The sequence below is a fragment of the Pararge aegeria genome, chromosome 18 (assembly GCF_905163445.1).
Source record: "Pararge aegeria chromosome 18, ilParAegt1.1, whole genome shotgun sequence".
Lineage (NCBI taxonomy): Eukaryota > Metazoa > Arthropoda > Insecta > Lepidoptera > Nymphalidae > Pararge > Pararge aegeria.
In genome coordinates, this window is record NC_053197.1 from 4,142,148 (window position 1) to 4,286,326 (window position 144,179).

Consider the following 144,179-nt stretch of genomic DNA (forward strand, 5'->3'; position numbering starts at 1 on the left):
CGAATAATAGAGGTTAGTAACTCAATCTAATCTCTAAACAAAAATAGGCATACACTTACACCTCAGATATAGAACACATTTGAGGTAGAATAAATCTCTACAGTTTGTCGATGGACGGTAAGCAACCCAAATAAATTAAAGAGTCATCAATTCAACAAGACAGGAAATCTCAAGAGCTCTCTTTGTTTAGTTGGACTATATAACAAATTGGCGGGAAACGTAGACACTAGACTCTACGGCGGCAACGGCGGGAAATTTAGATAGAATAGAGCTTATGGCAAAGACGCAGGCGCGTTGCCTTGCCGGTAAAGAAATTCAGACATTTGAAAAAGCCGGCGCCCGGCTGTCATCTGTGTGGTCGTCTCTCAATGCTAAAGTTTTGATTATTATGTGGCCATAATATATCGCGACACTTTACCGTGTTTTGAAAATATATTACGGACTTAGTAAACGGATTTTAAAACTCGATAATGTCATATAGATTGTAAAGTGAAGTGAGAAAAAGCTATTCTGAGCTTCGAATCAAGTTTCTGTGCGGTTTTACAGGTGAGAAATATTTACTTTTTGTATGTTAACTTTAATGTTTCTGTGTAATAAAAAAGTGAGTAATTTAATTCTATTAGGTAACTCTCGTTCCTATTATTTCAGTTTACATTTAATACATTTTCTAAATTTTTTGTTTTTTGCATAGTTTTTCGGCAAAGTAATTCCAATTAGAAACATTCGCAGCGGAAGATATGATTGATATCTGTAATTTAAAGCGTATTGAATTCTAGATAATATCAAGTAAATTGACCCACAATAAGATAAAGGTATAGAGTATAATCGAAATGGTTGCAGATGGTTCGGAGATAGGTATACAATTTCTATATTTTTAAATTACCTACTTTTACAATAACTGTAGCTGCTGTTAGTATAATATATGTAAGTATAAAAATAATTTATAAGTACGTCGTTTGACATAATATAAACTGCCTTAAGCATTAAGCATATGTTATTATGTTAATAATAATTATATTAGGTTATTTCTCAGATCCCGTTTACCCAAGTAGGTAGTGGTAAAATCTAAGGAAAAATTTAACTAGGTACGTCAAAAGCATATTGCGGAATCGGATGGATTTATAGGAAACCTGCTGTTTTAACTAGGTATACAATGAATGGTTTAGAAAGAAAAGTGTTTTTTATTAGAAAGGCAATATTTATATATATATAACTATATTATATTTAAATATACGGAAAACCAGCGTAGCCTTTGGTCCTCTTCTTGTTTGGCTTGAAGTTTGAATGAACCAGTTTAATTTTACACCACAAAATACAGGAACTTAGTAAATAACAAGTTCACGCAATGCATATTACTTGTATTCAGAATATTTCTAGGCAATCAATAGAGTAAAACACAACTCAAGAAGAGAAATAGGAAGCGCATATATCTTAATATATATAAATCTCCTGTCACGATGTTTGTCCGCGATGGACTCCTAAACTACTCAACCGATTTAAAATTAAATTGGTACACCGTGAGCAGTCTGGTCCAACTTAAGAGATAGGATAGCTTAGATCTTTAATTATAGTCGCAATTTTATTTTATTTCAAATTATTTGTCTATAATTAATTGGCAGTCACATGTTATATATATATACTACTATACTCATTTAAAGCTTAGCGATACTGAATACTTTAAAAAAAAAATCAAACGCAGACGAAGTCGCGGGCAACAGCTAGTATATTATATATTACTACCAGTAGGCCACTATGCAAAAAATCGTCGATTTTTTACTCTGTAAAAACAAAAACATATCTTTCACACGGCAACCGTAACTTTCTCCGGGAGAGATAAAGAATCTTATGTAATATTCCAGACTATAATCTATCTCCGTGCCAAAATTGATCTAGAGCCGGTTAGTCATTCAGAAGGGATTGAATAACTGAAACATGGTATAATATTTAATATTAAATATTACAAGATATATAATATTTAATATTAGGTAAATATTATATATCTTGATATTCCGAAAAATAATAAAAATCTTATAGAACAAGTAGACCGTTTAAACCTTAATACTACAGAATTCAGAGGGAATCTGAATTCAGTGCCAAAGATAGACCTACATCTGCTAGGTACAACCTATTCTTAATCTTGGGACAAGGCGGTCAAATAGTTTGGAGACTACTCACATTAAATTATGCATGCCCCTTAAGGCTTTCCTGAAAAATAGTACTAAGTACCTAAGGTATCCGTGAAACTTGAGAAAAAACCCTTGGATATATTAAGTAACTAAAAAAAGTTGTGAAATATTTTATGAGAAACCGTACTGTTTCGGAGAACTACTCGGAAGTTTTGACCATTGAATTAAGATTTTATCGCATCGATGTCCTCAAAGTTAGTTTCAGTTCTTGGGCGAACGTCTTTATTTTGCATATTCTGTAACTTAGTTCTGGGAAGTGCCAGGTTCGATTCCTGGTATAGGCATTTCGGATCAATTGATGTAAGATACTATCATCAATTTCAGCCTATTAATGTGTAGCATATTTCCTATTTCATAGTGTAGAGGCATTTGGGGTTTAGATCCTCCACGCTGCTTCTATTAATGTTGGCGGGTTCAATAATTGCACAGTGATCTAAAGACTACAACTTAATGATACTCAGATCTCTCATCCAAATTTTTACAAATAAAAATTGTAATTTAATTGAACACTCTTCTATGAGAAGCCCATCCATGCCCATCTGTGGGGCTAATGATGTTTCAAAACGTTTGATTGCTATTTCACCTGCTGATAAGTGAAGATGCAGTCTACGATGGTTGCTGGCTAACCTGATGAGGGTATGGCGGTAATTGTTATAAACCCCTATTTCTCTGCTTCTTTGCGGCATCCTACTGTAACGCCAAAACAGTGCCTCATTTTCGGTTGGTAGGGTGCTATCTAGCCACGGTAAAACCCTCCCATAAGACTAGACAAAAAAACCGAACACAGACCGAACGGTCGATATAGTGATTATATAGGAAATAGAAATCATCATCATAACGTATTCCATTCAAGTAGAATTCAGAATAATAACATAGTCAATTCGCTAAAAGCGGTATTCGGTATTACGTTTAAGTTAAACACGGTTTGTTCGCGAGTGTGTTTTAGTACTCCAAACCGGGAATGTTAGCAGCAGTTGCCAATGGAGTCCCAAAGTTATGTTTGACTATTCAACGCGCGAGGCGAGATATCCTAGACGAGGCTTCGTGCATTAACTTTTATTCCACTTCTATCTAGATATGTCCGTTAACGTTAGGGCGGATTTTTGGGGGCTTCCTACATTAAATTCATAACTTTTAATTTGCTTTTTTGTACAGTCGCGATAAGACTGATAAAAAGGGCGTATATAAATTTCGGCATTGGCGGTATGAGAACCGTAGCTTAGTGGTATAGCTCTCAGATCGCAATTACAATCTTTATTTTATAAATCTATTATTTATACAATCTATCCGAAATTACTATATGTATTTTAAAAATATTCCAATTAAATTTTTTCGATTCCATCTTTTTAGTTCTTTAATGAATTAAATTAAGATAGCAGATATAGACTCAGTATAGTTTTTATTTTTTAATTCGTAAATCGGAGAAGTAACTAAAATGTAGTAAATCAAATGATTAACTAAATTTTAGTTACGTCTCCGATTGCCATAAATTATCTTGTGGCGCGCATATTAGACCTACTGGTTTGCCGGTCTGTCTTAGGTGCCATGACTTGTCAAGGACATCTTTATGTTTTTCATTCAAATAACATTAAATATACCTGAAAATAAGACACATAAAGGTGGTGGAATTGAAAAGGTCATTTTGTTGGTTTCATTGAATAGAGATATCTGCCTACTCGATCCTATGGGATACTTCATTATTTTAGTAAGGATGGTTTGGGGTAAGCAGTTCTAGGGATAAGACCACATTTGCGCATTAATTCTTTTGTGTTTTTAGTTGTTTAATTTTGTGTAATAGTGTAGTAATAGATATCTTTGTGTATTTTAGGCATAATGTAGGGTTCAAATGCTAGCGTCTTAATCTTGGATCATTGAGTTGGTTTTATCTGCTACTATCTAGCTCTGGTAATGCTAAAACGTATCGTCCAAGTTGTCGAGAGTAGGAAAGAATTTGCGAGAACTCGGAGAGTCTTAGAGCTCCATCATCACATACTGTTTCTCTTCACCCCACCTGCTAGTAGGCTAGGAAAATATCTTGAGCGTGATAGCAACTAACCATCAAGGTGGAAAAGGCTCACAGATAAACAAAAGATCGTGAGTTGTCCACGCACAATCGCACCTGAGCATGGTGCAAGGTTTGAAGCTTTTCTGTTGTGATGTACCTACTGCTATTCAGGATGCAAAGTTTCTTGCCAGTAGTTTTTCTTTAAGCGTCCATAACGGAAAATTAAGGACACGATCTGAGGATGATCTTAATTCGCAGATTTATTTCACACCCTATTAGCGACTAAACTCGACATTATTGCACGTCGAAGACATGACAACATATGGTTAAGATGCACATGTTTACGTCGTAAGCTCGTAGGCGCGAAAAGCCTGCGATATTATTACCAACTAACCATAGAGTTAGAAAAATCTCACAGATAAATAAAGATTTTGAATTGTCCATGAATGATCGAGCCGGAAAATCTTGAAATCTTACACGTTTGCACTTTTTCCGGCGTGAAGTACCGTCTTACCTTTTTGAGAATGTTAAGTTTCTGGCCAGCTCTTAGGAGATTAACCATCAAGTAAGAAGACAAGAAAGGGACGAGAAGAAAGGGGTTCAAAGACAAATAAAAGATTGTAAGTTGCTCATGTATGATCTAGCCGGAAAGGCTTCAAATCTAGCACGTTTGATGTATTTCCGGCGTGAAGTACTGCTTCACTTTATTCAGTATGCCAAGTTTCTTGTCAGCTGTTTTTCTCTAAATGTCCATAACGGAATATTAAGGGCGCGATCTAAAAAAGATCTAGATTTTCAGCTTTAATTCACACCCCATTAGAGACTCAACTCGACATTACTGAATGTTGAATGGTCATTAGGTTTAACATACAAATGCTGACGTCACCCGGTCATTATTGTGGGCGCGAGATGCTTGAGCGTGAAATTATTAGCATCTAACCATCAAGTTGAAAAAGGCTCAAAGACATAAAAGATTTTTAGCCGGAAAAGCTTCAAATCTTGCACGTTTGAAGTTTTTCAGGCGTGAACTACTGCTGACTTTATTGAGAATGCTAAGTTTCTAGCCAGCTGTTTTTCTCTAAATGTTCAAACCAAGATATTCAGGCACGATCTAATAACGATTTTCAGCTTTAATTGGCCAATTGGCGACTCAACTCGACATTACTGTACGTTGAAGGCACACATCATTAGGTTAACATACAAATGCTGACGTCACCCCGTCATGCTCGTAGGCGCGAAAAGCTTGAGCGCGATATAATTAGCAGCTAACCATCAAGTTGGAAAGGGCTCGCAAACAAACAAAATATCGTGAGTTGTGTGCTTAACCTGATTAAAAACTTGTTTGCACAGTCCGTTGTTAAGTTTGGAATTTGGTAGTAAGCAGTATTTAATTTTCTAGATACTAGCTCATGATCAAAACCGGAACTGACAGCTCTACGAGGCAGGGGGTTCATACAACGCCAATAGGTATCCTTACTCAGGGCAGTTCTCCAAACTTTTTGCCCGCTGTAGTAAACTTAAATAGAATGTAAATTTCTTAAATGAAAAATCCAATACCCAAAAATTTTGGTCCTGTTCAAAGAATCTGACACAACACCTCGTGATCCGTAGTCCTAACCAGTGGACTAACGCCGCGGGGCAGTCCGCAGAAGTGAGTAAAATTAAGTGTAGCTGAGTAATTTTGTAGCTTACGATACACGTTGACCTCGATTGTGCTAGAGATTACGGCATTTGCAAATATCTAATGGCAAGGTGTAGGTTGTTGAGGTCGGCTGACCGACGAAGGATACTTTGCGTCATAATGTTTACAGTCTAGAACCTATATCTTAGACTCGGGCCTTATTAATGCTGTGTTTTCTCACGCTCTGACATTTAAATAGTAATTTTATTTAAAGCTAACTATTCCGACGTTATGTCACGTTTATAAATATGAAAACGCCTGCTTTATATGAGGAAAAAAACTAAGGATAAAATGTAATTTTAAATCTTAATTTTTTGCATAGAAGATTAATCCTTACAAAAATAAAATAGTAATTTTAATATCATAAAGACCATCTTAAATAGATGATAAACCTTGCGCATTATAGTATGTTCTTAAGTCGCATGGTCGAGGCGAAACGTGAGTCGAGAGTACTTTTTTTACGACAATACACACATCGCCATCTAGCCTTAAAGGTTATGGTTACTAAGATTACTGATGAATATTTTTATTAATAACATACATTATCTGTATAAACACCCAGACATTGAAAACATTATTTTTTATCACACAGACATTTTCCAGTTGTGTGGTGTGTTTCCCACGGTCGGACTCAGAAAACAGGGTAGCTGCCCACTCTGCCAGTCGGCCGCCATTGCTGAAGATCTGTATGGTGTGGAAAAAATTGAAGAAATTTTAAATAACACCATACAGATGCTCCTGCTTATCGCGGAGCATAGCAGATTAAGCTTATATTTCGTCGTCGGGCAGAAATAGTTCCTAAAGATTTACCGGAGATGGCAATCGAACATGCTAACCACCAGACCAACGAGGCAGTAGTGCCCAGCAGTGGGAAATTAAATAACCTAACGATGCTGACGATAATGATCCCTTAACCGCGTTTAATTAAGCGGCCATTAATGGAAAAGCGTTCGTTAATTATTTTCTAGTAGAACTTAATTACTAACTGAATTCATCTCGTTAAGTGCAATAATAAGGCGAAAAACAAACAAAATATTTGCCACAAACTATGAGTGTGCCACCGCGATAAGAATTAAAAAGTATTATGCAATTAAATGCACCCATTCATTGCACCGCAGCGGGAATTTTAATTAAAAGTGTCCGTTATGGAACAAACTAGAGTTTTTCACGTAAATATTCTCAGAAAATGACCGGACTGAACTATCCATGTCTAAAATCCTAGAATGCAGTTTTCATTTTTTAACAATCAACGTAACGGTTCATTAGATGTACGTAACGATTGGAACGATATTAAGTCTGATTTATCGTTAGGAGTAGCTTTTAAGTGGCCAGCGAGGATATTACGCTGGAATTACATACATATGTTACACTAAACAAAATAGTGAAATAAATATGATGACCACTTGAGCATGATCAAAGATAGATATAGGTCTCACTTTCTTAACATATGAGATTAACGTAAAGCTGAATAATTTCGAATGATGACTCAAATAGCTCTACTTCTTTTGAAACGTCAGGTCTTAGTCTGGAGAGGCTTAAAGGACAATACCGGTGAAGTGTTCTCTCCTGCGGAAATCTTTCTTCCCTATAAGGTAGCTCACCTCCACTTGGCCAAGGCCATCCGCAGAACATCTCAGCAACACATATAGTAATAAATTAAATAGATAGTCGTGATTTTCCTTAAAAGTTGATTAGTCTTGCCTTTTAGCACGACGGCCTCGTAACAAAGCTTATTTTACGACAAATAGAATTCCTAGCTAAGTCAGCGGTATAAGAGAATAGAACTGCACATTTTTTATTTCTGGCAAATATACTATTAGAAAAGAACTTTTTCTTTTCCAACAATGAAGGAAAAGTCTATGTCAGCGAGAAAAACTACTCCAGAAGTTCCGAGCCAGTGAAGACAGCTGGTAATTACTTTGGTTTGAAATTCGTTTCCAGATAATTACTACAGACCTAAGCTACGGACTAAATAATATTATCGTCTTTCTACCGCGTTTTAAAGTTTATTAGATTTTTATAATAAGACAAATCCATCAGTGCTCTATCAAAGAATTTTGTCATACATATCTACATTGTGTTATCCTCAGTTTTATCAGTTACAGAGATATCTTCAATGTATCTGACTGATGCACTCTTTCAGTGCTGTTTGCTTTTAGTCATTTCTATGCATTGACGGCAGATCCTTGATTAGTCTCGATTGAAGTCAGGCGACGGCTTTGTTATATCGCCTTGTCTTTTCCAGCATTTTTCTGGAAATGCTCTTGTCTTTTGCAATCATCTTAATCATCCTGTCAGCCGATATAGGTATGTATTTTGTAGGATTTTAATTCCTTTGTTTAACTATTTCTTATTGCTACGCCCTGACAGTGCCTCATGACTATGGATGCAAGTAAATAAATAAATAAAGTGATAAATAAATAATTCAACATGCAAGTATTCAGATATTAAGTAGTGCAGTTAGTCGTAAAAATATGTATCTAAAAATATAAAGATAGTACGGAGTTCTGTGACCAAATCCTACCATAGAAATGCGCACCTACGCCCCACGAAGAATTATTCCTTTAGATAATAAGTTCATACATTCTAAGCCACCTTTGTAAATAGCCTTATTACATCGCTGATGTAGCGCAACAAATCTGGGTCAGAATAAGCACATACCGGGAAAATGCTAAGGAGAAAAGGTCCGTAAGAGGCGAGGGCGACACTGATTTGTTTTAGAGAACACTTCACAAAGGTCCTCGCTCAAAGGTCATATCCTATGCTTTTGTTACGGAATGCTTGGGACTTCAAGTGGCCCGATTTTTGGGATCTAATTTGTTCAAGTCACGTCCCTCACGTACTAAAACGATGTGAAGACTGGTTAGGTACAATAAAGGGAAATTGAAATTTTCGGAATCGACAATATGATGCATGTTCAACGCGCTTCGAAATGGGACGAGAATACATTTTAAAGGGCGTATTTTTAAGTGCAACAGAATCTTATTTAAATTAAGATTATATTGTTTACGTTCTTTTAGCGATTGCGTTATCAATTTGATACGGTATATTGAATTTATAATTTGATGTTGCCCGGTACGTCGTCTTGTTTGTTTTTATTTGTCAAGCATCCCGTAGTCAAAGTTTATTTGTGAGATGTGTGGCATTCAATTTAGGTGTAGTTCTACAGATGTTTTAAGTTTTAATATAATGAGTATTTTTACAGAACTTTTGTATGTATAAATAAATAATGAGTATTTTTAAAGAACTTTTTCAATAAAGCGTATCTCTAAAAAGAACTGTTTTTAGGTGTAGTCCTTTAATTTTTAAACTTGCGATAAAAAGTATTTTACTACTATATGAATAATTTTTATGATAAAACTATTTATATTATGTATTATATGCATGAGAATTAATACTGCGATACTAATGTAACCCGCTTTTATTTCTACCGGCGTTCTAATACATTTTTGGACACAAAAGCTACTATTGCGATTTAACTATGATAGTTAAATACCGCGGACTTTTTTGTAGCTAATAATGAGTACTTCGTAATCATGTAATGTGTATATAATTTGTGTATCATCGATAGTTTTTTTTAGTTTCTAGGCACGCAAAGTAAATGTAGGCAAAATTTAAAAACTTAAGGTTATATTATTCATTTTTTTTTAAAGATATCGAATTTTATTTAATTTTTTTAATTATATCCTATGTTTCTTCGTGACGTGAACCTTTCATTAAAATACACATATACTGAACCTTTGTGAACGTGAACCTTTCATTAAAATACACACATACACACATACATACACAATCACTGAATAAAATCAGTCCAGTAGGTACTCTCGCAGCCTATTCGCTACAAACAAACAAACAAAAAATATTAGGATAGAAGTATAGATTAAAAATGAAAAGGAGAAGGGATAAAGAAAAAGTTCTGGTTTCCGACTATTTTAAAATGCATTTGTATTATTCATCAAGTTCAAGAATATATTATTTTATTATTCAATTAGATTAACATGATAAATAATACTAATAATTCAAAGTTAGCTAGTCTCAAACAGAGAGTGTTTCGGCATTATTTCGATTTTTAATAATTATCTCTTAAACAAACGCTCTGCGAACTTAATTCATTTGGACTCTCAATTATATAAACTTTTATACAAGTACTAGCTTTATATCGTTCACTGAGCGCGTCCAGGGTGGATACGGAAAAAAAATACACTTGGCGTGTATTTATTCACCTATAAGCGTGAACATTTTAACGTGTTTAAACTTCGTCTGCCGTATTCCAACAGTATTTCGGTAGTAATATTCAATAAAATTAAATCCAACCAAAAACTTTATGTAAAAAACAAGTCTCGATGGAGCTGCTTATTTATCTCTATAAAGTAATGAAATTCAGACAAAGTCGTGCGAAGTCTTAAGGTTCCTTACTGCGATTTTTAATTGCTATAGTTAATGTTGTGTGACTTGGCCGTTGAAGGGTACACAAGGGTACAGAACCAAGTGCTCGATGACACCATTGCACCAATCTGTCGACAGAACCGCTACCCATTGACGGTGGAAAGTTGCCACTTGGAAAGCTGCGTATTTCAAAAATACTTATGTTTATGTTTATGTATAGGCAAGCTTCAAACAAACAGTATAAAAAAAATTGCCTGCATATTATAAATACTTATAATATGCAGATAAATACCCAGTCTCTTAAAACTTTTATGTTAATCACACAAACATTTTCCAGTAGTGGGAATCGAACCCTCAGGCCTCAGAAAGCAGGATGACTCGGCGGTTCGGAACGATGGTGATGACAATTTGTATTTTTTTTTATGGAATCATATTTGTTTTATAAACCTACGTTTAGAAATTCTGTATAAAATCATTAATGGTTAAAGAAGTAGGTGCAAACTTGCTTTAATTATAATGAAAAGTTAAATGCCTCGCCGTCACGAAATTGAAAATTTGATTGATTGATAAAATATTATATAACAAGGTAAGGTCTTAGTGCTGGCGACGTTTATGGGAGAGAATTTTGAGGTAGAATATTTTTTTTTGTACTTGTTTAATATGCGAAATATATTATAGCTGGAGATTGAAGATGAGTTTTCCTCTTTTAGTTGAATTTTTGTATAATTTTATATCGTTTAGAAATATATATTTTTAAATGTTGTGCTGGCTCCAAGTATTTTGAGATAAATCCAAGAAGAAGAAGTAACAGATGATATATTACCACCATCTACTTTCTATTGTTTTTCAAAATGCTTATTCTATAAATGTTTTTAAACAATTTAAATAAAGGTCGCTGAATGGAGATTTATCATAACTTAATAGATTCAAGATTTCACTTCGTTATTTTCTCCCTTTTTTACTTAATCTTGTCGCTTTTTTCCGTTTATCATCAATCTTGTGAAAGACCCTAAGAATATTATCGGAGTTTGAAATATTAAGTAAAAAGTTTCAATCGAGAAATGGCTTATCTTGAAAGCTTAAAGTGTTGTTTACTCTAACACTAGCTTAGGTTGGTTTTGCACATTGCCAGTAGCGGGCACAGGTTTAAATTTATCATAGACCAGGGTAGTAAATTTTAATATGCAAAATAGTATAACGTGGAAAAATTGTGGAGTCTGGAATGGAGTTATAAAAAAGTGTAGGAGAGGCAGTGCTTTTTTGCTTGCACGGAGTGCACGCCATTGCCCATTGTAAGCTGGGTCACGGATGTATGCAAAATCGTTCTAAGGCCTAACCATAGGGCGGCGAGTTGATATACTTCTAGAGTAATTATAATGACACTGCAATAGCATGGTAACCTTGGCCTTCTTTTTCTCGATGACTTATTTCGCATGTTATTCATTTAGTCTTGATAGTTATGTTGGCACCAAGGATCACTGCAGTTCAAATTTATTGTTTTAAATACATTTTTACTTGTGATATAACTCAACGTCGACCATTTTAATACTTTGTATCGAGATTGCTTATCGAGCATGTGTTTGCGTCTGAACCCTGCTTTACACTTAAGATTTGTTCAGTAATAGCGAAGGAATTAAGCGGCTATATTTTTAATTGTTTGAACAAGTGCTTTACAAACATAAAAGTAATAGGGTATACCCGGTTTTTGTTGTAGCTCGCAAACAACGCCCGCTTAAACTTTGCGCAAATAAAACAGCGTTTATTTCATTAAAAGTGAACAAAGCGAAGCAACCGACCCAGCGGGTTTTCATACTGCGGTTGAATTAGAACTGTCCAAAAAGCACGTCCGACATTTTGAATACTCCGATGGTCCGGTTATTTACTTATACGATTAAAGTTTTGATTTTTTTATATTGTTAGGAGGTATTGCGCCTGTTAACTAAACTCTAATAGGCGTCCAACCTGACTCGAGCGTGTTTTTCAATAAAGTATTAAAAGGTTATAAAGCAAAGCAAACGGCTCAGCGAGTTCTCATACAGCTGTTGAATAAAAACTGTCCAAAAAGCATGTCCGACATTTTGAACATCCCGATGGTTCGGTTATTTGCTTACAGGGTTAAAGTTTTGATTTTTTTATATTGTTCGGAGGTATTGCGCCTGTTAACTGAACTCTAATAGGTGTCCGACCTGACTCGAGCGTGTTTTTCAATAAAGTATTAAAAGGTAATAAAGCAAAGCAAACGGATCAGCGAGTTCTCATACAGCTGTTGAATAAAGACATTTTGAACACTCCGATAGTCCGGAGATTTACTTCGTACTTACACTTATACTTACTTAGGGTTAAAGTTTTGGTTTGATCTATTGTTAGGTTGGGTGTTACACCTGTGAACTGAGCTCTAATAAGTGTCTGAGTAATTTTCTCAAAAATTGAACAAAGTTAGGCCAACAAAGCACTTCATTCATTTGAAATTTTCCATTTCTCGGGCTATGTAGTAAGTACGCAGGTTTTATATATTGTTTCAATCTTAAGAGGTGTTGTGTCTGTTATCTGAAAACTAATAGGTGTCCGACCTGACTCAAGCGTGGTTTTTCAATCTGTCCTATTGGTTTAGTGATGTGTGGCTTAGACCCATCACGCCTATGTAAGATCGCGGGATTTAACTATTATTAACAATGTATGTTATTAGCTTAAACATTTTATAGCAAATAACCGACCTGTTTTAGTTCATAATATTCAAAAAATCTTAAATCGTTTTCCTTTTGCTTTATAAAATATATCATTATAACGGCGGTATATTTATTTACCTGGAATATTCGAGAAAATTGCACTTACTGGATGCCAGATATCATTAATCTTTTGTCCTTACAAATAAATTTCCGTGTTTTCTATTCGCAGCTGGCGGCGGCTGATTGGCGCAGTGGGCAGCGACCCTGCTTTCTGAGTCCAAGGCCGTGGGTTCGATTCCCACAACTGAAAAATGTTTGTGTGATGAACATGAGTGTTTTTCAGTGTCTGGGTATTTATATATATATTATAAGTATTTATGTATACTATTCATAAAAAACATTCATCAGTTATCTTAGTACTCATAACACAAGCTACGCTTACTTTGGGACTAGATGGCGGTGTGTGTATTGTCGTAGTATATTTATTTATTTATTCTATAGTAAAAGTTAAAGAACTAGTCTAGACTAACCAATGTCTTCATTATTAAGTACTTTGGTTGTAAATTTCAGTGACGATACTTCGTAAGTAATTTAGATAAGATGAAAATCCCTTCAGTAAGACGCTCTAAGCTCTATTTCATTATACAAGCAATCTAATGGGTTTTAGGTTTTCGGTGACAATATCCGCTATAACCAAGAATATCCATGCAATTTTAGTTAAATTCTAGACAGGACTTCCAGTAATTAAAGGTGAATTTCGTGTGCAGTGGAACCCAGGCTTCCTGTTCCAGGCGGATATTAGAATTTACATTATATGATCCTCTCAGGAGTCGAGGGTGAAATTTATGGGTTTTATAGAACACTTGTTCACATCCTATACGTGGGGAATGCTTGAGACTTCAAGTGGCCTAATATTGGATATCGACCTTGTTCAAGTTATATCTCCTCGTAATCAAGTGATGTCTGGTTTTTAATTTTTTTACAGTGTGACTGGCAAAGAGGGCATATATAAATTTTGGCGTCGGTGGAATGAAAGCCATAGCTTAGTGGTGATCAGGCCGCGATTGCTGCAGAGAGAGTAGCAGGTTCAAATTATGTCGGCTTCAAAATTTTTATATGCATTTTAAAACTTATATATATTTGATATTTTCTCCAAGTTTAGGTAAAAACACTTTAATAAATAGATATATATAAATTATCTAACTGTACCGGCGAACTTCGTACCGCAGATTTTTTTATGAATGTTATATTTTTATACTTACTATCCTATTCCGGTATAGGGGGATTTAGCCGTTTTTGAGTTATAAATGGTGTAACTAACACAACTTTCTTTTGATATATATAGATAAGTAATTTTAAAATAACTGTATTTTACTAAGCTCTGACGATTGAGATAACTAAATAAAAGCATAACTCTAACTCTAACCACTACAACTTTTTTAGTTATCCGAATATAAGAGCATGCAAAACATTGCACATATACGTACAAAAGTTATGTCAAAAGGCCTAAAAGATCATCTAAATCGTAATATTTGCTTGCTTTGCCCTAAATGGTTTGTAAAAAAACACGAAACAGGTCAACATAACTTGGTTTATCCAAAAACCCTCGTTAGCGAAACACTCCAATCTGAATATAGATAGGCTTTTAATTTTACAACTGCTCTTTTGTTTTATACTCCCATATAAATTTGCGTCGAAATATAAACAAAAACGCTGGCTCAGTGAGTTCAAGAGGATCTTGGCCTCCGACAAAGATTCTGCTCAAGCCTATTTCGCCCCACTTTAGGCTAATCGGCTTTATCGAAGTCCAACTTCTACAAAAACAGACATATCGTGCTTTATATTTTATTTTAACAACATGAAGCTTATATTTGCGGTTGCTTACGACTTACATATATCTACATAACAAATCTAAAAATTAAAATGTTCCCATATCTACAAACCATCATGTTCATTTTTTTTGTTTCTTCTACTAAAAGTTAATTATTTCTTTAAATACTGCGATCTTACCTGGTGATGATGGAGTTTAAGAAGGTAGCGAACTATCAAAAAAAAAACATTTAATTCAATTAGGCCCAGTTTATAAGCACTTTTGAAACGTCAAGTCAGTCTGTTTTTAGTGACTCTACAACCGGTTCGTAAGGCAGATTCTACCGAGAATAGGCGACAAGAAACTCAATAGATTGCTCATCTTCAACATATATTTTTAGGCAAAAATCTTTAGAATTTTTCTCTCTTGTGTGAGAAGAGAGCGGAGCGACCTGCTTCCAAGCAGCCTTTTCTTTTCTTCTGGGTATGGCAGTACTCCTAATCCTAATCGATTTCAACGTGGCATCGTATGGTAACGCTAAATGTTGGTGGTACATCTTTGTCAGTAGGGCCGAAACTTCCCATTGGAACGGCAGGGTGATTACGTATCTCGCGACAGGCGTGAATTTTGCAACAACTGCTGTCAAACGTCACTTTTCTATACAATAAATAAACAAAAGTTATTGACAGCAGTGATTGCAAGATTAACGCCTGTCGCAAGCCTGTCGCGAGAAACGTAATCAACCTGCGAAGCAAATTAGAAATTAAAAATTCCCTAATTTTTCCACCCAGGATCGAACTTATAAGACCACAGCGTCCACTACTACGGCAGGGATGTCGCCAAAGCACTTTGTGTATTAATAAAATGTTGAAACTAATTGTTATAAATTTTCATTCCCCATTTCGAAGGCATGTAAAAAAAAATGTATATTACTCGATCTATCTTATAACTAGTCGTTCAATGGCTAGTTATAAGATAGATCGAGTGATATACATTTTTTTTTACATGCCTTCGAATGTCATGGAATGACTTGTTGTCCAGGGGAAAGTGGAAGGCAAACGGTCACGTGGTCGATCACCCACGCGTTGGACCGACATAATTAAAGCTACAACGCAAACCTCCATAGTCCAATGTTCCAGAAACGCTGAAGATCGTAACAAGTGGAGGCGTATCGCGGGGGCTGCTGTAGCCAAAGAAAATGAACCATCGTCAACCACGGCCACTCTGTCAAGAGTGAACGACTAAGGAGGAGGATCTTTTAACTAACCAGTCTGACTTGCTAAGAATTTATGTTTAGATCAATCAGTTCAGTGAAAACTGAAAGACAGAATACCTAAAGCTATAATAAAAGCTGCAATAAGAGGCTGTATTCCGAAAATACGGACGCCAATTAAATCCTATACGAAAGTATAGAATAGACGTCCATCTCGATGAGCCGCGAATTTGTCCCACTAGAGCCGTTACGGAAAGTCGAATTTAAAATTCAGATGAAGCTTCGAGTCGCCAAACAATGCTAACATGCGGTTAGCGCAAATAAAACAAACGTCTGTTCAATTAAAATGTGACAAAGCAACGTAACCGGACTGTTTCTACTATTATTTTGTACTTAGTTCGTGTTGGGGTAGAATGAAACACAAAGCGCGTCCGACGCTAAACAAACGATCGATTGTCTTTGCCAAAATGGCGTGTACATGAACGGGTAGATTTATAGTTATTTTAAAGGAATCACATACCTAGGTGTCAATAGATTTATTAAGGGACTAATTATTTATTTAGTCAACATATAACAACCACCTGTCACATTACAGGCGGTTGTTTATCAATGCATCACAGTTGCGCGGCGTCTGTACATTTGCTTCACTGCGCTGTGTGAAGTATTAATTGTATGTACTATTTGGTATAAACAATTCGTTCAGTCAGTGAATATATGACTGATAAGATAAGCCTCGAATTAGTCCCTTTTGAGCCGCTGCGTAAAGTCAAATTTAAATTTCAGATGAAGCGTCGAGTCGCTCAACAGTGCTAACATTGGGTTAAAACAACCGTTCGTTCTATTATAACGTGACGAAGCAACGTAATTGGACTGTTTCGACTAGCAGTGTAGTTTGTGTTGGGGTAAAACGATCCACAAAGCGCGTCCGATGTTAAACAAACAATCGACTGTCACTTCTCAAATAGTGTGTAGTATGTTGATATTTGTTTTGACGGCATCACAGCGCATTTTAGTCCTGCAATCCTTACTAATATTATAAATGTCAATGTAAGTTTATTTGTTACGCTTTCATGTAAAAACTACTTAACCAATCCTCATGAAACTTTGTACACATATTCTTGGTTAGAAGTAATATAGGATACTTTTTATCCCGACATTATGCTGGTTCATTTGGGAGAGGGGATGAGTGCTTGACGATTTTACACCATAACTCCGACAAATTATAACCGAATTAAATAATTATTTTTGTACTATAGAGGTTATAACATGTGTTTAATTTTGCCCAAACTGTGATTGGAGATAGAGGACAGAACTCCTCAGCGGACAGCATCAAACCCCTCATTTAAGGCTTAGCTATTCTGAATATTTTAAAGTTTTTTATATCTACAACTAAATTTAATGCTACATCAAAAAATAAAATTAAAAACAGACAAAGTCGCGGGAAACAGCTATTAGTCTATAATCAAGTTTGAATATTTAATTTGTATGTACGTATGTTGTTACATATCTTGGTCCGCTAGGAAGGATTATGGTGGCAAGCAAAGTTAAATACCATATGAAGCGTGGAAAAAATAAAAACCAACATGGGATCAGTGATAATGAAACATAGGTAGGTACTTTCGTTCCATTAAAATGTGTCAAAAGAACTTACTGTACTATATTTTAATATTAAAGCAATCATGAATAATCTGACCAAAATATTGTTTTTTTAAGAAATTATGTTGGTGCAGATATTTGGATAGACGTCCATCCAGACAAATAGCCCTGAATTAGTCCCGTTAGGGCTGTTGCGGAAAATGAAATTTAAATTTCAGATAAAAGTAACCAACATTTTTTTTTTTAATTTGTAAGTACTATTTATGTTGGTGAGGATCTGTGAATAGACGTACACTCCGATGAGCCCTGAATTAGTCCCTTTAGAGCAGTTGCGGAAAATGAAATTTAAATTTCAGATAAAACGTCGTGCCGCCAAAAAATTCTAACATGGGGTTACTGCAAATAAAACAAACGCCCATTCCATTTAAATGTGTCAAAGCAACATAGCCAAACTGTTTGTTTCTACAGTTGGTTTCGAGTTTGATTTGGAGTGATTCTGTGGTGTGACAATCGATTACCCCGTACATAAAATTTTAATACATAATAACATATTAATATAAAATAGTCATTATTGATTATTATTATTTAATATTAGTAATCTATCTATATTCTATATATATAAAAAAGAAAGTGTGTGGGTATGTTCCGTATAGGCTCCGAAACGGCTGGACCAATTTTAATGAAACTTTCACGGAATTTCCGGATTGACTTGGCGATTAATCTCGTAAAGTTTGAGTGACGATCGGAGTACTCCTATTTTTGAACTGTCAAATACAGCTTTTATTTACTATGATATTCTATTGTTGGGTGTACATGGGCGTATCTTCACCCGTTCGAGAAAAGAATATAAGAGAATGAATACGGAGAGAAATAAATGATTTAGTATATTATAAGACTTAAATAAAAATTTTTATGATGTAAGTTTATTGTTTAAATAAAATAAAGTAATCTTATATATACTTCATATGTTTTTCTCACAAAAAATAATGACAATATCATAGTGCTATTTCACCGTGTGATGACGGCAGATATACAGTATGATATATATAGTTGTCACCACCCCTCCTCTTCTCGTGGGTGTAGTACGAGGCGACTTAGGGAATAAAACGGAGAACGGGCAGCAGGTACTACCATCCCATGTGATCACGAAGCCGTCTGCGTTCTCATTATTTGCATACCTTCTCGTTGCTCTCTATCGATTGAAGTTATGTTGTTTCCACAAGAGTGTTGTTCGAATTGGGGACAATTCTGTGGGGTCTAGCGATCCACAAAGCGCGTTCAACATTAAATAAACGGTCTATTGTCATTGCCCATATAGCGAGTACATTACTTAGTAGGTTTACAGTGATTGTGAAGGCATCGCATGGTTGTAAATTTTGGATGCATTTTGTCTAATGTTTTAATTCTAGTTTTCGACGTAGGATGCTTAGGTCGTACAAATTCGTACGAAAAACACCAATGGGATTTTAAGGGTTTCTTAGTCAACAAGGAAAACAGCTAATAGTTTCAAGAAGACCTAAAAGTATACTAAAATTTGATTTCGCCCCGGGTCACAGAGTATCCTACGTCTGTCTCCAAGATGTGATCTCTATGCATAATTTTGTCATATGTTTGTCTTATTTTGTTATCATGATGCAACCTATTAGGGTAGCAAATTTCATTAGGTAAGCGCGTGATTTAGCCGAGCTCAGGTAACAAACAGACAAACCAGCACACACTTGTTTAATTATATAACTAGCTGGTGCCTACGTTTCAATCCTGTGGGAATCACTTGTTTTCTTTTCAACTAACCATATGCCAAAAATCAAGTTGATTGGTTGCTTAGTTACGGCGTGAAGGAAGAACAAACAAACACTTTCGCATTCATAATATTAATATGGAATATGAAATTAGTATGGATTAGTATTCCATGAATATTTCACTTGTGATACTTTCGTTATTATAAAAATTGAGCTTTACAATTATTCATTGTAAAGTCAACATGTCCTGAGGATGCTCCGATTTCGGTGCGAAACGTGCGTAGAGGGTACATTGCCGAAGATCTGTTTGGTGTGGAATATAAGGATTGAAAAAATTATAAATTACACCATACAGATTTTCCTGCTTTTCGCGGAGTATAGCAAATGAAGCCTAATTTTCATAATATATCATAGAATTCCGCAAAGTAACGCCTGCTTCTATCCAATATGTTCTTTGGTTATTCTGTCATTTAGGTAAATAGTGGCATTCATTTGAAGAACAAGAAGACGCAAAAGTGTAGTAAACTTTGGGTACAGACCAATGAATATTTTCCGACGAGTGAGTACATTTAAACAAGAGCTGAAAGTGAAATTTAAATTTCAAATGAAGCATCGTCCAGCAACGCTTACATGGAGTTAGTATAAATAAAACAGCATTCGTTCATTAAAACAGTACGAAACTGCGAAACCGAGTTAGTTGTTTGTATTGGAGTAAAACGGTCTATAAATCACGTATGCTGTTGAATCCACGGCTGATTATCTTGTTTTCTAATTGTATCAATTATGTTGTACAAGCTGTTATAGCTTAGTGGTTAGGTTTTCGGCCTCTTTTGCGGTGGGGCGGAGTTCGTCAAGGAAAACATCTTGATAAAATCTGCTTGCCTTAGAGTTTTGCATAATGTTCTTAAGGGCTTGAAAAGTACCTATCCACACGAGACCAGCGTAGTGGACTCGTACGTACGTATACGTATCTCGTGGAGATACTCTGTAGCATGTATGGAGCCGGTAAAGTTGATAATGATATAAAAACTTACAGTAGTATTATAAACATTGCACGTGCCTAGGAAGGCACTATAGACGCCCGGTCATTTCACTTACATGTGTTAGCAAATCATTATTCGCTACCCAAGTGCCGGAAGGGCGTTTCGAACCAAGCGGTTGCTGGAAAAAAAAAATTTAGCATTGTCTGTTTTTTTTGATACCAATGCCTGGTTTGACAATAGAGCTATACGTTTGCAAGCGTGCAAATCTTAAACTAAACTGAAACAGTTTCTTTTTGCGTTAATGCGTTCTGGGAGTCGTCAAGTTCATTATAAATTAAATTTTATATTTAATAATTTTTAATTTTTTAAAAGTACACTACGAGAAAAAAAGGGAAGGGAAAGAAAAACATTTAAATAATTAAAAAAAATACTGATTAATAAATACTCAGTATTGTATAGGTAGGTATGTGTATAAGATAAACTAAGATAAACTTTTTCGAATTTTTGCTAGAGGTAACTTTGACAATATTTTCTATCGAAAAAAAATTACTTGATCGTACAAAGCGGACAAACAATAAAGTTAGAAATATGGTCAAAAATAACGTATATTTGTTTCGCTGTGAAGAACCACAAAGTCTTAATAATTAGAGGCCTTTCAACCTTATTTACCAGCATTCATCACTTTAATCCAAAACGTAATCTGTAACTCAAAGCTAGCCCACATAACTTATCGACTGCAGCACTGCAAGCACATACATTATTCCAGCAGCACTTGCTTAACTGACCCAGTTCCAATGCCCCAGTTTTTGAACCCTTCCGTTAGTTATATTTTTACTATAATTACGCAAATTGTTGTAAGAAGCGAGAATTTTCGATAGAGGAAGCCCCGGTTCAATATCTTCCGTATGCTCGGTTTTATTCACGTGTTTACTGTTTAGTTTTACGCGGTACTTTGGTACAACGCAGGTGTACGTCCCAATTCTGATATAACTGCTAACTATTTTCATATTTATTACGGCTTTATTGATTCGTGTTATGAAATCCTGGTCGTACATCTAGATTTCTATTGAATTTCAAGTCATCGAAAAATGCAGAATGCCAGTGATGACATATAGCTCAAAAACGTGATTTTCGTTGTACTTTTAAGAAAGTAGGGTTTTTCCGCAGCTTCGTTTTGTTAAACCGATTTATTTTTTAATTTTGAACTAATATTTTGCCTGAAGTTGAATTTTCGTACATACTGTTTTAGCGCACGCGTACTGTAAAAAAGTTTGAGCGTTGATAGATTAGCCAGTAAGTTAGTCAGTCCCTTTTTATATATCCCGATTTAGAATTACACAGCGTGTCATGCTTCTAAAAGGCTATGCTACGATTATATTTTATTACGATAAAATTAGAAATGTTCAAGCCTGAAGTGAGCTTTAGTAGCTCAACCTAATTAACGTGCTGCGTAGCTAAGGTGGCTAATGGGTGATCCATATAGCTTAGGGACCGATGTACGTTGGTGGAACTTCAATGGCGACCCACTGCTGAAGACGAATCGTTAGAAAACCCCCACTAGCTGGACAGACAATGCTCACAAAAACGTGACCGTTGAAAGTTTTAAGACACACCTAGCTTACATAATAAAATAAACTAGTAGTCGCCTACTGGTCGATACTAAATCATTATTAAATTAAAACTATAAGTTTATAAATCATTAAGGTTCTGCAGTCAAGACTTCTTTAATCATAGATTAAGTCATAAAGGCTACACTGCCAATTTGCCTGTTTTTTTCAAACAAATTATAACTATTCCAAAAAGTTATTAGTGAGTGTAAAGTGTTTTTCATTCATTTAATGAATGTTTAATGCATAATTAGATAAAAATATAAGCATTCTTCATCCTTCTCTATATGAACTGTAAGTTTGGAAAATTTCGTACCTTCCGAGCCATTTTCGTAAAAAGCGGTAGGTACAGAGGTTTTCACGTTTTCATATACTGTGGTGTTAGTATAGTAGTTTTTGAAGTTGATTTCATGCAGGTGTTTTTTTATTTATTTATTTACGTCAGGCGACATGGGCCAAATAAAATACAAGAGAATATACATTTTATAAACCAAATGAAATCCCCAATTATAAGAAGTTAAATTCAGCCCAAGAAAATTATATATTACGACCGAATGTGGCAGGCGGTAACTTTATTATATAGGATAAAATAATCTACGGGCTAAAACTTATTTGAGAATAAAAGTGCAAAATTTCTCATTTTATCGCATCTTTTATTTTCATTCTGGCGAAAGCGGCTTTGTTTGAGCTTTCGATTTAAATCCCGCGTTGTTTGTCGGATTTGTTTCTAGACTTCTAGGTCAACACGTCTGCTTTTGTCATCATCTCACAGTTAACGAGATACTTCGTATTAGGACGCAATTAAGAGTGAATCTTGAAAAACTTAAAGATAAAGCGTGAAAAAAGACCTGCAGAGTCGTTATGAATATTTAAAATGGCGTTTAATTGTGCTGACATTTTAGAAGTTATTTTTATGAAAGACACTTTAATAGAATGAAATTTATTTGATGGCCCTTATTCTCTACTAACCGTTGTTCACGACTAGTGTTGCCCAAATGCAAGAACAAGACGAGACTTAGCCAGTCTTGGTCTTGGTCTTGCGCCAATACACCTGGTCTTGGTCTTGGTCTTGCGCTCCCAGTCTTGGTCTTGGTCTTGGTCTTGCAGCAAGAGTCTTGCAAGTCTTGCAATTACCTATTAGTCTATTACTATTTATTAAAGTTTACTTTAAATCTTAGAAAAACGTATTAGAATTGGAACATTGTGAGCTTGAATTAACATAGCCATAGTAAAGATCAAGCAGATTAATAAATAACTGAAGATTTGATAAGAAATTCGAAAAATCAACTGACCTATATGTCGTTTTCCATGGAAGTAACTGTTTCTTAATAAACATTTATGATTTATAAGCTTACATTTGCTAAAACATGTAAAAAAACAAATTAATTACAATAACTTGACTGTATTTTAAAGAACAATACTTATCTGTCTAGAAAGAGATTGAACCCTCAACTTATAAGAAATTTAATAAAAGAGTTTTACGATTTATCATTTATTTGAATAAAGCTGAAGAGTTCGTTTGTATGTTTGATGACAGAAGTTTTAAAATAAATAAATAAATCCTGAACGTCACTATACCTCCAAAGTTACTATTCCTCGTGGACGAAGTCGCGGGCACAGCTAGTAAATACTTACTCTCATCATCTCTCTCAGAGATATTCGAACACTTTTTTGCTATTTTTTCTTGTAAAAACTTAAGAAATATAATGACTAAATGTACAATAATAGTACCTAAGTAATTAGTTTAAAACCATATAAGTAATCAATATTATAATTACTTACTAGAATGAATTATTATGACATCTACTACCTATCCTCACCATTTTATCCTAATCATAATACTACTTGCGTGATCAGTATAATGTATTCATTTTCATTCTAAGCACTCTGAAACTTATTTATTCTTTGGAACACCTGTAGGTACTCTTAAAATTCGAAATTATTTTGCATGAATAGTGTCAAATGTTATGATTTCGGCGCGGCGGCAACGATTGTTTTAGATTTCAAAAGAAGCCGCCGGCGCGTGTATCATAACCATGTACTTCCGAAAAGCGGCAAATTTCTTTGAGAAGTAAGTACAAAACCTTTGATGCCGCATTATCAAAGTGCCGATGGTTAAAACATAACTATGCATGCACTCAGTTTGATTTTAATAGATATTTTTTTATTCGCTATGTTTATGGTATTAGTCGTAATGCGCATAGGTCCAGTTTTTCATATTCTTTGATATAGTTTTTTGCGTCTCATAGAATTCCTAAGCGTACCTACCTACCTATACACCGAACTGTTACACCTAACTACTCCGTGAAATAGCGCTAAGTCCTAGCTGCAAGACGCAAGAGTCTTGCAGGCTATGTCTTGTTCTTGCTCAAGTCTTGCACGGTCAGTCTTGGTCTTGGTCTTGCTAAAAATACGCGGTCTTGTTCTTGGTCTTGGTCTTGCAAAAACGCAAGAACAAGACCAAGACTGCAAGACCAAGACTGAATTTGGGCAACACTATTCACGACTTAGCCCGTGTTTGTTTCGGTTTTTCTAGAAATCCCGCGGACTACATTAATTTTCCTGGGCTAAGTATTTAATATCAAGATCGGTGCAATGGCTGCAATCATTAAATTTAGAACTATAAAATACTCATTCAGCCATTATTGTATGCCACTGCATTGTGTCTAAAAACAGTGAAATCGCCCAGCGCACGTCTCACTTTACACCCGCGGAATGTTGCTAGCTCATAATTTTTTCATTTTATAACATTTTAGAATATTTTTTTTCCGAATTCTATGATAAATTATGAAAATTAAGCTTCACACTAAACAGATCTTCGGCAATGTATAATTGTTTACTAAACAATTATTATTAGTTGTAAAGTCAGTCACATCTCCTGAGGATGTTTCGGTGTTGAAGCGAATCGAGCGTAGATAGTACACTGACGAAGTTCTGTTTTATGTGGACTTGTGGAGTATAGAGATTGAAGAAATTATAAATGAAACCATACTGATTCTCCTGCTTTTCGCGGAGTATAGCAAATGAAGCTTCATCGTATCAACCCATTACCGGCCAACAGCAGAGCACGGGTCTCCTCCCACAATAAGAAGGGGTTTAGGCAGTTAAATTAAGCTTAATTACCATAATTCAATGATATTATAAAAGTAGTTATTAGTCTTGAAGGGATAGTGCTGCATTGTTTTGCGCCACGGGACTTGTACGAAAGTTACAGTCGGACGCGTGAAGTATAATGCCGGGTATGCAGAAACTTGAATGCAGGCAGGTAACAGCTTCTCAAAGTTTACTAAGACGAGTCAATGCAAGGCAAACTTTGCTCATGAATATTAACATCTTCTAGGAACTAGCTCGTATGTTACATAGTACAGTTAGGTCTGATAATATATACTACCTATTTATTGTATTAAACGTTAACACAGTTTGTTGGTATATCAGAATGTCTAGTGTGAGATTTTCTATTGCAATCGCGTGAATGTTATTTATTTTATTTTAATGGTCTAACAGTTAACCCTTGACTGGTGGCAAACGACCCTGGCCCAGTGCGAATTGGTGGACTCCAAACACCTTTCAGAACATTATGTACAACTCTGAGGCATGCAGGTTTCCTCACGATTTTTTCCTTTACCGTTGAAGCGAATGATATATTAATTGCTTACAACGCATATAACTTAGAAAAGTTATAGCTGGGATTCGAACTCAGCCCCAGAAAGTGAAGTCGAGCTTCTACCCACTGGGCTATCACCGCTTCAAATAATAACCCATACTGGTTTAATATATTATACTAAGAAGGTCTATCGCAACTTCATCGTACAACATCAAAATTCATAATGACCTGTGAACTGTATATATTTGTATTAGTTTACGATAAATGTCGCCATCGAGTTGATAATATTAATTACTATGACTCATCTCGTCATAACGTTAACATTGAGCGTTATTGTTTCAATTAATTTGACTTTGATAAGAAACGATTATGATATAATGCAACGTTTTAATTTGTTGTAATAATACTCGTAATGTACCTACTCGAATTTTATTTTTGTACCTAATAATCAGTACTATCCCAACTTATATTATAAACTGGCTAGCTGGCTAGGTATTTTATATCGATCTATATATCGAGTATTATTTTAACGGTTTTTTTTAAATTAGATTTTGCTGTAATAGTGGTTCCGCAATTTCAAGTTTGGTGGTGATGTACTTCGACTTCACTTTTGGAGAAAGTCGAAAGAGTTCGAAATCCGGCATGCACCTTTAATTTTGCTTAGTTATGTGCATTTTATGCAATTATATATAACTTACTTTACCGGTGAGAACATTGTTAAGAAACCTGCAGTTTGTTTTCCATGTGAGTTTTCCATGATGTTCTCAAAGGCGTGTGAGGACACCAATCCTAAACCCTTCCCATGCTGATAGGAGAACCCTATCAGGTAAATGACATGACAATGATGACAATTTTGTCAAGATCAGTTCTGCTATTGAGTCTGGTTTTGACTTCAAAATTACAAATCCTTAAGTTGCACCCGTCAAGAATCGAACCTGGAAGCACTGTACTCATATATAAGAGGAAGGCCTCTTATAATACAGAGCTCAGCCAATGCGTCAAGTTTATTGATAACCGGGCCAGGGACGTGCATTGGCAGGCAACGCCAAGATATTATATCATCTCGAACTAATTTATAAAGCTTCTAACGACTCTCCGTCTGGGAAACACATTGAGATACGCTCGTCACATGCCTCACGCTAACCAAACATTATTATTTTCCCGGAATGCACATCTTGCCCATTATTTTAAGTAGAAACTAGAAGACCATTCGGCATGTAAATAAATAAATATACTACGACAATACACGCATCGCTATCTAGCCCCAAAGTAAGCATAGCTTGATGAGTACTTAGATGACTGATGAATATATTTTTGAATAATATACATAAATATTTATTTTATATATAGATAAACACAAATACATTGAAGAACATTCATGTTCATCACACAAACATTCTCCCTTTGTGGGAAACAAACCCACGGCCTTGCTCGCTGCCCACTGCGCAGTCTGCCGTCAAATGTGTAATGTGTTGCATCATTATTGACCCAACTTCAGTCCACAACAGGGCACGGGCCTCCTTTTAGAATTAGCATTGTTTTCCATTTATAGAGCTTGCGACGCGACTCCTCGCGGTCTGAGAAACAGATTGAGATGCGCTCGTCGCCACGTGCCTCACGCTAACGAAACATTATTTTTTTCCCGGAATGTAAAGAATGCTCTGACACACATCTTCTTTAGTTTTAGTCAAAACTAGAAGTTCCCTCGGCTGTGGGTATTATCATTATCATCCCACACCGTTGATGGGATGATAATGACCGATGACTCTGGTCTCCTCTCAGAGTGAGCAGGGTTTTCGGCAGTAGTTTACTACGCAGGCCAAATGCCTCTCAGGCTTGCAGGTGTCCTCATGATGTTTTCCTTCACTGTTAAAGCAAGTGATAGTTAATTGATTATATTCTATATATTGACACATTACTCTGAAGAGTTACAGGTGTTTACCTGTAACTCCTCAGAACACGCTGGGGATCCATCTCGGTACCTTCAAAAGAGAGGCCGATGTCTATTATAGTACCCAATGTTTAGTTCTTAAAAAATGCTGATTAAAGTTAAACTTAACCAATGCATAATTGCGAGTTCTTCACTTTAGAATTCACCATCTGTGAACCATCGAAAGAACACGGGCATGTTTAAATCATCAGTGTATGCATCTCTATATCTTGCCCTTTGATTTTAGTCGCCCTTGCCCTTTGTTTTAAACTAGAAGTTCCCTCGGCTGTGTAATGCCATTATCAGCCCACTACAAGGCATGGGTCTCCTTCCACAATGAGAAGGGTTTAAGTAGTCCACCATGTTGGCAGTGCGGATTTGTAGACTCCACACGCCTTTGAGAACAGCATGGGAAACTCAGGTACATGCAGGTTTCCTCACGATGTTTCCTTCACCGTTGAAGCAAGTGATATTTAAATTACTATAACTTACTTTATAACTTACTTAAACTTACTTTAAAAGTTAGAGGCATGTATTCAAACTCGGCCCACCGAAAGTGAAGTCGATCTCCTACCCACCGTGCTATCACCGCTTTGACATGACAATATGTTCTTGGTAAATAATATTTTTATATAATATTTCTTTCAGTAATTGTAAGACTGATAAGAATGCTGAATCAAATATACACTATGTACAATCCAAGTCTTGAAAATCTACGAAATAAATCGCCCCGGCTTTTCGCCCTGACGAAAATTCGTTTGGCCTGCCCTGACAAAAATTTACTGATATTGTACTATTAATTCATATAAACTGCTTGTAAGGTGGTGTGGGGAGTACCCCTCACGCAATAACGCTGTCGAACGGACGTTTTTATAGAGCATAAATTTCTTCGGGTCGGGAGCGTTATATTTTCGAGAGACACTCTGATACAGTCTCAACCTCAAGGCATCTACAATCCACACTATAAGAACTTCGTATAAAAGGGTTTTAAAATTCACCCAAACACTGGTGGGCCCCGATACACCCTTGAGAGAATGAGATCCTTTACCCACCAAGCTGGCAAAGCGCGGCGAGCTGATATGAATGATAACTTAGTGTTATAAACAACTAACGTATACGTATAACGACAATAAAAAATAGGTTAAACATTGCAGTTCTTATATCCCTCTCTGTCGTCCTCGCATGCTCTTTAACATAGAGCATATACTACCACGCAGTGGCGTGCAAAAGGGGTATGCACAGGGTATGCAGTTGATATAAAATGAAGAAAATTGCCAGTACGACTTAAAAATACTTAAGTGGAGGCTTTTTATAACTCTTGCAATGCCTAGCCTTCAGTTTTTTATAACTTGTACTGGAGATTTGCATCATTTTATATCATATGCATACCCTGTGCATACCCTTTATGTACGCAACTGTTACTACGTCGTTCCAGGATACAATTATTATCACATGTAGTACACAATTGATAAGAACCGGGTCCGACAGCTTAAGATCGTGGCATTACGGTTTCAGTACGCAACATTGCATTTTATTTCATAGATATATTATTGATGGATCATGTAGATAACCTAACTTACGGTAACTGTAAAACCATCGCCTTTAAACAGAGCAAAACTTTGAAGAGCATGCAAAGTGCCGCCGGCACTGAGTATATCAACCAGAGGCGTACATGGAAATGCCTCATCACATGAATCCATTACCGGTCCACTTCAGAGCACGGGTGTCCTTCTATAATGAGAAGGGGTTAAGGCTCTAGTCCACCAGGCTGGCCCATTGCGGATTGGTGGACCTGCCTCGTTAATGCCTCACGTGCCTGTAATTATACCAGCAACCACACCCTTCAGACCGGAACAGATAAGCATTTATAATCTGACTAGCTGTTTGATTTGTTTTTAAAGTATTCAGAATAGCTTAGCCTTAAGTGAGCGGTTTGCTGCTGTCCGCTGATGAGTTCTGTCCTCTATCTCCAACCACATTAATCAGATCTACACAAAGTTTGGGCAAAATTAAACACATATTATAACTTCTATAGTACAAAAATAATTATTCAAATCGGTTATAATTTGTTTGAGTTATGGTGTAAAATCGTCAAACACTTTCACCCCTCTCCCAAAGGAACCGAGCTTAATGTCGGGATATAAAGTATCCTACATTACTTTTAACACTTCCAAAGTTTCATGAGGATCGATTAAGTAGTTTTTGCGTGAAAACGTAACAAACAAACTAACATTAGCATTTATAATATTAGTAGGGATAGGGATAAATCTTTTAAGTAGGTAAGTATGTCTCACACTCCAAAGATGCTGCAGAAACGAATATGAGTGCCAAATGTGAGATTTCTACGTACGTGAAAGTTTTGTAGCTAGATGGCGATCTTTCGATGCCATATGAATCTTAGTAAAGTTTAGCACGATCGATTTAGTAAACGTAGTAAATCTTTATCTCACTTCTTCTTCACACAATCTTCTTTCTTTATTCTACAAGTTAGCCCTTGACTAAAATCTAACCTGTTGGTAAGTGATGATGCAGTCGAAGATGGTAGCGGGCTAACCTGCTATGGAGTATGGTAGTCGTATCTTCACGATAACGCACCGGAACACTAAATCGCTTAGCGGCACGACTTTGCCGGTAGGGTAGTAACTAGCCACGGCCAAAGCCTCCCACCAGACCAGAACAGGGAAAACTCTGAAATTATAAATTCCCAAAATTCCCCCCTGCCAGGAATCGATACCGGGACCACCTATTTAAATTCACAGCGAAGCCAGGGAGGTTGTCAAAAACCTCTGGTGACTAAGCCATTTATTTTTTATTCAGGCAGCCATATTTGATGTGATCTGGTTGATCGTGTGAGCGGCAGATTTATAGCATATCATATTGCAGTCAATATATCAAGTGCCCGTCGATCACAGGTTCCGAAAAATTCAAGATTATCCCCTCGAGAGCCTTGCCATTACAATTTTTCATTCAAAGAATGTGTTTCGGCAATGTTGTATTGGCAACCGTCGAAATATTTTATCGATTGTTGCAACTCGGGTCGTATATTTTCCTTTACAGACTTGAGAGAGCTGGTTACGATAGTAACATATTATTAGTAATCAAATTAAATAAAAAGCATAACCAACTTCACCAGCTTACTAACGTCCCACACCTGGGAAGTGCTACCACCATGCTTATTTCTGCAGCTAAGCATTGCTTATCAACCTCAGGCTTATGCCCATCAACCTAAGGCCTAAAAGCTTAGCCTTAGATTAATGGTCAGGTGGGTCGTTTACTTGGACAATCCAGTTTTACTACAAAAAAACACCGGACGTGGATACAGCAGACCCTTCTCCAGATTGTAATTACATAAAGTTGATCTTAAAAATTCGTGACTAATCTGTCTTTGGCCATCGATTAAATCACCCCAATCCAGTATTCCACAATCCAAGATTGAAATCAAATACAATATTTAATTCAGACAGATTTCTTTCTCTCATCCTTTATGGGAAAAGATGATTACAACTACAACAAATAGGTTTGGAAGCCACTTGGTTTTATTTATTTGTGTTGGCTGAAAAATATTTTAATATTTAACGCGTCGAGGATTATTTTCGAAGTGAATTGCGACAGAGCGGCTTGTAAGACGATAAACATTGTTTGAACGTAAACAAGTACAGCCATCTACGCAACGTGTTACATTTACACCGAAATGGATCTGCGTTAACGGTCTGTGATAAACTGTGCGGATTACGGAATCTAATATCAATAACAGTTTGATATTGGATACCAATTCAGCAGCACAAAATTGAATACTACACTTGAATTCCTTAAACTAGTGCCCTTTTACAAGGTGTAGTATATTTATAAACACGTTGTGTCAATTTCAAGACTTTCTTTATTCAAATAAGCATATTAAATTAAATTAAATTAAATATACTACGACAATACACACATCGCCATCTAGCCCCAAAGTAAGCGTAGCTTGTGTTATGGGTACTGAGATAGCTGATGAATATTTTTTTTTTTAAGAATATAATACACATAAGTACTTATAATATACAGATAAACACCCAGACACTGAAAAACATTCATGTTCATCACACAAACACTCTCCAGTTGTGGGAATCGAACCCACGGCCTTGGACTCAGAAAGCAGGGTCGCTGCCCACTGCGCCACTCGGCCGTCGAAATATATTTACATTAAATTATACAATTATTTAAGTTAATTTTTAAAATGCATCGTATTTCTTCATTAGATTCACTCATCTTCACAGTACGAAAAACAAATAAAAATCACAAATTTTCCTAATTTGAATTTGGAATTATCTTCTTTAAAATTTAAACTTTTAGTGATACTAAAACCAGCCAGATACGAATAGTATCGCCAAAGAGATTTTATTACAAGTTCATACATACTATAATGCGAGAAGACTTTTTCTCCGACCTATTATTTAAAAACGATTTCATTGCTAATTAATTATTTAAAATAATTATGTTTTATTAACAGTTTTAATTAATTTCTTTCAAATTACAAACGCAGGAAACGGTCACACAAAGACATCTTTATGAAGTTTTAGTATTAATAGAGCATTTTGTGACAGAGCTCATCCTGAAAAGTATTAACGTATTAACGAACTAGCGGACCCGCGCGACTTCGTCCGCGAATAACTCAACTTCAAAAAGTAGTCGTATGTTGTCGCGGACTGTTTTATAGAACTTTAAAGAAACAATTCCGATATACTTACTACGTATATCCGTCGTTTGGCGTAACTTTTACTGTTCACGCATCGCACGCATCGTAATCTCTCAAAAAAGATATTTTATTATATTATATAAAAATAAGTCTATGAGCTATTTCAGGATGGTACGCATGCATTCGATCGTTGTCCCATATGACTTTCGACGTGCTGTTATCTGTGAAGAGTTATGTCCTTTATCTCCGACAATATTTATCAGATCTTTATTAAAATTAGACAATACCTGCTTAATAGTAGACACTTTCAAATAAAAAAAGAATTATTACAATCGATTCAAATTTAACGGAGGTAAGTAGTAATATTGATAAAAAATGTCATCCCGTTTCCCGGAAGAAACTCACTGTTTATTGGGATAAAAAGTATCCTATATGTTGACCCGGAATATCAGCTACAACTATACCAAATTTTATTAGAATCCGTTCAGTAGTTTTCACGTGATGCCCGGACAAACAGACAGACAGACAGACAGACAAAAATTCAATAAAAATCTGTTTTGGACTGAGTATCGATTATAAAGCATCCCCCGGTCAAAATTTTCATAATATATTAAATGTACAGAAATCTTCCAGTTACAGATTTATTAAAAGTATAGATTGACACAAAACATCAGCCTGATGTCACTGAAAAAAATTTTGCTCGCATTAAAATATTAGATTTCGACAATTATTTTGGATTTGAATTATACTTCGGTTTGATGCCGTCACTGGAGCTTAGTGTTTAGCCCCTACGTTCGTGTGATTTCGTCGTAATGCTTATTTCTGCCGCCAGACAGCTTTGTAATTATAGGTACATGAGGCTTGAAATTCTACACCTCAGGTTGATGGATACCCTGCGAAGTGTTGCTCTGTTTATAAGCGATTTCTTTCCTCCTACCAGTTGATGCGTAGTACTTATCAAACCTTTAGCTCCTTTTTTAGAGGTAACATTTGACACTTCTAACGTTAGTTCAAGAAAAATTATATGTTTCACATATTTTTCTTTCCTCGATTTAAATTTGCTGGTCTCATATTTGTATAAATATTAAACAAGCATAATATTTTTACAAACGTCATATATATATAAAACCGAAGTGTTTCATTTGTCATATATAAGAACTTACAGAAACCGTGTACGCGACTAATATTGAAGCATCAAAAACCACTCCAGTATAGTATGGTTTCTCGAACAAGCGGTAGGTTCTTTCATACCATTTAGCAGTTGACAGCAATTATTTTACCCCTGATGGTAAAAATTTTACCCCTGATGGTTAAAATGGGAAAATAGGAAAAAGTTTGTGAGCTAGCAACATTCCGCAGGTGTACAGTGCGACGTGTGCGGGGCGTTTTCACTGTTTTTGGACACAATGCACTGCATAGAATAATGGCCGAATAAGGTTTCTGTATTTTCTTAATTTATCATCATCATCATCATTTGAACCAAACGACGTCCACTGCTGGACATAGGTCTTTAGTAGGGAGTTCCACTATGCACGGTCCTGGGCCGCTTGCCTCCAGGGGCTCCTATCGTCTCACCTGATGTCATCTGTCCAGCTTGTTGGGGGCCGACCTACGCTGCGTTTACCGGTGGGGGGTCGCCATTCCAGCACCTTAAGACCCCAACGTCCATCAGTTCTCCGAGCTATGTGCCCTGCCCATTGCTACTTCAGCTTCAGGACTCGCTGAGCTATGTCGGTTCTGTATTTTCTTAATTCAATGAGTCTTAACTATCGCAAGATACCGGGCTTCACACTACTGAACTTTACACGTTTTAAGTGATGAATAAAGTTTTACATGGTAGTGAGATAATGGCTTAACTACGAATATATTAGTAAACTTAAAACTAGAGATATGAGGGTTTCAAACTGCGATAAAGATTTAATTATTACCTTTAAATAACTTTAAGACACCTAAATTACGGACGGTCTATCCATTTAGTTTTAGTTTAGGTTTACGACTAAAGCAGTAGTTGAAAATTACTCGAGCATTAATGTAGTGGTAATGAGACAACTTTGCTTTAGCAGCATAATATTTCAGGCACGAATCTCTTCAATTTGTAATTTTAATTCGCTTCGTTGACCCATTTATTACTTGTTATGTAGAATATGTTTCACATTTAGTAAAGCGTAAATTATTAAGTCTAGATGTATTAATTATATTAATTTGCACTTAGTTTGTGTTGTAATAAATTAATTTGCAATAAAATCTGTTCATTTGCGAATTAGATTTTTTTTAATTAACTGAAAGATACAAAGGTTGTTGAAAAAATGGTTTCTTAAGAAAAAATAGGTTTTAGGTAGGTATATATAATAATACGTTATTGAAATATGTATCGAACTTTTCGTCCCTCTCCCCAGTATAAGTTATGGAACCCTAAAAAGAAATATCGGTCTCATGGCCACAGATAAAAGAATATTAAACGACTCAATTTCACACAATACCGAGAAATTGTACCGAAGGGAGCAATTTCAGTCAATTACTGCTGAAATAATTTTACTACCATCCTAGTAACCTGTTTTGGTCACTCGTAAAACTTCATTTCAGTCCCATATTACGTCACTGTCGTTTTACGATTCTGTGCTAAAGAGTGTTTGCTTTTTATTGGCTCATGCTCTCCTAGTAGCTTAGCCAACTTTAATTCAAAGCAGTATCTGGACAATTCTACCGGATTTTTAGTATTTATGAATTCTTCCTAGATTCATTCTCGTAATATACGAGATGTCATATTGATTAATGGTGTCTCCACAGAAAAGTCAAAAATGTTTTCTTTTCTGTGGTTACAAACTAGAGGTTAACGAATCGGTATCTTTTAGATATCTATATGTTTTCTTGTCAATATATTTTGGGTTTAAACTTTCTTAGCTTTCTTTATCAGCCTTTGAACAATTTATGTTGTAAAAAGCGTTTGAACTAGGTTAAGTCTCACGCATACAGCCTTTTAATTTTTATTTTTATTTCCCAAATGTCAGCTTGTCCGATTTCGGATCACAGGCTATGGAGTACGAGTATGAAAATATTTTGGAATCGATTGAAATAATGCTAGCTAATGTTTTTCTGTCAAGAAATTTTAAGTACTACTTAGTTCAGAGGTTGCCATTAGGCAAAGGAAATTGGCACTCATCTCTTATTATTTTGTTCCCGATCCTTAGAGAGCGCGTTAAGCCCTCAGTCCCGGTTATTATAATTTGTCAAACACAACATTCTAACATTACCTAAAGATATCACCGGATAATTAAATCAATGACTGATAAAAAATCAATCTTGTGGGAGAGAAATTGTTCTTAGGAGAGACAGGAACAGAACAGGAATGCCATATGTCGAAATGGAACGGAATATTTATACGATTTTACGAGGAACCTCAGAGAATGTACCAAATTATAAATTTAAATTTAGAACAAGCTTATTCAATTTTTAAAAATTGTGTATTTATAGACATTATTTATGCAACATCTAGACGATTCAGGAGTTCAGTTTGGAAACGAATACAGTGAAGACCAAGAAGAAGTAAAAGTGGAAGAGAAGATGTTCAAGCAGTGCTCGTGAAACTCAATCATGTAGAGTTGTAAATGTCCCGGAGTTTCTGTACTAATAAAGGCAGTCTAGTTATTCCAATTTACGCTCGTAACAGTAGGCTAACAATGAAACAATTTCACCATAAAACTATTGCATTAATGCGTAGGTATTATAACTGAGATACCCACCGAATGCTGTCATCGCTTTAGATATAGCAGTCACTTCTGAACTATTGTGATTGACGTTTACGAGCGGATTTTAGTGTCGCTTTCAACATCTCTAATGCGTTTTAGAATTAAATAATTTGTTCGTTTTATGTAGGCTGAACTGCGGTATTTGAACTTTTATATACTCGCACAGTTTAGTGACTTTGTATACCCGAAACTACTAAAAAAACGTTTTCGTCATTCACTAAAATCAAAGTTTCTAACCTAGTTCCCTAGAGATCATCTAGAGTTGCAGTCAGACATATTGAATGAAGATAGACTTCCTCGTATATACGATGACAAAATTCACAAAACTACTCCATTAATATTTTCTCCTTCATGAGCTCTCTAGGACTGCACTTTCGTTATAATGTTTTAATACAATAAACAAATTGGTAATTATCATAATCAGTCAAAAGTAAGAAAAACCCATTTCCAGGAAAAGGTCTCCTATCTCCGCGCTTACAAGTGAGGGATCGCCAATCCAGCACCTTGGGACACTAACATACAATATGTGAAAAGGAATGCAAATTATAGGCATCTATTAACAACACAATACTAAAGATAGAATATTATGATTTCAGACTTTGTTTTGGTCTGATTGTAAACTTTAATTATACTTTCTTTCGTGTTTAAATATTTCACTGCGAAAAGCTTGAATGCTATTGAATAACATCACGTTTTCCATGATATGCGATGTTAGAGTAGTTCTCGGTTTTTAAACTTACTAAATAGCTGCAATAAATGTACGTAAAGATACTAAACAAACTAAAAGTATAATTAAAAGTAACAAAAATGTCCCACTGCTAGGAAAATGGGACAGCATGAAATTTAGAATCGCTTATGTGCTGCTGTGGCGGCTTACACTTATTCGTTCGTTTGCTCTTCACAACCGATGGAGTAAGACCTATAACGCATTGTAGATCCCTGGGATAGTGTGGGCCCGGACCCTCTACAGAGCACGGGTCTCCTCCCATAGTGAGAAGGGATTATGGCCCAGGTCCACCACGCTAGCCCAGTGGTGGCTTTCACACACCTTTGAAAGCACTATGCAGAACTCTCAGGCATGCAGGTTTCCTCATGATGTTTACCTTAACTGTTGAAGCAAGTGATATTTAATTACTTGAAACGCACATAGCAAAGTTAGGGGTGCGTGCTGGGCTCGAGCTCGGCCCCCCCAAAGATAAGTCGAGCTCCTACCCACTGGGCTATCACCGCTTTTTTCAATAGTTTTAATAAAATACTGTAAAGACCGTAGACATCGTTTTAGTAGAAGCAACTAGGCTAGTGCGGGTAATGCTTATTTCTGCCGCCAAGTAGACCGAAGGGCGTGGTTGCATGTTTAGGAACATAATGTTTAACACCTATGGTACTTCAGGTTCATTGACACAGGTTGCCACTTTGTATATGGTGTGTAAAAACAGAGCAACACCTTGCATGCCCTGCAAAGCTCTGTTTTTAGTTGAAGTGTTGTGGCACGCTTGACTGTTCGTCGCCACTCCTCTCTGGCAGCTGCCTTTCTAGCACATTCATGTAAGGCGACAGCCACTGCAGCCTTTATTTGGTCGGCCCATCTCATGGGCGATCCTCGTCAATTATATCTAGCTGTAAAAATTAAAATATAACAAAATGTGTTAAGAAACTGGCTCAATATAGCTGTAAAAATAAAGGAGCAGCACTGGTTTCAGTCAGCCGTTATATCATCGGATTACGTAACTCTCTCTCTCTCTACGTCGTGTTCCTCATTGCTGAGGGTCGTGACCCCTTCCACTGACAACTTTTTGGACGATTTTGAGCCATTTGACTCGGCTTTGAGCAACGTTTAAAGCCGTATGCACTTTGGTGTCGAGAACAGTGCGGATTTGATCCGACCAACGAATCGGGCTACGTCCTCGAGGTCTCTTTCCTTCCACTTTGCCAGTGACCACTATCTTTTCAAGATTGTCTCCATCTCTTCTGGCAATGTGACCGAAGTACTCGAGAATCCTCTTAAGACAGGTGGTTGATAGCCTTCTTGTAATTTTAAGCTGTCTCAAAATCGATGCGTTGGTCCTGCGTGCCGTCCACGGGACAACATTCTCCTCCAGCACCACATCTCAAAAGCGTCAATACGTTGTCTATCAGCTGCTTTAATGGTCCATGTCTCAGCTGCATACGTAAATATAGGAAAAATAAGTGCGCGGACCAGACGCACTTTTGTCTTGATTGAGATATTCCTGTCTTTCCAAGTCCTATGTAGCTGTGACATTGCGCTTTTGGCCAATCCGATTCGCCTTCGAACTTCAGTTTCACAAGAACCAGTGGCACTAATATTGGAACCCAGGTAAATAAAGTTCTCCACGATTTCGAGATTTAGCGAGCCAGGACTATACATTACGTAACTATAACTATACAAATAACATGAACAACTCCTACTAATATTATAAATGTGAAAGTGTAAAGCTTTGTTACTCAATCACGCAAAAGGGCTGAACGGATTTGGATGAAATTTGACATGAGTCCATGTCAAAGGCTACATGCCTTTGACATGGACTCTTGTCCATGTCAAATGCTACTTTTTATCCTGATTCCTTAAGAAGTTCCAGAGGGAACACTGAAAATTATTTTCGAGCTTAACCGCGGCTGACAGCTTCGGAATTTAGTATCATGTCACCTATGCTATGAAAGAGGACATATAAATTCTATACCGATCTCTCAAATAGTTCCCGTGGTAGGATTAAAAAATGTTAACGAGCGAACTTTTAAACCAATTTCTGAAGTCGTGTTCAGAAAGTCTGTGTTCTGTCGTGGGCAGAAGCTAGTAAGAAATAACCAAGAAACCAGAACGTAAGAGATAAACACAGAAGTCAAAATCATCTATGACGTGCCTTTAATATATGGACTTTCGGGCCCATCGAATAAACTGAAAACATTTAGGGCAAAGATAACCCAACGAAAGCTCAAATTGGGCAATTAAATAACAATCACGCCTTGTTTCACTGCCGGGACTTCGGTTCAGAGGTTATCGCCATTTAAGGAACACATGTGAACATTTGGAACGATGGTGTCTTTTATTACGTCATCGGTCCTTCGCAGTGTGTTTAGATAAATAGGTTTTGGTTTGTTTTTGTACTGTTTTTTCAGTGATTCTGTGGAGCTGTAATAGGTATGCTTTGGTGACCTTGACTTAAATAAGCATATGCCCAATATGTTTAGTGTTTACCATATGTTATTTTAAAGCCATAAAAGGTTTGTTGCACGTATCTATAACACAAAATGTTGGTATTGTAAGTCTGTATTTTTTTTGCTTAAGATTATAATTTTATTTATTTTTATTTATTTATACACTTTATTTGTACACCACAAATAGTAAAAAAGAACAATGGACACAACAAAAATAAACTTAAAAAGTAGGATACAAAGGGCGGCCTTATCGCTTAGTAGCGATCTCTTCCAGGCAACCTTAGGATATAATATTAGGTCCCGACCATTTTCACGAAGAATTGCTTTTATTCTCAGACAAAAAAGATTCCTATGTTTTATGCAGAATCTCGTATAATATCTGTGACATTCCGATTCACATCCATAGAGCCGTTTCTGTCTGATTGAATACCAAACATTTCACATAAATTTTATCGTTTTTTGACAATCTCCCTGGCGCAACGGTGAGCGCCGTGAATTTAAGCAGCGGGTCCGGGGTACAGCAGGCAGCATATGAAATGAATGGATACAGGCGGCCCGCACTCGTATAGAAGAAATCTGCATGATAGAAAAGGCCACTAAAAGTCTCGGAGTTATGTATCGATCTTTTTGCCTAAGTGTCTCACTGTGCCCTAATCTATTAAATAAATATGAGCTTAAATAATATTTAACCTAACAACATAAATTGAAAATATATTTATTATTTACAGAGGAAACAATAAATATATATATATATATGTCATGGTGATCGTATTTCAAAGGCATTTAGCCCTTGAATACGAGCATTAATATTTTGGCTTCTTTTCCAAATAACAAAACGTTTACCATTTCGGCGCGATCTTTTTATCTTATTTCTTAGTACGGTCATAAAGTAGGTCGCACTCCCCAACTTAAGTTCAATAGTGTAAGAGCCAGTGAACTAATTATCAAATATGTTATATTAACTGTCTACATACACTCATAGATTCCAAACTTATAACCGTTTTGAATTTATGAATGGTAAAATTTAACTCTGTTTGAATGTATTTTGTATGCAAGTAAGTTCTGTTAACTGCAATATGTGTGGGTAATATCCAGCAAGGTGCCTAGGCACCTACTATAAAGTATTATATAGTCACTAATTGCCTCCTACTTATTTGAATACAGAGCACACAACTGCACCATAGACGTCAACAAAATGTAAACATCGCTCATCATGCACAAATTGTTCGCTCGCTCTCGGCCTACATTCTACAGCCTTCACTCACAGCAGATGTTGCGAATGTTGAATTTCTTTCATTGTTTTCTCCGAAGCGTCGGCTTCTTATACGTCGCTATTTGTTTTTATTTGCTACTCGTCTCCCTTGACATAAATGCGGACGTTTATTTTAAATTAGCGGATGAGATGCATTCCAATCTCCTCGCGTGCTGATTACTGTTAGCAATATGAAAATGGACGAAAAGTATTTTTAATATGGCACTAAGATTTACAATAAATTACCGGAAGAGCTGCCTGATAAAAAACTTAGTACATATAAGCTTAAACGTAAATTAAAACAGGGGCTAGATGGCGATGTGTGTATTTTCGTAGTATATTTATTATTTATTTTATTATTAGTATTGTTATGTATTCGAAGATTGGGAATAAGAACACCTGAAGAATACCTGACGAATGAACTCTAGTGAGACTTATTAGCTTTTAAGTCCAAAGTTTCAGAACACTCTACCAAGCGCATGTTAATAGTCCAGAACGGTAGCTGCGTTCACAAGGTATCATACTTGATTACTTGTTTCACTTTGAAGTTCCTTCGGTTGGCTCTGAGAGCAGACTCGTAGAACCTTCTTTACTCGGAAATCTTTCTGCTCAAAGGTTATTTGTCAAGTAGACCCAGTTTATATGCACTTTTGTCAGTCTGTTTGTAGTGTCTCTACCATCGGTTTAGAAGGCAGATTCCACTGAAAAGAGCCGACAAGAAACTCAGCAGATTGCTCTTTTTCAACATCATTTTACAGTTTACAATCTTTTAAATTTTCTATCATGTGAGAGATGAGGGCGGAGCCTGCTTCCAAGCAGCTTCGTGAGTACTGGATCTCTATTTTTTGAAGCAACACTTCGCACGGTATGAAGAAAAACGAAGTACAACATGCCAATCTGTGTCCATTAAAAGAGGCTTAGCCTCTTGTGTGTAATTACAGAATTACATCGAAAATCGTGCTCTTCAGACCATAACAACTGAAGGTAAGTACAAAATAGCGGCACTGTAAACAGAGCAGCAGTTCGCAGGGCATACATGGAACACGTCCTATAAAGTGCCGTTATGTGCCTATAAGCTTGAGGCGTAGGGGTTAAGCCTCACGTGCCTGTAATAACACCGGAAACCACGCCCTGCTGACCTCTGTCACAAAAAGTACTAAGTGTCATAAAATAGTCACGTCGATTTGTAAAACATCCTCCTTTTGACGGTCGGTTGGAAGATCATCGAGGTTGTCAAAATACAAAACGTAATTTTTTGTGAGAGGCGCTGCATCAACCAATTTGCATTTTATTATGGAGTAATGTGTTTTAAATGGACGCGAAGGACGCCTGTTGTGAAAATGCGTAGTATTTTGTTTTTATTGCTTTCAATCGATAAAGCAGAAGCACATTGCATCTGTTAGTTCAGCTCCCTAGACATAATATGACAGCTTAAATAATGTTGTTCCCAAATGTGACATACGAACTACGTGTTACGAAAAACATTGTTTATTCAGTAGTATTTCGAATTTTACTTATTGCAATTATATTAAACTTATACCGGTAATCGGTTAGCCACACTTCTAAGTTCTGTCTCGGTAGCGTAGTAACTAACGGCCAAAGTCCCCTAACAGATCAGACGAGAATATTCTGAAATTATAAAATAACTGAACTTAGATAAACTAATTAGATGAATTAATAATTTAAACAACGTCCGCGGCGTAGTAGTGAGCATTGTGGATTTATGAGTGGAGGTTCGGGTTCGGTCCGCGGCAGGGGCATTTCGGGAATTAATAAGGTCTAGTTTGGTTGGAGGTTGGAGACCATCCTACCGAAAAAGACGTGCCGCCAGATTAGGAGTATGGCTTTAATACAGCTGTCAAACACTTAACAGATTAGCCCTTTTAGACTATATTATCACTTACTGATATTGCTAACGCATGGCAGCTAAGGGTTAATAGAAAAAACAACACATCACTTTAAACTGCAGCAGCGTTGAGAAGTCTATAAAGGTGCGTCATTGTTATCAAGATTTATTGACCCCGGTTCTATAAGTGCCAAAAGTTGTAGATTGTGTAAATTCAACAAAACAACGTGGGCGAGAGCTTTTCACATGTTGATGAATCATTCTTTGATTTTCATCACACACTATTTATGAAACTGTGCCGTTAAAAGTTTATTGCGATAGGAGAATGAACTGTTTGTTTAAAACTTTATACACCTGCTGTGCACCAATAAAAAATATAAAAGTCAGTCAACACTATGTCTAGATTATTGTGGAGTTTTCAATGTATCAACGGAAGAAAAGTCAAGTTATATATTTATATGGCTTATATTACTTTTGCGAGATATGTGCGTTTATAATTTAAGCCATTAAATAAAAATTGTTTTAACGGTGAAGGAAAATATCGTGACGAAATCTGCATGAATGAGATTTCTCCATAATTACCCCAAGGACTTGTGAAGTCTACCAATCTGCAATTGGCTAGCGTCTTGAACTATGCCCTCAACCTTTCTCATTCTGAGACAAGACCCTTGTCCTGTAGTGGGCCGGTATTGGGTTTATCATCGTCAGATGGGCTTAGACTCATCATCATCATCGACCCATAAATAAAGACCCATCCCGATCAAACAATCCACAGTTATAGAAATAATCAAAACAATAAATCAGTTTTATTCGTATCCATTCCGAAGTAGTATAGCTTTTGTGACGGAACTCGAAAGGCGAAGTACTGCTGCCATATTTAACTTCTGCCCCCGAGTATCGTCGCTGTGTTCCGGTCTGAAGATCGTGGCTGCCGGGTAATTATATAGGGCTTAAAACCTACGCCTTAGGTTTATGGACACAGAGAGGCAATTTTAAAGACGTGTTGTTTGTAGGCGATGGTTTTCGAAGTACTAACAAAGTGGTTAAACTTATAATAAATTTCTTTTTCTTTCGGGGACTTAAAAATCAAAGTTATGATAACAGTTGGAATCAATATAACGTGCTTAGTAGGAAACCTGACAAAGTCAACATCCGGTTAAGCTTCGACGGATTCCAATTCGTACTAAGCCTCGTAAACTCAATATTCCCTGAGAATTTTTACCCCAGAAGCGAGCGCGTGATATTATTTCCCTCAATCCTGCTCGGAGTTATAGTTACGTCAACTCATGTTTAATGAAACTTACACATCACGCAGAATTTCTGTGTTTCCGTTTATCAGTATAAAGAAGATATATGTCTTGAAGTTCAATGCCTTTTATCTCGCGGTAAATGCCACTGATTCCGGATTCACACTAGACTTATTCTAATGTAATAATAATGTATTTATACAAAATTTATGAAACCGATAGGCTTGCAGTGTACCTTTTGACACACTGATTTAATGTGTTACTACTGTTTTGACACGTCACGATATAGCACGTAAGTCTAATGTGAATCCGGCTTTATATTAAAGGTACATTCATCGTCATTATCATCATCATGACAACCAATAGAAGTCCACTGCTGTCCATAGGTATATTTTAGGGAGTTCCAAATCCCAGGGTCTTATTGTACTTTGGTCAAGCGGGACTAGCTTTATGTCCACCTTGTCGGGAGTTTAACGCTGCATTTATCGGTCGCTATTCCAGCATCTTTATATGACAACGTCCATTAGTTCTCCCGAGCTTTATGCCTCGCCCATTGCCAGGATAAAACTCAATATTAAAATACAATCTCCTTCTTAATCATAGTCGGTTTTCGGAAACTCATGGGATATGAGATAACAAAAGAAGGGTGGATACAGTAGGTACAGAGCATTCATAGCACACGCCTTATCTCAATTGATTTATAACCTCATAAAAATAAATATAGAGCCAACTAAAAAAACTAAATAAAAAATATTGGTAAAGCGTTATCTAAAAAACAATACGATAAAAGATAATTATACTACGGCGGCTGTAATAAAACATTTAGAAAACAAAGCAGTTTTGTGGTTTGGCACTAGAAATAAGGTGAAATAAGGTACCGCACTGTTGCTTTATTTTTTTATGTAATTTATTGGTCTCTCCACTACTAGCTAAAGGATATACGTTCTGGAATATACCAGGTTTTGGCCGCAACTTCATCTATGTAAATATCTTTTCTCGGTATAAAATATAATCAATGTCACTCTCAGCTCCTTAATTATTTTGTATCATGGATGTTTGCTGTAGCTTTTTATGCAGCTGAAGTCTTACAATTAACTCATAACGATGACCATTCCAATGACAGCCCTAATATCTATGGGCGTGTAAACACTACTATTCTCTACTTTTTGAAGTGTAAACTTCTTTTGGCACACCGCACACAGATTTTTCGTAGGGAGTAAGTTAGGCTGAATCGTCACGCTCTGAGGTGAATGGCTCGATCAAAAAAGTTTATAATTGTCTGTGTCTGTAGTGAATGAGAGCATCTATATAATTATTTTAATAATAATTTCATCATTATCAAACCATCTTCTGTTCGCTGCGTTCGTTTGTAGGACAAAACCAAGTAGGGTCCTCCTGTCCACTGGTTATGTTCGAATTGATCGACTTCAGAGGCTTTTAAGAACATTGAACTATCGTATAATTACTGTTAGTAGTAGTAGAGCTTTTTTCACAGAGGTCGTCCGGGGAAGTACCTACTACCGCTAAGCTATAATGCTGTGTACCCCTGCGAAATGTTGCTCTGTGAATAGGCAACGGTTTTCCGCCTACTATCTGTTTAGACGGGCCATCTGATTGGTCCGTCACTCAATATTACTATAAAATAAAAGTCTTGTAAAATTCACACACGGCAGACGTGAAACTTCTGGAAAAAACCTACGAGAGAATGAATAACTTTTATTATTATTATAATTCAGTTTCCATGCAACCAAAAACAAAATGTGTGATTACGCACTACCTATTCTCTCTTACGCATTTCCGTTTCATCGAATTTCAAATCTAAACGATTCTAAAAAAGGTTTCACTTTGAAAACCAGTAAGTGCAGTCTACCATCTAAGACTGCATTATTCTTTACCACCAGGTGAGATTTCTGACAAGAGCTAATTGGTAGCGGTAAAATTTTAAACTACCCTCAAAGGCAAAGTACCAACCGAATCGTTTTAATAATGAATTTGAAACAGGAGTTTCGGATATACGCATAATGTAATCGCTTTACATAGTGAATGCAAACAGCACTTATATAGGATGCGGCTGAATGCTACAGAAAGCTGTCACACCAAATTGCCCATTTGCTATGCAAAGTGATATCCGACCACCAACATTGCTGTGAAGTCTTCGTACAAACAACCATAAAGTGTAAACTAGACGTGAATATTAGAGTCGTGCTTTGTGAATATTATCAGATAATACGCCCGGAATGCATTCGTCACCGATAAAGATACATAGAAGCGATTGAAAGCCAAGTTCGGTCAGAAATCTGTGTGTTATATTTCTGGAACCTATAACGTTAACTCTGCTTTTTTCTACGGATTTTCTCATTTCTGATTAGCTCACTCGTATCTTTATCCCTATCCCTACTAATATTATAAATGTAAATGTAAGTTTGTTTGTTAGGCTTTCACGCAAGAATTACTTAATATACACGAGGATCGGTCCTCATGAAACTTTGTTCACGTATTCTTGGAAGTGTTAGAAGTAATATAGGATACTTTTTATTCCATACCTCATTAATCTCGGTTCCTTTGGTAGAGGGGATGAAATTGTTTGACGATTTTACACCATAACTCCGACAAATTATAACCGATTTAAATAATTATTTTTTTACTATAGAGGTTATAATACGTGTTTAATTTTGCCCAAACTGTGTAGATCCGATGAATGTGATTGGAGATAGAGGACAGAACTAATCAGCGGACAGCAGAAAACCCCTCATTTAAGTCGATACTGAATACTATATTTTTTTTTAGAACTACTACTAAATTGAATGCCATATCAAAAATCAAAATCAAACAAGTCGCGGGCAACAGCTAGTTTTATATAAAAGTATATGCGAATTTTTTTATACAAGATAATTTAAAAAATATATAAGAGCTTTAAACAGATAAAACAAATGAAATAAAAAGAGTTTTTTGTTTATACGATGAAGGTTTTTATTCTTACTAAACATACTTTAAACGAAAATTCACGAAGATATTGTTTTCTTTATGAGAGGACTAGTGGCTCGCGTTCTTACCCCTTGAGAACTGTTTGTTTTCCTGCGATTAAAACTAGCCTATGTTACTTCGCGTCCTTTCAACTAGCTCTATGCCAAAAATCAAGTTGATTCGTTGCTTAGTTAGGACGTAAAGCAAGGACAAACAAACAAACAAACAAACAAACAAACTTTCGGAGTATTCTTTTACCCCGAGTGTAAAGCTCTCTTAATCTCACGCTGAGTGACTCTAAGCATTCCCATCAGACCCTTGTAAGCGACAATAATACATCTGTATAACTTGAATTTTTTTTTCGAAAAATTGCAACATCTCAAGCATCATAAAAGGAATAATATAAAAGTTCAAAAGTCAGGTAGTATATATTAATACCATGAATTTTATTAACGTAATACTCTTTAGAAACTGTTTACTATTTGTTATTTAATTAGTTAATCAAAGAAGACTTTCAGAATTATAAAATACTAGCTGTCGACCGCATGCTTTGTCCGCATTTTGTAAGGTTTTTTAGAAATCCCGAAGGAACCGTTTGTTTGCCTGGAATATAAAGTAGCCTATATTACTGTCCTTTCGAGTATGTCTATTCCAAAAATAAAGTTTAATGACTTCTTAGTTAGCGTGCTAAGCATATAGCATGGAGAAGTACATAGGCTGCCTACAGTGGCGTGCACTTCATACATGCACAAAAGCACTGCATACCCTAAAATTGAAATATAGCCCGTATAAGAGGAAGATTTTTACCATTTTATGCAATTTTCCTGCTGTATGCATACCCTGGTAAGAAATCCAGTGCACGCCACTGGCTGCCTATTATCCCAATTTCTTGAGCAGTTCCCAAGGGAAAATTAAAAATTGTTGACGAGCTAAGCCTTGGGCAGACAGCTTTTAAAACTGGTACGCATGTCACCTATGCTATGGAAAAGGGCTATACCGATCCGCCGTACCGACATACTTTCTATACCAATCTGTCAAATAGTTCCCGTGGTAGGATTAAAAATTGTTAACGAGCGAAGCTTTAGACCAAATTCAGAAGTCCACGCAAAAGAAGTCGCGGGCAGAAGCTAGTTATGTAATAAAATAAAGTTCGATGATGAATTAATGATACAAAATTGTTTGTTTTATTTGTTAGATACACATGCATTTGCTTTAAGCTTGCACTCTGGGGGTTATCAAGTGTTCTAAATCGCTATGGAGCTAAGAACACGTTCTCGGTTTTACCTAGTAGGTACTTGAGAACCTGTTTTCAGCTCGAGGTCGGTTTAATACTTACCAAAGTTTCTGTTCAGGTATTCCCAAGTTTTCCGACTTTTGCATTATGCACATTTCCCAATCGCTTAAAATTTTGGTATCTTGTCACCCAACTTTATATATAGATATCGTAAGCTCTGCTATGTTAGCGAGGAACGGAATCGTAGGAAAATAGTTCGACTTTCCTGTTAGTTTGTGCAGAACTACAGAAGAGCTTACTGAATGAAACGGGATTAAGGTCGCTCGGAGCGAATATTTGGGTCGAAAGTCAGTTATAATTTCGCGCAGTCTCTAACAGGGAATCTGTGTTTTCTGCTAACTTTCTGTAAAAAAACCTTATATACGTACTTGTATTAAGATTTTTTTTTAAATATGTATCTAACTGGTGGGTCACCTGATAAGTTGTTGTCGTTTCCCCCCACATACATCTACAGCACCGGCAGAAATTTATTTAACGAATTTTAAAAGCGAGTTTCAAATGAACAATTTGATGTGTTTTTTTTTAACTTTCTTTCGACTAGTTCATCAAAATCAGGCTATAAACGTCTTACTGATGCTTTTAGGTATAGACCCATCCCGCTGCTCCAATGCACCGACGGTTAAACGTGCTCTAAGAGGCACAGGGGTTGACACCGCGTATTTCTTAACTACGGGAGGGTATTGAAAATTCTTTAACATACGTACAATACTGAGAAGAATTCTAGGCCCATTACCGGGCTTCGAACCCAGAACGTCGTAAGCCATAGTTGAACATGCTAACCTCTAGATCAACGACATATCACGTAATTAAGAGCCTCGAAGGGTTCGAATCTAGTCCAAAAAACTCCGATGAATTCAAGTTTATTTTATGTGAGTTGATCAAAGAATTAAAAAAATCTACTCAAGCAGTGTTAACTCTACACTATAATTAATAAAACACAGTGAATTCGGTTGAGTTTTTTAATCCTAATATCCTAAGGTTGTTATTTATAGTTCCGGTTTCTGAATATAGTCCAATAAATATAAATGTAGGAAAAGCAGCCTTGTCGTTAAAGCACTTTGCGGGCGCAGACTTTAGTGGAGTCCGGAATACGGAATATTTATGGCCCGGCAGCGCCTCGGCTATATACCTACTAGAATATTAGGTTACGTACCTGGGCTATAATATCTTAGCGTGACCTAAAGTGTACCAGATGTGAAAATGGTACGGCTAATATAAAAGCTAGCTGCTATATATTTTTAGGCATGTTATCGACATCTGCTCGTCTTGAGACTAAATAAATAAATAAATTAATTAATATAATATTACTACAATACACACATCGTCATCTAGCCTCAATGTGAGCGGAGCTTGTGTTATGGATACTAAGATGACTGATGAATATTTTTTTATGAATAATATACAGATAAACACCCAGACACTGAATACTTTCGTGTTTATCACAAACATTTTCCAGTTGTGGGAATCGAGGCCAGAGCCTTGGACTCAGAAAGCAGGATAGCTACAAACTGCGCCAATCGGCTGTCGAAAGACTACTCGAAAAAGTGGTAGAGCTTTTAACGTGATAACGTCTTATAATTCAATGGAGCTGGCTGCACGCACGATAAAACATGACAACATGCGGCGTTACCTCGCTCTGAGGCGTTCCATTTAAGACTTGAAGTGCAAGCGAGAGCGCGGAACGAGCGACAAAGAGGCACAATCGGCCTCCGCGCTCGGCAGCGTTCGACATCTGTCTCTCTCTTGCTTGAGTGAGCGATGCGTCCGCGTTGACAGCTGCTATACAATAATACATTTACATGTATTCGTCAAGTATGAAGTGCAGTGAAAAGTGAATGTGGTGTCAATTGTTTATAGCAACGATGATGATAGAAACTATGTACATTGTAAAAAAAATTGACATGATTGTATTCATGCGTACGAAAAAATGTAACTTGATCAATTCAATTGTGATTTCAATCTATCTACTTTCTATATCTATCAAACAAATAAAATTTAAATTTTCTTTTGAAAAATGCAACCACTCTATCAGTATTCTCTTATGACGTTGTCACGTTTAACTATCGTCAGTAAACCGAATTTACAGACAATCGATTTTTTTTTTGACATAGCTCGTACGGGAAAGTACTACCACAATGATTATTTCTGCTGCCTAAGCAGCATTGTTGCAATTCTGGTTCGAATGACGTAATTGCCGGTGTAATTACAGGCACATGAGGCTCAACACCTACGCCTTAGGTTAGGTTAAGACACAGTGCGGAACTTTGCAACAATTTCCAGTTATGGAAATCGAATCAACCCGGCTGTCTGTTATTTGCAGTAAGACCGTAAGCGTTCTTTTTACGTGCCACCTACAATATTTAGAACATGTTTTAAATTTATGTGAAACATCTGTAGCGGTCGAGGGTGATCTTCCTATTGTTACGGTCGAGCGTATACATCTATTGTCACGACTCTGTAGTATAATCGACCCATATATCACTACAGCAAACGGTATAACGCTATCTTATGCCGCCATGCAAGCAACCCCAGATACTCGAAAGGACAGTAACATAGGCTACTTTTTTTTCCAGGCAAACCAACGGTTCCCTCGGGATTTGTAAAGAACCTTACAAAATGCGGAAAAAGCATGTGGTCAACAGTGTTAGTAGTATTGTATAATTCGGAAAGGCTTCTTTGATGAACTAATTAAATAACTAAGGGTACGCATGCCTGACGCATACCACTCCATTGGGGGAAACGGAGTAGTTATGTGGGACTTGCACCCACTAAAACTCTGTGGGTCCCTCGTTTGCATGATGAACATGAATGTTTATTATATCTAGCATATGAATATAACGCCTAACGGGTAGGTAAAGGCTATTGTTCTGAATTATCTTCCGGGACATTTTCTGATAAGTTAATGTTACCCATTCAAAGTTTCATCTCCTGATAAATCATTTATAAAGTTTACTTGAAATAATGCTGATGGGGTATTTTATTAACTTAGTAGTACTTAATCTATTTCGGAAATCACCCCTAATTGTGTAAATTGGGGTTGGAATTGTTATATAAGTCTGACGTCTTGCAAAGTTTGAGACATTAAAACTTTGAAGGCTACGTTTCCAGGTGAATTCACGGACAGCAGCTGTGCATGTGTGCCTACAACTTAAAATGAGAAGGCAACCTTCGCAACCATCTCTCCAACCAAGTCTTTTTACTCGACACCTATAACGCGTTTTTTTTCCGCCACTCGTCTGCGGAGTACACTACTTTTACTTTTACATAATAGGCGCGGTATTTGTTTCATTAGCACATCCTTTGGTACTAAAATCAAACTCTATCCCTCCTATGTATTGGAAACAGAATTACTAAGGAAGCAAACCATATATTTACAAAAACTTGTATACAAACCGCACGACTTGGAGCTGCGGCTAAGTAGGTACCTACTCGTAAACACTCCGGCATTTGTATCACAGATAATACTTAGCGGTCCCCATAACTTATAACAAAGTTCTTCAATCAAGTTCAATGATTTAGAACGTATAACAAACACTAAAGTCATGCAGGATTCCGAACGATGTTTTCCTTCACCGTTAAAAGCAAGTGATATTTAAACTTCTTAAATTAAAAACGCACATAACTCCGATATGTTTGTGGTGCATGGGGGGGGGGGGGGGGCATGAACTCTGTCTCCACGAAAGGAAAGCCGAAGCCATACTAGGCTATCACCGCTTCATCTCTGAGTTCTCCATACCGTAGGGCATGTGAAGTCTAGCAATACGCACTTGGCCTCATCAACATAACGCATTATCGGCCTGCTACAGGTCATAGGACCAGCCTTCTTAATTGGGAAGGGTTAAGGCTTATACCACCACGCTGCCCAAGTGCGGATTGGTAGACTTCATACGCTTTTGTGAACATTATGAAAACTCTCGAGCATGCATGTTGCCTCAAGATGTTTGAGCAACCGTTAAAGCAAAGTAGAGGTACAAGCCGGAGTTAAAAGTTACTTTAGAATTTATTATACATACTATACAGAAGTGGTAAAACACTATATTTTTGCAAAATTATTATCGTCTCAACAAATTAAACGAAACATTTTTAAATAATGTAAATTTCAAAACCGCAAAGTTCGGAAAAGAAAATATTTCGCATTGGAAATTTGCATGTCGTTTGCATTCATGAAATTAAGTCGCAAAGAAACATTTTTCCATCTTTAATCATCTTTACAGACTTGCCAGTTTGGCTAGTTTTCACACATAAAATTTACTGTTTCACTACTGAAAATACTTTTGTCTCTCGTATCTATTGCTTCTTCTAGCTTAAACATAACCAAACTTTTGGGACTATAATATTATATTTTCATTTTGGGTATTAAAAATCCCGATGGAACCCTTTATTTCTTGGGATCGAATTCTTCATCATGGTAAGGTCATGGGAGACCTCTTCTCATTTTGACGGCCGATTGGCGCAGTTGGCAGTGACCCTGCTTTCTGAGTCCAAGGCTGTGAGTTCGATTCCCACAACTGAAAAATGCTTGTGTAATGAACAAGAATGTTTTTTCAGTGTCTGGGTGTTTATTTCTGTGTTGTAAGTATTTATATATATTATGCATAAAATATTAATCGGTCACCTTACTATCCGTAACACAAGATACGCTTACCAGATGGCGATGTGTGTATTGTCGTACGTCAGTCGGTCAAGCGGTGAAACAAGTGATTTTTTTTAAATTCCGCTGGTAACTTCTCGAAACTCTCAAACGTTAAACCGAACGAAGGTAATAAACAAACAAACATACACACTTTCCCATTTATAACATGCTGATTTAAATTGTCCCAAGTTGTTGAACTAGCACGAAATGAAAAGAGTCGCTGGATAAAATGGCTATAACTTCTTCTTAAGGGGGCACATATTTTTGATCATCATCGGTCCCAAGTTGCTGAACTGGCGACCTAACCTAAGAAAACGTTGTCTTGGGGAACCTCTCAAGACTAAATCAATTCAGCACCCGGCTACAATTCTAAAGGGCGACTCCAGTATTGAACATCAACCATCTAAGTGTTTTTTACCTATAGTTTATAAAAGCTGGAGTATTTATTATTTGTGGCAGTCTAGAAACATATAAATAATACTACGGGCCTTTTATCCTAAAGGTTTTTATTGTATTTTAAAACAAAAGATCCAGTTTGTTTGAGTTTACATTAGCTTTGTTTGATGGATTTGTTTGGCGTCCCGATAACTTTGAAGTCGGAACGTGTTCCATTGAAAATATAGGTGAATTAAATATTATGCCCACTCCCAATGAGATGTTATGACATCTACAGTGCTCAGTTAACCATCAAGACATTTATTCAATATTATCATCATGATGATGATGATGATGATGACATTCAACTACACATGCTTAATCTGGGGAATGACACATTTTTTTATACAGCTGACATCCTGTACAGGAATAGAATAAGTACTGTTGTCACAATCTTGGGAAAAGTAACCAATGCTGCGGCATTATAAAAAAAACGGAAAAATGCGGAGGAGATCTTGAGCAACAGCTTTCTTATAAAAATTGTCCTCACACAGGTCTTTTAAAATATGCTGTTATAAAATACATCATCCGCTGATTGCCGGGTTATAAAAGTCAGCTTGTCTAATGGACTGTAAAACTGTAATGGACAATCGCAAAGTAGCGTAGTCTTATATTTAAACAAGCGGACCCAGGCGACTTCGTCCTCGAATGAGTCAACTTCAAAAAGTAGTCTTATGTTGTCGCAGATTGTCTTATATAAATTTAAACAAACAATTCAGATACACTTAATACATATTTCCGTCGTTTGGCGTAACGTTTACCGTTCACGCATCGCACGCATTGGAATCTCTCAAAAAGAATATTTTTTGCAGTTTTTGTAGCCTTCGTTCATACTACAAATCCAAAAAAAAATCGAACTCAATACAGCATTTTCTGAGATTAGCGCGTTTAACCAAACAAACTCAAAAGCTAGATAATATTTCAATTATGCCTATCTAAAAAAATACGTCAATCTAAAACTCCGTTGCGCGGATTTTGAAAGACAAAATACGGAAAAATATTATTTAAATCCGTTCAGTAGTTTTTACGTGATGCCCAGACAGACAGATAGACAGACAGATAGACAGACAGACAGACAGACAGACAGACAGACAGACAGACAGACATATAGAAAGACAGACCGACAAAATTCAATAAAAATCTGTTTTCGCTTCAGTATCGATTATAAAGCATCCCCAGTCAAAATTTTCAATATATATTAATTGTACAGAAATTATACGGTTACAGATTTATTATAAGTATAGATTTTATATGGATTACGACCCAAACGTTACGATCTTAAAACTCCGCACATTCGTGGTAAAAAAAAAATACTTCATTATTCGATTGGTTTGATAACACCAATTCACATAACTGCCGCGATCTACCTCAGAACAGCGAGGCACCGTGAGCGGTGATATTCCATCAACACGCACGAAGCGTTTTTTATCCGTTTTTAATACGTACCGCTAAGATGTGGAACGCCCTCATGGCAGAGTGTGTTTTCTGCCACTTTCTGCCATTTAAGTACCTTCAGGGAATAGGCTTTTACTAGGTAAGCGTACTCCAACCTAGACCTCATCATTGCTAAAGGGCATGATTATCATCAAAAATAACTAAATTTGTTTGTAAAGATTTACTGTTCATTTTCTAAAAACTCATCATCATCAATTTAACCGACTTACGTCCACTTCTGCATTTATTTTGTAGGAAGTTTTGAAATCCAGGGTAGTACACCCAGCGACTCGTTTCTACGACTACCATCATGGTTTCGACCATCGGTTCTCCGAGCTAATGATTTACGCCTCTGAAACAATAAATATAATACAGAAAAATCACAATGCTCGTTTATTTCATATTCATATTACGAGTATGTAGCACTTAAACTAGTAACCTCATTTCGAAATTTCGATTCTTTTGTTTGTCTTTTGTAATTCATTTGGAGTTGAACAAGCATTATATATCTACAGTTATAAAATGAATGATTGCTCTAACTAGGCTTGCTTGTTCTTCCAATTATTTTAAATGTCACTGCGAGATGGTGATGGCAAAAAATACCCTTGACCAGGGCGCCTTTGGAACCCTCGTAGCTTTAGTATTAAGTTTACGAAAATGGTTATTGCAGTCATCTCACTACCATGTACACATTTTTCATGTAATGTCATATCATAAGTGCCAACCATGGGCCTACTTGAATAAAGATTTTTTTGACTTTGACTTTTACCATTTCAAAAAATTCAGATGCATTAGTAGGCTAGTAAAAAAGTTAAAAAAACAAGTTATTTCTTGATAAAGCTTCTAAAAATGTGCGCCCAACGCCCAATCGCTCATATTTTCGATTCGGAATGACGCAGACGTCTTCAAAAACGTATCGAAAGTGTGTATAATTAATAAAAAAATGTAATCGCTTTGCACAAATTAACATGAAATAAAGATAGTTACAATGATATTAAGGTTTTCGGAAGTAACTGAAGAACTTTTGATATTTAGGAAGTTTTGAAAATTTCAAAGGAATAAGTTTCGACTCCCGGAACTCTATCTTTATAATTTATTATTTTAATTCAACGACAAAAATAGGGCTCCACCTTAACTAAATAGACGCCCTGCCAATAAAACTTCTTGCTTGTTGCGACTACGAGCCTGTTATACCATTAATACGATTCAGCTTAAACTTGACTTGACACAGATATAGCTTGCATTCTAGAGACCATTCTCTGATACTTCTCATCCCTATATTCTCACGGGAAGTTGCGAATATTCAGTTAATAAGTACTTAGACACGTAATAAATGCAAAACTGGATTAGCTAAATCTGGTTTAGTTCACTTGGGAAAACAAAATTAAAATTCTGCTTGGAACAGTTAGTCAGTATTTAAAACATTCTAAGGCAGCTTAAAGGATTAACGTTGAGGCAATTTATCTATACTTTTACTTATAACAAAACTGTAGATATCAGTATCAGTTCTGTACATTGAAGACATCTTGAATTATTTTTACGGGTTCTCTATGCTTTATACTGAAACCAAAACTGTAAATATTGGATCGCAAGCATTACTTGGCGGAATTCCATGACACACTAAGAAAATTAAGCTCAATCTGCTAACCGGAGCATCCTCAGGAGATGTTGACTTTACAATGAATAATTGTTAAGCATCTCCTGAGGATGCTCCGGTTTCGGAGCACAACGTGCGTATAGGTACATTGCTGAAGATCAGTTTGGCGTGAAGTATAAGGATTGGAGAAATTGTCAATTGCACCATACGGATTCTCCTGCTTTTCGCGGAGTATATATAGCAGATTAAGCTTAATTTTCGTAGTAAAACTGTAAATGTATCTCTCATTTTTGGCCAGTCTGCCTGGGATAGTAGTCCTTTTTGTGATAGCACTCATCCGAGGAAGTATTATCGTCATGCTTATTTGCTGAATGGCAGTATTACTGCAATGCTGTGGTCCGGTCTGAAGGGTGTGGTGGCCTGTGTAATTACAGGCACCAGGCTCAACACTTGATGAACCCAGGGATGCACTTTGCAGGACGTGTTCCATGTTTGCCCTACTAATGAATATTGCCCTATGTTTACAGTCGATGGTTTTTCTCTTACCATCCGATAGGCCTTATGCTAAGTCCATCAATTATAGCTATTACAAAAAATTATGGCCACACATGTCCAAAAATGCTGGATGAATCAAATAAAACTTGGCTAGATGGAGTTCATACTACGAGTTAGGACATAAACCTTTCTCATTCTCAGAGGACACCCGTGTCATGTGGTGGGCTTGTAATGTGTTGATAATGATGAGGAGTTGGTTTATATTGACATTGCCTCCTTATTTTACGCAGCTATGTAGCTTCCCGCTATAGCCTAACATATGTGTGCTCACTCGGAGTGGCATATCGTTTCAACACAAATGATCATATGTTATAGAATAATGTATACAGCCTGTCACAATGTGCAAATACACGTCGATTTATCACCTATTGCTAGATTTCAGTTCGTGCAGATGACCTAAATAGGCCATATACCTATTCTATACAAATAAAAATGAATGATGTGTAATCTGTACATAACAACTATTTAATGAATATTTACAACTATAAATCAAATTCTAGAACTTTCTTCTGTCCATCTGTTTCAGCGAATCTCCGACAGTGCTGGACTGATTTGGACGAGGTTGACTGAGTTAAACATTTATAGAATTTCAGCCTCACTTTCGGGAGTCTAGTTCCAATCCCGGCACGCACTACTAACTTTAATAACAGTAAAAACATGTAGTCACAGGCAACAACTATCATAATATCTTTTAAATATGGTATAGTTTAAAAAAATTATGGCAAAGGAAATTGTCTCGAACTCGAGAGAGTGAAGTACTTTATTTCGGAAAACAAAGCTGGATCTGACCAAGCGGAATCTTTATTTATTACTGTTATAAAACAATTATAAAGCGATTCAGTACTTATAAATTTTCGACAGGTGTAACAATAAATAATTCAATACTTTTACCGCGTGACCCGATCCGATTTTCAGAACGTTGCAAACTAAAACACGACCTAAAATTCTACGTACCCGTTCAGTGCATTTTTCCATTATCTTTTTCTTTGCAACTTATAGTTTATACAAAATTAAATTTCAAGAAAATAATCAGTAATCCCAACATATTCTATCAACATGATTTTATTGAAAATTATAAAAGAGTTGCACGTCATTTAGTAAAATCGACAGCCCACATTGGCGCTGCTATACAGCTAAATTCATTTCTATTTCCTCTCACATAAGTATGAGGCCTGGACATTTATAAAAAAATAAATATATACATATATATATATATATATATTCGACGGTTTCCCTGGCAGACTCTGGTTTTAAGGGAGGTCCCAGGTTCGATCCACGGCAGGGGCAATTCGGGAATTTATAATCTCAGAATCCTGCCTAGCTTCCAACCTACTGATAAAGATGCTGTTAAGCGGTTAAGCGTTCCGGTACGATGTCACGTAGAAATCGATTACGGATACCTATAGGTTTAACTGGCATTCCCCCAACAGGTTAGCCCATTACCTAACCAGCAGGTGAGATTGCAGTCAAGGGCTAACCTGTAGTGGAATAAAAGAACTAATATTATAAATGTCAATGTAAGATTGTTTGTTACGCTTTCACGCAAAAACTACTTAACCGATCCTTATGAAACTTTGTTCACATATTCTTGGAAGTGTTAGAAGTAATATAGGATACTTTTTATCCCGACATTAAGCTCGGTTCCTTTGGGAAAGGGGATGAAAGGGCTTGACGATTTTGTACTGTATAGATTATAATATGTGCTTAATTTTGCCCAAACTGTGGTTGGCGATAGAGAATAGAACCTCTCAGCGGACAGCAGCAAATCCCTCATTTAAGGATTAGCGATACTGCATACTTTAATTTTTTTGAAATGAAAAAACAAATACAAACGCAGACGAAATCGCGGGTAACAGCTAGTAAAATATATATATAGAAATAACGTATTGGTTGTGTTTATACATTATACTCGTTAATATTTTCATTACTGCTTCATTAGGTATGACACCATGTTGTGGTTTATACGTACTAACCGCAATATTTCACATGAGGTTATTCTGCGTATTAAACCATTTTTAAAACCATTCAACACCATTGTGTTTATTTTTCTCGTAATAACATTATTATGTTGTTTTAGTTGTAATTTTATTTTATATCATAAGTTAGTTTTATAATCATAATATAGATTTTTCAGTTTTTTTGTTTCGGGTTTTGTTGTTGTTTTTCTTCTTTTTATCGTCTCCCTTTGTTATCCATAAGCGAAATTGGCACGTAGTGTTGACCTTTAAATGGTTTTGCATACTCTGTGTAGGTAATGTACAGATGATAAGAAATATTATTTTGATTTATGTAAAATCGCTGGTAGGCCCAATAAATAAATAAATTATTGTGCTAGGTCGCAGTGAGTCACTTACTCTATTCAGAACAATGAGTGACTGAGTATCTGTCTAAAAGTTCTACAATTATGTGAGTGAATAATAAGAATTACGCCATCCTATATAAAAGCTATACTAATGCATGTTGTTATACGACTAGCGACAATTTTTTTTTTCATATTATAAATGCAACTCGGCAATTGTCTTGAAGCATTGGGCCGTTCGTCTGTGGGTTAAGATATTTAATTATTTGTTATCCTACAGTTTTTATATTAATTTTTTTATGTGGTTTTTTAATGTTTTATCAAAAATGATAAATTTTTTAAGATATATTGTCGCTGACTGATGATTAACTTAAGTTAATCGTAACTAAAATTTTACAGTTTTTATATAAATTCTTTTTATGTTGTTTTTTTTTAATTTTTGAAAGTACATGATAATTACCTTATCTTAGTTTTAAGCTAAAATGTAATATTATTTAAAAGGCCTTAAAGGACTTGAATCCGTAGCCGTAAATTTAATAAAAAAAAAAAAATATATATATTGTCTCAGGTTATCGTCCATCCATTTATGAATTTATCCTAGTTGCTCTAAAATCTACTTATTTAATTTGGAATACTAGCGGCAATGACAGTTTTTAGTAATCACTCGGATATAACAACGGCTGGAGAGTGTTTGTCTGATGTACATGAATGTTTTTCAGTGTCTGGGTGTTTATCTGTAAATTAGAAGTATTAACGTGTATTATTCATAAAAATATTCATCAGTCGTCTGAGTACCCATAACACTAGCTACTCTTACTTCGGGGTGGGTTATGAAGAAAATCCTACATTTATAAAGCCCATTAAAAGGCACAGAATGAGAAGGGTTTAGCCCGTAGTCTACCAAGCAGGCCATTGGCGGATTGGTGGACTTCACACGCCTTTGAGAATATTATGGAGAACACTCAGGCATGCAGATTTCCTCACGATGTTTTCCTTCATCTTTAAAGTAGATATGTTAATTGTGTTATTTATAATTATAAACGCATATAAATCTTACAAGTTAGAGATTCGTGCTGGAAATCGAACTGACCCCGAATGCGAGTAAGAAGTCCTAACCACTAGGCTATCACAGTTTACTTGGTACCATTATCATCATCATCATCATATCAATCGATTGAAGTCCACTGCTGGCTATGGTCTTTTGTAGGGAGTTCCAAATACCACGTGCTGGTTCCGCTTAGGTCAGCAGCTCCCTACGACGCATTTGATGTCATCTGTCCACCTCGTCGGCGTCTACCCACGCTGCGGTTAGCATTCCATTTTACAAAAACTGTGTGCGCCGTGTGTGCCCCGAACATCACTTCAGAGACCCCCACGTTCATTGGATATTCGGGCTATGTACCTACCCCGCTCATTGCCACTTTGGCTTCGCGACTCGTTGAACTTTTTCGGTAACTCTGGTACTGCTACGGAACTCCTCATTCCTGATTTGATCAGTATTATATATACTACTACATTCGAGCATAACTTCTAACTGAGTCTTCTAACGAGTACAATAGCCAGCGACCACGGTCCTATAAACCATTAGGTAACTATATAAAATCTATTTAACTCTCTATTAATGCTAATTTATTCCATTCCGTGTGTACGCGGTGTTGGTGGTCCGTATTACTTTGCATGGAAAATGAGCAGTTGGCTGTGACAGCTTTGCGGTGCATCCTATTTTACGGTGTTCGCATTCCCGATACGTAGTGTTGATTTAATATCCGGTGTCACTCAGTTAGTTTGACTCATGATAGCTGGGGTGTTTTGTTACCAATGCATTTAATACAAATTGCTTTAATTTTTATGTGCGATTCTCCTGATTATATATATGGGTTTCTAGCGTGAGTAGTTTTAAGTATAAAATGGGTTTTTTTTTATAACTGACGGACTAAACAAATGACCCATCTGGTAAAATGAAAACCATTGCCTATCAACAGAGGAAAACTTCGCAGAACTTGCAAGTAATATGTCCAATAACATCCGGTGTCCATTTTTTTATTGCCCAGTGCGGATTGACTCCACACACCTTTGAGAACATTATGTAGAACTCTCAGGCATGCAGTTTTCCTCACGACGTTTTCCTTCACCGTTGAAGTAAGTGATATTTCAATTACTTAAAATACACATAACTTAGAAAACTTAGAGGTGCGCGCTGGGATTCGAACCCGGCCTCCCGAAAGTGAAGTCGAGCTCCTACCCAATGCGCTATCATCGCTTCCAAACAGCAATGCTGCGGCATTAATAAGCATCGCGGTAGTAGTTTTCCGGACAAGCTCTTTCACAAACAGCTCTACCTACTACTATTAAGTAGGTTACAAGATGCAGATTTATAATATGATAAGACCTCGACCCAGGGAATCCCCTTTTACGCCTTGATATCGATCTCTTAACATATTTTGAAGATAAGTAATAGTCATCTGAATCCTACAAATCGCAACGCACCACTGTATGGGCCGAGTGTTTGAAGTAGCCGACGCCTTCAGCATGTAAGCATGAGTGGGTTTTTGCTTTCAAAGCGCGAAAAATTGCAAACTATACTTTTTTGTGTTTTTAATCTATTTTTACTTCGAGTTGTTGTCCTCTAAGTTTCTATTGTCTTTTTAAAATGTGTTATTTATTAGTTAGTGCTACAGCATTTTCACTCCAATCCAGTGATTAATGTTGATCCCTTCCACAAAAAATTTCATATGTGTTGTGTCAACATATTTCTTTGAGTTTAAGAATTCTATAACGCTTTAACTCTTCGAACAAAATAATATAAAGCGTAACTCAATTTCCAAACAAAGAGGCAACGTTAAAACATATTTAACATCCATTGTTTGTGTTTGGAGCCAAAGTGAATAAAAATAAAACGCCCTATTAGCGTCAAGGTATCCAAGTTAACAATACAAATTGAATTTTCTCTACACGGCTCGACTTTGTAGTACTGTCGCGTTTGGAAAAATCAAGTGAAGCTTTTCGGCTTTCGCATAATAATAGGGCAGATCAAACGTTCTTTGCCACAGCGAATGCTACATATTTGTGACTAAAATATTGCTTTCTTTCTTTGTCATCGTTGGTGCACAACTAAGTAATTAGTTGTTCATTATTCTCTTCTAGTTGTTAGCAGTAACTAACTTGGCGTGAATCCTAACTAATAAATGCGAAATTGTGTTTGTTTGTTTGTTGTATCTTCACGTTCTAACTAAGCAACCGATCGACTTTATTTCCAGTATAGAGTTAGTTGAAAGGACATATAGTAATATATGCTACTTTTTATACCAAGAAAATAAACGTTTCCCACAGGTTTTGTATAAAACCGTAATAAAAGCAGACGGAGCACTCGAGCAATAGCTAGTTAAATAATAAAGGAAAAACAACAATTTTGAACATTTTAAAATGATCCGGTACGTTTTGTTTGCTAAGTTAACTGCAAGGTCATAAAATTTTTGGTTGTATATGATGATGTAGTCTAAATTTATAAATATATATATAATATAATATAATTTATTTATACGAATTAGTTTGGCCATCCAAAGGGGCAATGCTGCCAGCATCTTAGGAACTGTGCCCCGCTGCGGTGGTTTCGAGGACGTTTTAGATTATATTTAGTTTTAAATAGTCTATTTTAGGTTATATTTATATTTTAAAGAAACAATATTACTATAATAAAATTTAATTTATGTATATATATATATATATATATATATATATATATATTTGAATTGCTTATATTAAAAATGCACATACATTCAAAAAGCTGAAGGTGGTGCAGGTGGTGCTGTTCTTGTATATTTTATTAACCAGTTTTTAAAGACTTACCAAAAAAAGCGTTGTTTACAAAAAAATCCGTAGTATAAATGTTGTCTGTTGTAGCAAAGATTATATTATGGAACACAAATTAATATATCATGTATTCAGTATAATGTTTGTTCTTATAGATAACATAACATGAGAACATCTTATATCCACATACTGAAGTTGTAACATTAGTATCATGAGAATGTGTATATATGATTATATATGATGTATTCGTGCAAAACTTTAATATGCCTATTACATGTTTCACAATAATTAATTACCTAAGGAGAGATTCGCAAAAGAGAAACATGATTTTGATTAAATTCTAATGATTTTCTTAAAATACGCGTTGAATAAAGGTTAGCAATAGCATGCAATGCATTTAGCATTAGAAATCGAAAAACCGACTTGGCACAAGAAAACTAAATGATTTACAATTTCGTAATGTATCTGTGAACGAACAATAAACACATATTTAGGTAAACTCACTTTGATATATATGCACTGTTTTAACTGTGGTTAACAAAGCGTCAAAATAACTAAAACCAGTTATCCAAAAAATCTAAACGATTTATCAATTTAATAATAATAAATATACCTAACATTAAAGTTTGATATATGTACAGCTATGCACTGTTTTAACCTAGTTCAAAAATGTGGTTTACAAAGCATGAAAATAACTAAAACCAGCGGCCCAAAAAATCGAAACGATTTATTTCTCACAAGCCATTTATTAAATTTTCAACTAGATTTGCTAGCAAACCGGCGGAAATACTTGGCCCATTAAATGTACTTTATTGATAATGCAGCTGAACTCACCGCTGATCTCAGTGCGACGGATTTAGAAATCAGCTGTTTGTGTGAATGCTATTCCTATTGTTTATTCACCCAACGATTCTGGTAAATATTCGAGTCATCCCTGACCTAATGTACTTCATCATGTCAACCAATCGATGTCCACTGCTGGACATAGATCTTTTGTAGGGAGTTCCACAATACACGGTCCTGGGCCGCTTGCCTCCAGCGGCTCCCAGCGACTCGCCTGATGTCATCTGTCCATCTCGTTGGGGGCCGACCTACGCTGCGTTTATCGGTGCGGGGTCCCCATTCCAGCACCTTAAGACCCCAACGTCTATCGGTTCTCCGAGCTATGTGCCCTGCCCATTGCCACTTCAGCTACGCGACTCGCTGAGCTATGTCGGTAACTCTAGTTCTTCTACGGATCTCCTCATTTCTGATTTGATCACGTAGAGATACTCCTAGCATAGCTCTCTCCATCGCCCGCTTAGTGACTCTGAGCCGTCTTATGAGGCTCATAGTTAGCGACCATGTCTCAGTTCCGTAAGTCATCACTGGCAACACGCACTGTTCGAAGACTTTAGTCTTCAGGCTCTGAGGGATTTTGGACGAGAAGATGTCACAAAGTTTCCCGAACGCTGCGGATTGGATTCGGCGTACTTATTAGGACGTTAATCGCATTTTTCCTAAAATCAGTACTACTGTTTAAACTTTAACTGCCTTCTAAGTCTGGTGTAGAGCATTCTCGACTAACAGTCATGAGGTCCTAGTGAGCCACACGGGGTAAGGTAATGGTATGGCGTTGTAGTTCGTATAGGGTAATAAATAAGACTTATTGATTAGATCCGTATCATCAAGGAAAAATCCTTTAATGTTGTTAAGAACGCGCAAGAGATCTATTACTGGGTTAGGCAAAATGTTATTAGGTATGCATTTTAACCCCCATCGCAAAAATGAGGAGGTGTTAAGTTTGATTGTATATTTGCGTCAGATATTGTTGTTTTGAAGCGGTGATAGCGCATTGGGTAGGAGCTCGACTTCACTTTCGGGAGGCCGAGTTGGAATCCAAGCTCGCACCTCTAACTTTTCTAAGTTACCTGCGTTTTTAGTAATTAAAATATCACTTGCTAAACGGTGATTCCTTCACCGTTTAAGCAAGTGATATTTTTCATCTTGAAGAAACCTGCAAGCCTGAGAGTTCTCCATAAAGTTCTCAAGGGCGTGTGGAGTCTACCGATCCGCGCTTGGCCAGCGTGATAGAATACGGCCTAAACCCTAAGCATAATGAGAGGAGACCTGTACCCTGTAGTGGGCTGGTCATAGGTTTATGATGATAGTGATGATGATGATGATGATGATGATATATTTAAAATAAATATTTAATGGGTTGATGATAGTTTAATCTTTGTAAAACAAAATATTAGCCTTTTTAAAAAAAAAAAAAAAAGTGGGTATAAACAATCGACTAACTAGAAACGGATAAAAATTGGTGGTGTCAGCATATCCTCTAAGAAAAGAACGGAAAACCGAATGTGTGGCTGAATATATGCTTTTACAACAAGATGTCGAAGGTAACATTAGATTTACCTGTACCTACCTAAGTTTGAAGAATGTAGAAAAAATGTATGTTAAAATAATGGAACAGCAAATTTAATACATCGAGGATGACTTTTCTAATGACAAGTTTGCTTGGAAGCAAGCTACGCTTCCATCTCACACAAGATAGAACGTTGATTGTTAAATTGTAAAATGATGTTTGAAAAGAGCAACTGCTGAGTTTCTCGCCGGCTTCTCGGTAGGTAGAATCTGCCTCCCGAACCGAAGGTAGAGACACTACAAACAGACATATTTGACTTGTTTGATTTTTTTTCATAAACCTTAGTTACTTTACGCTCAGGCTTCCACATTTAAGAATGAGGGATATGGAGTGTAGTCTACACATACACGGATCCTATTGAAAACTGCCCTAAAATATAATAAATAGTTAATAAGCTTTGAAAAGTTTGTTCCATGTTTAAAGTTTAACCATGTTCTTATTATAAAAGCAGCCACCCAGCCTTAACCCAAAGTTCGCAACATTTTTAAATAGCTTAAGAAACATTTTGCATAGTCTTTGTTGACTTTTCATATTAAGGTTTCATATTTTGTATTGCTTCTAAAGTTTATATTATTTTTTACTTAGGTTTCGATATGAAGCTATAAAATATACAAACTGCTTAGAAGTTATTAATTGTTTAGATTTTTAAAATATCTACTTTCTTTTCATGCCTTATGTGCCGTCATTTTATCATAGAAAGCCTTTTATTTTTTTAAATGAAACAGATCTCCGTCGTAGCTAAACCCACTGACATAATTAAACCAGTCCTTTCTTAGAAGTCTTTGTCCAGCGAATCTTTTTCCTTCAATTTACCACATAATGATTACTCCCAAATAACTAACATTTTCTTTTTGTTTTTAAACTATTTAAGTTCCTCGATTTTGTTTTTGTATGTCACTAAATACTTTTGATAGCACACATTAGTGCCAAATCCGTTGTGCACAAATCCCGTAAACTAAATTAAAATAGTGCAATCATTTTCACCGAAGGGTCCAACCCTTTTCGTACCATGACACTCTCTTTTTACCTATCTATAAGTATCTTTTAGATACCACCGCGCCACGGATAGGCACGGTGGTTATGTCGGACTTGTACCGACTAGAAATCCATAGTGTTCAACCAGTCGGCTGGTGGCTTGGCAATAGGCTCGCTTTGACATCCGCGACCTAGCTAGCGGCGCTTACAGTAGCAGATGCCCCTGGAACTTATTAAAATGGCTCTCAAATCGACGAATAGGAACACAGAGTGCGCCTTCCAATCCTTAAGTTTTCCAGCCTTAAGTCTTAGGCTGACTTAGGACTGACGATTCCAACCTATCGTTTTATTTGATCGAAAAATCATTATTGCCCCCCCCCCCCCCCCTACAGCTATAAATTACCTTAGTCTGGGTTTGTAAATTGCACTTGGCCTGTTCCCTATTTCTAAAATATGCATGCACATGCATTCAAAGCAACTTTGATGTAAAAGTTGGATCAAAGCCAACCTTGCCCGATTGTTATATAATTATTTACAACCTTGGCAATCATTCTTTATCTTGAAACAAACTATTTAAAGGCACATGGGTAAATGACAAACTCGGTTTTCAAAGTATTTAAAGTTGTCATTTATTCGTGTTTGATGAACTTAATCTATCTACAAGTAAATAAAACTGAAGTGTAATAATAGCATTTTATCCCCTGAGGGGGTGGATTATCGTATCAATACGATTGGAACTGGAATAGCATCAAGAATTTGGAGGATCAAGGACAGTTTTTTGGTTTGAAGCAAAAGTCGTCAGCTATTGTTTGACTAGAGGTTGGGACTTCCGGTTCCACTCTGGGGGACCTAGTTCGTTTCCTTTCACTATTTGGAGTTATGTGCGTTTGAGGCAATTGAATAAATAAATATCAAGTATATAAGTTAAGGAATTCAATATAACTTACTTTAACCGAGACGAAATACATCGCGAGGAAACATTCATTTTTTATTTATTTATTTATACTCTTTATTTGAACATAAGTTTAAAAATAAAAAACCAGATAGAAGCAGTATACAAAAAAGTATACAGGGATCGCTACTAGGCCTTACGCTTAGTAGCGATCCCTGCCAGGCAACCTTAGTATAATGAATAATATATTCATGCCTGACAGTTCTTCATTTGTTTTTATAGGCTACACACATTGACATCTAGCCCCAAAGTAAGCGTAGCTTGAGTTATGGGTACTAAGATGACTGATGAATATTTTTATGAATAATAAACATAATATACAGATTAACACCCAGACACTGAAAACATTTATGTTCATCACACAAAGATGTTCCAGCTGTGGGAATCGAACCCACAGCCATAGACTCAGAAAGCAGGGTCGCTGCCCACTGCGCCAGTCGGCCGTCAAAGAACAAAACGAGTTTTTTTTATTTTCTCCTGTAAGTAAAACTCTTTGTTATAAAGCTGGGATGAATTTTACGATGAATACGCTACATGTCAAAACGGATCCAAACAGAATTCTCGATCAGTATGAGCGACACGCGAGCGGATTATGTATGCGTAACTAGCTACAACGTTTCGTACACTAGTTACAACGGATATTCTCGTCACATTTTGGTTTCAAATTCTGCTCAAGTTACAGTACCCACATTCTATTTTTTGTTATGTATTTACACCTCCAGCGTTATCCTTAGTCTATTAATGCCCTAATAGTAGACACAACTCTTCTCTCTTATGGGAAAGAGGGTATACTCTCAGTATAGAGATTTTAACGATTATTAACACAATTTAGGGACCGACGGCTAAACCTGCTCTTCTTGGCATCCCTAGCGTAATTTTGGACCTACCAATGCGTAAGGTTAAAAAGTGTGTTAAAGCAAAATTAATTTTATACAATTGTTGAATTTCATAATCAATAAGTTTGCTTGCAGCCTGCTCCGCCCTATTGTCCCACAAGATAAATTAAATGACAAGTATTAGAACTGTAGAAGGATAGCGATGAGGCCAAGAAAAGATGCAAATAAACATACCATACAAATATTTATTTAATAATCTACTTTATAAACTATAACAATATGAACTTATTATTTACAACCTCACATTGCACTCCCTGACTCTATAGAGAACGATCGTTGGATGGTTCTCTATAGATTGGTAATATCGTTCTCAATCTCCAAATAGGATCCAATCAATTTGATTGGTTCCCGCCGTTCGTCTCGTTCAAAAATAAAATTAAATTAAAAAAATTAACAAACAATTGGAAATTATAACGCTAGTTAAATTTAAATCCTAACACAAGTTGTAAAAATTTCTTGCCGGCTTCTTCTAGGTAAGAGTCTGACTATCGAACTAGGCAGAGTCACTATAAACAGAAGAAGAAACTACTTTTTGCACGTATAACAAACAGGAAAAGAAACAGTAAGGAGTATACAGTACACAATGTAGACATGCAAAGGCGGCCTTATTGCTGCAAGCAATCTTTACAGGCAACCTTGGTAGATAGGACTTACAGTAAGAGAACGGGACAGTGCCAAGAGTGTTGATAGATATACATAAAAACCAAGATGTACAGATACAAATACATACATAATATATAAATAATAAATATATAACAAACATAATATAAATAAGTAGATTTTAATACATAATTTAAAAGGAGGAAATATAAATAATCTGCTTCAAATTCCATCAGTCAAGTAGGTCCTTCAGACGACTCTTAAATATTGGAAGGGAACTACGAGTACTTCCAAGGACACAGGAAACAGTTGGACTAGACGTTTCAAAAGTGGCATTAAAGTGCAATAAATACATTTATAATTTTCGTTTTCAATTAGGAATTTGCTTTTGTCCACTACCATGCTTTGAAAGGCAAAATAAATAATTGAAATATTTTCATAATCAAAGCATGACTGAATGAATTTTTTACTATACGAGCTATAAATTATATTATATTTTTAACTTCCATTTGCCAGTGCAGCGGTTTAGCCGCGGAAAATGGTAGCTAATTTTATTGCAGCCTTTAGTTGCAGACACAGCCGTTTATTGAATTAAAACGCAGGGATGAGTCGAATGGTTTCATATAAGCGCCGAGCAGTCTGTTCATACATATGATGTCATTTCATGCAGAATTAGAAACGTAGCGGCAACATTGCGGTCTCTATGTCGCATACTATTATTCACGTATTTTATGACTTATGACACATGCAGCTACCACCCAATCAATTGTTCCATGCTTTACAACTTTGACCTTTATACCGTATTGCTAAGGAGCAAAATAGCATTATTGTACATACTATAGTTTCTAGTGAAGCTTACTGGACAAAACGGGATTAAGGTCGGTCGATGTAAATATTTGGCCGCAATAGAAAGTCGCGTCTAATTTTGGAAGTGGACTGTAAAAATGGAGGTTTGTGTTTGTTTGTTCTATTGAAAGCGAGCTAGAGGATTATTTCAATTACAGAACAAAGCCATAGTGTAATAAGATGTAAGTGTTTATATTGTTTATGCTTACATAAAATAGTTAGAAGTAATGCCATTGCATTTTTCAGCTCAGTGGCAGTCGCTATAGCCTAGTAGATTGAGCTTCGGCTTCCCTTTGAAATGAGTTCGATCCGCGTCATGCACTTCTACCTTTTCCCAGATATGTGCATTTTTAATTCAAAAATATCACTTGTTTTAACGGCGCAAGAAATCATCGTGAAGGTCCTACAATCCCCACTATTCCAGAGTGGTGAACTACTTCGCATTATTTTATTTTGTCGGAGGAGTACCTAATATTGCTTGAATAAACTTCAAAACTCGAAAATGTGAATATGTAAATAATTTTTTCCAGTAGACCTACATTATAAGTACTACAGAAACTTCTGAAACAATTCTGTCGCTTTACACAACTATTTTGAAGGTAGATTATACTAAGGAGAAACCGCCAAGCATCCCACTGGTGTCTCAAACAATGCAACCTAAGCAGGTCACAGATTAAATGCACAATAACATCATCAGTGACAACGAGGCTCCCGATTTCTGAGGTCATCCGGACACGGGGTTTATCTATGGTCACGGATGCGGCCGGCCAAAACCCCAGTTCAACAAACCCAACTGTACAAACGTCACCCTAAGTCAAAGCTCATAGGGCTTAAATACGACGTTTTCGCTTTGCCTCTGATGCCATCGAGTCATGAGGTTCAACTCATCGAACTTCAAGCTCACTCCACTTCCGCTGACGCTGTTGATGCAAACCTTAAGGTGTTTTGTTTTTGCGATGCATCAAGGTTGTCGTGCAAAGAAGGTTGTAATGCTGTACAAAAACATTTTTTTCACATGGCACCAATCCAATTGTTCTCTAAACACAAGGCAAAGGTAGACCAATTTCAGGTTCACGGAGCCTCGCAAATAAAGCACGGAGCCTTTTTAAGTTTGGTTCACTGAACGACAAAATCAAAAGGTATTATAATTTATTTATTACATTACTCTTTTTCTGGGTTCATATATTTATGTACCTATGCATGTGAGTTTATGTATTGTACCATAACTTCTGAATGCAGGAACTGGTTCGATATGAGTTATCGTTAGAATCCATCATCCCGAGTGTTTTCAAATACGAAAATTCATACGGGGTTCGGCAGTCGAGTTTTAATTCATTTAATGACGTACTTCTGTTTTTTTCATAATAATATCTCGCATATTTTTGCTTAGATATGGTATATACTCGTTGGAATTTATCACCAGTGGGATTTTTGTTATTGTGGGATTTGCAGTAGGTAGATTATAAACTGAGTTTTTGTCGACCTCCCTGGCCAAGCGGTGAGCGCTGTGGTCTTGTAAGTGGGATTTCCCGGATTCGATCCCTGGCCCCTATTTCTGGCGTCTATCGTGGATCCTTACCACGTTCACAGGGGCGTTCGGACTAAGCCACTATTAGTCCAAAAGTCCACCATAACTAATCCGAAATATCGAACCGTGTCGAGGTCAGAGTCTTCGAAGGAGGCACCTTCAGGTCGACGTCCTCCCTTTCCCCCCAAAGTCGTCGAGTCCTGGGGCTCTTCTGATGGCGAACTTTTGCGCCCGCCCCATCTACCCGGTGACGCTGTAACAACCCCTTAGGTGGTCATCAGTGGCGTGCATTGGCGTTTCTTACCAGGGTATGCATACACCAGGAAAATTGCATAAAACGGCACAAACTCTCCTCCTATTCGAGTTATAATATCAATGTTAGGGTATGCAGTGATTTTGTGAATGTATGGAGTGCATGCCACTGGTGGTCATCAGCTACTATCCGTCCGAAAAAGGAAAAAGCTACAGAGTCTGATCCCAGGTGACAATTTGGAAATTTATAATTTCTGAATTTTCTCTGATCTGGTCTGTTAGGCCGTGCCGAACTACCACCCTTCCGTCGAAGTAATTTAGCGTTCCGGTACGATGTCGCGTAAAAACCGATTAGGAGTGAATAGCGGCCATATCCTTAACGGAATGTAAAACATTCAGCGTGATGGGTTTACGCTCTAAAACCTGGAGGCCTGTGCCTCGTGAAGTGACATTAATAGGCTGCGGCTGTGATATATAATAGTCATACTTATATATTTGGGCAAGTTCACTGTGTTTAAAATTTACATAAATATATTTTCTTGTTTCAAACATTCCTAAATTCACGTAGGGGCTCATATCTTTTCCAAATTTCATTGAAATCAGTTCAGTCATTATAACGTGAAGTACCAATCCAAAAACAAACGTTTACATTTCATAATATAGGGAGATGTAAACATTTGTTATCTATGCACCTTACTATCTTAAAAATCCTTTCAAAGTGTCTTACAGTTAAAAATAAATACAACCCTTGAGATAAACTAGACGAAAGTAACGCCGCTATCAGTAACGGATGTCGACCTCACAAAAGGGGTATTGTTGGAGCACCGTGATGTAATGGTTCTGGAAATTATTGTGGACGTGCAGCGAGAATTTATGGCACCCCATATAAAGTGGCCACTGTGTTTGGCTTGTGTCAGATTGTGTATAATAATAGCTAGTGTTTTGCGTTGCTTCTAGAGATAAAGACGCGTACTTTGATGTCGATTCCATTGTGTACTAAACGAAACTAATGTCCATTTTCGATATTCAATCCAACCGTAATCTACAGATTTATTACTTAGCAACATTGTTTTTTTTACAAATAACAACTTTGCTTTGCAAGTTAGGTATCAGACAAGTAGATTGAACATAGAAAACGGATGAAAAAGGACAGTTAAAAAAAATCACTAAAAACCGACTTTCGTTGTACAAGGAATAAATATTTTCTATAACATTTTTACGTCGGTGCCAAGTTTAATGTAGTTAATAGTAGGTAATGGTTGACTGACCAATCAGTGGACGAAATAGAACTTCACAGGGTGTGCAAGGAGCACGTCCTGCAACACATTGATGGACACATCCATCAATTTGAGGCGTGTCAGTAGAAATAGCAGTTTTGCTTCTTTTTGCGAAAATATGTTCCGCTTGAACTCGGCGACACATGAAATTGAAAAGAACTTTTTAAATATTAAAATTTACAACCTCCGTGTTAGGTGGGTAAGAAGGAAAAATATTTTTCCAGCGAAAATTCCCAATTCGTTTGCAGTCGCTGAAATTATATGGCAAAGAAAAATGTTTCTCTCCATCATTTCGAATATATTGGAAGGAGAAATCTGCAGCTGTTTCCATTTCAACATTAAAGTCTAGGAAATTTCTGGAATAAAAATATATTGTGTGCCCTCGTTTTCACACAAATTTCTAAACTTAAATATAAATATAAAAATATATTACTCCTTTTTCCACCGAAAACTGTGAGAAAAGGATAGCATTCTTTATTCTATGTAAGATATGAGTACATTTGCAGTAATTTCCTTTATTATGTACTAGCGTTTGCTCTGTAGATTTCCGATTTCCCGTGAGATTTACAAGTTTTCCTGCAGCAGCCCATGTCAGAGTGTTCATTGACTTGCTTATAAATTGCACTAAAGGACAGAGTTACATGCTTGGATACTTTACCATTTTTAATTTAATGGCATTTATATTATCAAATTTTAAGGAAACGGTTAAAAACTGAAGTTTTCTGACATCATCATAATCATAATCAACCCATCACGGTTCCACTTCAGGTCAATGCTCTCTTCTTACAATAAGAAGGGTTCAAGCTACATACAGTACACGTAGCAGTCGTGTGGTGACGGCAGATCAGAATACAGTTGTCACCACACCTTCTCCTCCCGCGGGTGTCGTAAGAGGCGACTATGATAATATAACTGATGACGGGCAGCCAGTGGCGTGCATAGAGGGTATGCACAGGGTATGCAGATGATATAAAATGAAGAAAATCTCCAATACGAGTTATAAAAACTTATATTCTACTTACAATGCCTACTCTCAAGTATTTATAACTCCTCCTGCGATCATCAATCCGCCTGCCCAGCGTGGTGTTTATGGGCAAACCCTCCCATTGGGAGAGCCTTATAGTCCAGCAGTTGAATGTTCATGATGATGACACCAATCTGGCTAAGTAGGGATTGGTATAGTTCACACCTTTTCGAGAACACTATAGTGAACTCGCAGTCATGCTGACTCCTCACTATCGTAATAGCATATCACTTGCTACAACGGTTTCCTTCACAGATACTAAAGCACGATATGTTTATTGCTTCGGTTGAAAACGCATATACGTTGGAGGTGCGGGCTGTTGAACTCAGTTCCCCCGAATGGGAGACAGAAGCAACCACTAGGCTATCAGTGCTTAAGTTTCCTATGGAAGTCAATTAACCGAAAAAAAACTTCAATGCGATGAAGAACAAAACTTAATTTTCTATGATATGTGAGAAGCAGAAAAATCTGTTTGGTGTAATTTATAACTTCTGAAATCTTAATAGTCCGCACCAAACAGATCTTCGGCAATGTAATATCTACACACTTTTTACCCCGACACTGGAGTATCTGCAGGAGATTCTGACTTTGCAATGAATAATTCACTTAACAATTATCCAACATTTTCAAATTTCAATATCCGATTGCATCATCCGTCGCGTAGCGTAGGTACTATGTACGTGTCGGTCTTTTATCTTCAATAGAGTTGTTGTTTGTATCGAAAAACAAATTTGCTTCTTTTCATTTTATATTTTTACCATGGTGATTCCTTATTTGTTGCGAAATTATATATTTTTTTCATCATTTCCATTAAACAATCTTCCTGTTTGAGGATGCCGGTTTGAAAAATGGATCATAATTCTGTTTTTCGTTTTTGCTTATAACAAAAGATATCCGCTCTGTTTGATGTTCGAAGCACTGAAGGATGTGTACCAAATGCTAGCCGGGATTCCAGTGATTTATTGGCTCTTCGATAATTTGAAGTCAGAGCTCACAGCTCGTATTCTAGTAAAAATATCGGCATTGACGTTGGAAAGTAATGTAGGTGTGCGATCGGATTCACACGTGTGCGATGTTCTTAGAATTATATGCCTTTGATAAAATGGCATGTGTTTTGTGCTACGTCGCGCGGTAAAGTTCGTGATTCAGAAACAGGACCTATTCCTGTTTCTTACGAAACTCGTCGGATATAGTCCAACGAACATGTGTTACGTGTTGTGAACTGTAGTTTAAAGCTTCTAAAGCGTACTAAAGCTTCACCACCTTCAAGAATATAGTCTGCATTCTCGTCGAAAACAATGCCTACGGGAGGTTCCTATAATTATATTTCTTTGTGAAAACACCATGCATCGCGTAAACAAGCTCATTTGAATAGTTTCGATACGTGTTGAATATACACCGACGAATATGGCCTACGTTGCGTGCAATATTTTCAGCTTCTTTATTCGGCTTCACATTCGTTAATATTGGCGTTTGAAAATAATTTACCGAATAATTTACGCGTGTAGTGTGAGAAGAGCACAAAAGATCCTGGAGGGTCGAAGTGCATCCGCTGAAGCGGGCCTCATTACAAGATAGAAGATTACGCGTGTAGAATATTCCTATGATTATATAATCCCTTGTGTTAACTGTTTGTTTAATATAAATTTCTTAAATCCGCTTTAAAATCATCTCATTTCATCTTTTAACCGATTTTCAAAACTTTGAGGTAATCAATCTACGGGATCCATGTATAGGTGCAAAATGTTCATTGAAGAATTTTTGTTTGAGCCAAATCTAATATTTTTTTATTTTGGTCAGTATGTCTGTATCCTGTTAAGATAGATACAGACATCCGTCTGTATATATCTTATTAGGAGATACGCGGTGAAAATCCTTATTTATTTCCTGAAAACAACTAAATGAATTAAAACGAATCTTGGTATAATTTGAAGAAGGACATAGGATACTTTTCATACCGAAATTAACGTACATTTGCTTGGGAGAGAGGATGTAGGTATTGACGATTTGGTAAAACTAAACCGCCTAAAATAGCGATATTCTTGGTAGTCGAATACATTTTGTAAATTTCTATGTATTGTTAGATGGAAATGAACGGTTTGCGTTAAATTATGACTTTTGTAATGCTTATGTAAATGCGCTATATTACAATGTAATTAGTAGTTCTAAACGTGGCTAATGGTAGTTTGTATGCTATTACTTAGGTACCAGGTACGTCCTTAAAAGTGTGTGTAGCTTCTTATTCTTTTTATTATGTCTAGGTGTGTAGCGTGTAAATGAAAACTGAAATAATACTTCACAGGCTTTGCATTATGTAAGTATTGTCTCCGAGACCTATCTTTGAAACTGAAAACCTAATAGTATTTGAGTATAGTTTTTACTGAAATAAATCAGATACAGCCCTAACATAACTTGCAAAATTAAAATAATGTGACTCCTGTTATTTTATTAGGTACGTGTTGCGTAGCGTAGCTACTATGCGCGTGTCGGTATTTTATCTTCAATAGGGTTGTCGTTTGTATAGAATAATAATTATGCTTCTTTTCATTTAATATTTTTACCACGGTGATTCCTTATGAAATATACTTACGCATCCTTCAATATTATTTTGCGATTCTGTTACACGTTGTATACAAGTACAACATCTGATAATATTTATTTTGCAAACTTTCTTCTTTTTACCGTTATTGTTTTGTTTTTCAGTTATAATTTACGGAATGGTGATGGCCCACCGCCCATATTGGTAAAGCATGGCCTTTAAAAAGAGCATGCGAGGAACACGCCCTACGCCGTCAACCTGTAGCTTAGGCAGCCTTATGTGCCAGCAATGCTCCTTGGGGACAGAAATAAGCATGGCGGTAGTAGGTACTTCCCAGACGATAGTCACAAAAAGCTCTAGTATTATTCTATTTCATATCCTAGACCAGACCAGAATAGACCCAACGCGTTCACTCGCCTGTTACTTCGTTCGTTTGGCTCCTATAAATTGGGCTATTAAATGCAATGCTTTCATCCCCTATTAAGCCTCTTTTGGGGTGGAATTTGCCTAAATCTTTAAACGTGTATTTTACTCTTTCAATTATTGTGAAACACAATGCCATTTTTCATCTATAAAACTGGAAATATGATGGATTTCATACTTTACTTTATTTCCTGTTTATTTTTATTATTACTATCCAATAAAAAATATTATATGAAACCAAAAAAGTTATTTTTTCAGCGATACTATCCCTTATTGGTGTTTGTGTCAACTCTTTTTAGAGGAAAGAAATAGAGAAAGAAAGGTGGGAAAACTCGCACTGGAAATTTAACTCGCACTGCTAAGCCATTGGATTTTTTTATATAACTCAGTATTTTCAAGGTGAAAAAGCCAATTGTCGCATATTGCAGCTAGAATATTTCAACTGAATTTCATTTGTAGCCAATGTGAGTAAAGCCAATGCTTTAGCTAACACAAAATTGCGCGCCAGCATTTTTGTACATTTGAAAGAACGTTGCGGCAAAATTTTATTTTTCCTTAGCAAAATCTCATAATAGTGCTAATTCTGTGTACATAAATCTCTTAAGTAATCTAAATTGACACTACACAAGTGGATACAGAGTAGAATAGACAGCACTATTTTTGCATTGTCCCAACTAGACCCTTCAATTCAGTTTTAAGTGACTTGTGAATAATATAATAGAAACTATATATATATAGTTTATCGTTATTGTAATAACAAAGAGGAAATGATGATGGAGGTCGATATGATGATGATGCCCTGTAGTGTTGTAGAAATTATACAGGAAAGTGTGACAGAAGTTAGAGCAATTCGCACCCAAGCTTTTTATCGTTTAAGTAATCCTTAACATTAATAATCATAATAGTAGTTTTCTGTAAGGTTACGTTTTTTTATAAACTTTGAACTTATGGAGAGACATCTCAACAATATATCTTCTTAAGTTGGTACGTCGAAGTTAGTGCTACAGTTATCTATTGTAAGCAAACCAAATTTGCCCGACCCACCGCGACCCCTTTTAAAATCAACCCTAATCGGTTTCTTTGCGGCATCTCATCGGTTCGCTAAATCGCTTGGTGACACGTCTTTATCGAGAGGTCAAGGCCAAAGCTTCCAGACCAAAGCAGGAAAAACTAATCTATATATATAAAAGAGATAGTGTGTGGGTATGTTCCGTATAGGCTCCGAAACGGCTGGACCGATTTCAATGAAACTTTCAGGAAATCTCCGGATTGACCTAACCCTGTAAAGTTTGTTGACGATCGGAGCACTCCTATTTTTGAACTGTCAAACTATGATGATATTCCATTGTTGGGTGTACATGGGTGTAGATAATGATCTTCAACCGCTCGAGAAGAGAATAGAAGAGAATGAATACGGAGAGAAATATATATTATGAGACTTAAATTAAAAATTTCATGATGTAAATTTATTGTTTAAATAAATTAAAGCAAAATCTAGCCCGGCGAAGCGGGCTGGGTACGCTAGTAAATTATAAATTTACAAATTTCATCTGAAAATATAAAACCTACCAAAGATCACCACTACTCCATAGAGGACGATATAGTATTTTTTATATTATTTGTAGTGGTTGTACTTATATCGTTCGGAAAACCTAAAAACGAAATTGAAATACAACCTGTTTATGATGTGTAAGGTAAATGACATACGATATCAAGAAGGGCATATCATTTCTCAGACGTACGAGTACCTACGTGAATGTCATGATATACGATATCCTATTAGTATTTCACATTGCTGACTTCGCCGCTCTCATTACAGCTACAAATAAAAATAATGTTACGCCAATCTGAGAACTTAATTTTTATAGATTTATAGATACAATTAATTAGTAACAAAGTCAAGTCAAAGGTCAAATATTTTTTTATTAAAATAATTCTATAGATGTCGTTTCCATGGCCAATAGATGGCGCTTAAATAGACGTGTACCTACATGGTAGTGAGATGATCGTGATAGCTACATTCGTAAATTTAAAACTATAGCTACAAGATACTTATCCGGGTGTTCTTTTTCTATCACCATCTCACATTGCAATCATTCGAATATTTTTTTTTCCAAGCTTTTTGTTATTCAGGTAATCCTTTATTCTATAATAGAGAGACATCTCCTAGATTTAACCGGTAATCTTTATATAAATATATTTCTTGTGTGCGTGTGTATGTCACTGAACTCCTCCTAAACGGCTAGACCGATTTGAATGAATTTTTTGGTATGCGTTTGGGTGGCACCCTGGATGGTTTACATTCACAGATCAGCCCGACAGATGGCGCTAGGGTCCGCTAGTTTATTGGAAAATTATATAATATATCTTTTAAACGAATTATTATTTAATGTAGTCTAATATATTGCACTGCAAGTTCATCACTTGCTTCAGCGTCCAAGTAAAACGTAGTGAGGAGACCTGCTCGCCTGAGAGTTCTCCGTAATGTTGTCAAAGGCGTGTGAAGTCTACCAATCCGGACCTGTCGTGGTGGACTAAGGTCAAAATCCTTCTCATTCTTAAAAGACACCCGTGCTATAATGGAATGTTGATGATGAGGAAACAGTCAACAAAGTAAAGTAAACATCTCAAGATGCTTGTTAAGAAATATAATTCTACTATTTATGTTACTGACATTAGCAAAAGGGACCGATGGACGCTGGGGCCCTAAGGTGGTGGAGTAGCGACCTCGCACTTGAAAGTACAGTGTTTGTAGAACTTTTTTTTTTTGTATTAATTATTAACGTATAAACACCCGAAGTTATGCCGCTAGTCGCAGGCTTTTATTTGCGACTAGCGGACCCTCGACACTTCGTCCGCGTATGAGTCAATCAAGAATCTAGAATAGATCTGATGCTAACATAATAACCATCGTGTCTAGCTTTGTACCTACGATTATAATACGTACATACATACATCCATCCTCACAAACTTTCGCATTTTTAATATAAGTAGGATGGTACGCATGCATTCGATCGTTGTCTCATATGCCTTGCGACTGGCTGTTATTTGTGAAGAGTTTCAGTTTGTCCTTTATCTCCGACAATATTTATCAGATCTTCATTAAAATAAGACAAAAAATGCTTGATAGTATAAGCTTTCAAATAGAAAAAGGATTTTTAAAATCGGTTCAAATTTAACGGAGCTATGAAGTAAAATTAATAAAAACTTTCATCCCATTTCCTGGAGGAAACTTATTGTTTATCGGAATAAAAAGTATCCTATATACCCGGAATATCTAACGTTATACAAAATTTCATTTAAATCCTTTCCAGTAGTTTTCACGTGATGACCGGACAGACAGACAGACAGACAGACAAAAATGAAATAAAAATCAATCGGTTTTGGACTCAGTACCTATCGATTAAAAAGCATCCCCCGGTCAAAATTTTCCAAATATATGAAATGTACAGAAATCTTCCAGTTACAGTTTTATTATAAGTATAGATCAGGCACACGTAAACTGCTTGGTACGTCAATTATTACTGTAAAAAAACACATAAAAAGCACAGTTTCTGGTTTCTGTACCTTTGGCAGGCGTTGCCATGACCATTATATGACCATATTTAGACTATGACTTATTCTTATCCTGTGGTTGTACTGAAGAAAAAGCCTGTGACCTTTCTAAGGAATCTGAAGCCATCAATCAAATCAATCGATTAAATGATAATTAGCGCTGTTATTTATCCTTCGATACATTGATTAATTTGTACTGACAGTAATAAACGAGAAAATCGCCGTATATTATTGTCAGCAGAGACCGATGAAAATACAACACTAACGTTGTCGCGTATAAAATTGTTGCTTGAATTCTGTCAATATATTGTGATTTATCACTTATGTGCAACGTAGTGTTATTATGTAAGTACATACCAAAACTAGAGCATTTTTCACTTAATATTTTTAGTACTGAATAACCGGGGATACTCGTGGGGGGGACGTTCCAATGCATTTTTTTCAATTGACTGATTAAGAATTCGATTAAGGCGATGTTTACTTCTTAGTTATAAGTTTATTAAAAAAGGGAAAAGAGAGTTCGTTTTCAGGCGCACCTTTTTAACTTTTTGGGGTATGTGCGTTTTTTTATTTAAAGAAGTCAAATTATCACTTACTTTAACAGTGAGCGAAAACATACTGTTTTACGAATAAGACCTGCAAGCCTAAGTGTTCTCTATAACGTTCTTAAAGGCGTGTGAACTCTACAAATCCAGCGTGGTGGGCTACGGTCCGAACGGCTCTTAAAGATGATGATGATCTATTTCCATAGATGGGCAGGCATCGTTAAAAATTACTTATTAATAGAGCTTTTTCTTTTTAAATATACCTTGACTTTGGTGGGATGTATTAGAGTATCTGTTTTTATGTAAGTACATACCAAAACTAGAGCATTTTTCACTTAATATTTTTAGTACTGAATAACCGGGGATACTCGTGGGGGGGACGTTCCAATGCATTTTTTTCAATTGACTGATTAAGAATTCGATTAAGGCGATGTTTACTTCTTAGTTATAAGTTTATTAAAAAAGGGAAAAGAGAGTTCGTTTTCAGGCGCACCTTTTTAACTTTTTGGGGTATGTGCGTTTTTTTATTTAAAGAAGTCAAATTATCACTTACTTTAACAGTGAGCGAAAACATACTGTTTTACGAATAAGACCTGCAAGCCTAAGTGTTCTCTATAACGTTCTTAAAGGCGTGTGAACTCTACAAATCCAGCGTGGTGGGCTACGGTCCGAACGGCTCTTAAAGATGATGATGATCTATTTCCATAGATGGGCAGGCATCGTTAAAAATTACTTATTAATAGAGCTTTTTCTTTTTAAATATACCTTGACTTTGGTGGGATGTATTAGAGTATCTGTTTTTAGATATTCCATGTTAGGAAAGTCTTTTTAATAATAACTTTTCACAAAATCTGTAAAGTTAGCTTCTATGCAATACAAACCAGAACTTATTGATATTTAAGTATCCGCTTATAGAACTAAAGTAATAGTGAACGGTATGGTTATGTAGGTTGGTGTGGGTTTGACAAAGCCTCTGATGTCGCGCGGTAAATGTCGACTAGTTTGAATACACCCGAAAAGAACTAAAACTTTTAAAAGACAAATAGTTATCGATAGGCGGACTGGTTGAGGGGCGTGGGTGAGACGCTTAAGCGTATTTTTAGAATGTATAACATAATGGATAGATTTATCAATCTTGTCAAGGATATGTTTTATCATCGGTTTAACGATAACTTTAGCTATAAACTGATTTATCGTTTTTAATTATTCATCTTCGTTCAAAATAAATGATTTTAAACCTTAAGTACATCTATTCTTAAAGTCCACTTTTAATCATCAAAATCATGATCATCAGACAATATGAATAACCTATGTCACTCATCTCATCATATCAACCGATAGATGTTCACTGCTGGACCTAGGCCTTTTGTAGGGAGTTCCAAATTCCACGGGTCTGTGCCGCTTGGATCCAGCGGCAACCTGCGACGCGCTTAATTTCGTCCGTCCACCTCGTTGGGGGTCGACCAACGCTGCGCTTACCAGTTCGGGGCTGCCATTCCAGTACCTTGGGACCTCAACGTCCATCCTTTCTCCGAACTATGTGCCTCTTTGAGCTTTGTCGGTAACTCTGGTTCTTCTACGAATCTCCACATTTCTGATTTGATCGCGTAGAGATACTCCGAGCATAGATCTCTCTATCGCCCGCTGAGTGACTCTGAACTAACATAAGAGGCCCATACTCATCTATGAATAGACTATATTTCTTTCCGCCCTTTCAACTAAAACAATGCCAATAATAAAATGTTGGTTGCTCAGTTAGAACGTTAAGGAAGGACAAACAATCAAACGCATTTTCACAATTGAAAAACAATTATATAAGTAAAAATTACTACATCATAAATTAAAATACAATGAACATAAAGCTTGTTTTTTTTATTGTCCGCGGAAATAATAAAACTCATACAGAGTTTTCTTTCGTTGCAATTTATGTATTCGATCTTTACTCACCAAGCAAAACTTGCAAAATATATCTACTATCTACGCACGTATCACTTCAACACCGGTTCATCATCAGATGTTGTCTTTGCAATGAATAATTGCTAAGTCTTTGCGTGTCTTTGCATCTGTCTTTGGTTTTTATCAGCCAATGACCCGGTTACAAATACAGGAACAAACACACTTTCATCATCATTTCAACCAATTGACGTCAACTGCTGGACATAGGTCTTTTGTAGGGAGTTCCACAATCTACGGTCCTGGGCCGCTCGTCTCCAGCGGCTCCCAGCGACTCGCCTGATGTCTTCTGTCCACCGCGTTGGGGACCGACCAACGCTGCGTTTACCGGTGCGTGGTCGCCATTCCAGCACCTTAAGACCACAACGTCCATCGGTTCTCCGAGCTATGTGCCCATTGCCACTTCAGCTTCACAACTCGCTGAGCTATGTTTGATCGCTGAGTGACTCTGAGCCTTCTTATGAGGCCCATAGCAAGATCCGAAGGTCATCAATGGCAACACGCACTGTTCGAAGACTTTAGTCTTCAGGCACTGAGGGATTTTGAACACACTTTCGCATTTATAATATTAGTATCATTAGATACGAATTACATAGCATTTTCATAATTATATATTCTCCTGATTAATTCGTATCTGAAGAGTTTGTGAATATCACAACGTTACGTATGTAAGTATGGTTTTGCTCATAAAATATTTCCTTCAGCAATTTTTCTATCATCGATCATATTAGCTGCTGAATTCATTTTACGAGCGCTATCGGGAGTGGCAATAAACAAAAATCAACTCAAGTGTTCTGTAGAGTGACCATCATAGTTCACTGTTCGAGAAAAAAGTTTATTTTATTTTTATTTTATTTATTAGGTTTACTTACAAACACACTAATACAACCGTTTTTAAATTTTTAACTATTCTATTTAAGTGTAATGTTTTCTTAAAAGTAAACACAGCATATGGAAATATACAATAACATATATTTATACTTAGCAATAACAACTTTAACGAATTTTTTATTTTCTATATTGATTTTTGGTTGTTCGATTGTGTGGGTATCAGGTTGAAATGGACATTTCTAGGGATTTGAACATTTTTGTCGATTCTCATAGACTAGTAATAGTTATTATTTTAACTAAGACGTACCTTTTACTCAAATCGGTACCCTGAAAAATGTAAAACTTTTGAAGCTCCAATCAGGAACTTTTCTTTCGTAAATCAGAGAGATCGTAAAAGGTAGGTCATCGTTATTAGCGGTTAACTTAAAGTTGCAGTAAGTTAAAAACAATGGTTGGTTTCAGCTCTATATCAATTTCTAATGAGGGAGGACAACTTTGCCAAATAATGGGACATAAATAAGGCTGATGTTAATAAAAAGAGATTTTGAAATTTTAGCTTGACATATCGTAAGTCGTAGTTGGTTGATTTTTTGTAAAGTACTCGTGGAGCAGTAGCTGAAACAGTCTTGTGGATTTTACTTGATGCGTTGCGATGTATAAAAACAACAAAACTGCCTGTTACAATTTCGACGATTGTAGACTTGTGTCCACAAAATAACTATAATATATTATTAAAGTATATTCAATCCTTCTTAAACAGTGTAACATACAAATAATATCTACTTTAATGCTCATCATGTATCATTTATAGTGTAAGAAATGTAATAAACGATTTTTATTTATTTATAATGCTGTCATATTATTTATTTTATCTAACTCTAATATTTTTGTACCGAAGAGTGATTTAAAAAAAAAGTAACATAATAGGAAACCTAAGGTTTGAATGGTTAATAAAACCCTCAAAATTGGACGGTGGCTGTTGATTTTTTTTTTCGTTATGGAGAAGCCGCCACCAGTGAGTGACTGTTAAAAAAGCTTCACAAAAGGAGTATTTAATTCATTAATTGGTCTTAGGCTTAGCACAAGTCTGTCATCTATTCAAAGTCAAAGTCAAATATTTCTTTATTCCAATAGGCACATAGGTGGCACTTTTGATGCGTACATAACATGTAAAATATGACATAGGAGTGAGTTGATGGCCAACTTAAAACTAAAGCTACGAGGGTTCCAAACGCGCCCTGGTCTAAGAAGAAGCCCACAACAAACTTAGCCGGTTGTTATTTTTTTTTGTTATCACCATCTCACATTGTCCTTTAAAAACTAATTAAAGAAGCAACCTGGTTAGAGCAATAATTTACAACTATTGAAAAATACATGCGCACCCTACAGTGCATTTTGATTGGCTCTCTGATTGACTGCGCCTGTAACTAGTTTAATAATACCCCCTACCCATCACTCTAACATTCTCTTTTACTGCATGTACGTTATAGGTTGTAAATATTTATACACAGATTCATAAATTACGAAAAAGTTACATAATATGCTATTACATGCACGTTCATTTTACCAACTTTAGTACTATAAATTTATCTTCTATGCTAAACTATAAATGCTAGGTATAAAGTTTGTTTACATACTTGCTGTTCTGTGCCTGTGTGCCTGCGTTCTTCCGCGTTTCAAGGACCTCCATTATAAGACCACACCGCTGACTACTGGCGCTTGGGAGCTCGCCTCAACCCTTCTCATTCTAAAAGGTGTAATACCCGTGATACCCTTGTCCTGTAATGGGCCGGTAATAGGTTTTTAAGACGGTGGTAAAGCAAGAACAAATGATGAAAAGGTATTTAAAAAAAATATTGCCGTCGCGCTGAGCTAGTCTTCCCCGACCGGGACAGACCTCTACGGATCAAACCTATTTTTACCGATAAAAATTTGTCGAGATCGGCGTTTAGTATTCCACTGTTTTCTCATCCAAAACTCAGCCGATTTGATTATTTTTGGCATGAAAGTTTAATAAAGATTAAATTATAATAAATATTACAGCCAGGTTTCTCTTTCTTTATTTCATGCAATTTTTTTTAAATATTTGGGTTCGAGTCTTCTGAACAAAGCGTTAAAAAGATGTAATATTGGTATTTTTAAAGGGTCCGGTTGTGTAATATATTCAGCTTTTTAAGAAAAAAATGATAGCCACATTACTGGAATAGACTTTAATCTTACGAACAAAATAAATTCACTCCCCTCCGGGCTACTGGAGTGCGAACACGTACTGTACATTGCTCCGTGATTAATAAATCTTAAACTGTCGAAAAAGTTAATATTTTCGCATAAATCCTTTGTATATTTATAAGTTATAAGTTAGTTAATATAGTTATGTGATAATAAGCAGAAATAGTGCAATATTTTAAAGGCTGTGAAGTGTAAATTGCAATAAATTTGCTCAGTCATAACGGTTTGCAGTGCAAAGTTTTAAAAATCCATCGGTGATTCAGTGAATGCATCAAACTTGACCTTTGGACTCATAATTACTCTGCCGGTATCGTGCCGGTGACTATCATACAGACAGTAACTAATTTTCGCCCCAGATAACCGTATATCGTTGGAACATTGGTGTGAACGCCAGATCTATGAGTACGGTGTCGGCACGGCACTGGTTTCGAATCTTGTGGTCAAATTTTTTTTTTTTTTTTTTGTTTTTGTTTTTATTTTATGACTTTTAAACATGCCCTTAAACCGCACCCCACCATCAACCTCGGGCTTGTCACCCTCTAAACATAACTCTACGTTAAGAGATTTAATTGAGGATGATAAAGAATATCCTGTGACAGAAACCCCAAAAGTCAAACAGGGGTTTAGAAACAAGCGGCGTCGATCAGATGAAGTAGGCGATCGGCTAGCTTCCTTTATGGTGGAGATCAAGGATATCCTAGAAAGTTTTAAGAACGAGCAAAAAACCAAGTTTGACAAACTTGAAAAAATTTTTTTAGCCGTGGACGATATAAAAAAACAAAATGGTGAAATACAGAATTCCGTGGATTTTCTATCACAAAAATATGACTGTATTGTCACTCAAATAGGAAAATTGGAATCTGAGAAACAGTCCAATCTGCAATACCTTCAGCTTCTAGAGGATAGGCTGGATAACTACGAAAGACTCTCTAGAGCAACATGCATTGAAATCAGGAATATTCCGACTGTCAAATCGGAAACAAAAGACAGTCTTCTTAACACCATCATAGCGACTGGTAAAATTCTAAATATGTCCATCCAGCCAAATGAAATCAAGGATGTATTCCGCTTTAACTCTCGTGACCCGGCATATAAGACTGTGCTTGTAGATTTTAACAGCGTACTTACAAAAGAGAGAGTCATTCGTATGTACAGAAAAACAAGTAAAGAAAATAATCGCCCTACTACAGAAAAACTAAGACTGACTGGACCTCCTAAACCAATTTTTATTTCTGAAAGCTTATCATCCAAGGCAAAAAGGCTGTTCTTCTTTACCAAGGACTTTGCTAACTCAAATCAGTACACTTACTGTTGGACATCAAGCGGTAAAATATATTTACGAAGAAAAGAAGGAGCTCCGGTTATTCTCATTAGGAATGAATCTGATCTGGAAAATCTTAAATCACAAAAATGACTAGATGTTATTCTTAATGTTTTCAGTATTTTTTCGTTATTAATTCTTTCTTCCTTTATTATCCTGTCATGTTTTACTACTGTTGCATATACTCACGTTTTTCGTTATTATGTCTGGGTTTCTTATTATTACATTAAATATCACTCTCACACACAAATACACATAAACAACTTCTTCTACTCATATATACTCGTCGTTCAGTCATGTAATACAGTCTCAATCATCTTACATAGTAATATCCTCGTTTTTTTGTTTTGTGAGATCATACCGTGTCATTTACTTTATATATTTTTGAAACTGTCACGGTTGGTCTTTTCGACGGGTCGAAATGTTGTTAGGGCTAAGGTTAAAAATAAAGATTTTTGAAATGGATGACACATCAAAAATCAATAATGATATAGAAGATATATCAGTGTCAGATTCTTTTGTTTTTCTTCCTGAAACTTGCGAGCAATATTTAAGGGGGATTAAGGGGTTAAAAGTATTCCACGCAAATATTCGAAGCATTAACTGTAATTTTAACAACCTCTTAATTTTACTCAAACGCCTAAACGATACAATTGATGTCATAATTTTATCTGAATGCTGGCTAAGCAAGCTGTCAGATGTACCTTTATTAATTGGTTATCACTCTTTTAAATCTAAGCACGCCAATCAAAACGATGGAGTTGTTGCGTACGTACGTGACTCTCTGATATGCTCTGTCGTAGAACCTGATTTCAGTGAAGGTAATTGTTTATTGCTGAAATTTTCGCATCATCTTGCAATTGTTGCTCTTTATCGCTCGCCCTCTTATATTAACCTTACTCCCTTCATAATAAGCCTTGATTCAGTATTAAATTCAATATCCAATATGAAAACTAAAGCTATTATTGGTGATATCAACATAAACATTTTGACATCTAATGATAAACAGACCGACGAATATCTTAACCTTGTTGCTAGTCATGGTTTGTTGCCTGCTCACATTTTCCCTACTAGGAAAAACAGTTGCCTCGACCATGTAATGTTAAGAAGTAACAATAAAGCCACCACTATTGTTTTAGATACTCTTTTCACAGATCATTCTCCAGTAATCTTGTGCTGCAATCTTAAAAATAAAGGTCTTACGAAAGCAGCTCGAACTATCACGCGAATAGATGAACCTGCTGTAATAAGAACACTTGAAAAAACTGATTTTTCTGCTATATTTAATACATTAGACCCTGAAACTGCCACTGAGAAACTGGTAAGAACTTTATCATCGGTGGTTGAAGCTAATAAACGTGTGGTTACTGTTCCTAGTAGAAAAAGAATTATACGGCCGTGGATTACTCCAGGTTTACTTCGTTGCATTCGTAACCGTGACAAACTATATCGAAAACTAAAAAATGATCCAAGCAATTCCGTTAAAAAGACAACTTACATGCGATATAAAAATTTTTGCAATAATTTATTAAAAAAAATTAAAACTGATTACGAACGCACAGAATTTCATAAAGCTAGAAATAACTCAAAAAAAACATGGGATCTTATCAAACGCTTTGCAAACATAAAGAATAAAAAATTAAAAGATTTCAATGATCTGATGACTGTTTCGAGTGACCCAGTGTCTTCAGCTAATGAGGTTAATAACTTTTTTGTTAATATAGGTAGTAACTTAGCCTCTAAAATTGGTAATCATATCTGCCATAAGTGTTCTCATGACAGTCACTCAATCTTTCCTAATTCAATGTTCCTAAATAGTGTTGACAGTAACGAGGTCGAGTCGCTCATCCTTGGACTTAAAAATAACTGTGCTGTGGGCTGGGATGGTATATCGACATCAATCTTAAAATCAGCTAGACACGTACTCTTACCTATTATAACGCACGTTTGTAATCTTTGTTTTTCAACTGGCGTATTTCCCAAAGTATTCAAGAGAGCCATCGTGCATCCCATTTATAAGACGGGTCCCAGAGACTGTGTCGATAATTATAGACCAATTTCTGTGCTAAGTGCTCTTTCTAAAATTCTAGAAAAACTTTTGAATCGGAGACTCGTGTCATTTTTAAATGAAAACCAACTACTTTCTGATCATCAGTTTGGTTTTAGATCAAATAAATCGACCGAGGATGCAGTTACGAGTTTGATAGATACCACAATACAGAACATAGACCAAAAGAAAAAGACTATTGGCATCTTTTTAGACCTCTCTAAAGCCTTCGACACAGTCTCTATTCCGAAACTTTTAAATAAATTAGAAAGGTTAGGTGTGCGTGGATTGCCCTTATCTCTATTTAAAAGTTACCTTACTGAGAGAACACAAAGTGTTTCCGTAAACCATGTAACCAGCCATGATAAGAATCTTAATTTTGGGGTGCCACAAGGAAGCGTACTTGGGCCCACTCTTTTTTTGGTATACATTAATGAGCTCTGTCAGTTCACCCTACCAAATTGCAAGATAATAAGTTATGCTGATGACACGGCTCTTCTTGTTCATGGCTTAACATGGGAGGAAGCACGTGGTAATGCTGAATTAGCTTTGGCTAATGTTATAAACTGGCTGTCTTGCAACTTACTAACAGTCAATGTTTCAAAGACAAAATTTGTAACATTTGGACCAAGGCGTTCCTTGCCGCCTGCCTCATTCTCAATCTGTGCTCATCGATGTTCTGTCCCACTTGATAAAAGTTGTGACTGTAGCCGGATTGCGCGTACGCAAAGCATCAAATACCTTGGTGTGGTTATTGATGAGTGCCTCACATGGAATGATCACATTGAATCTGTTATCTCCAGAGTTAGAAAGACAATGTATATTTTCAGAAATCTCAGAAATACAGCCAAAATAGACACTTTAAAATCTATATACTTTGCTTTCGTGCAATCTGTTCTTGGTTACTGCATAACAGTTTGGGGAGGTGCCGGCAAAACTATAATGCTTCGGTTGGAAAGGGCCCAAAGGTCTGTATTGAAAGTGATGATGCTGAAACCGATACGTTTTCCCACCACTGAATTATATAAGCAGGGCAGGGTTCTTTCGGTACGCAAACTATACGTGCTGTTAATTACTCTTCGTAAGCACGGCAATACTACCTATGATTCAGAGTTTGTTAAAAATAAGCGTAGGTTTGATAGGATTTGTCAAGTTGAACCACGCAGAACCGCTTTAGCTGGTCGCCACTCTTACTTCATAAGTTCAATGCTTTATAACAAAATTAATAAAAAAATATCCATTTACTCATTAACATCACGAAAATGTAAAATTGAATTAACGAATTGGCTTCTTAACCTAACTTATGATGAGACTGAAAACCTTATTCAATAATACATACAATCACACCCTCACCCTCACCCACACTCACATACACATACACATACACATAAACACACGCGCACGCACACACTCATATTTAGTTTTTTAAGTACAATTAATTATATTTAAAAAAAAAAAAAAAAAAAAATTATTGATGTATTTATGTAAATGTAGAAAAAAAAAATTGAGTTTATCAATGCTTTCAATTGAATTTAATTCAAAAAGTTTTTCGGTTTTTATTTTTATTAATCTCACTAGATTTAATTTAAGTGTATGGTTCTCGCTCCAGAGACGGGCGATAATAACTGCGACTCAGTCTTGCACTATAGCAGTATTATCGAATTTGGGTTTCATGATACACATTACCTTATGTTTGCCTTATTTTGTACTATTTTTAATTTGCTGTGTAACTGTTAATTGAAATAAACTTATTATTATTATTATTATTATTATTATTATAAATATACTACGACAATACAAAGTAAGCGTAGCTTGTGTTATGAGTACTAAGATGGCTGATGAGTATTTTTATGAATAGGATACATAAATACTTAAAATATACATATAAACACCAAGACACTGAAAGACATTCATGTTCATCACACAAAAATTTTCCAGTTGTGGGAATCGAACCCACGGCCTTGAAAGCAGAGTCGCTGCCCACGGCGCCGATCGGCCGTCAAAGAAGAAGAATCCCGCCTTTACTTTTTTCTTAATGATGATGATTAATGTGTCAGGGTCCGCAACACAAACAATCAGATAAAATACGGACAGTCAGAACAATTGTTTAAATTTACAACGCAGTTTTTTTCAGCTCGGGGGTTAATAAAACATAAGGAAGGAATTGGAGGGTAAAACGTTACCTAAATCTCTTGGGCACCTGCCAAGCTCTCTACAGGCATTAATGAATAACGGACGAGGTTTGCCAATTGTTCTTACAGAAAGCACAATCGGGGTCGGCTATATTTCCGGCCGGTCAATAAAGAACTCGCTGCTGGAAAGAAAATAAAAATTTAACCATTCTTTATCTAGGTTAGTGCATTAACTTTAGTGTACTACAGTAAACTGCCAATCATATTGCATGCAACCGTTTTTATATTTGACCTCCATAGCGCAGTGGTAAGCGCTTTGGATTTAAGTGCAAGATCCCGGGTTTGATCCTAGGCAAGGGGCAATTTGGGAATTTATAATTTCTGAATTTTCGCCGGTCTGGTCTGGTGGGAGGCTTCGGGCGTTACCACGCTACCGATAAAGATAAAGCGAATCGTACGATGCTGCGTACAAAATAACGACCGCGCATCAAGCAGGTGAGCCCGTTATCATCAACTTAACCAGCCGGTTAGAGTGCAGTCAAGGGTTAACTTTTAGTGGAATTAAAAAAAATATGACCTATTTGTCAACCTCTCTCATGCAGTCGTGTGTGAAGTGTGGTTCTATATGAGAGACGTCAGGACTTAGATCCCCGGCAGAGGCTATTTGGGAATTTCTAATTTTATAGTCTGGTAAGAGGCTTCGGCTGTGGCTAGTTAGCACCCATAGAAAATAGTCGCAAAGCGATTTAGTATACCGGTACGATCCCGCCGAGAATATAGTTCTATTCTAACGACTTATCGTTAGAATAGAATTATACCCCTTAGGGTATGGGTCTAATATAACCATCATAAGTATAGTGAGTTAGCCCGCTACCACCTTAGGCTGCATCCATACCATCCGGCTAGATTACAGGGCTAACTTGTAGTGTTGTAATAAAATAAAAAAAAAAACTTTCGCATTAACTTAAAAAAAAATACAACCTTAATTCTAAATTTCATTTTCACGTGTACGTGTGTACGTATGAACTATTAAATGATCATTAGTTCAACATAACAAATTTACATTAAGCAAATATAACTTTTATGATCCACACGTCCTACTAATTTTATTAAGTAGGTGGTATACATTTTCATAGCCACTATTTTATTTCCAATCCATTATGCCAATACCTTTTATGCTAAATTGGACATAGTTTGCTTAACGATTTAAACCACGTCAACGTACGAATAAACACAGCTTCAGAGGTCAATATCGCTTGACAATATCAGGAAGTGCACCATAAAATTGGTTCATCTACCTCTACAAGTGATTAATGTCTAATCCAAAATGGTCGTTATTACCTGTACATATATGGATCGTATAATGTAAACAGTTTTATGACACGTGGAAATTAGAACGTCCTGTCGCGTAGGATGTTACTACTTTTTAGATTGATCAATGTTTTAAATAATAGATACTGTAGTATAATTTAAGGAGACATCCATCTGCGAGTGTCTTCTATTCTATCTATATATATTTTTTTATTTATATCAATATAAATTTTATGCGTTTATAGCAAAAGCCCAAAAAGTTTTATGACACGTAGAATTCAGAAAGTCCTGCCGCGAATTCGAGATTCGACTATTTCATTTTTAACCGCTGTCTGTAATTGTGTATGTGTGAGTGTGTGTGCGCGCGCGTGTGTGCGTGTGTGTGTGAGGGTGTGAGTGTCTGTGTAAGTGTTCTTAGTTATGTTTGATGAAATTACAATTTTTTTTACAACTAAATTCGGGAGCTTTAAATTTTATATTTATACATTATTTGGTGGTTTTGCCAATAATATTACCTATTTACGAATAGCGTAAATTGCCTCGTTGGTTAAGTGGTAAGCAGATTCCACTACTGATTGAGAGATCCTCGGTTCTATGCTAGCATTAAATATGAATCATAATCATTGAATATTAATTCATTTTGAATTTCCTCTGATCTGGTCTGGCTTCGTCGTCGCTACCACCTCACTGAAAAAGACGAAATAACTTTTTTTTCATCTATCAAGTGGCAGACCCCTAAACTTTACGATCCACCGAATCGGTGTCGTAACTTTGTCGATAGACATCGCATATTAAGAGTTCGTGAAACGTTTTTTTTACTCTAGGAATCAACTTAATCACTGGGCATCCGATCAAGGCGGTTTAGTAGTTTAGTTTAGTAAAACGGGCATAAGTGTCTTTCTCTACATAAACGGAACCGCAACTTCGAACAAACGCTATCCGAGTGTAATTGACAGCAACCAAAAAGTAAAGCAAGAAAAAGATAAATACAGCAACCGCCTAGCAATAGTGAGTAACAGCGACTGTCATAAAAGATACAGAATAAAATGGTGTTTTTAACCAAAAATACTACGCCAAAAGATATTTTTTTTAATCATACATCTTAGAGATGTCTCTCAATAAGTTCAAAGTTTATATAAAACGTAAGCTTACAGAAAAATCCTATTATAATATTCAGGATTATACGTTCTAAGTTTGTTGTGGACTCTTCTTACACCAGGGCGCCTTAGGAACCCTCGTAGCTTGAGGTTTAAGTTGGCGAACAAAGTTATCACCACCCCCTTACAATTATGTAAACATATATGTATGAACGCTTCATAAGTGCCTGTGATAGGACTACACGACTACACTTAGGGGGCCCAAGCTAGAATCCCATCACGCAACTCTAACTTTTCTAAGTTATTTGCGGTTAAGGCAATTAAAATATCACTTGCTTCAACGGTGAAGGAAAACATCGTGAGGAAACCTACATTTCTGAGAGTTCTCCATAATGTTCTTAAAGGCGTGTGGAGTTCACCAACCCGCATTGGGCCAGAGTTGTGGGGTACTTCAGAGTACCCTTCTAATTGTGGAAAGAGACTGTCCCTGTAGTGGACCGGTAATAGATTGATGAATAATATAAACTGTGCTTTTCTTTTCCACAATGAAAGGAATGCCACTATATTTTGACTTCCCAGCTTCGTTGAGCTTAGAATGTGTACTAAAGTACTTAGTTTGATACCGGAGCACTTACAGTCCGAAAGGCAGCGTTATGCAAAAGTCGTAAGCCAGCTGATGTTAAAATTTATAGTATATGCTATATGACTACACACGTAGATTATTGTTGTTTTTGAACAACAACAACAAGTTCGGCAGTTCGGTTTTTGTATGTTTTTGCCTAGAAATTTGTGTTATATTATATTATTTTGTTAGTTATAACCTACCACTCTTTATTTTGTATGCGGCTATACCTAACATATTCGTTAAGTACCAAACTAGGATGCAGCTGATGTTTTCTTTTTAGCTCAGTATGAGATCACCAGCAGTCTATTCTCCTCTTCTTCTTTTTCCTAATTCAAAGGTTGCCTGGCAGAGATCGCTATTTATCGATAAGGCCGCCTTTTGTATTCTACTTCTTTCTTTATGTTTCTATTAATGTTGTGATATACAAATAACGATTTTAATAAATAAGTTAAATAATAGATCGACTATTAAAGAAAAGTTTTTTAGCCGGGGTGCTATTACTTTTATTTATTTTAACCCCCGACGCACAAACGACGTGGTGTTATACGCTTGACGTGTCTGTGTGCGGGTGAAACAATTTTGATTTTGTTTTTTTTTGTTTCATACGTGTATTCGTCGGGTATGTTCTCAGCTATGTTTGATGAAAATCGGTTCAAGATGGCCGCCATCACAAAATGGCCGCCGACACAAAATGGTTGCTATAGTTATCATAAGCTATAGATATATAGAGTTTCAGATATAAGCTAAATCGAGGCAATTTCTTCGCCCTCTACAAATTAATTGAGATCTTAATAAGCCACTTTGATCAATAAGGTAAAGCATTGTTCTCTAATAGATAAGGACGTTTCAAATACAATACATTGATATACTGGCTCTACCCGCGGCTTCACTCGCCTGTACAATTCCCTACCAACGTTTATAAATGGGGAAGTGGTGACAGATTAGTGGCGAACTTCGACCTCTCTTTCGAGATCTACCGAGTTCAATCCCCGGCATGTAATTTTCTTAGTTGAATTCCACTTGCTAACATCACGTCTAAAGAATTATTATTTAACACTGTAAGTGTGATTATTATATTTCACATTTACTGTCTGTACTGTTAACATTATGATGTATAGTTTTAGTATTATTTATTTTACCATATAGGATTTTATTTTATTTTATATATGTACTGTTTTTGTAATTATTAATATGTATGTATATTCTTAGAGTTTTGCGCACCGCTATAAGGATTCATATGTGAGCCAATTCCTCATAATGGTTGCCTAGAAGAAATCACTATAAGTGATAAGGCCGCCTATGTTACACAAGTTTAATTGACTTGTACCTTTGTTCTCTTTTATTTATTTTTTCTTGTGTGCAATAAAGTATTTTTGATTGATTGTTCACTAAGAAACCGGCATGCCTGAGAGTTCCTCATTATGTTCTCAAAGGGGTGTAATATCTACCAATCAACACTTGGCTAGTTTTGTGGACTGTGGCTTAAACCATTCTCAATCTGAAAGGAGATAATTATATTGATTATAAATAAGAAAGTTAGAAGAAAGACAAACCAAGAAATTCACTTCTTATTTCTAACATTATTCGATTATTCGCGTTCAAAAGTAAGATAATTTGAAAAATCAAATAATGAAATAAAATAATTCATGAACTCTTGTTTATTAGTTATTTTATGAAGAAAGCGTAACTCATCACTACCTATTCGACGGCACACTTAGTTTCTTATTAGCTCTTGAGGGCACGATAACTTGTGTATGTTTGAAGCTTCCAAACTGACCAGGCCAGAGAAAATTCAGTAATTAAAACGAAAACCGATTTTGAGCTACGATTTTGACGAGTTCTCTGGCGTAGCGATTAACGCTGTGGTTTTAAGTGGGAGGTTTAGGGTAATTGGAAATTTGTAATTCCCGAATTTTTGTGGTCTCGTGGGAGGCTACTGTCATGGCTGGTTACAATCCCACTGACAAAAACTTTACGCCAAGCGATTTAGCGTTCCGGTACGATCAAATTATGGCTTAAATTTAGCCCACTACCATCATAGACTGTATCTTCACTTTCCAGCAGGTGATAATGCAGTCAAGGGGTGACTTATTAATAAAAATAAAAAAAAACCAACAAACAAACTTTCACATTTCTAATATCAGTAGGGATAGCAAGCTCAAGTATCACGTCGAATCCAGGAATTCCATTATAGAGTTACCATTGTGTAGCAGATTGATTGGATCACCGCTCACTCTTGTAACTGACACGAGAATGTGATTATGTATAATTGAGCTGCGTAGGGGAAAATACCTTCTATGTGAGTCTAAAGTACTTTATAAGTAGCAAATAGCAAAAGGTACATTGGTGCAATAAAGTACTAGCTGCGCCCCGTGGCGTCACTCGCATTATTTGACAGCCGATTGGCACAGTGGGCTGCGACCCTGCTTGCAGAGTCCAAGCCCGTGGGTTCGATTCTCACAACTGGACAATGTTTGTGTGATTAACATGAATGTTTTTCAATTGCTGGGTGTTTATCTGTATATTATAAGTATTTTTGTATATTATTCGTTAATATATTCATCAGTCATCTTAGTACCCATAGCACAAGGTACGCTTACCTTGGCGATGTGTGTATTTTCGTAGTATATCTATATGTAATTTAAGGAAAAATATATAACACTACTTTCATGAGGTTAATTACCTAATCCTTTTAGGTTAGTAGCTAAATACAGTAAGAGTAAAACTATAGTTTCCCTTACCCCTAATGACCACCTTGCACATCATAAATGCAGGCGTGGTGGTTAATTTATTATTTTGTTGCGGAGTTATTTCAAATCTATGATATCTCCTAAGTTATTCGTTAATGTCAAGAGCAATTTGGTTAAGAACTTGTGATGATTAACGTATTTTCTATGCTATGGATTAATATGATATTCATAAAAATACCTTCGCAAGTAATGCATTATTTTAAAACAGATTACCATAAAATAAGGTTACTGAGAGTCGACTTTAAATAATGCTTTCGGGGACTTGTTTTAGAACTGTTTAAGAGTAAAATGCCAACATACATTATTTTCATCTACCTCAGACGATTTATGCGGACGCCAAATCTAGGTATTTTTTTAAAAAGAATTTCTGATAATTTCTAGACCAAAGCTTAAGAAAAAAACATTGTCTATAAAGTAGCCAAATTTCAAGCCAGTCTGCCCGCGGCTTAGCTCGTAAACAATTTTCAACTTTCGGAAACTACTTAAGGAATCGGAATATGTAGCCTATGTTCTTTTCCATATGCATGCCAGATTTCACCCAAATCTGTTCAGCCGTTTTTGCGTGATTGAGTAACAAACATCCAAACATTCACACTTTCATATTTATTATATTAGTAGGATTAGTAGGATAGTAGGATTCTCAGCATTTGTTTTGTTGTTATTGTTGTTTGCTTGGGGATGGAATAGTGAGTACTCCTGAAAAATGTATTTCACCATATTAACTTTCAACCTAAACACCGATATTCATAGATATAATTTGGGAAACTGGCGAATATTCGTATAATCTTAAAACGTTTTATAGCAGGCACGCACCTCTAACTTTTCTATGATATGTGTTTTAAGAATTGAACATCACTTGCTGTTACGACGAAAGTAAAGTGAGGATGTAGTGAGGAAACCTGTATGCCTGATAGTTCTCCACAATGCTCACAAAGACGTGTGAAGTCCACCAATACGCACTTGACCAGCGCGATGGGCTACGGCCTAAACTCTTTTCATTCTAAGAGGAGACCCGTACCCTGTATTGGGCTGGTAATGGGTAGATTATGATTGATATGCGAACAAAGTCGCGCGGGACCACTTGTCTGGGTAGGTACTTGGAAATTACAATTACTGCAACTATAATCCCCTCGCATGTTACATTGTACTGCGGATTGATTGGATCTCCGCCGAGGCTTGTAATTAACATGCGAATGTTATTAAGTGATTTCAGACCTCGGGGAGCGGAACACCCTGTATATGCAAAATCAAATATGGCGGCCGCTACATGCCAATAAAGCTCGTAATACATATGGAAATGGTGTAATTAATATTTTGCCTATATACCGCAATCCTTTGCCGTGTGACGGTGGATCAAAATACAGTTGTCACCACCCCTCCATTTTCCGCGAGAGAGATTTTACGTGAATATAACGGAGAACGGGCCCGTGTCCTCTGACACTTACTTCTACCATCTACTACCTACCAGCCTGCCCAGGGTATATCCTTATGTTGGGAGAAGCCTTTACTCCAGCACTGGACTGTATAACAGAACTAAAGAATTTGATTACAACTTCAAAATGGCGTCAATGCATTGGAGACAAAAACAAACTGATAACAGCCTGTCCAGTGATTAATAGAGGTCAGAAGTCAAAAACATCAGTGGTTACAAAATAGAAATACGTGTAGCAGTTGACGTGAATGTTGGAATGCTATACCAATAAGTTAATTAGAAATCTTCAAATATAATCCAACAGTTTAGAGTGCCAATGAATTGGAGACAGCAACAAACTTATAACAGGCTGTCCGGTGATTAATAGAGGTCAGGGGACAAAAACGTCAGTGGTTACAACTAACTCGGTTCAAACTGACATTTGACAGAGGGTGTTTCAAAGTGTTTTTAAATCGTATTCAAATATAACAGTAGAAAACATTTTTGATGACGTACAAACTTTTCCACACGGGGCTAATTAAAGTTGAAAATTCATAGGCTAAGTTAAAGCTAAAAACATGTCTCGTCTAAGTCCGTCTAAAGAGAAGCTCAGAAGTAACTTTTTTTATATAAATGTTTTCTTTTTTTTATATATAAATATACTACGACAATACACACATCGCCATCTAGTCCCAGTGTAAGCGTAGCTTGCGTTATGGGCACTTAGATAACTGATGAATAATTTTATGAATAGCATACATAAATACCTAAAATATATAGACAAACACCCGGATACAAAAAAAAACATTCATGTTCATCACACAAACATTGTCCAGTTATGAGAATCGAACCTACGGCCTTGGACTCAGAAAGCAGGGTCGCTGCCCACTGCGCCAATCGGCCGGCAAAACTTAGAAATATATGTATATTCTAAGTATTTATGTATATTATTTATAAAAATATTCAACAGTCATCTTAGTACCCATAACACAAGCTACGCTTACTTTGGGGCTAGATGGCGATGTGTACATTGTCGTAATATATTTATTTATTTTTTTTTATTTTATATGCAGAAATCTTCAAATATTTTCCAACGGTTCAGAGTGCCATATAGGTTAATGAAGCAGTGATACCGCATTGGGTGGGAGATTGACTTCACTTTTGGTGGGCCGAGTCCGAATCCCAGCACGCCCCTCTAACATTTCTAATTTATGTGCGTTTTAAGTAATTAAAATATCACTTGCTTCAACGGTGAAGGAAAACATCGTGAGGAAACTTGTATGCCTGAGAGTCCTACATAATGTTCTCAAAGGTGTGTGGAGTCCACCAATCCGAACTGGGCCAGCTTGGTGGACTACGGCCTTAACCTCTTGCCATTGTAGAGGAAGAGACCCGTGCTCTGTAGTGGGAAGGTAATGGATTGATGTAATGATGATAGGTTAACTAATAAAGTGCGCCATTTTTATAAACTGCCTTAATTCTGTGAGGAGGCCCGTGCGCTTTATTGGGCTTGTAATAGGTTGATTATGATCACGATAAGTTAATTTGAATTCTTCAAACATTATCCAATACTTTGGAGTCCTGTATAAGTTAATATGAAATCGTTGAACATTATCTCACTGAAAATCTTGTTATATACGTAAGCGCTCATATCACGCTCCCATCAATCATGTCAGACGATGCGTCAAGATGCATTAAGTTTGAATAGCCTGAATTCTCCCGCTTTTGTGAATCAACGTTTTATCTAAAGGAGAATAAAAATAATAGTCCAAGAGCTGATAACTTGTACTGCGTTCCTTGATCAACGTAAATCTTTATGACTTTCAAACACCGCGAATTCAGTTATTGTAGTTGTTTTTTAAAGATACTGTCTTAAATATATGTCTTAGAAGAACTGCGAGTAAATAAAAGTTTAAATTCGATGTGAATTAATATGTTATATATTAATATGTATTTGTACATGTTACCTTTCGGTAGTTAGGCTTTTTCTTTAATGAAGGCGAGCCGCAACAGTTTCGGTAGTAGCAGAGTTAGAATTTATAACTGACATAAATGTGGCTCAGTAAGTTCTACCATTACCACTAACAGCCTATTACAGTCGATGTGAATTAATATGTTATATATTAACATGTATTTGTACATGTACCTTTCGGTAGTTAGGCTTTTTCTTTAATGAACGTGAGCCGCAACCGTTTCGGTAATAGCAGAGGGTATTCGTTAGAATTTATAACTGACATACTCGTATATAAAATATGGCTCAGTAAGTTACTACAGACTATTAGAGTCCATTGCTGGCCTAAAAGCCTCTCCCAACTGGAGGATTTGTCCATAACTGCCACGTTGGGCAGTAACTTCTATAACAGTGCACAATTTCATACAATTACTTACTTGTCCTTTGTAGTTATTTATCTACAATCTCACATGTAACTATGGAGCTCAATCGTAATGAATTTGCGTTTGCGAGCTCTGCGGCTCGCTTTCTCGCAAATTAGGAAATGATTATACTGCCGCCGCACCGGGTCTTAGACACTTGATTTAGGATGCTTCTTATACACTAAATTATTACAACTCTTCAGAAGTTCAGACTATGAAGCATTCAAAATGAGTTCATGAACTCTCTGTTATATTGGTAATTTGCCCTGGCCTTAGAGTAGGCCGATTGTTATTATTTAGTAAGACTATGCTTTACAATGGTCGTCAAGATATCCGAATGAACTGGCAAACCTATCTAAAGTTTATACATCATGCGTCCATCTCGGGCCAGCTGGCTATAATACCGCAACATGCTAAGGTTTTAATTATTTCAGTCATGTTGAAGTCAGTGTTTAGAACTAAGTTAACACTCAGTTGACATTTTCTGTTTAAGTTATTCTGTTTATAACCAAAAGCAAAAACGATGGGGTGCTATAAGTTTAAGGTGTGTGTGTGTGTATGTGTGTGTTTTTTATTTTGTTTAGAAGGTGAATTTTTCGGTAGTGTTCTTAGTCTATGTTCTATGAAAATTGGTCCAAGATGAATTTCTTTTGTTTCACTATATCAAAAGTTGGGTTGTTTATACATTTTCAATTAATATTGTTTTTACGACTATTATATATATATTTATATGTACATATATTGATGGTGTTTTTATATGTATATAGTTTCATTTAATTCTAGCCTATTAGTGTTAGAAATATAGACGGCTGTTAGAGTGCTAGTAGCTTTATATCCTACCAGCTCTCTGACTATGCTATATTACATGGATATATAGATCTATTGTTGAGAAACGTTTTCCATACCGGGATATTAATATAACCCGGTTATTTGTTATTCTGGAAAGACGATTGTACTTTATCTGTGTGAAATGGAAAAGGTTTTGCTGACAGCCTGATATATCACAGGGCTACGGAATGTAGAGCCTTCGAGTTAAAATTGTTAACACGTGCTACTGTCTTTAGTTTACAGATGGACTGCGTTTAAAGATCAGCTATACGTAATTATCTATTTAAAAAAAATTATGCTTAAATAATTTGGCACATCCCCAGTCATTTATTCCCCACTGCTGTGCAGAGGCCCCCTTTCAAATAAGAGAAAATAAATTAGAACATTAACCTACCGGGCTGCCCTTATGCTGGTTGGTGGGTTTTAACGATTATTATCAAATTATATTATGTTAGTTAAAAGAATCGAAGAAACCGGAAATTTTCTGTCTCAGGGACCTACTTACTATATGTTTATGATTTATTTTACTGAAAAAAACTAATACATAATTTTTTATTAAATATGGCCACTGGACTAACACATGTATATGCTTTATTTATTTAACGATTTTTTTGTACACCGCTATGAAGTTAGAAAAATAAAAGTAGAAAAGATATACAAAGATAGAAGTAGAATACAAAAGGCGGCCTTATCGCTTATTAGCGATCTCTGCCAAGCAACCTAAGGATAAGAAGTACATAAGCGAGAACGAACTGGAGGTGTGAAATTAGTATAAGCCTACAATAAAGTAGCTAAATATAGCACATGAGAAAAATATAATAAACTAGCTGTTGCCCGCGATTTCGTCTGCTTTTGTTTTTGTTTTTCGAAAGACATGTGGCATTCGATGTAGGTGTAATTCTACGCACTTTAGGTATTTAGGATAGCTAAGCCTTAAATGACGGGTTGGCTGCAGTCCGCTGAGGAGTTGTGTCCTCTATCTCCAATCACATTCATCAGATCTACTCAAAATTTAGGCAAAATTAAACATACATTATAACCTCTAAACTACAAAAGTAATTATTTAAATCGGTTATCATTTGACGGTGTTTATGGTGTATAATCGTCAAACACCTTCTACCCATCTTCCAAAAAAACTGAGCTTAATTTCAGGATAAAAAGCCTATATTAATTCTAATACCTTCAGAAATATGTGTACAAAATTTAATGATGATCGGTTTAGTAGTTTTTGCGTGAAAGCGTAACAAACAAACTTACATTCACATTTATAATAATAGTAGGGATAGGGATAGGTAGGTAGGTAGGGATGTTTGGTTTTTAGCGCATTTCAAATTTATTTCATATTTTTAAGGCATATTCTGCATTAAAAATATTATTATTTAACGAATTGCTTTTTCGAAGTCACCTACAAGAATTCGCGCTTATTTGGAAATGTTCTTATTTCGACAATTAAGTATGTTAAAAAGGAAGTAGGTTAATCCGTATTTGCTCTCAGTACTAAACTATCGTTTCCTTTGCCATTAAGAAGGGATACTTTAGCTTACTCTCAGGCCTTTGTACATAAGCTTTCAACCCAATTTCTCACAAATTGGATACTTCTGGAAGACATTATATATCTTACAATAATTAAGAGCCTTCAAAGCCGGCTTTAAAGATATAAACTATATTTGGTAAATAACTAAATAAATATACTACGACAATACATCGACATATTATAGTCCCAAGGTATGTGTACTAAGATAACTGATAATTAATTTAATTACCCAGACACTGAAAAATATTTATTTTCATCACACAAACATTTTCTATTTGTGGGAACTGGGAATCGAACCCACCTTTTAATCAGAAAGCAGGGTTGACTGGCGCAGGGCAGAACTGCCCACTGCGCCAGTCGACCGTCAAACTCGTAAGTTTACCAAATGTTATTTGTATTTTTTATGGGCTTTGAACTTCTTTACACATAAACTACAAAATTTCATCAAAATAAAAATTTGTGAAGTGTCAATCGTGTTACACGATTGTATTATAAACTTTGTAGACCCAATTTTTTATTTTATTCTTTTTTACTATGTTTTGTAAGTTTTTCTTTGCATGGAATAAAAGGCTTGCTTTATTTTTTTTTAATGGTATCACCTGTATTAAGTGTATATTTTCCAGTCCGATCTAGGATTTTTTATGGGCTGTTAAACTTCTCCTTAATATTTAACTACAAAATTTCAACCAAAGAAAAATTGGTGTAAAACGATTTACACACTGATCAATTAGGAACAGGTGTATTTGACACACTTCTTTATAGATATATCCGAAAGAGATCTCACCAAATGTAACAGTCATGTCTCTATATATAAACGTTTTATCGCTGATGATATGCTTGTAGCGCAATAGAAGCTGCGCTGTCATATGCTATGTTTTTTTGGTATTGCTGTTTTTTATAGTTACGTTTACAACATTGGTTTAAAGTTACGTTTTGTGATATTCCTAGGAATATTAAATATTGGCACGTCCACGAAAATGGCGACATAATGTTACCGATATCACTCACTGCTTGTAATTTTGCTTTGGAAATTGCGTGATATGAGCATCCGAGAGTCGTATTTACGGGAAGCGACATGTGTTTAGAAAGTTCGACCTATCTATAACTTTTATTCCAGTTGTTTTAATTTGTTGTATTTATATTACTTAGTTGTCCATCATTATCAACTCATTACCGATCCACTCAGAATGAGAACGGTTAAGGTTGAAGTACACCATGCTGGCCAAATACGGTGACCAGAACGGCTAGCATGGGAAGGAGACATTTTTCTCCCCGGGAAAGAATAAAATTGTATCCACTCTCTCACTGTTTTATCCACTCCCCGAGAATTGGCGCACGGATGGAACTAGTATCTTAATAATAGATATACCTACGTATAATAATAAACGGGGGTAAACTTCGTCTATTCCTTAAGGAAATATATAAACGTGCTGGGAGAACATTATGGAGTACTCTCAGACATGCGTGTTTCCTGCACCGTGAAAGCAAGTCATAATCAATAGCTAAAAACCCGCGTAACTAAAAAAATAAAATAGAGGTGCATGCCGGGGATTCAACTCCGTTCCCCCGAAAAGGAGGCCTGGCCTTACCTCTATAAAAAAACCGCTAACTTATACTGATATAATTATATATTTCTCAAAATAACATAACATAATATATTTTAAAGATACAAACACTCACTGCATATTTTCGCTTGGTGTGAGTTGATTGCTTTATAATCATCGCTCACAGAGTGATATCGTGGGAGGCGTTATTGAAAACAAGAGAATTTTGCGTAACAAATGATTATGAGATCATTTTTTATTCCACCTATTAGGCAACATACACATATACGTATTAAATTGAATGTGTGGTATATTATGAAAATATTGAGGTAAATCACTGTAATTTTTATATAGAACTAGCGGTCCCGACAGGTGTAGTCCTGCTCGGAAAAGCAGAGCCACACTAAATATGATACTCTAATGAATATATACACAACTTTCATCAAGAACGGTCCAGCCGTTTAGGAGGCAAATACACGTACGGAAGAGTTATATTTATTATTGTCATTTTTAGTATTTTTCTAACCTTTAAAACGTGATCACCGCCGCCCATAAACATCTGCAGCACCAGAGGAGCCACCGACGCGTTGCCGGCTTTTAAGGATTTTTTTATCCGTCCCTTGAATAACCCTTAATTGTATTTTTGAGGAAACACATCAGATTGTTCCATAATTTGCAAGTGCGCGGTAGAAATGATCTGGTATTTCGAACAGTAGAAGAATACCAGGCATCCAGATGATGAGGGTGGAATTTATTTGTACGGCGTGACCTGCGGTCAGAGAACAGGGAAGGAGGTATCAACGCAAACAACTCTTCAGAACACTCCATTATAGGGTCGATAGAGAGCCCCGGGGACTCCAAACTGCAAGTCAATTTGGGATTGTCAACAAGTCGAACTGCCCGCTTTTGTATCCGATCATATTTACAGAAATTACATCCATTTCTAAAAAATAAAATTGAATTAAAAAAATAATTTAAAATTGAATTACTTAAAAAAGATCTATAAGCTTTGTCAGTATGTTATTTGGCAAACCTTTAATTTACAGAGCACTGAGAAAACAAATGCCAACCCATAAATGGATTATCTTGTTTTCTGAAAGTGGTGAGCAGAATGCGAGGAAGCTCCAACCCTTTTAGGGTTCACTGATGTTGCTCTTTTCCTCACAAAACCATAGAAATCATTGCTTCGAGCTTCAGCAAACATCAGATATGCACTACAGAAACTCGGAGACCCCATAAACACTCTGAAACCAAAATGTTAAAATACAAGACTATCGATGGATATTTGAGGTAGATTGTAGTTTGGTAGCACATAGGCTTGTTTTTGTTCTGCACAACAAAAACAAGCCTATGTGTAAAGCAAGAAATTGCCATGTTTTTTTTTGCATGGTGGTAGTCCAGGGGTTGGAGAATAACATAGCCATACATATCTAAATTTCCACGCGAATGAAGTCGCGGATAACAACTAGTAACTTAAATAGATATAGTGTGACGTTAGCTTTACTTACCGCGTCGTCATGTTGGACTAAAAGAGAATTATTTATATTTTAATGCGGTTTCATAGTATTTTAGCAGAGTGATGTCATAATGGCGGTTTTATTGCTAGAATAAATTGTATTCTAGGTAAGACAATAAAAATATTTAAATAGATAATAAAATAAATGCGTGTGTTTGTTTGCCAATTGAAAATTGATTGTATGCATTATGAATTTATTTACTTACAGTACTAGCTGTTTTTTGATTTTTTTCATAAATCATGCGGGAACTGTACATTTTTCTGTTGGCTATGTGTTGATTCCGGGTAATCTTAACCAATTTGACTGAAATTTATTCAGTCAAATTGGTTCATTTCCATACAAACTTTCCCATTTATAACATTCGAAGATTATGAAAAGAAAATGAAGCTTAATATGCTACATTCCGCGAAAAGCAGGATAATCTATATGGTGTAATTCAAAAATTCCTGCAAACTCCACACCATAGATTAATTAATCATTAATAATATATCATGGAATTCCGCAAACTAACGCCTGCTCCTATGTTTACTCATATCCCTTTCTGCTTTATAAAATATGAATGAGATAGAAATAGAAATTAAGCAATTTCATCAAATAATTGTTATTTGCAACAAACTAATACAACTTGTGTAATTATAAGGGTCTGGCGCTGTTAATAACAGGCCCGAGGCAAATAAATCATATCACATTACAACTAGTCAGCACTATTCCGCACGAGTTCGCCGATTATGCTTACTTTGCGGATTACTGTAGCCTTAGTACAAGTATTGCACGCTCGCAATCGAGTCGTTTTCAAGTATGGAAATACTTGAACATCGGAGTAAAATGGATCTTATTTGCATTATTTCAAAACACAAATCTGCCTACAATTCTGAAGCTCGGCCTTTTGACAGAACGTTTGTGAAACACAGATCCAGAGGCAAAGGATTTGTGACTCTAAAACGAGTAGGATTAGTTTCATTTTACTTTGAACATACAGAGTTGAATACTCGACCACGACTCCTCGGTTGCGAGCGAGTAAATTTTGTACTAAGGCTACTGAACCATAACTTATGGTTTGGTGTTCAGATTGACCCATATTAGCGCAATACTCAAATATTAACTACTAACTGTTGACTGCGTTATCGTCTGCGTTTATTACGGTTTTTAATAATCCAGCTTATAGGTATAATTACTGTGTCCAATGGGAAAGGTCTGTTTTCCAACACGAAGAATGCAACAAACGTGAGATACAGTATCTCCAGAAAATTTGGATAGAAGTAGAATAATACGTTCGGGATGCGTCTTATGACCCTTCCAATTAGCTGTCTTACACCCGGCTAAGTTTGTTGTGGGCTTCTTCTTAGACCAGGACGCGTTTGGAACTCTCGTAGCTTTAGTTTTAAGTTTACGAATGTGGTTATCGCCATCATCTCACTACCGTGTGGTTCTTATTTACGCATTAAAAGTGCCACCTGTGGGCCTACTTGAATAAAGATATTTTTGACTTTGACTTTGACTTTGCACAGTGGCTCATAGATACCAATGTCCACTTACTAATGCATGGTATGGAAGTTCACCCCGTTTTTATAAATAAAATATTTAGGGAATAGGAGAACTTCACCCCCGTTTATTATTACACGTATATTTGTATATTATGACACCAATGCTTAAAGAGTGGATAGACCTGTGTGATAAAATACAATTTGTCCCTTCCCTGGGAAGAAAACTGTCTCCGGAGCCAGGCTGGGATTAACCGAATTTGTACTCTCCGTCCGTTCACAGTTATTACTGTACACCAAAAATCAATTTGATTGGTTTTTAGGGCGTGAGGAAGAGACGTACAAACAAATAAACAAACATACTTTCGCATTTATAATATTAGTTAGGATAACTTACAAATTCAATATTCGATTGTGTAAAAAGAAGAAATAAAATGACAACAACAGTTAATAACGGTTCCCCAAAACTTAGCCTGCGTACAACCTAATAAATATACCACAACCCACAGCGACGACTCGCCCGCCTAGAATTTGGAAGATAACTACATAATTAAGCTACATTTAGACGGTCGATTGGCGCAGTGGGCAGCCTGCTTTCTGAGTCCAAGGCCGTGGGTTCGATTCCCACTGCTGGAAAATGTTTGTGTGATGAACATGAATGTTTTTCAGTGTCTGGGTGTTTATATGTATATTATAAGTATTTATGTATATTATTCATAAAAAAAAATATTCATAACACAGGCTACGCTTACTTTGGGACTAGATGGCGGTGTGTGTATTGTCATAGTATATTATATTATTATATATTATATATATATATAATAATATAATCGTGTATAGTCCATGGACGTGGGTTTAATTACCACTACTGGAAAATTTTTGTGTGATGAGCATGATTGCTTTTTTATATTCTAAGTAGACCCCAGCGCCATCTGTCGGGCTGATTTGTAAATCTAAACCATCCAGGGTGCCACCCAAACGCATACCAAAAAAATCATTCAAATCGGTCCAGTGTTTAGGAGGAGTTCAGTGACATACACACGCATACAAAAAATATATGTTTAAGATGTATATTATTCATATAATATTCATATGTTATTCATCAGTCATTTAAGTCCCCATAACACAAGTTACACTTACTTTGGGGCTAGATTGCGATGTGTGTATTGTCGTAGTATATTTATTTATTTGTTCTCTAAGTTTAGAATAGTTTTCAAGTAACTATCATACTTTAATATGAAATGGGCTTTCTTCTTGAAATTGATGAAGTTTTAAAAATTCTCTGTTTTGCGAACTTTCGCAAAGTATCCCAAACTTCATCGTTGTATAATGAGCGCGTTTGGAATTGTTTTAAACTCCATCCAACTTGTGAATTATTTCTTTATAGATAAAATAACTTTTCAAACATTTTGTGTAAGTACCTTGGGGACTAGTTGTTTAAACGTTTTACAACATGTTTATTGGGTCACAATCCATATAGGCACAATACCTACATTTTTACCTCGCTGGTGCAGTGGTAAGCACTGCGGTGTTAAAAGGGGAGACGCCAGGTTCGATTCCCAGTAGGGTCAAATGTATGTTTTTTTATTTTGTGTTCAGTGGGAATTTATATTTTTTTATTTTTTCCGAAGAACCCACCAAGTATGGGTTTAATACAACTTCCAAACCAAACACAACCCCATAATTCGTTTCATAGCGCCATTATACGAAAGCGCTAAATGGCTTGGCGGTATGTGTTTGTCGGTTGGATGGTAACTAGCCACGGCCGATGTCACCGTCAGACAAACGAAAATTTAGAAATTAAAATCCCCAAATCACCTCTCTCGGGATCGAACCATGGACCTTTCACTTATAACAACAGAGCGCTCACCATTGAGCCACAGGAATCAAGTAGGACGTAAATTGGCTGAGGATGATTATTGATTAAGATTAAAAATTTTACATGTCCAGTGTAAAATGTTCTGACAGCTGGTCAGTGCAGTGGGAAGCGACCTTGCTTTCTGCGTCGAAGGCTGTGGGTTCGATTCCTACACAACTGGAAAAATGTTTGTGTGATGTGAACACGAATTATTTTCAGTGGCTGGGTGTCTACATGTATATTATAAGTATTTATCTTACCACAGATTGCTGTAACAATAGCTTGGATCATTTAACTAATAACTAATGTGTATTTTTGTATAACATTATAATTGTACTTGTTTCTTTGTGCCCAATAAAGTATTCTATTCTATTTTATTCTAAAATTACTTTTAGTTTGTGTAATTTTTTTTTAATATTGGTTAATTTTTTTTTTGTTGTGTGGCTTTTGGCCGTTCTAATTATTAATAATAAATAAATGAATATTATGTATATTATTCATAAAAATATTCAACAGTCCTCTTAGTACCCATAACACAAGCTACGCTTACTTTGGGGCTAGATGGTGTATTGTCGTAGTATATTTATTATATTGGACAGAAGCAGGCGTTACTTTGCGGAAATCCATAATATATTATGAAAATTAAAGCCGCGAACAGCAGGCAAATCTGTATGGTGTAATTTATAATTTCTTCAATCCGTATACTCCACAGATGTTGACTCTACAATGAATAATTATTATTTCATTGTAAAGTCATCATCTCCAGAGGAAGCTCCGATTTCGGAGCGAAACGTACGTAGAGACATTGCCGAGGATCTGTTTGGTGTGGAGTATACGGATTTATATATACGGAATATTTTCATAATATATATTTTTTATTATAATTATTTTATGGGAATGAGCTAAATAAAAATGTTTATTCCTAATTTTACACTCTCAGATTACATCATAACTTGTCATAAATAATACTAAATCGGACTCGCCGAAATGCTGCGTACGTGACTTGCAGTCAGTAATATGACTCAGTTCCGAAGACTTCAAATAAATATAACTATGACAGTATTTATTATTATTTGTGTTGCATATTAATAGGGCGCCTTATATAACCAGCGCGTATTATTTACAGCTAGCCAAAAGCTTGGTGAACGGGTACTGATTTTAAATAGGCAGGCATATATTCTAGTGACTTATAAATCCGAAATAAGTTTTTTTATATTTTTCAAAGTGAAAACATCTCTAAGCGCTATTGGATAGAAGCAGACGTTGCTTTGCGGAATTCCATGGGCTGGTTGGTGTGATAAAGATTAAAGAAATTATAAATTGCACGATACAGATTCTCCTGCTTTTCGCGGAGAATCCGTATTAATCTGTAATCAAATTAATCTTAATTATCATAATTCGCTAAGCGCGTTGAGAAACTTTTGGGGGAACTACATTTATGGATCGCATCATCGTCACCGAACTCTTTCCACGAGCTGTGGGTTAGATGTATACAGGGTTGAATGAAAAATAACAGATAGCTCTCGGCCTGTAATTGTTTACATTAAAACTAAAAAGTTTTTTTTACTCGAGTTAAGAAAGAGTTTGTTTGTGAAATGTTGGATATTCAATATTTTACATAGATACTCATTGGTATTGGACTATATTGTACTTGGCTTCACAGTGTAATGTCACATTACAGAAATAACATGTTTTTTTTCCTATGAAATAAATGAATACTATATTTCTAAAAGTCGTAGAACATAAGTTTTTAGTTTAAATGATGAACTACAAAGCTAATAGCTTTCTGGTATTTTTTATTTAACCCTATGTATAATATGTGATTGTGACCCTGTCGGGGTTGACCTGTCAGTTATATGAACACAGCAATCACCATTGCACCAAGAGGCGTTACTGGACTGTCAGATACAAAAAAGATTTTTGTGATCTAGTACGGTAAATCCAGAGATATACGCTTTCAAATATAAAAACAGGCAAAAATACACACTTAACCCTCAAAAAACAAAATCAAAATACTCTATATTTTATAATAAAGTATAGTTTAAATATATTAGCACTAATTGTAACATAGGCTTTTTAAACGCTTGAATGTAACTCATAGTAAGTGAAATAACATAGCAATTTTTTTGTCTTGTTACAGAGAACTCAAAGAGGAGTATTGAAAAATGGCTTCTTGGGGAATCCTCACGTTGATATGTGTCGCGTTCATCTTCGTCGAAGGCAGGCGGTTCCATCAGAAGCGTGAAACTAAAACTCACATCTGCGACCAGATCAGCACAAATAAAATTCAGTGCTTTTGCATCAAAGATTCACATCATCATGATGGAATACGGAGTGCCGATTGCTATTTGACTGTTGATGGAGTGACGAATGAGGATCCAATATGGAATGAATTCGAAGATTTGGAAAACGCCACCAAAATATCTTTGAGCAATACAAGGGGTATTGTTATAAAATATATCCCTAAAACGGCGCTCCAACATACAAAAGCATTATCTAAAATTGAAGTGAAATATGGAAATATAGAAGTCATCGAACCGTATGCCTTCTCAAATTTGAGTTCCATAAAAGGTATCACACTGACTGATAACCAGATCAAGGTATTAAAACCGAACGCATTCGCTCATCTTAAATACTGTGCCACCATCGGTTTGGATACGAATCTGATTGTGGAAATAAACCGAGATGTGTTTATCGATTTGCCATGGCTCGAAAAGATTTATCTCACAAGCAATAAGATAACAACTATTCACGACAAAGCGTTTGTACATTTGTCAAACTTGAGAGAACTTGAAATCAATCGTAATAATTTGTTCAGTTTGAACAGCGAAACGTTTTCAGGATTGGAAAAGTTGGAAAAACTCGACATGAGTGGCAATAGCTTAGAAGTGATTGGTGATAATACATTTGCGCCACTGAAAAATTTACGTATGCTGAATTTAGAAGGGAATAAAATACAAATGCTAGACGAAAAAGCTTTCAGTGGACTCCGTAAATTACAGTTTTTAACCTTAGCTCAAAATGTTCTCACAGATATAGATAATCCAAAAACATTTGAAGCATTACAATCTTTAATTCAATTAAATTTGAAAGGAAATAAGTTGCAAGCACTTAAGTCTGAAGTCATGGACCCAATATTGAATAATTTTTTCAGTAATATCAGCAGTTTGAATGTTGAAGGTAATGTATAATGTGCTATTGTTTAAATATCAGTATTGCAAAGAACCTTTTAGGTGTTATTGTAAAATTCAGTCTCAATATTTGGCGTTTGGGTAATACAAATTTTTCAGTAGTAAAATATAAATACAGTGATAATATATTCTAATAAGATATCTTTCTTGATAATTTGTGGTTTAACTTTATTCGTGTGTTCTTTAGACTGACTGAAAATATCTTGTTTTACAATTCAATAACATAAAGGTGTTGTATTTTTTATTCATATCTTTTTTATATGTACCATAGGTATAGTTTTGATTCCTTTTTTTTCGAGGGCTTTTGCAACCCAACATTATTAATAAACAACGCAAGCAATCGTACTGCTTATTAATTTTAAATCATGCCAACGTGTAATTTGTTCAGATTTTTGGAGTCAATTAAGTTTTTTCTATGATATGTATCATATTGAGCACCTTTAATCGATAATTGATGTACATCAGTGACACGTGTGGTTTCAGATGCATCATTTTTTTACGGAATATGCTCGCAGACGAGCAACCCGAATTTGTTGGACGAAATGTGGACGTAATTGCCTATATGGTTTTAGAATTATTAAATAATTAACCATTAACCTACTACCATATTTACCTTCTTTGTATGCATGTTTTGCCATAGAGTCCAATTGCAATCTCAGATCGACGTCCTTACTATTCAAATCTTAACTCTTCTCGCATCGTCTATCGTCCACTAGGGTCCGCTCTCCCAATTTTCAGGCGCCAGGATAATCTGTTCTGGGTTGTCGGGTTGGGCCGTACCTCTTCATACGATTTTTCGCCATTTCTGCAAGCAGCCTCTCTTATCTACCGCGACCACGGGGTCTGATTCCTTCAATCTCACCAGTGATCATATGCTTTTAGTATTTTTCCTATGTGATCGAAGTATCTTCTGCATTTTTATTTTTAGATATTTTCCAGAATATGTTTAGCAACCGCAATTTAAACATAATAGCTGTACTTAAACTGAACTAATAAAAAGTTAATTTAACTGTTTATACACTGACTGATTGATTGATGACTTAAAATGATTATCTTTATGAAAATAAATTTTAATTTTTCTTATTTGTTTCATTTCAGATAACAAGTTTACATGCGACTGCCGTCTTGATTGGTTTGTTGCACTGATGAATAAAACGCAGAGTGCAAATCTCAAATTATCCATAGAAAACCTAAAGTGTATACCTAGTGCAGATCTTAAAGATAAATGGATGAAAGCTATGGAGACCGAGAAAACTCCCGCTCAAGATGCAGATTATGTAGAAGCTAACGGTGCCGGTGGTGATTACGAATACTATGACGAAACACAGCTGAATGGACAGCTTTTCTATACAGATCTAAGACTACTTCTCAATTGTTTAAAAAACTTGAATAATAAGCCAATATTCACAACGAAGGCAACATTAACTAGCCTTAAGCCAAGTACTAAAGAATTTGCAGAAATCGTGAATTTCAGTACAACAAGAGCATCAATGACGAATATTCCAATGGAATTATCAGCTGGAACAACTCCTAAAGTCATTAACAAGGGTGTTTTGGACTTATCTATTGAATCGTCAACTATTGGAATGGAAACAATACAAAGGAATGACAATGACATTTTAATGCATAAAGAGAAAAAGCAAAATTTGTATACAACAAGTCGTTTAGCAACAGTTTCAGCAAAACCACTGGAAAGTAAAGTTTATTATGACCAACAAATGTCGTCAGATGAGGCTCAACCTGAAAAAATAAAAGCACAGAGAAGCGTAAATGGAATTGAAAATACACGAGACTATGCTGAGAACAACGCTCGCAGGAACGTCGGCTACGTCTTTATGATTACACTGTTATGCTTTAAACATATGTTTTAATCTATGCTATTTATTATAATTAAGTTATTTAAAAATAATACTCTAACATTATCTCTCGCAGTCATTAATATAATAAATATTAAGTTTAGGATAATGCATTGATTTATTTATTTATTTTATTACCTTAGGAGTTGACATTGCATAATTTCTAGATATTAAGCACACTGTGCTTAATATCCAGAAGCTGAAATTATTTACTTTCCCTTTAGAGACTTTCGTCTTTCTTTTTACCATCTATTTAGACAATCTTGGAAAGTTAAACATTGTCTTAATACTAAATTTCATCTAAATTACTGCAACCACTTTCGAAAAACGTAATCTTGACACATAATTAAATAAACGGAATTAATTAATCTTAACGGATGTTTGTTAACTAAGAACAATGTTCTTAGTTTGTATGTCACGCCAAAATTTGGCACAGATAATATAGATGTGTATAATAGCGCATAAATAACTTTTGATCCCGGTCACAATATTGTATCCCGGTCTGGGATACAATGTTCTGGATTTGGTTCTGGCCAAGAACTGCTACTGAACAGAATGCCAATAGAATGGCATTTTTTTTGCTTACATAAAATTTTGAAGTGATGGTGACACCTACATTCTACAACATGAACTAATGCTACGAGGGCTCAAAATACCACATCAAAGTCATCATTTATAACATCTTCACTCTTCGTTTTGGTAAGTACTGCCATCTATGCAGAATAATGAAAACTACGACCGCTCACGTTCTTGAAGTCAAGCTTAGGTGGCGTGATATTAAAAGCCATGTCGCAGGGAAATGAAGAATCCAAGCAGTTCCTACCACAAATCTAGTGATATGACAAATACTACGACATTATCAGCTATAAGGTTAGCAGTTTCACTAAACAGACTAATGTAAAAATGGTATGGAGGTAATGTTTGTTTTCGTATTCCGAGAATCGGCCTTAAATATAAATAATCTAAGTTATTTATAGCAGTGAAACTCCCGCCACAGACTTCGTTTTAATATTTCTTAGAACCGCTCAAGAAAACTTTTTTTCCTTATTGATTCAGTTCATTGACGAAAACAGAGATTTTTGAATCGATCGAATCCCAACGAGTGACACATAAATAATTTGGATAATAGCAGGAAATACGTAGGCGTTGGAATATCCATGCGGGAGACATGATAGATAAATACCTATCTTATTTTTTATTAGTTTTAGTTACATTAGTAATTTTTTTGATTTGGTTCTGTGGTGACAGTGCGGTTTCAGCGAATATGTATATATATAATACATACATATTTATCATAAGTGATTATAATAAGAAAAGGTGCTGAAGTTTCACTGCAAATATTTTGACAGGTAGCCTTTTTTTCTTTTTATTCCACTACAAGTTCAAAGCTACTTAACTGCAACCTCACATAAAGTCTATCTCATTAAAAATTTAAAGAAATAGGTATATTTACTGTAGCTCCGCAATATATTTATAACAATTTAATCTCACGAACAATCGATTTAATAGAAACGGAATTAGTGATATCAGCATATCGTCGTAGAAAATTGCATAAAGCCATTTTGGGGCTAAGTATATGCTTTTATAACATGATACCGAAGAAAATATAAGACTCACCTTTCATAATTATTGCTAAAGAATGTATTTAATCCCATTTAATACATCGAGGTTACTATACCTACATTGATGAATTACTTAATGACAAGGTTGCTTTGAAGCAAGCCGTTCCGCTTTCATCTCACACAAGATAGAACAATGATTATTAAATTGTAAAATTACGTTGGAAAAGAGCAACTGCTGTGTTTCTTGCTGGCTTCTTCTCGGTAGAATCTGCCTTCTGAATTGGTGGTGGAGTCACTACAAACATACCAACTTGACGTTTCAGAAGTGCTTATATTAGGCCTACATGAAATAAATGAATTTTGTATTAGAATTTTGTTAAAGCCGTTAGCGAGCTAACCTTTTAGGGGTATAACAATTATATTATGCTCTGCGTGGCTCTTAATAGGTTGGCAGCTCGTCTTTGCCATTAAGATGGTAATTGGCACGGCCGAAGCCTCTATCAGATAAAACCACCGCCACTATAGTGCACGAGTCTCTCCTACAATGAGTAGAGCTTATGCCGTACTCTACCATGCTGGCCCAGTGAGGATTGGTGGACTCCACACACCTTTGTGAACATTATAGAGAACTCTCAGGCATGCAGGTTTCCTCACGATGTTCTATGTACTTACTACTTTAGGTACTTGGATTCGAATTCTGCACCCGGAAAGTGAAGTCGAAATCCGACCCACTGGGCTATCACCGCTTCAAGAACTAAACTTCCTACTTATTGGAGCGAATTTGATGAAATTACTTAAGGTCCAATCTAACATAAGTTTCCAAATTGGTTTGCAAAAGTAAACATAAAAAAAACAAGAGAATTCGTGTTTAGAACAGTTTCTCAATTTGGGTGTTAAGGATAAATGGACCGATACTTGAGATCCTTTTCTTTTTTTTCAGGAATTTGAAGAACAATTAAAAAATGTCCTCTACTGGAATACTCACGTTTATGTTAATATGTGTCGTTTTTACTTTTGTCAGAGCTATAAAGTTTTATCAAAATCCTGAGAGTAGACGTAACCTCTGCGATGAAAACTATGATGACAAAATAAAGTGTTTTTGCAATAAAGATCTTTTCCACCCTGATTTTATTGAAACTTTTTGTTTTTTGACCGTGGATGAAGTGCCAAATGAGGATCCAATATGGAATAATTTTAAAGATTTGGAAAATGCTAGTTCAATAATTTGGAGCGGTTATGGAAAAACTGTTGTTAAATTTATCCCCACAAATGCCCTTATTTACACTAAAGTATTACTAGAAATTATAGTTTTATATGGAAATATTGACGTTATCGAACCCTTTGCCTTCGCGAATTCGACTTCTCTAGAATTTATCACACTGAAAGATAACCAGATAATGGTATTAAAACCTTACGCATTTGCCCATCTAAGAAACTTAATGACAATAACTATAGATATTAATCTCATAAAAGAAATAAATGCAGATGTATTCATTGATTTGCCATCGCTTGAAAAAATTTATCTCTCACATAATGAGATAACAACTATCCACGACAAAGCGTTTGTGCATTTGCCGAACTTGATAGAGCTAGAAATCAATCTAAATAATTTGTCCAGTCTAAACAGTAAAACGTTTTTAGGCTTAGAAAACTTGCAACAACTTGATATAAGTGGCAACAGTTTACAAGTTATTGACGATAATACATTTGTGCAATTGAAAAAATTATTAACGTTGAAACTAGGAAGGAACAAAATTCAAATGCTCGAAAAAAAAGCTTTCGTTGGACTCGTTAACTTAAACTATTTATCTTTAGCTGATAATAATCTTATAGCTATAGACAATAAACAAATATTTGAAGAATTACAATCGATGACTCAACTGGACTTAAAAGGAAATAAGCTGCAAACACTTAAAGCTGAAGTCATGGCCCCAATATTCAATAATCTATTAAAATATACCAGCAGTTTGTATTTTCAAGGTAAGTTTGAAAGATAAGTAAAGGTAATAAGATACATAAATCTCATTAAAGAAATAGTAGTATTTCTTTTGTTAAAAACATAGGTACATTACTACCTACCTACCAACTAACAGCATATTTGAATATGTTGAAGACTTTCTTAATCTTTCGATTTCACACCTTTAGTGATGAATATTAGTGAAATGTTTTCTTAGTGAATAGCAACACTTTTTGTTTCAATTCAATTAATTCTACCAATATAATTCTAAAACATAATATCCATAATATGATCGACCATTAAATCAACGCACGAGGATAAAACACTATGCATGCGGTATGCTTACTGCCATCGATTAAAGCAGTATTTTGGGATTGCTGACTTTTGCTCTAGGACTTTCAAGGATTTCAAGATATGTCGAAAAAACTGTTATTTTAGCGAAGCTCTCTGATTCTAAAACAAGTTGTTTTTTTAAATATATAAAAACCTTTCTGTTTTAGTTAAACATGCTGAGGACGATGATGATAATAAATCTTAATAAATTATGTAAAAACTTATCATCATCTAAAAAAATTAAATCATCTAAGAAAGTTTTGTTAGTTACACCATAACTCAAGAACGGCTGGACCAATTTTTATGATATTTGATTTTTTGGTATTCTCTTAGACCGGAATAAGATAATGAGTATTAAAATATAACATTCATATAAAACGCCGGGACAGCTAGTTATTAATACTATCGAAGTTTTGAAATTTAATAATAATAATAATAATAATAATTTATTCACAAGAATGTAGGTACATACAGTTTTTAAAATGTAAAGTAGTTATTATAATATTTATACAAACAAATGCGTGCCTCACAAATTATATTGGTGTGTATGTAATAAATGTATGTAATGGTGCCATTTAAAATCTACTGTCCCTGATTTAGGTAAAAACCTGTATTACAGGCGACAGTGCTCTCCTTAAATTGTTGTTTCGATGATTGAGTGTATGATTGTGCGTATGTGAGTTTGCGTCGCATAGGTAATAATTGTGCTCGCGTATATGTTTGCTTATACAAGATAGTTATTATATTAAGTTATATATACATATATAAATTTGTTTTGCAGGTGTATGTGTGTGAAAATCCCGGTTAACTTCGTTATTTATTTTGAGTTTGTAATTTGCGTTGGGTTTTTTTATTTATTTCAGATAACAGCTTCCTATGTAATTGTGAACTGGAATGGTTTATGATTCTGATGAAAAATACGCAAAGCACTCATATTAAGTCGTCCATAAACAATCTTAAATGCACACCCAGTTCTGAACAAGTGAAATGGCTTAAAGCTATAGAAGCAAGGAAACCAACAACCTCATATATTACATTATCAGATAATACAGAGTTAACTGGACAAATTTTCTACAGAGACCTGGAATATCTTTTGAATTGTGACACGAATTTCAATAACATGCTACTTATTACAATAAACACTAATCAATCAACTGACCAAGAACTAGAAGAGTCAACACCTGGAAATATTGATAAAATAACTAGTCAAGATCAGTTCGATTGGTCAAAAGTATTTTCAACAGGTTTGCTAGAAATTTTACAAAGTGATGAAAGTATTGGTGAAATAACTAGCCAAGACCTTTCAGACTCATCGCAGTCTTCAACAGTTGGTACAGACACCTATCAAAGAAGTGATGGAAGTATTGATAAAATAACTAGCCAAGGCCTTCTAGACTCATTACAGGGATCTTCAACAGTAGGTATAGACACCTATCAAAGAAATGACGGAAGTATTGATAAAATAACTAGCCAAGGACTTTCAGACTCATCACAGGTATCTTCAACAGTTAGTATAGAAACTTCTCAAAGTAATGAACACAGTTATGGTGATACAAAAAGGAACTACACCTCGACATTGAATGAACCTGGAGATAACATATTTTATGACCAAAGCCCGACGTCATCAGATCAGACCAGTACCGAAATCACAGGACACGTGAAAGATTTCGATGTATTTAGTAGTGAAGAACACAAAAACTTTGGATACGTTTTTACGCTTTTTGCTCTTTTAGGTTTAAGTCTTTTTTTATTGGTAGCTATATTTATTGATGTCTTTATAACAAGGCGTTATTTTGCGATCGTCTATTATATATGATCAATGAAGATCAGTGCTTAATTTTAATTTGTTTCAACTGATATTATAATATATGTACGATGTAGGTAACTTTTTATTTTATTTTCAAGTGAAATTGGTTCCTCTTAAAATTCAATTTGTAAGCGTTTTATGTATATAAATTCAAATTATCAATCTGAACGCTTTCTATTAAAAGTGATCTAAAATATCAAGTTGCTCATATTATTTTAGAGTCCTCTTTTTGGATTGGCACGCACGGTGTTCAAATAGATATGAATAAAATATATAGTAAATATAAATATTCTACGACAATGCAAACATCGCCATCTATCCCCAAAGTAGCTTGTGTTGTTGTGTTGTTTTATGAATAATATACATAAATAGTTGTATTTTGCAGATAAACACTCAGACACTAAAAAACATTCATGTTCATTCATTCACACAAACTTTCCTGCTGTGGGGATCGAACCAACAGCCTTGTACTCAGAAAGCAGGGTCGCTGGGACAATCGGCCGTCAAAATAATAATTATTGGTTACTATATTTTGATGGATATGTTCTATTTATTTAGTATTAAGTTCATAGAAACCACACAACGAACCTATTAAAATAAGCTCCAATACGTTCGCTCCGGCACCGGAGCATCCTCAGCATCCACTTCACAATACAGGGCAGATCTAGTGTTAATGGACGTGTATGGTGGTGCATATTTTACAAGACCACTTGATTATCGTCTTTTTGACTTTATCCTACTTGAATAAAAATAAAAATTGTAAATAGTTTATGAAATTTTAATCTGTTTCATCTTTCGTTTATTACATAGGATTTTTACTGGCTATTTTGGTCCAGTAGTAAAATATACATATACTTATAAAGATAATTTAATAAAATGAATATTATTATCAATATACTGTAAAAAAAGTATTTTGCGCCATCTGTTAGTTAGACAAAACACTTGGTTGTCCGCTGGTACCCCTGTCGAAAAATACGAACCATCGCGTCGCTACCAAGAAAATACATTAGTTCGCGCTATGTTTGCTAGATGGCGCTGTTCCTAATACGTATTTATATTTTAACAGACTTTATATAGGATCACGGTTAATGATACACTAGTAGTTGTAGATTTATATACATTTAAAGCCATTTGCTACTACTGCTTACAGTACCTGCTTTCACGTCCAGTAATAAAAACTCTTAATTGCTCACCCGTACAATTACGTAGGGTACGTACCTATTATTAAATCATAGTTTAATTATGATTTAATAATAGGTATACAAGATCATTTTAAGAATAGAGAAGAGAAGAAGAGAGAAGATATTATTTAGAAACATCTTCATTACTTTTTAATATAATAAAGCAATAGGTATCTACATTTTCGTCTTATTTATGTCGTAGAGCAGATTAACTGCAGAAATTGACGTTGAATAGGTTTAAAATAGCTACTTAAAAATAAAAATAAAATAAGCCGATGTGTACAAAAACCAATGAAATGAACAGAAGTTTTCTTCTGTGTATGTTTTTTTTTAAACACCTGCTTTTGTACTTAGCTTGCCAGCAATTAAGTCTCAGGGCTCAATGACATTAGGTGGTTGACGTTTGGCCAGTCGAGTTTGAAGAATAGCGTGGACAAAATAAATCACACATCCTGATGGATGGCGTCAGGAATCACGTTGTGCAGAGTTTTAATCTTAATGTGTTCCTATATTGGATTCAATCTTTTGATCGTCCAGCAGGGCTATTCTGTATATCAGTTGACACCAAGCTTTGCTTAACATTGTGGAAAGTTGCCATCCAATAACGCCTAAATTCTACATTACGTTATTGTATCTCCCAACTGAGTTGAAGTGAATTCAGTTGGAAAGTTAGGTTTCAGAATGTCAAATATGGATTTAACAGTTCGGTAGCGAATTTCAACAGTGGCTAGCTATATTTGGTGTCAACTGAGAAATATTTATACGCCTGCTGGTTGTAAAGAATGTGATAAATTGCATTTCCTGATCGGAAGGTTCCTAATCTAAATACCCGAAATAGGCATAAATTAAGCTTACCAAGGACTAAGTATGGCAGTAAAACTATGCAGGTTGAGGGAGCACTACTATACAATAGTCTAGAGAATCATTTGAAAATAAGCTAAAAAACCATTGTTTAAATTTTTTATAAACGAGCCACCTTTAATTTTATTTCACTACTAAAGACTGTTATTAGTTTAAACTGCTAGTTTAGTATCACACTGACTAGATAATATAGGTACCACTTCTTTATTTTAAATTTAATTACTCATTAAGTGAAACTTTCTTTTGAGAATAAAATATGTCTTTAAACCTAAATCTAACAGGACGCCTTAATCAAAAGTAGCTTAGCAAAGAAGGGTGTCTGGCACGAACGGTAATTGCGATCACCAATTTATTTTTCTTGTAAACAACACAGTGTCTGGCGTGAGATTTTCTATCTACTTAAAAGATATCTTGGATTTATATAGTGTTTAAGGAGCGCCATCTAGTTACAATACTGGGAAACCGTTCTGTCAATAGATGGCGCTTTTTCGATTTCATACAAATCGTAGTCACTTCACTACCTTACACTATCTTACACTTTGCACTCAGCTAGCGAGAGAGAAATAAAAAATGGCTTCGGAGAGTTTGCATCTTAGATTTTTATCCCTCTTGAAAAAAGTATTGTAATGAAATCTCTCAAATCTCCATTACGAGTAAAAGTTAATTTTGACAAAACTTTTATAATTTAATTACGTCGGTAAGCTTTCTCTCCGTCAAATTAGCCGCGATGTCTTTAATATTCTGTAGCTTGGGAACCCTTAAGAATATACTTAAGCCCATTATTAAGATAAATTTAATTGAATTTTAACATAATTAAGGTTGTTTGAACAAAAATAACAGTTCGCAAGACTATTTTTCTTCTAATTCCTAATTTTTTTTTTTAGTAAACCGACTTCTTCGTCGGATGTTGACTGATTTTCATGATCAAAATAATCCTTGAGAACGAAAAAACTTGATATGCTAAACTGTAGATATACCCAACGACTTCAATAGACGCGCCTCTGAAATTTTTTTTGCTATCTCTTGTCTTGTTAACTTTTTACACCCCTAATCAGTTTCTACGCAGCATCATACCGAAACGCTAAATCACTAGGCGGCACGTCTTTGTCGGTAAGACGGTAACTAGGCACGGTCAAAGCCTCCCACCAGACCGGACCACAGAAAATTCAGAAATTAATAATTCTTATTGAATGCGTGTCGAATTATGTACTTATAATGGCTTCGGAGTATTGTTGGGGCTGTCGTGCTTCTGCAGTGCATCACAAATGTTTGCGGAGAATCACGTTGATGACTACTACGCAATCATGAGAAAAAGATCTGCATCAATGATGAGCAGAATGCGCGGAAGGTCCAACAATATTTTGAAAATATTAACCAATAAATGGGAAAATCCTTTTATGGAGCACTGGGTTGGTACACTCTCACACACCAAGTGCTCAAGAGGGTTACCGAAGTTTGGAGATTCCTAATTATTTATTATTTACTAGATGTACCCTGCGGCTTCGCCCGCGTAATTTTGGGAGGCAGCGTACTGCTACATAATCTAATCCTATAATATATGAGATTTTTTACAAACATTTTTTGATCTTACGTAAGTTTTTTTTTTTCAATGAAAAGTATACTATATTATTTCTACCACCTCCAAGACTATGTATAAAAAGTTTCATGAAGATCGGTTCAGTAGTTTTCGCCTGAAAGCGTAACAAACAAACTTACATTCACATTTATAATATTAGTAGGGAAAGGTCTGGCCAATTTTAGTTTATAATAATATAGTAAATAAGATAATTGTTATTGTTGTGGCTATGGACTTTTATTTGAATTAAACGTTATTATTATATTATTATTATTATTATTATAAGACCCTAGCATTCACCAGGGAGGTCGTCATAATGTATGGCTGTCATTCCCATAATATTCTATGTGTATATTCCCATGTATATTCTAAGTATTTATATATATTATTCATAAAAATATTCATCAGTCATCTCAGTACCCATAACACAAGCTACGCTTACTTTGGGGCTAGATGGCGATGTGTATTATATTCTTGCATAGCACTGTAGATATAAGAAAAAAACACATAGTAGGTATTTGTGACACATAAGATAAGAACCTAATGAGCATGTTTATTGTTTTTGTTCTTGCCATTTTTTTTTGTACTTTTTTTTGTGTGTTGTTTGCAAGTTTCGTTTGACGAAAATGTGAACTTAAAACTTGTTTTTCGGGAGATTATTTGCATTGTCGGGAGTCGGGAGGACATACAAAAAATCGGGAGAATCCCGCCAATTCCCGACTCTTGTCCCACAATGAGAAGGGTATAGGCCGTAGTCCACCACGCTGACCTAGTGCGGATTGGTGGACTCCATACGCCTTTGAGAACATTATGGAGAACTCCCAGACATGCAGGTTTTCTCACAATGTTTTCCTCCAAGCACGTGACATTTTAATAGCATAAAACGCACATAACGTAGAAAAATTAGGTTGCGTGCTAAGATACGAACTCGGCACCCCGAAAGTTTAGCCGAAATCATAACCACTAGGCTATCAGCACTTCCTAACAGTACTTAAAATAAGGATGTTCTTTTACAAGTGCTCCCGAAAGACTTTTAACGTTTATTTGCTTTAAAAACTTTTGATCTCGTAAAATCGCAACTCAACCATACCCGACGTATTTCGGCGGAGGCTAAATTAACTTTTATCGCTTAAACGAATTTTAAGAGGAAGCCGGTTTTATGGCGTTTCCGAAATTAAAATCTCACCTGGCGGGTTTTATTGAAAAAGTTGAAGTGCAAACAGCTTAAAAAAACAAATATTCAAGTGCATTTAGTTCTGTATAATGCGCTAAGGTACTTATAACTGCGTTGTTGGTCTAGTATTTTTAACTTCGCATCACGAGGTCCTTAAATTGAAATATAAAATTATAAAAGTGTGTGCGTGTGTATGTGTGTGTGAGTATGTGTGTGTGCGTGAGTATATGTGCGTGTGTGAGTATTTGTGTGTGTGTATGTGTGTGCGTGTGGTTGTGTGTGTGAGAAATCATCATTATATCATCGGACATCTGTCTTTTTTATTAATTTAATTCATGAACCACTTTTGATAATTCTGTCATTATAACCTATATATAAGGCGGGAGAAACCGCAGAGAATAGCTAGAAGGGTGTATCACGCTATGGAACCTGAAGCTTATGCTGGACGTTTAGGTCATCTCGCTATGAAAGGTGGTGGTGGACGGGTTATGTGAGTAAAACCGCAGGACACAGCTAATAATCAATAGTAGCAATCTGCACGCTCCACGTTTCATTTAAAGGTGAAAAAGATTTAACTGCTCCAGACACACTCGTCAGTTTTATTGTCATTTATCAGCAAATGAAAAATGCACTGTAAAACTTTTTACGTCCGTCATCAAAAACTCAATACCGTCGATAGCTTTGAGAATCTATTACGTTTAAACATTTGATTTCAGTTTAAAGACTTTGATAAGTTCTCACTTCAATCCTTATAAAAGATTCATGTATCAAGAAATAAGTTTTTTCTAAACAAGCTTTTATTTGTTATAGCATCCTGCAACCAGGGTCTTTCTTAATCCGAATCAAATGAGCCCAAATTCAGGTTGCGACGTTTTATGACAGAATTCCCATCATGATCATCAATCATCATCTATCTATAAAAGTCCACTGTTAAATTAAAATTAAAGGCCTCTTACAAAGACGACTTTAGATGGCCGAGTGGCGCAGTGGGCAGCGATCCTGCTTGCTGAGTCCACGGCCTTGGGTGTGATGAACATGAATGTTTATCTGTATATTATAAGTATTTATGTGTATTATATTCATAAAAAAAAATCATCAGCTATCTTAGCACCAATAACACAAGCTACTCTTACTTTGATGCTAGATGGCGATGTGTGTATTGTCGTAGTATATTTTTTTTAAAGGGAGGGTTCCTTTATAATCACCACGCTGGGCAGACGTCACTGATCGCAGTAGATGGTAATAGTATCGCATCGCATTACAACCGCGGGAATTACCGTCGAGCAGGGTAGCATACCTTATACTCAGAATTACCAAACGGTATTCGTTGAAGGTCATACAGGTATACGCGCCGACTTCGGCACACCCAGACGAGGATGTAGAGGTTTTGTATGAGGACATTTCAAAAGCCATACATGCCTCGAACACCTACTACAATATTGTGATGGGGGATTTCAACGCGAAGCTTGGCGAGCGAACTGGTTCAGAGTTGAGGGTGGGGCAATTTGGGTATGGGCAACGGAACCACAGGGGTCAAATGTTGGCTGACTTCATGGAGAAGGAGGGCCTTTATATGATGAACTCCTTCTTCAAGAAGCGGCCACACAGGAAATGGACCTGGATAAGCCCCGATGGTTCCACGAGAAACGAGATCGACTTCATCATGTCGACCAAACGGCATGTATTCAATGATGTCTCTGTGATCAACAGGGTTAAAACCGGAAGTGATCACCGTATGGTAAGAGGCACATTGAGTATAAACGTTCAACTTGAAAGAGTCAGACTGGTGAAGTCTACACTCCGGCCTACTCGTGCCCATATTCAAAACCCCGAGAGCTTTCAACTAGAACTACAGAACCGGTTCGGTTGCCTAGCAGATTGCGACACTGTGGACGATTTGAACAACAGGCTGGTGGAAACTGTCCAAACAGTCGGGTCCAAATTCTACAAGGCCCACCGTAGAAACAAGGCCAATAGGTTCTCAACCAATACACTCAAGCTTATGACGGAGAGGCAAGAGATGAGACTACAGTCTATAGCAGACGCGTCCGCTTACCGGCGGATTAATAGGCAGATCTCTAAATCACAGACTCGTGATATGCGGCACTTCAATACAGAGCGTATTAAAAATGCCATCGAGCAAAACAGAGGCTCTAAAGTGTTCGCTAGAGATCTGTCTATCGGTCAGAGCCAGTTGATGCGACTGAAGACCAATAATGGTAGTCTTGTCTCTTCCAAACCTGAGATCTTGGGTGAGGTTGAGAACTTTTATGGACAGTTGTACACCACAGTACAGACGCCTGTTGAAGATTTGGCTAAGGATCCTAGAGCCAAATTAACTCGACATTATACCGAAGATATCCCAGACGTCAGCCTATACGAGATTAGTGTGGCTCTCAAGCAGCTTAAAAATGGCAAGGCGCCGGGTGATGACGGAATAACGGCAGAACTCCTGAAGGCAGGTGGAAAACCGATACTGAAAGTCCTTCAGCGATTGTTTGATTCCGTTATTCACCAAGGCACAACGCCAGAGGCATGGCACAGGAGTGTGGTGGTTCTGTTCTTCAAAAAAGGTGATAATACCTTGTTGAAGAATTACAGACCCATCTCGCTGCTGAGTCATATCTACAAGCTGTTTTCGAGAGTCATTACGAATCGTCTCGCTCGTAGGTTTGATGACTTCCAGCCTCCCGAACAAGCCGGTTTCCGTAAGGGCTTTAGTACCATAGACCACATTCATACGCTGCGGCAGGTTATACAGAAGACTGAAGAGTATAACCGGCCACTTTGCTTAGCGTTTGTGGACTATGAAAAAGCCTTTGATTCGGTGGAAACTTGGGCTGTGTTTAGGTCACTGCAGAGATGCCGAATTGACTACCGGTATATCCAAGTGTTGCAGTGTTTGTACAAAAACGCCACTATGTCAGTTCGTATACAGGATCAGACTACGAGACCAATCCAATTGCAGCGAGGCGTGCGACAGGGAGATGTTATCTCCCCGAAACTATTTACCGCTGCGTTGGAGGACGTCTTTAAGCTTCTGGAATGGAACGGACTTGGCATCAACATTAACGGCGAGTACATCACTCAACTTCGGTTTGCCGACGATGTAGTCATAATGGCAGAGACTCTGGGAGACCTAAATACGATGCTCGATGGCCTCAGCAGAGCTTCTCAACAGGTTGGCCTACGAATGAACATGAGCAAGACGAAGATTATGTCTAATGCTCATGTTCCGCTTCAACCAGTAATCGTTGAGAACACTGCACTCGAAATTGTTGACGAATACGTATACCTAGGACACACGATCCAGTTAGGTAGGTCCAATTTCGAGAAGGAGGTGAACCGCCGAATCCAACTCGGATGGGCAGCGTTCGGGAAACTCCGTGCCATCTTTTCGTCAGAAATCCCTCAGTGCCTGAAGACGAAAGTCTTCGAACAGTGCGTGTTGCCAGTGATGACCTATGGCTCTGAAACATGGTCGTTAACTATGGGCCTCATAAGAAGGCTTAGAGTCACTCAGCGGGCGATGGAGAGAGCTATGCTCGGAGTATCTCTACGCGATCGAATCAGAAATGTGGAGATTCGTAGAAGAACCAAAGTTACCGACATAGCTCAACGAGTCGCGAAGCTTAAGTGGCAATGGGCCGGGCACATAGTTCGGAGAAAGGATGGACGTTGGGGTCCCAAGGTGCTGGAATGGCAGCCCCGTACTGGTAAGCGCAGCGTTGGTCGACCCCCAACGAGGTGGACAGACGACATTAAGCGCGTCGCAGGTAGCCGTTGGATCCAAGCGGCTCAGAATCGTGGAACTTGGAACTCCCTACAAAAGACCTATGTCCAGCAGTGGACGTCTATCGGTTGATGTGATGATGATGATGATGATCAAAAAATATTTTGTATATATATATTTCTTGTGTGCGTTTGTATGTAACTGAACTCCTAAACCGCTGGACCGATTTGAATGAATTTTTTGCTATGCGTTTGGGTGGCACCCTGGATGGTTTAGATTCACAAATCAGCTCGACAGATGGCACTGGGGTCAGCTAGTCTAATTATAAATAAATGAATAAAATTCTTGAAATTCTTGAATTGAAAACTCAAAATTAAAACACGTCTTTCTACCATCTGCCTTCAGCGCATCCTTAGTTATTTTGAACATATCACACGACGCGGAAACGAGAGCATTGAAAAGTTTATAGTGGTTGGAAATGTAGAAGGCAAACGTCCCCGTGGCAGATCTCCAACCCGGTGGTCAGATCAACTAAAAGAAACTGGTGCCCGTACCTTCTAAAACGCAATACAAATGGCCAAAGACAGGACCCGATGGAGAGAGATCTTATATGACAAGATTTCTCGCCATAGCAGTGATCACGATCCTCAGTCATGAGGGACCGACTAAAGAGAGAGAGAATAAAATTTAATAAGTCCACCAATCCGCACTGGGCCAGCGTGGCGGACTACGGGTACTAACCACTTCTCATTGTAGGAGGAGACCCGTGCTCTGTAGTGAGATATAAAACTATTAGTGATAATAATTGGAATGATTGCTTAATGTGCTCTAAGTAGCACATGGGTGGAAATTGCTAATATCCTTACTCAAGCCGGTGTTGAGTCTTTGGTAGGTTCTGGTTAGGGTATATAAAAATCCCAATACCTAACAATATTTTTGGCCGGACCCATGATAGATCATACACTCAAATGGGTTACGAGAAGCCGGTAACTTCGTTGAGGCATGTCAATCACTAGACCAAAGGGGCAGCAAATGTGTTAAGCTCCAAAATAAATAGTATAAAAGTTTGAATGTGATTTTTTTTTCTATGGTAACAACAATTAAGTTCCTTAAAACCGAACTAAAAAAAAGAATTTATTCGGAAAAATATACCTACGTACGAATGAATACAGAAACTAAACAAGAAAAACCGAATGCTATCGAAATAAATCCAAAAAAACATTCCGACCTACCCAGTTACCGGTAATAGGGCAAAAAAATATCGGGAACGAAAAAATTGCCTGTAAATTGACAAATCCAGGCTGAACGGCCAATATCTGTAATAACCAATCTGCATGAACTTCGGCGGAAACATAAAAATATATTGAAAACACCGCCCGAAATGGTTCCCATCACAAACAATTTATATCCCCGAAGCTCCAAAAGGCATACATCAGGGGGTACGTGACGAATTTCCTTGGATCATTTATTTATCAGTGCAATTCCAAATTTACGACGCTTCCCAAGGAATTGCCCAGTTCGATCCTGAAGAGCTTTTACAGTCAGTTTACGACAGACGCAGGCGATGGCAGTGAAGCTTTAGTACTAATACCGTTGTAGGATTTTTTCTTGCTTCGTTGATTTCAGCCGTTTATAGAGACCTCTTAGGCAGAGCGGTGAAAATAATTTCCCTCGGCAAGAATTAATTTATTTCTTGATTTTATATAAATATAATTGCATATGTATATGCATTGTATATGCATTTATAATGTCGCTTTAAACGCACTTTTTATTATAATGGGTAGTATGCATGCAGGATTTTGTCGACGTTTCTAATGGGTGTTGGAGGTCCCGAATTCGATTACCGGTAGTTTAAATTAATTAAGGGATTTATAATTTCTGAGCGTTCCGGCAAGTTGATGCCAACAAAAACGCCAAGGGGTTCCGCGTTCCGATGCCGCGTAGAAACTGATCAGGGGTTTGGGTTTAGCATAACAAGTATCAAACCTCTAACAGGTTAGCCCCTCAGAGATCTCACCTGATGGTAATCGGGTAATCGTTTAGGGGTACATCGTACCGGACTGCTAAATCTGCGGTCTGCTTAGTCGGTAGGATGGTAAATAGCCTTGGTTTAAGTCTCCCACCAGACCAGCCAGAGGTTCGAATTTAGTACCGCCTACTGACAAGACTCATCACTGTATGGAGTGATCTCATCACTGGATGGAGTCTAAAAAGATAGGCTAAATACCTAAGCTTGTAATACCATCAAGCCATTCGATTTTATAACAATGCCATCCCAACGACCTCGATGTATAAAAATATTTTTTTGCCGGCGAGTATAAAATTATTGGAATGGGATACAATTTTTGTAAGCTGGATTAACTTCAAAACCTCATAAAGTAAAGTATTATCAATCTGTAAAAACACTTTTCATTTCATGAAAATATCCAGCCAACTCATTGCGCATTGAGGGTTAAAAAAAAGTGGTGATGTCATCGTGGTTAGGACTTCAGGCTTAAATTTGTGGAGGCCGAGTTCGAATCCCATCACGCAACTCTAATTTTTTCTAGGTTATGGGCATTTTAAGCAATTAAAATATCACTTGCATAAACGTTGAGGAAAAAACATCGTGAGAAAACCTCCATGCCTGAGAGGTCTCCATAATGTTCCCAAAGGCTTGTGAATTCCATCAATCCGCACTGAGCCAGCGTAGTGGACTAAGGCTTTTCATTGTGGTAGTATAACCGGTGCTCTATGGGCCGGTAATGGATTTATGACTGAGGGTTCTGTACACGAAAGAATGTTTTGTCTGTTAGGAGGTTTTAGCCGTAGCTTGTTACCAGCCTACCAGCAAAGATTAAGCGTTCTTGTACGATGCCGACTAGTAACCGTTTAGGAGTTTTATGATTATTGTAAGGTTTATTATTTTTTAGCAAGCGTAAAAAATATTTAATGTTTTAATGTAAAGTATTATATTACATATTAGCCAATGTAGCTTTTTTTACCGATATGACTGCCTTTTTATGCCTTAATCTACTTTTAAGTGTTGTTTGTTTTATTTTATCGTATCTTATACTCGTATATTGTGTGTGAATTAAAGAGTTCAATCAATCAATCAGTTTCCATGGTAGCTAAAACAAAATATATTTTGAAACACTGATCTTTATTATACTATAGAGAGCTCAGTGGTTTAGAAATGTGTTATGTATTCTATCTCATTGTCTCGTCGACTCAAATCGTGGCCAAAGATCTTGACGCATTTTCGTTACATTGAGTATCCAATCACAACGATTTTAAAGAAGTTCAATTTAAAAATAGATTTTTTATAAATTAAACTATAGGTAATTAGCCTTAGTAAACCTATAAAATATTTCGCGCTTCAGTTTGTGTTCTAGTGTAACTTCACTAGCTAGTGTAAATAAAATCGAACATGTCTCCAGTTAGCAGTTTACAGAACTCCTTTAATGCCTCCCACAGGAATCCCTTTATTACTCAGCCGTTTTATTGCCAGTGGGTCACTTCGACCCCTCGTTATCTCGGCTTCATTTTAGTAGAATCTTATTTAGAATTGAAACTGTTTTATTTTTGTATTTGATTCAAAATTCGCAGGCTTTAGGTGTTCCATCTGTGTGAAGTCGATCCTTCGTGACTAAAGATTGTGATTATTATAGGAAACAGATGGTATTTTAACACAGAATGGCTAGGAGACAGGCAGGGATAAAATTAACGCATGGCAAAGCACGGCAACAGGGAATAGGAGGAAGTAATTTATTTAATTTTTAATATTGATTATCACTGACAGGTATATTACAGCTAATAGACCTGATATAGTGCTAGTCCATCGATCAGGAGTCGTGCAGTCGTTGTTGACATTACTATTCCACATGATGATAATTTGGTAAAGTGATAAATCATCTAACACTTTCATCCCCTTTTCCAAAGGAACTGAATTAAATTTCGGGATAAAAAGTATTCTATGTCCTACCTCGTATTATGACCAAACATGACAAATCGTGCGAAGTTTAATTTGAATTCATTCAGAAGTTTTAGCGTGATGCGCGGGCCAGATACAGACAGACAGACAGACAGACAGACACGAATGAAATTGTTTTTCAAATATTTTGTGTCCCTTTACATCTTTATTATAGGTATAAATACATAGATAATATATGATTCTAAGAAATATAGTTAGAAAATTTATTTTGTCCATTTAGGAATATGATTTACGTTTTATAATAACCGTTAAAAACTACCCTGGCAATGCTATTGAAGCCAGGTGTGGATGATAATGATCAACGGTATACCGTATACAAATAGCCTAGCGGTTAGGGCTTCAGCCTTCTTTTTGGGGGGACCGAGTTTGATAAGGCAAGCACCTCTTTTTCGCATTTAAGTGCGTTTTTAAAATTTGCTTAAATGGTAAAGAAAAATTTTATGAGAAAACTGCATACCTGACTGACTTTGAGCATGGTGTTCCACAAAGCGAAGTTTTACAAGCATTCGTTCACTGTCAAAGCTACTGAATTGTGGAATGCACTCCCATTGAACATACGACAGTCGACGTCACTAGGCCTATTTAAAAATGCTGTTAAGGCTCATTTTCTCACTCAATAAAGACGACTATTATTATTTATCTACTCTAACTTATATTTAAGTATTTATGGTATGCTAAAGTATGTATAAGTATATTTATTTTCTATATTTATCAAATAGTATTGTTGTATTTGTGGAGTCTGGTTTATGTGTTAGTATGTAGTTATTCGTATGTATTTGTTTTAAACAGTGCACCCCACCTTTTCGTTTTTCTTTTCCGAATCCTAAGGTTGCCTGGCAGAAATCGCTACTTAGCTATAAGTCCGCCTTTTGTATCCTACTGCATTCTTTAAGTGTTCTTCTTTCTTTTTTTTGTTTTAGTGAATCCACATCATTCAGAAAAACAAAAAACCAGTAGGTATGAATAAAAAAAAGAATTAAATAACGGTGAGTTCTCCACAATGTTATCAAAGCTAGGTAGACTACCAAACCGTACCGCGAGCCTGGTAAACTACGGCCTTAACCTTTCTCATTCTTGAGACCCGTCCCTGTTGTGCCGGTGCGGCATTGATAATATGAGGATCAAAATATAATCTCACTAATGAAGGTATATTAGCACACTTCCACGTTCCTTCTCAAAATTATGCCAATTCCCTGTTCGATAGCATAAGCTCTCCTTTTAAGTATCTTAAGCTGTTTGTATAAAACTCGAGTTAAAGCCGATGGAAAAGTTTGCGCCAAGGAAAAGATTAGGCGTAATCTTTGAAATGTTCGAGCAATTGTCACAAAACGTGTTTATTTCAATACACTCTTGCTAAGACAGATTGTAAAATGAAGAAATATCTTATATCAGGTTTATTCGATACGTGCCTACTTACGAATAAAGCTGATATAAGATCATCCTGTCTTTCCGAACGAAACATTGCACTCGACAACACAATAGCATTTTAAATTTTGGTGTATTCCAATCTTTTCATGGTTACCGTAATCAAATTGTGGGCACCTTCCACGAAAATAAAATATGACAAATACAGTTTCTAGAAACACACGGTAAAATAAATACTTCCGAAATATTCAAAACTCTGAAGTACCGGCCTCCTTGGCGTAACAGTGAGCGCTGTGGTTTTAAGTGATAACTCTCGGGTTCGATCCCCGGCGGGGAAATTTGGGAATTTTTAATTTCTGTATTTCCTCTCGTCGGGTCTGATGGGAAGAATTGGCCGATCGCTCTCTGCGAATCGCTTGATTTTATCAGTCCACGCTTACTAGTGCGAGGTCACCTTTCCAGCATCTTAGGACTCCTGGGACATCTTATCTTTGTAGATGCCAAGAACAAGGAACCCCCTACCCCTCAGTGGCGGGTCTATGATCTAAACCCCTTTCTCCTCTGAGAGAGGGTTCTAGAGCATAGGCCCGTGCCCTTTTTTTTTAAAGTTAAAAACAGTGTAAAACGCCACCAATAAGGAAAACCACAACAAATCAACAACAAATATTTTTATTACGGACAGCTCAAACGCTAGCCCAGGGCGATACAGCTCCCGTTAAAGGTTATCTAGGTTATCACGTTGGAAACCGTTTTATGCAAGGGATTGAAATGCTATTGGAGAAAAAGGGACATCGAGATGTATCCTTTTTCACGCAATGGCACTCTATAAGGTATTTTGAATAAAATATAAGATTACACGGAGAAATGCTCGATTTAACAAAGTGGACGGCCGATTGGCGCAGTGTGCAGCGACCCGGCTTCCTGCTCTGAGAAGGCTGTGGTTTCGATTCCCACAATTTGAAAATGTTTGTGTGATGGCACATGAATGTTTTTCAGTGTGTTTATTTATATATTATAAGTATATATGTACAATGGTCATAAAAATATTCATCAGTCATCTTAGTACCCATAACATAAGCTACGCTTACTTTGGGGCTAGATGGTGGTGCGTATTGTCGTAGTATATTTAATTATTTAGATACTAATTTAAATTGTTCTGTCGATGTTCACTTTTAAGTATGGAATTCTTTATACGTTTTTTTACGGTTATATAAACTGAAGGCGATTAACTCATTCTAATAAACGAGGAACAGAGCTTGTTGCCCGTGATGACCTATGGCCCTGAAACGTGTTCACTAACTATGGGCCTCACAAGAAGGCTTAGGGTAAACGGGTGATGAAGAGAGCTGTGCTTGGAGTATCGCTGCGTGATCAAATCATTAATGAGGAGATCCGAAGAAGAAACCGGCATAGCTCAAAGAGTCGCGAAGCTAGCTTGGAGAACCAATGGACGTTGGGGTCCCAAGGTGCTGGACTGGCAACCTCGCACCGGTAAACGCAGCGTTGGTAGACCATAGGCAGGTAAAGCGAGGATGGAGGAGCGTGGACCCAAGCGGCACAAAACCGTTGTATTTAGAACTCCCTACAAGAAAACTAAGTCAAAATCAAAGTCATAGTCAAATATTTCTTTATTCAAATAGCCACATAGAAAGCACTTTTGATGCATTGAATAAATGAAATGTGAACATAGCAGTGAGTAGTGACGATAACTACATTCGTAAACTTAAAACTTAAGCTACGAGGGTTCCAAACAAACAAATTATTGCAGTCACATTTTCTCTTAAATTTTGATATATTTTTGTGAACATACATTAAATTTTGAAATATGTATTGGCTATAGACTGCCATTATTTTAACATCGTTAAATTCATCTCTTAATGACTCTCTCGGCCCCATTTTATAGATCGCCTACTGCTGCAGCACGAAAATAGTGCCAATATCATCAGCATTACCCCATACTAAAATTCCATATGACATAATGCTGTGAAAGTATCTCAAATAGACTAGCCTAGCCGTTTTTAAGTCTGTCAGGTGGCGTATCTTCTTTACTGCATAGGCAGCAGAACTAAGCCTATCCATAAATTATTTATGTCTAGTAGTTGATGTCCATTGGTTGACATAATGATGATGTCTTCTTCTTTCTAATGTCAAATTACTGAGAGAAAACATCGTATTATACACCAGCTATACAACTTTTTTTTTCAAATAATAGATGAACCTAGCAAATGGGACATCTGAAGCACAACACCATCGTCTAAAACAAGTATAACACTTCGCAAGGTATGCAAGGAACACATACTACAATGTGCAGCCATTTGTACATCGAATCATTGGCCGTGGCTAGTTACCAACCAATCGACAAAGACGTGCCGCTAAGCGATTTAGTGTTCCGATGCGATATCGCGTAGAAACCGATTAGGGGTATGACTACCATACTCTCTAACAGGTTAGCCCGCTACCATCTTAGGCATCATCACTTACCACCAGGTGAGATTGCATGACACCTTTTGCAAGGGCTAACTTGTAGTGGAATATAAAAAACAAAATACCACCTTAGGTGTGGGTGTTAAGCCTTACGACTTACGTACTTGCAATAACACTGGCAACCACATATCTACTTCAGACCGAAGCAGTGCACAGTTCGCAGCAGTGCTGGTGGCAGAAATAAACATAGCTTCGTATTCCCCGAACGAGCTCTGTCACAAAATTAAAAAAAAAATGGTATTAATATTCAATTTCCGAGTTCGTTAACAATTTTCCTCTTCTAAAGAGAAAAAGATCCTAAAAGCTTAAGGCCAATTTAAAGCGCCCTCTAACTTAAACCCTCTCCTGTAAGTTACACCATTAACTTACACTGTGAGCCACTTTCGCCGGAAGACCTAATAAACTTGCCGTTTTTAAATCCGATTTCGGAGGGTCTACCTAGACATATCAGTGTCCGGGCTCAGTGATATTAAGCCCGTCCGTCCCGGACTGCTGTTAGTTTATTCATTGTTTCAATATGTTAGTTACTATTTTATAAGCGCACAGCCTGTATTTTACATAATGTATAAAACAGACGAATTCTAATATTATTTATTTACAACTATTTGTATAAACTAGTTTATCGATTAGTTGTAGTTATTCGCATTTATGTATTATACATTTTGTACCACCTTTTGCTTTTCTTCTTTAGTGATAAGACCACCTTTACACGCCCCATTTTCTATTCTTTTACTACTGTATTATATGTGTTTACTTTGTATAAAATGTGTGTGTGCAATAAAGTATTCAAACAAACAAGTTATGCACGTGCAGTTTGATACTCTAGCTAGGTGAATATAAAACACTCTTTAAGTATCCCTGACATGACACTGAAGGGACTCTATTATGTCTGGATAGACCATAACATTGCTTTTTTAAATCCTATAAGATTCGGTTTCACAAAAACCTCAAAGAAGGGTTCTAGAATTTTACCGAACACCGTAGGTAATAAAGGGTTGAAATATGGCCGTTTTGTTCACCCAGATAAGATAGGTTGAATTCTCGCCCCTTCGCCTCCATACGTACGTGTTGTGAATAAAGAAAACGCCTGCTGCGTTCGTTTTTTGACTGATTTAAAATATCATTGTGTGCGATAAGCAAGATTTATGCCGGGACACGACTTTTGGAATGAAATAACGTGATTTTGTAATTTTCGCCAAGAAATTGATTAAATTATGAATCGGAAATGTAGTGGTTTATCCAAGCTTAATAAACTTTATGTCATATAAACAATTTCCATTTTTTTCTTTTATATTTAAATTATGTTAAACCATAATCCCTCAGTTCTTGAAAACCTAAGTTGGTCTATTATTGTCATATCATTTGATCCCCGGGTTCTATCCCAATGCTTGGGTTTTCTATCAAGGCATTCTTAGTCAACCAGTCCGGAGTTTTGAAATTAACGGTAGTTACAGCTTAAGAGAGCACGTTTAGCTGTCAGTTATGCGCCTCATGTCTTTCTGTCTTCCAAACTATGACTAACTTATGACCTGTTTATATTTATTTGTTTATACTATTTATTTGATAGTTCAGTGTGAAGGAGCTCGACTTACCTTTCAGGGGGCCTTGTTCGAATCCCAGCACGCACCTCTAACTTTCTAAGTTATGTGCGTTTTAACTATTTAAATAAAGCTTGCTTCAACGGTGAAGGAAAACATCTCCACACATGTTCTCAAAGATGTGTGGAGTCCACAAAACCGCACTACGCCAGCGTGGTGGACCACGACCCTAATTTCTTCTCATTGTGGGTTAGTTTGATAATTATTATGACTCTTTATTTGTACACCACACTAAAATAAAGGAAGATTAGAGAGGAACGCAAACATTGGAATAGAAAAGGTACAAAGGCGGCCTTATCGCTTTGTAGCGATCTGCGCAGGCAACCTTAGGATTAGGACAACATAAGCGACAACTAATAGATGGTGTAAAATTATTATAAACCTGCATTGAAATAACGAATACATAAACAAAAATAGCACAATTGAGAAAAATATATAACCAAATAAAACTGCTATATAATCGACCTACCAGACAATTTTGGGACTTATACTTTCGTAATTTCTGGTCTGGTCTGATTGGTGGCTTCGGCTGTGGATATTTACCACCCTACTGATAAAGACGGGCCGCCAAACGATTTAGCATTGCCATACCTCTTACAGATTTGGCCGCCATTATAGATTAATTCAGGTGAGATTGAATTCAAGGTCTTACATGTAATTGAATAAAGAAAGAAAAACACTTACAAAATTCAACCACGCATTGTTCACTTTTTAATTAAATAAAAAAATACTCTACGACAATACACAAATCGCCATCTAGCCCATCTAGCCCTAAACGTAAGAGTAGCTTGTGTACTTAGATGACCGATATTTTTTTTTTATGAATAATACATAATTACTTATACTACACAAATAAACACCCACACACTGAAAAACCTTTATGTTCATCGCACAAACATTTTCCAGTTGTGGGAATCGAACATACAACCTATCAATCGCCAAATCGCAGCCGTCGCAATTAGTATTTAAAGTGAATAATAATATTCAATTTACAAATATTTTTTTTTTGCAATTCTTTTACGGTAAAGGTGGTTAATTTATGGAATGAGCTGCCAAGGGATATAAGACAGTCCAAATCATTAAACATCTTTAAATCGCGGTTAAAAGACTATTTCCTGTCTGCAGCAAAATATCTATGTATTTTATGTGTATCTTTAAATAGTAACTAGCGGACCCCAGCGCCATCTGTCGGGCTAGTTTGTGAATCTAAACCATCCAGGGTGCCACCCAAACGTATACCAAACAATTTATTCAAATCGAGCCAGCCGTCTAGGAGGAGTTCAGTGACATACACACGCACACAAGAAATATATATATAAGACTAGCTTTTGCCCGCGGCTTCGCTCACGTTAAGTTTTATTTTTGATTTGTTAAATTTACTACAAAGGGTTAAAAAAAGGTCTTGCTGCTTAAAAAAAAACAAAATTAATAAAATTTACACGTTGCTTGGTTTGATCTCGCTTAGTGATAATAATATCTCTTTTTGTAATTTCTGTACCAACAATTACAGCTGCGACTTCAGAAGACACTGGTGCATTAAAGCGTCTTTCATGCTCATTCGAAGGTTTTTTATCTGTTTTTTATCTCTGTTTTTTAACTTTGATTTTAGGTTTTCGATTTATAATAAAGAAATACGTATTTCATAGGGGATCAAAATTTATATGAAAGTTTCTGTCTTTCTAAGTAATTTCCGTTCATATTTTTCTATAAGCAGCAAGACCTTTTTTTAACCCTTTGTAGTAAATTTAACAAATCAAAAATAAAACTTAACGTGAGCGAAGCCGCGGGCAAAAGCTAGAATAATAGGAATACGTGGAATCACACACATTTAATCATTTTAAAATCGAGATGATATCCATCTTCTGCTCGCGGAAACAGAATTGGATATTGAAGCGCGTCATACGATCGGTGTGTTTCAGCGACACGTTGCTTGGTTTGATCTCGCTTAGTGATAATAATATCTCTTTTTGTAATTTCTGTACCAACAATTACAGCTGCGACTTCAGAAGCCACGGGTGCATTAAAGCGTCTTTCATGCTCATTCGAAGGTTTTTTATCTGCTCTAATAATGACCCTGAAATCATCTGTTGTCGCACCTTCTAATGCAGATTTAAAATCTCTAATCAAACAATTATTTTCATGAAGCATAATCCGTAATTTAGTAATAATTTCCCGGTTAGTTGTCGTACTGAACATGCATCGTCGGTCAATCTCTTTTTCTACGTTGTCCATGAAATAAATTTGCAAAAATTGGGGATTTTCTTCAGGTACTGGGAGAAGTGAACCAATTTGATGGTATACTTGTCCTTGCACTTTAAATGTGGGCATAAAATGATTATATTTTACAATATTTGTTGCTTCAAACGATGTCATTTGAAAACAGGAGTTGTATTTTCTAATATGCTGAAGAAAATGTTTAGACTCCTTAGTAGTTCCAGATACGTAGGTAAGAAGAGGTTCTGGTGGTTCAACCAGTGGTGGTAAATGAACTTTGCCGTTGGAGCAACACAAACCGGCAGTTTCTTTTTGAAACTTCTTAGCGCGACAATGCGGACATACTACATTCATTGAACCAATGACCACATCGGGATGGATCTTGTAATCATATTTCTTATCGTAATTAAAGGCTGCTTTATTAAGATCGGTTTTAGTTCTTAACTGATTTTGTCTTAATCTTTGATCATCCAAACGTTGAGCTCGTTCGTCAGGTTTTTCGGCAGCTCTTGATGAAGACGCTCTTGATCGTAGGTCTGTAACTCGAACAACACGTTCACTATCTGTTTCATTAGCTCTCAAAAACGAAGCTCGAAGTCTGTTTGATTCTAATCGTGTTGTTTGTTGTTGCGGTGTTTCTGTAGTTCTTCTGGTTGCCTGTTGCTTCGTATTTCTCGTTGATCTTCCGATATTTGATTTTTTCCGTGGCATTGTAAATAATATTATTTGTGTAGCACCTGTTTTATCTATTTACATAAATAATTAATTAGTTAATTCTTTTCTATTTACAATTTAAATTAACTATTTATTATTATTAAAGTCTTGAGTATACTTACTAATTAAGAGTATTATTGACTTTCATTAAATTACACTTACAATTAAAATTACAAATCAATTTTTTTAGTACATGATCATGTTATTTTAAAATAATAATTATAAGTTATTTTTTATTTTATTGCTTTATTTTTATTTTCAATAACAAATGATATATTTGAAGTTAGCTGATTTGCTTTTTAAATAAATTATATTTTTTTGTTTACAAAAGAAGGTTAGTTATTTCTTTTATTTTCTTATTTAATATAAGTTGTAAAATAACTCATTGAATTTAATGAGAAAACATTTTATTGCATTCATTGCCGCATATAAAATTTTGAATCAGTTGATCGCTATAGAACTTAATGCATTGAAGCGCTATATGATGGTGATATTTAATAACATGGACATCATATTTACATTCTCCGTGGAAAAATACATGGTCATACCAATTTTTATGACAATCGGTTGAACGGGGCGGAAGTCGATACTTGACAGCGCCGCCTGGTGGGGAGTTACATCAATGGACATAGCATGTTCGTTTTCTCCGAGGAAAAATACATGGTCATACCAATTTTTATGACAATCGGTTGAACGGGGCGGAAGTCGATACTTGACAGCGCCGCCTGGTGGGGAGTTACATCAATGGACATAGCATGTTCGTTTTCTCCGTGGGAAAATACATGGTCATACCAATTTTTATGACAATCGGTTGAACGGGGCGGAAGTCGATACTTGACAGCGCCGCCTGGTGGGGAGTTACATCAATGGGCATAGCATATAAACCTTCTCCGTGAAAAAATACATAAGCATACCAATTTTCATAATGATCGGTCCAATAGTTTCTGAGTTTATCGATGACATATATACAAACATCCTCTTTTATATATATAGATATGTATTTAAGTTTATATATTGATATATATATATATATATATATATATTGATATTTATATACATATATATAAATATATATGTTTTAACTTAGTATGTAATGTTTATAATTAGCACAATTTAAGTATTGCACTATCCCGTTTTCACTAATATGTTTCTTCAACCAAAGCTTGTCTGGAGGAGATCGCTGCAAGCGATAAGACCGCCTTTGTGCATATGTATATTATCGTTTTTATTTAATTTTTTGTTAACCTGGTTTTATATTTGTATGTGCAATAAAGACTTTTTCTTCTTCTTCTTCTTAATATTATTTGCGTACTCAAAAAACCATGCTAACACCTAGAATTGTCCAGCAACTTTTGTTATAGTCGTATTGGAAATTGCTGGTGTCTTATATCAATGCGTACCGAAAGTAGCCAATAGACTATTAGTTCTTTCTTATAACTAATAAATTTCCAAAGAAATAGAACCATTTTCAAACACAACGAATAGAAAAAGCACATTTTCATTAGCTCACAGACACTTATAGGAATTCCAACTACCAGCGATTTTATATTTAATATCTACACCAACAAATAACACCACGTTGGAGTCGCTAATAAATAGGTTTTAATTACTCTTTGGCGCAAAATTTAGAGAGAGCTGTTTTATTGCGTTTCCCACCTGTTGAGAGGTTTAGAGCTTTATTTGATGTGGGAATGAATAGAATTTATTTGTAACTAGCAAAACATGTCTCTGCGTCAATGACTTCTTTTTTTACGTCTCCTGTGGTACTCAGCAGCACTAGCACACTCATAACTGAGTCCTCTTTCTTTCTAACTGGGAAAGTTGCATTGCTGTTAAATAGCTTCATTATGTTTGGTAAAATATTTTATACTGGCTCTACTAGTTAACAATATTTAAGAGCATAAATCAAACACGCTATACAAATGCAGGCTTGCTGGCAATTACATAGTTGTAACAACCAGAAACATCCAAGGACGGGGTTGGGCACTGCCATCATTGGGCATTTTTAATATAGATCACATTGAGTATCAACACACTAAAGCAATAAAGCAGCTAAATTTTATATTGTCAAAACTTCATCATCAACCCACTACTGGGCACGGGTTACCTCTCAGAATGAGAAGGGATAGGCCTTAGTCAACAACGCTGGCAAAGTGCGGATTGTTAGACTTCACACGCCATTGAGAAAATTATGGAGAACTCTGGCATGCACGTTTCCTGACAATCTTTTCCTTCACCGTTAAATTGCTTAAATTAAAAACGCACATAACTCCGAAAAGTCAGTGCTGCGTGCCGGGGTTCAAAGTCGGTCTCCACGAAAGCCGAAGCCTTACCCACAAGGCTATACCCGCTTTATAAAATTAATGGAATAAAAAAACTTAATACAATAAAATAGTTCAGGTTAAAGTCTAAAAAGCAAGGTAAAGAATTGTTTTCTTTTAATTACATCACTTTTCACGGCGGGACTATTAACGTAATCTTTTTAATCCAGCTTTTTCCGGTCCGTCCCGGATATTGGCGGGCGACTAACGGTCCACTTATCCGGATCTATTGAATGGCCAACTGGACACTTAACTACTGCTCTCCGAAATCCTGAACGGTTTTTACCGGATAATAGATTTCGTGTAATGTACGCTAACAATTTATTTAAGCAGTTCGCTCGTTAAAGTGATTAGATAAGTAGCTAATTAATGTTTTAAGAGATTTTTTTGTGGATAATAGTTACGCTTGACTTAGATAATGGATAGTAAGTAAGCGAGTGTCGTGAGAGTGATGTTGGTTTAGTTGCGATAGCGGAAGTTGACTTATTCGTTAATTAAACCGGCGTTTATAAAACTGGGTCATATTGACCCGAGGAAAATTAAAGCTGTCATAATGTAACTGCCATTGCCCGTACAGGTCAGCGAGTTAACGTCTCGTTATCATCATTACCATCAGGTGAGGTTGCGAGTTCACCCTTCACTAACTTAAAAAAGCTTGTTTTATCGGTCTAAAATTAGAACAGTCCTTTTCACAATATTCTCGTGGAAAAGAATCTATTATAAGACCTGTCAATTTTATAAGGTCGTGTACAGTGAGGACTATCGCTTATCCTTATATCTATAACTTATACAACGTGTAAATGAGAACCGAAATAATACTTCAGAGGCACATTGTTTACAGTCTCTGAGACTTATCTGTGAAACCTAAACGCTAATAGTTTTTGAGTAAACTGTTAAAATTTTTCAACCCTAAAATCACATGCAAAATTAAAATCATGTGATTTCTGCCACTTTATTAGGTACGCGTCGGGTAGCGGAGGTACTATGCACTAGTCGGTCTTTTATCTTCAATAGGGTGGTCATAACTAAAAACTTGGGATGCTCTGAATTCGTTTGTATGGAAAAATAATATGCTTCTTTTGATTTAATATTTTTACAGAACAAATCCTTATGAAATATCCTTATGTACCCTTTAACAGTATATCGTTGTTCCGTTACACGTTGTTTAAGACAATACAATTGTTGTGTAAAAAAATATTTATTTATTATAAGTGAAGACTAAGAATTTTGTAAAAGTTCATTGGAAGG

At 36.2% G+C, this 144,179-nt stretch overlaps 3 protein-coding genes across 3 annotated transcripts; all 3 read left to right on the plus strand.

Annotated features, from left to right (window-relative positions):
• The first annotated feature begins 259 nt into the window (after positions 1-259).
• On the plus strand, positions 260-114,148 carry LOC120631486 (connectin-like). The gene is made up of 3 exons (XM_039901096.1): positions 260-546; positions 111,172-112,211; positions 113,321-114,148. Exons 2-3 carry the CDS (start codon positions 111,197-111,199, stop codon positions 114,091-114,093), a joined length of 1,788 nt encoding a protein of 595 aa, XP_039757030.1. The 5' UTR covers positions 260-546; positions 111,172-111,196; the 3' UTR covers positions 114,094-114,148.
• LOC120631738 lies at positions 85,696-86,616 on the plus strand. The gene has a single exon (XM_039901420.1). It carries the CDS (start codon positions 85,696-85,698, stop codon positions 86,614-86,616), a length of 921 nt encoding a protein of 306 aa, XP_039757354.1.
• Positions 114,149-115,343: 1,195 nt separating the features above from the next.
• LOC120631739 (internalin I-like) lies at positions 115,344-119,746 on the plus strand. Its single transcript, XM_039901421.1, has 3 exons — positions 115,344-115,427; positions 116,581-117,620; positions 118,794-119,746. Exons 2-3 carry the CDS (start codon positions 116,603-116,605, stop codon positions 119,744-119,746), a joined length of 1,971 nt encoding a protein of 656 aa, XP_039757355.1. The 5' UTR covers positions 115,344-115,427; positions 116,581-116,602.
• The last annotated feature ends 24,433 nt before the right edge of the window (positions 119,747-144,179 follow it).

What these genes read in the sequence shown, in the direction of transcription:
- LOC120631738 (XM_039901420.1), top strand. Translation starts at nt 85,696, where the DNA reads ATGCCCTTAAACCGCACCCCACCATCAACCTCGGGCTTGTCACCCTCT.
- LOC120631486 (XM_039901096.1), top strand. Translation starts at nt 111,197, where the DNA reads ATGGCTTCTTGGGGAATCCTCACGTTGATATGTGTCGCGTTCATCTTC. An exon ending in CAGCAGTTTGAATGTTGAAG is followed by an intron (nt 112,212 to 113,320) that starts GTAATGTATAAT and finishes GTTTCATTTCAG; the next exon opens with ATAACAAGTTTACATGCGAC.
- LOC120631739 (XM_039901421.1), top strand. Translation starts at nt 116,603, where the DNA reads ATGTCCTCTACTGGAATACTCACGTTTATGTTAATATGTGTCGTTTTT. An exon ending in CAGCAGTTTGTATTTTCAAG is followed by an intron (nt 117,621 to 118,793) that starts GTAAGTTTGAAA and finishes TATTTATTTCAG; the next exon opens with ATAACAGCTTCCTATGTAAT.